The sequence below is a fragment of the Manacus candei genome, unplaced genomic scaffold, assembly GCF_025592945.1.
Source record: "Manacus candei isolate 608988 ecotype Guabito, Panama unplaced genomic scaffold, ASM2559294v1 h1tg000014l, whole genome shotgun sequence".
In the NCBI taxonomy this organism is placed as follows: Eukaryota; Metazoa; Chordata; class Aves; order Passeriformes; family Pipridae; genus Manacus; species Manacus candei.
Window position 1 is genome coordinate 37,305,599 of NW_026138062.1, and position 121,896 is coordinate 37,427,494.

Sequence of the window (121,896 nt, forward strand, 5' to 3'; positions counted from 1 at the left end):
CACAAGAGATAGCAAGAAGATCCAAGATGCATTTTGTATTACAAAAGATTAAGATCTTACATTTCATCTTTTGTCCTGGGAGATGCTGATCCTGAAGTAGTAAAGGCTTAGCTGATGCTTTCAGGATCACTTAGGTCCTCTTTTAAACCCCAGGAGGGGGTTGCTGTTCTCACGCCTCTGCATCCTCTAATGAATTCCTTTGTTTTTATGAACATTTTTCACAAGTGCCATTGTGTTGGGTCTTAGCATGTGTCTGGGTATGCAGTGTAACAGCCACAGCAAAGCTGAACAAGCAGCTTGGCAGTGAAGCAAGAGCCTTAGGACTGTGTGCAACAGCCATCCCTGAGAGAATGGGAATGAACCTCACACTGGGTGAGTGGGAAAGTATTCAATTGCTGGGAAACAAGCTGAATTTAACAAGTGAAAATTACTCCTTCATTTGGATAACACAGACTGTCAGCTTTTCTCAGTATATGCCTGACAATCAAGTGCTGCACCCAGCATCTGGCAGGCCAACTGTTTTCCAGTTTCTTGACTTTCACCCCAGCTTTTCACTGTGCTTCTTGGAGCCACCACTGGTTTTTCTGGCTTCTGCCTGGTGTTCCTCTTTGTGGCAGTAGGTTTGGAAATCATATCCACCTCAAGTCAGACAGTTGATGAAAGCTGAGCCTCTCTCAGACAAGCATTGCTAATAACTTCCATTTCCTATAGGTGCTATAGTAAGAGGTCCTTACCTCTTGCATCAACTGCAGCATCTTCTCTCAAGTCATCTCAAACGTCTCAGCACTCCTGAACTGTGTTTGAGCTAAACCTTGCACTTAAGGGGTTCATGCAGACTGATGGTCTTCAAAAAACACATCAAAAGCATAAACCCATGACTTTTCCTACATATTTTCCATGCATTTCCCTTCAGTGTAGTGCATCTATCTCCTCATGCAATCTGCTATAGATTAACATTGGACTGGAAACTTGTGTAATATATTTCCTAACATAGAAAGTGTTTGTTTTTGAAAGTGTTGCTTTTACAAATTGCTTACACTGGTACTTGACATATCGATGTGTGTATCATCCATAGAAAATGTCAATAGTTGATACGAGCAATTTCATCACAGGGAATGAAATTAAAGTTAGTAAATGTAATTGTAGTTAATTTCCATTCTCTGGAAGAACATGTTATTGAAAGTTCTCATAGTGGAAAAAATAGCTTAAACTATGAACACTAACAGGCAGCAGATCATTGGGTATGTATGTGTGAGCATGTGACTGTCCAAAATTGAACTTTTGAATACTGAAGCAGAAACTTATTACTTTCTAGCTGTGATCAAGATGATCTGCTTGCAAACCTTGGTAATATAAGAACTAAAGAAAAGCAGCACAACCTGAATATTCCAATTAATAAGGAGTCATAAGACAGAGCCACCAGGTAGGAGGCTGATCATATGCTGGGCTTCTGCACATGGACATTTAGTTGGGAAAACTGTGGGCTTGGGGTTCTGGATAGAAGAGCCAACCCCGAAATAGAAGGGTCCCTTTTAAGATGTGATCTCAGAAAGAAGGACATTGAAGGGAAGATCCTGTAAGGGGGGGTGAAGATCCTGGAGACCAGGAAGATGTGTAGAGATGAGTGCCGGGGGTGTCCAGGGTCCTTGGCCACTGATACCCAAGGCCAGTAGAAGTCGCACAGCATGACATGATCTGAATTTCTGCTGAGCAACTCAGGGCAGCTGTGACCTGCCTGTGGGAGGGACATAGAGGCCTGGGAGGAAGAAGAGGAGTGCAGGAGATAATGACAGAGGGCAAGGGCTTGAAATATGTAGGCTCTAAAAAAACCTCAGTACCCAGATCCACTGTGTATTGTTATTTACTATGTCTCACTTCTGACAAAGTTGTAATTAAACCTTGGGCAGAGCAGAGAGGGCTCCACAGATAAGTAATGCAAGGAGGTTTTATTCAAACAGGCATCTGTGGAACAGAAAGGGAAGAATGTCTGACTGGACATTTTCTTTTATAAATAAATTTTGGTTTTTTTTCTTTGAAATGGGAAACAGTTGGCTCAACAGCTGTCAGTTATTTGACTGCACAAGATTTGCAAAGTGGGATGAGCATATTTGGAATAAGTTTTTGCTACACTATCAAAAATATGTTGGCAGGGGAAGAGACACTTAAAACTACTTTTTTAAAGTATACAGATTTTGTTTTCTGCATCTAAAAGCCTTCTTATCCTGAAAGAGTTCTGTCAGGATCTGAAGCAAGTTGTATAGCAAGAAAATAAAGGCAAGGCAAAACCTGATAGTTCTGTGTCAAACAAATATGTGTACGTGTGTGAAATGCAGTTTCTTTCTGGCAGGTGAGAGAAAGCGAGCTGCTCCCACAAAATGAGGCACTCCTCTTTTTTTCTGACCACACTTTTTCTGAAGTGTGTCTCTAGAGTTTGAAAAAGATAATTACTCATTGTTTTTGCATGGACAAGACTGGGGAAGACAACATAAGAAGATACGTAAGTCATGTAAGAAGATATCCTGTGCCTCAGAAAACTCAGAAATGTGGAAAAGTAGATGACTGGGCTAGCTAGTAACAGCAAGCAGGAAGGGTGCTGGCAATGACACAGTCGTGGCTGGCATGATAAATGGCACTTGCATTTCCCGGGTAAGCATATTTCTTAACTAAATATTCCAGAATATCATTCCCAAAGTGGATTAAAAGATCTGTAAATACACTAAAACAAAGGGCCCGGGGGAAAGGCCTGAGCACCCACACATATTTAGGGCACACCCTGAAATGGTACTAACCTGTGACCCTAAAGCTGTCCCCAGCAATGTTTGGTGGCTTCTGATGAGCACCTGGGATATGCTCATCCTGTGCTCCTTGAGGAGGATCTCAGCTAGAATCTGTGACTGAGGAGGTGGAGGGTTGTACACTCAAGTATGAGGCCACCAACCCACGCAGTGCATACTGGCTTTGCCGCCCGCAGCTGCCAGGAGCCTTTGGGAAAGGTTTCACTGCAGTTTGTGATAAATAAACATAAAGAAGTTCTCCGAGCTTCTGCCAATATTTGCGTTGTGCTGGATTACAGCATCTGTTTGCATGAACTCCTGCTGCCTCAGCAACAGTGAGCACAGCATCACTGAATTTTGGAAGGTGTCTGTAGAGGGATGTTGTCATGCACTGCTGTGCCATGCCACAGATGCTTTTGGTCTCTGAAGCTTACTGAGGGGTCTCAGAGGGACTTGCTGGGGCAGGTGTGCAAGGAGGTTTGTACAGCCTGGATCAAATCTGAGTAATACACAACTCCTATTTACAGCATCTGGTCCAAACCCTCCTTTTGCTGCAGTTGAGAAGGCAGTGAAATAGTTCCTTTAAAGTTATTAGCACCCTGGTAAACTATCTACTTTGATTTTTTTTTTTTATATTCTCCTTTTTAAGCCAAAGGTTTTGTGCTTGGAAGCGAGGAAAACAACATCTGAGCACCAGAAAACTCACTTAAGTTTTCCTAGATTTTGAGGTGGTTCAAACTGATGTTTTATTAATCACCCCAGAAATCTGAACTTTTCTGTTTTTGTTGTTGATCAGAGGGTTTAGAAAGAAGGATCACCCAAAATAAAGATCTTTTTACTGGCTTTATGTGTGACTTATTCTTGTCATTCCTGATTTTCAGCTGGTGAGGTTCATCCATTCTCTATATGCTGGAAGCCCTGAGATATCCCCAGGAAGCTCCAGTGTTCTGAGCTTAGGAATTTTTTACATTTTGGTCAACAATTTCTCCTCTCTCCTCCTCCATCATTTCCCATGGAGAGACTTATGCCAAATACGAACAGCTGCTTCTCAAGTAACTCACCCTCATAGAAGGAGGTGAGTTGTCATTTATTTTTTAATGTTGCTCAAATAACTCACAGAATCCAAATGACTAATTTACCCTGTGCTTGGGGAAGGACAGGAAATATCAGGGGAGTGCAAATAAGCAGACTTTGAAAAGTCAATTTTCATGTAGGCTAGCTTTTTCCATTTAAATTAATGTCCTAGCTCCCCTTTTCTCACTCCCTACATCCAGTGCACCCAGAGTTTCTCTCCAGCCTCAAATTGTTTTTGCACAGCTGTGTGCCAGAGCAAGCCCTATGTGTTGTGCTTCACGTTAAAACACCGTTTATATGCTACCAGGCTCTGTACCAGCCCTCTGGTTTCTGCAGTGCAGAGGAGCACTGGTGTGGCTGCCAAGCTCTTGGAGGCTTGGGAAATGCATATTGCTCACATTTCGTGGGGGGGAGGGAGATCCAGCAAATCTGCTGCTACTCAGTCACTTTAATAAGCTGGATAAATGGCTGATTAAAGCCTTGCCCAGCCCTGCTGGAGACTGGGTTTGTTACTCTGCTTCAATGGTGCTTTGGCTGAAACAAAGCACCTCCTGCAACTTCATGGGAAACCCCATTGTGATCCACCCTGTGAAGGTGTCATGTCCCAAAATGTCAGCAGGGAAACTAACAATGATTTTTCTGGCACTACAAAGATGGTTCTGCACGTACTGTCTCATATCACAGCAGGACTGGGCAGATGATAGACAGGGCTGGTGGGAAAAGCTATTTTCTCCTGAAGCTCACAGGACCAAAGAAAGCTCATGTCACTCCAGTCATCGAGGTTGTGCCAGCTACTCAGATAAAAATCAGCTCCTTGACTGTGGGCTTTGAATAGCCCTTAAAAGGCATCACAAGATGTAAGAAGATTAAGGTGCTTTATAGCTTTTACTTGCTTGGAAAGCTCTTGGAGTAGGAAATTTTCTCTCTCCCATAAGTTGTCCAGCTTATCCACTATGTTATAAATCTTCCCAGCAAGCAAATATATGGCGTATCCTTCTTGGCAGGGCTTCTCTCAGTCCCTTTGTTCCCCAGTCTGTATTGATACCAGGGGTTGCCCTGACCCAGGTGCAGCACCTTGAACTTGGCTTTATTAAATCTCATGAGGTTCTCATGGACCCACTTCTCGAGCTTGTTCAGGTCCTTTTGAATGGCATCCCACCCCTCAGGTGTGTCAACCACATCATTAAGCTTGGTGCTGTCTGTAAACTTGCTGAGGGTGCACTTGGTCCCACTGTCTATGCCACTGATGAAGACATTAAAATGTCTGGTCCAATATAGACACCTGAGGGACACCACTTGTCACTGATTCCCATCTGGAAATTGAGCGGTTGACCACTACCCTCTGGATGTGACCACAAAACCAATTTGTTATGTGGTAACAAAGAGAGGATTTTGCTGTGAATGAAGACTAGTTTTCTTGAGGCTGTTCCCATGTCCCACGGCTAGTGACTCGAGGCCATCCCAGAAGGTTCTCCACTGCCTCTGAGGATGCTGTGGGTGAAAGGTGATGGGACAGGATACCTGTTACAGGCACAGAGGTTCATCCTTTACATGCAGACTCTGGCTGTGGGAAATGCTTGCACACGTATGTTTGAATTACAGATGTTAATGTTTCCCACTGACAGGTGGCCAGCACAATGGGGACAGTCCCAGTGTAACACCTTCAGAGCAGTTTCTACCAGATCTACTTTAATAATCAAAAGGGTAAATTTGGGTTTTTTAATATTGAAACAAAATATGCCTCACATTTTCACATGTAGGTGCAGTTCTCTCAAGATTTAAAACCATACTAAAATAGGAGAGAAAGGTGGTGTCTGAAGTGACAGCTATGTCAGTGTGAAAACTGTGACTACAAAGACTGATGGAGGTGGACTGAGAGTTTGAGCATAGTCTACCTGCTCCTTAAGAATAGCAGTGGATGCTCCGTCCCAGAAAGACAGCAAGTTAATTCATGACAGCTGATTTCCCCCCATGACAGTTCTTCCCTTGGCAAAGCAAAATGAATTAGAAACAAAATCCCACCACAACATTCACCCTGCCCCTGTGCTGTGTAGCTGAATATATTGTAGCAGAGGTCTCTGATGCCCTCTAAGAGCACAAGGACACCATTATTTTCAGCAGAGCTGGGTCCTTAGTCAGAAAAACAGAGTGCAATGCTGTGGCTCTGGGCTTCACGAAATGGACAAAGCCAGAAACTGACTGGAAAAAGGCAAACATCACTCTTGTCGACAGGAAGGGCAGGGAGGAGGCTGCAGGTGGTCAGCCTCATCGCAGCTCCTGGGAAGATTATAGAGCGAATCCTCCTGGAAGCTTTATCCAGCATCTGAAGGAAAAAAAGGTGATGGGAATCCAGCCTCACTGCACTTACCAAGAGAAAATTGTGTCTGGCCAAACTGGTTACTTTCTACAGTAAAAACTCTGTGGTCAAGAGAGAGTTGTTGGAGATTTCAGAGATCTCAACAGCCCTGAGACATGGAGTGGAAGAGCCCTCGTAAAATTCAGTAAAGACAAATAGAAAGTCTGTGGCTGGAAGGGAATAACCCTCTATCACAGTGTGGACTGGGGGTCCACTGGCTGTAAAGCAGCTTTGCAGAGAAGGACATGGGGATCCTGGGGACAAAATATTGAACATAGGCCAGCAGTGTGCCCTCGCAGCAAAGAAATCCAATGGCATCTCGGGCTTCATTAGGCAAAGCCTTGACAGAAGGTTGGGGGAGGTGATCCTTCCCCTCTATTCATCCCTGGTGTGACACATCCGGTGTGCTGGATCCATTTTGGGGCTTCCCAGTGTAAGAGAGACATGGACACATATGAGTGAGTCCAGAAGGGGGCTTCCAAGCTGGTTGGAGACTGGAGCACATGACTGTGAAGAAAGGCTGAGGGAGTTGGGCTTGTTTGGCCATCAAAAGAGAAGCTTGAAGGGGACATAACTGCATTGTTAGTTACCTAATGGGAGTTGCAGAGAAAATGTAGCTGGTCTTGTCTTGAACATGAACAAAGAAAGGCAAGAACCAATGTAGACAAATAGCTAAACAGGTAATTTCACCTGCATAAGGAGAAAATCTTCTGAATGAAGATAAAAATGAGAACAGAGGCCCAGAAAGGTAGTGACATCTCAATCCTTGAGAGAGTTCAAACTCATCTGGGTAACCTGCTGCAACTTTGAAGTGGATCTTGCTTTGAGTGGGTTCCAGTGAACAAAGGCAAGAGTTCTTCCAGCAAAGAGGAAAACAAGTTTCAAGATTTTGCCAGGAAGATAGTATAGAAAACGGTCCCTATAGTTCATTAGCTGGAGTGCTAATGGTTTCACTGGTAACATTGTCTGTCTCCATCTTCTCAGCAATGCAGAAATTGTTAGGGATTTGTTGTGCTTCACTCAGCAAATGCTGCAAACAGAAAGCAGAATATAATACTGTGACTATGGTACAGAAGCTATCAGTCCTGCTTTATTTTTAAAGCAAATCCCATTTCTTGAAAAACATCCTTTATTTACTTTTCTTTCCCCACCTGATTGGGGTGACACAGGCTCCTATGGAGTTTTACATACTGTCTGTTGTCACTAATGGACAAAAACCAAGTAACACAATAGGAAGGGCCATTTCTGCTTTGTATTTGGCTCAACCTCTAGTTTCTTCAGCAGCTAGGATAACTAACTTGTGCAGGAAAGATACATGCACCCAGTCCAGTGACTTCGCACACATCTGACACAACTAGGTTGTCAGATTTGTCCTTGCATTCAGGGAGAGACTTTGAAAATACAGATCTAGCTCTGGTACAGCTTGAAAAATCCCATCTCTCAAGGACATTTTGTACTGATGTCAAGTTTGCTTAACATCAGCATGGGGGTGGTGTAAAACACAACCACAAAGCCTTTCGCTGCACACTGTGGGTGCCTCCCCAGAGCATGACAAAGAGCCAGGGAGCGACCCTCTTTCCCTGCCGCTGCACCAGGACTTCTGCACTGCTGGGGCTCGTGCCAGCATGCTCTCAGCTGTCACCACCCTGCCTCCCGCCCTCAGCTCCAAAATTAAATTGACAAATCACCAAAGCTACACATGTGCAGCCTGACTTGGAAAATGGAAATAATTAAGTGTCTGGATGAAGGAGTGCATTTAACTCTATGATGTTCAGGGATGTCTGTAAGTTGGTGTGCTGCAGATGAGGATTTCATGGGGACCTTTGTGCTGAGTGCAGGGGTGCTAGGTTCTAATCCATGAGGCTGAACAGCAGCTTGCATAGGGCTGGACTTTGGGCCATCAGTTAACCCAATAGATTCTTTTATTCAAGCAGATGTTACTCTTTAATAAATCTTGGCTCTAAGGCAGGTTCCAGCACACAACCAGAAGGATGAGGCCGTAGCTGTTTTTACAAGGGGGAGATAAACAACCAAAGTAAGACAGCTTTGCTAACACCTCATACCCCTTGCACAAAATGATGGAATACCCACCTCCTCCTTGTGGTCTCCAAGCACACAGTAAGGAATACAGAAATACCTGGGAAAATCACACAGGCAAAATAATTTCTGTCCAATATCATCAGCCTGTTAATCACCCAGGAGCTCTCCCCTTACTTAGCAAAACAAGGGTATAAGAAATGACTACAGTTTTGGGATTTGTAATGGATCCAAGGGGATTCATAACTATTTCAATCCTCTTCTTATGAGATGACACTTTAAGCATGGCCATCACACAATAACCTTAAAATAATCTTGATTTCACTTGTGTTTGTTAACATGCACTAGCCTGTGCTGGTTGTTCCATATTAGTTAAAGTGGCCAAGGTTCAGCATTTTGGGAAATGTTCTTTCCTGGATGACCCTAGTACTAACTTCTTTCCAAACACTTGTTGTATCAGTTGTTTTTCAACTGCTTTTTTGTGTACATGTGCATTTTCCATGCGTTTGTATATTTGGACCCCATGTAGTGCTTTTCATCCATTTTTAGAAAGTAATTATAACATTTAATCCAAACATTTCCACATTCTCAACAAAGACATTTTAATAGTGAATTGAACAATTTCCTCAAGAGAAAGAGCAGACTTGAGGCTGTTTTATGTTAAAGCTTTCAAACATAGTTGTTTAGTTTCTTTTAAGTGTCAGAAATTTATTCTTTAAATAAAGGAGAGCTACAAAACCCTAATGGGGACTAGAAAAATACTTAAGCGTACTGTTTGAATTTCACCTATTTCCATTACACATATTGTAAGGAATCTGTGCAGGCTCTGCAGTAGATGTGGTTTATGTCCTGCAGTGCCACGCACTGGTATGACACGGGCCTCAGATTGCAGAGGAGTTACCGTGATGTTCTCTAGAGAGAAGGACAACATATCTTGTAAACGGCATGTACCTAAAGACCACAACTGTGCATTTTGTATATCCTCAGCAGGAGGGCTGAGAGCAGGCTGCTAACAGAAGAAAAAGTAGAAGGTGCCTTTAAAGAACATGCATTTGGGTCTGGCAGACTTCTGTGCAGAAGTGGCTGTCACTCCCTGCCCTGTGCTCTCTCTCCCAGGGCTGCAGAGAGATGCTGCAGCCTTCTCATAGGTTAGGGTAACTCCTAGCTCTTGTTCAATGTCCTCCAGTTTGGAATGGGCCCTCAGATGTTGCTTCATGAACTGGGGTGGGTAAGAAACAGCTTTCGATGGTCTGGACCTTGCCAATATGCTGCTTGACATTACTTAGCCTCATGGTTGGGACCAGTTCACAAAATCACTCTCTGCACCATTCAGTCCTAGAAATTGTGAGACATAGGAGTGCTCCAGGGAGAGAGTTATACAGGATAGACCTTTCTAAACAACTGAAAAAGGTGTTCAGGCACCTGCTAGGACACCTTCAGAAATGGTTCTTGCACTAGCTGCTTCACCAATATCAAAGATGTGTGGGGAGGACTTCTATAGAGGAAGTCTACAGTGATTAACCACCTAATTTCAGGTGTCCAAATTAAGTGCTTAGATGTAGGTGAGATGACTCTGGGCAAGGGCAACCTCATTGCAAAATGCAGGAAGTTATCTATCTTTTTCTAGCAGATGTAAAGAATATTTCAATAATAAACCCCATAAGCGACAGGAAACAATACTTTCCTGTACTGCAGCTGAGGGCCACAGTACTGCTCTGGGCTGTCTGTAGGTTTTTGCTGGTCAGGGCTCCCATCTCTAGACTGAAAGGCTCTTTCATTGTCTTAATGACTTCCAGCTCATTTTTCATGACATGTTAACTTAGAAGTAGATTCTCATGCTTTTATTTTTGAGGAGAAATATCATTCTTCACATGCAGCCCCATGGAGTTACCTGAAATCGTTTTTGTTGACATCAGCCTCAGTAGGTATACTATTTCCCCATGAAATAAAAGGATGTTTTCATCTTCTGACTCTGAGACAGGTATCTGCCTTGGAAGCTTCACATACTGTTTGATTTTGCATCTCCATGTACCAGTGACTCTTCTTTGGCTTAGGAAAAAAGGTACCAATCCTGATTCCTGCGTCCTCTTTACTTCTGCTGGGGCCTGTGGGCTGGAGGCATGCAGGTCCTGGAGAAAGGACTGCTGATTGAGTGTTCACCAAACTATCATCTGCCTGACACAGACCAAAACCTCTTGACTTCTGTAGCATTTTACAAACTCATTCTCCCCGAGTCCTTCTGTTTGGGATGTCAAGAGTGGCAGAGCAATGACAGACCCTGATTTTTTTTTCTTTTTTTTTTTTTCTGTTTTTTTTTTTTTTCTTTAAATCTGTCAGCATTGTGATGATAGGTTATTTTAAAAACACAGTTCTGGGAAACAGTAAGTTTGACAGAAAGCTCCCCCATGTCATCCTGTAATTAAGCATAAAGTTAATTCACTAGAGGATTCCAGTTGGAAAAATATTTTTCTGGTTAAGACTTCTGTAATCAGAAAGCAAGATGCCACCATGCCTCCTGCATCCCAAGACTTATTTAATTCCTCCAAAATATGCAAAGTCTAAATTTAGTGACCCCCTGCAACCTGAGAGATTTGAACCCTGCCTATAGGCAGCTGACTGAGAAGTGTAAGGTAGGGAGCACTCAGGGGCGACACAGGTTGATGTCTTCTCTCTTGGTGTGGACAATACTTGACCAGTGCAAGCACAAGCAGAGAGAAGGAGGAGGAGGAACAGCAGAAGGAGGAACACAAGCAGGAGGAACAGCACTGGTGGCCTTCAAATCAGACAAGTGGTGGGCAGTGAGAACCTCATTGCTGGTCTTGGCCTTAAAGAGCTTTTCTCCTACTTATGCATGGGTCAGGGCTGCTTTATTTAATTCTTGATGGCAGCTTGGGCTCAGACAGCAGCTCTGGCTCAGGGTGGTCTCCTGTTTGGTACCTCCTGTACCTTGTTCCTCTGCTTCCTCAGCACTGCCCCATGCAGCTGAGCTGCCTGCAGAAAGCTGCACCAGGGACACACAGCAGCCTCTGAGCAGTCGCTGCAGGATGCTCTGCTCACCTGGGGAGCGTGGGGAAAGCTGGCAGAGCTGTGCTTCATTAGCACCCTTCTCAGAGAAAAACTTCGCTCCATTCATCCGGCAAGGTTTAATGGGCAAAGCAATGAGACCCGCATGAAAAATAGCTGCTGGGGTTACAGCAAGTTAAGCATGGCTTGCTGCAGTGAGTCACTTCTCATACCTGTATGACACTGCTGACTTTAATGGAGAGCCTTCAGATTTATAGCCGTGTTGGTGGAACAGGAATCAGAGCTAGTATGTCTTTATTTCTTCCCTGTGTATAATCAGTGCTAGCTGCTGATGTCTGTGCAGCGAAACCTCCGGCTGACATGAACCACAGCTTGGTGCTGGTGATGACCAGCAGTGTCAGCTGATGTAACTTTTTCTATGGAAACTAATTGTACCTCAAGTCCCTAATCTGTTCAAAAAATACTCAAGAAAATAAAAATCCTAAACTGTTTGAATGGCAGAAAAAGAAAAAAAATCCAACAAAACACCCCCGCCCCCGCAAACCAACCAACCAAAACCAACCCAAAATCCCCCCCAGTTCTTCCAAGATCTTTGGCATACCCATAGCTGCCACCACTGAAAAAGTAGGCTTTGAACCAAACACCTTAGGCAAGACCCTCACACAGAACTGATCTAAGCAAGTGGCACAAAGCCCTAAGGAATCTGCCCAAAAGAAACAAGTCTCCAGCTCTAATAACCACATAAACTTTACATAAGCTATTTTAAAGATCTTCCCTTTCCTTGTTTCAGGAACACGGTTAGTTAAAAAAACTCACTGATACAGTAGTTACTGAAAGATGGCCTTATCATATTTTTGTCTGGTATAAACTGACACACAGAAACAGGCTGGTGGTGATGAAGTCACCCACAGCTGGACAGAAACACATCCCCCATGTGGAACAAAGGACAACTTGGGCATCCAGCAAAATCCTTCACCCAGAGTCCACAGGTTGCCAAAATGCCAAACAGTAAAAAGAGGTAGTTTCTCCCATTCTACAACATGAACAGGAGCATACAGTGCTCTAGGAGCAGAGAAATCGTCCCAGACCACATAGTTTTTGTGTGCTGCATAAGCATAAGCTCCTTTGAGCGAAAACAAATATCATAGTAGGTGTGTTCTCACCAGAAAACAACCAAGGAAGAAGCTAAGGAATGGCCCCATTTTGGTTATGATTTTTAGGTTTACGAAATCAAACAGGGTCCTACTACAGCCTTGCTTGTTACCAGAGTGACCTCATCATGTGTATATAATTAAAACTTACTAAGCAAAGATAAAGCCTAATGGAGAGGAACCTTTATAGAATGTGTTTCATGTAACTATATCCCTGGGAATGCCTTTTGGTTTAGATCAAAGTCCTGCCTTGGCCTGGTGAGGTGAATAATAAGGGGCAGGGAAGTATTTTTAACTCAGCAGCTGGCGCTGTGGGTGTATCCCAGAAGAGAGATGTGGGGTAGCAGTGGCACCAGTCTACAAAAGGGGTGGGAGAAACAGCCTGGCCTTCACTCATGGGGCTGGGGGCAGTGACCTGGCTCTGCAGGATCTCCGCAGTGCACTCCCCAGACAGGGACACTGCTGCAGGGAACGGGAGTGGGAAGGGGATTTTCATTTTTAGATGGGAGCTGAATAAAGGAACAAAGTCAGAGGGCACTGAGGAGGTGACTGTGTACCCTGGCAGAAGTGGTGACGTGGCATCCCAGCTCCATTGCTGGTCAGGAACCAACTACCCGTGCAGCTGGTAGCTTGCCAGAGACCCACTCCTGACATGGCAGAAACAGGTACCTAAAACTAAACTTCCAATTTAAGATTTAAACATCTGAATATGTGACCCAGAAAAGCTCCTTTGGAGCATCCCAGAAAACCAATTTAAGTACTGTTAGTATGAATTACAAAATTAGGGTGAATTTAAAGGTCTACTTGTTGGCACTCAAGTTATGAAAATCTAAGTTTTCTGGTCTGATTCATCATGGAGAATTCTATTTTTCCGTCTTTGCCAGATTTCTTTCCTGATGTGGCTACATCTGAGCAGTGTTACGTATTTCATTTTAATTTGTGAGACAATTTGGGGCAGGAGGCTAAATGTTACTTCCTAATAATATGAAACTGAAATGCTAGGAGCATATTAGGAATAGGAAAAGGTAAAACGGAATAGGGGAGAGAGTGGAGACATGGCATCTTTAGGAAAGTAAAATTGAAAACATATATATTGTACTGTACTTATTATTAATTGGACAAATCAAATGAAATGCAGACTCCCTTTCCAAGGAGCCCACTATGTGAGTAGGAGTGCTCACAAGTACATGCGTTTCTCATCCCCTGACATCCCAGAGATTTGGGGATTGATTGATTTACGGCCACTGACTCAAGCTGCAATTCTCTTTCATGGGTTTTATTTCAGTTATATGGGTAGCACTAAATTCAGCCTAGTCATAAATCGTGTGCTGGTGACTCAGTTACAAGTAGCGATGCTTTGTCAGCAGTCTGCATCCCCTCCCCATCAGGGTCAGTACAGTGCATACACACCCCTGCACCTCCAGCCCTTCCTGCACTCTCCACTCTTGCTTGTAGAGAAAAGCAAGGGTCCTGGGGAGGGACCCCGGGGCCCTCTGGAGCAGGAAGGACACAGCTGTGCTCACAACAGAGCTATTTTTTCATGAAGAAATATTTAATTACAATATCATTCTCACTTACCAGGAGAAATGAAGATCCCTAGATATGAGAGATATCCTGAGCATGATTCTCCAGCTGCCCCAGATAGAGCAGGAGACAGCAATTTTGTTCCCAAGGATCTGTCTATGACATACACTTTAAAAGGAGATTATATGAATTAAAAGCTATTCTGCCTTTAGCGAAAAGCTGGAACACTTTCCTTACTGTACAAACATCACTCATCTACCTCCACACCCAATTCTCCCAGTGTTCTGTCAGAACAATCCCTTTCTAAAATAATGACAGAACAGATGACTATGGCCAAAAAAGGGATCCCAGTCAGTGAGCATATCCTGGAGATATGTCAAGGGCTCCACGAGGTCTGCCCACCTTTCATGTTTTATTTCACATGAAAGACACTCAGCTGTGACAGCAGTTGTAGGCAGGGGGAGGTGGTGATATGTTCAAGCAGCTTTGCATGAAATAGTGATGTAAAATGGGCCTAAGCATCAGGGACTTCTTCAGATGCCCAGTCTCCAATAAAGGAGATTTTAGGAATCCAAAATACACATCACATGCTTCTTGCCCCGCTGTGATGGGTGAGGTGCTGCAGGTCCCCATACCTCCCACCTGCCTGAGGCAGAGAGGACTTTGCTTTCGGGAGATGCCTTGATCCCTATGGCACTAGATGGTTAGCTTGGAAATTTACATTCAAATTATTATCTTAATATTAATTGATTAATTGTCTCAAAGTTGCCTTTACTAAAGAGACAGCTAACTTTTTGTCAGTTCACAAATCTCCCTTGCCGTGTTTAGCTCAGATATGGATACTGCAAGCCCTGGAGAGTTAATATTTACAGTAAGCAGAGGATGAGGGGTTCCAAGGCAGCAATCACTGCAAGTTTTCAGCATGGTCACACAAAGGTACTGAGCCAAAGTCAGACTTTTCCACTTAAGGCTAGTTTGGGCTAGGAAGATTTAAAGGGATAATCTTTCTTTTTGTCTTTAAAAAAAAAAAAAAGGGAAAAACTAAAGGAAAAACCAACACACAACAAATTTCTTCTATTTGATGAGTTGTGAGATTACATTCCTTTTAACTTCACATTTTATGATATGCTGTCGTGATGATGAATCTTCTGAGTATAAACTATTTCCAGCTGCTGATAAAACCATGTTGACCAGCAACCTGCCCTGGCCGAATGCTGTAGCCAGATTTAGAGGAAAGGAGCTGCTGCTTTTGTCCAGCTCAGGAGGCCTGTTTTACTGATGGGCTTTGCCTGGGGCACATGGACAACTAACCGAATTTGACCTAAACTGCCAGTTTTCTGGACATGAGTTGAGGCTCGCCTAATTTTTAAGTCTTAATAGTTCACATATTTCTTTGAACATTCTTCCTTCACATTTTTCTTTGAAGTTCCATGAGCACATCCAAAATTACACCCTGCACCCCTCGCTCCTGATGGCTACTGTTTCACAGGGTCACAGTGGAGACTGTTTTTGCAGCCACACGTTTGATGCAAGTAATGGAGAAGAAGGAGCCCAGTGACCTTTTCACTGCACTCCCCTATTGCACTGGGCTTTGTGAAGGAGATGTGATGAGCAAGACAGTGCAGTGATACCACTGTGGAAAATGGACTGTGCTGACTGGCTGGTTTTCCATGCACTGGAATGGAGAGAAACAGTGTATTGCTGTTATATACCAAAACCTGCACCTCTGTTTACTCTCAGAAAGGGCAGTGCTGGGAAATACCATGATCGTTTTGCTTGGAAGAAGCTTCTCAGGCAGAAAGTGTATTCATGTCCACAGGAGACGGGACAAGAAGTCCTGATGCCTTGAAAGTCATTGGGGGCAGTTTGGGCTAGATGTGCAGAGCCAGTTTCTAATGGCACAGGCAGTGAGCAGTGGAGTAGTTACCTGGGGTGGCACTGGCTTGTACATTGCTGGAAATATTTAACTAAACAGGTTAGAAGAATATATTGGGAGCAATGGTGTTTCTTCTAAGGCAAGTGGGATGAACTAGCAGGAGACTGAGCCCACAGATACCTAGAAAATATATCTCTAAAAAAATACTTTATGTGGTCCAGAAAGCAATGTTTCTAGGATCAATAAAGCATCTTTCTTCTTCACTGGGGCCATTGTAGTTGTGGGTAATAATTATGTATACCTAAGTAAATAAGTATGTTTGATTTTATTAAAAATTACAGAACTGGAAAGATGATATGGGATGTAAGGTGCTGTAGTGTCTTCAGTATAAATATTTTCCTAAATTGCACCAGAACACATGTATGCTCTTAACAGAAAAAAAAAAGCCAAATTATTTATTGTTCTTTGAGTCTCCCTGCCAACAGTGACACCGTGTTTCTTTCCAACCCTTTTGGAATGATAACTCTGTTTACTTCTTGTTCTGAAGTTCTACTGGTCACAGCTGTTTTTCCAGGCTGTGTAGGATTCACAGATATCTACAAGCAGATCACATGCATTTCAATGACTCAAGGCTCATGTCCAAAGGAATAACTGAATTCACAAAGGAGACATTTAATTTAAAGTAATAGGAGGCTGAAATTCTGCAAAATATATCAGGAGCTTGAGCAAGATTGACACATAGTAGAGTTATAAGACAATTCCTCCCATTGCTTGGAAATTAAGCAGGCTGTACGCTGAAATCTCTACACTAATTCTTTAAGTGTTTTTGAACAGCAATCATATTTGCAAAACACCTTTTTCTTGCAGTTCATTAATGTGTGTGCATATGTGTTGCTTGTGTCCTGGCCTCTTTGTGGTGGACTTGGCATGTCTAGTGTTGGATGATGGAGATCTTTCACTTCTCTGCTTTGATAAATGCTTTCTGACAGGGGAAATCTGAAGTCAGTGTATTGCAAATGCATTCCCTTGGGACTCTTCTAAGGAGCAGTGGCGGAGTGAGGAGTCCAAAGTGCACCTAAGTGATTGCTGCCTACTGAAATTTATTTAGAGTTCTCTGGTCTAGAGAAGAGGTTCAATATATCATGAGAACAAGATGTTCAGCTCTTACTGAGCTTTTGGCCAGGTCAGTAATAATGTTAAATAATGTTAAAACTCTGTCTTATCTAGTCAACCTGCCAAGGCATGTGTGCTGTGCTTGTTACACTGTATTATCAGAGTCCTTCGGCTGAGAAAATAATTACCAGAAGAGCCTCAGAGTGCAGGGCAGAATATGTTGGAAGAGAATATTTTTTTTTTTTTAGATTTACAGACAGAAAGGATGAAAAGAAATGTGGACATACCATCTCAAAGCTGAAAAGGGGCTGGGGTCTTGCCATCTCATCTCTGCTCTCCCAGATACCTTTTTTTAATGGTCTGGCAGATCAATATTGTCATACTGCATCTAGAACAGTTACTCTGGACCTGTGTTGTTTTCTTTTGCTGTGCCACTCCTAAAAGAAATCTCTGGTTTCCTCAAGGCTTTTTTTTCTTTAATTATGTCCATCCATTTAAAGATGGTAGGAGCTTTCCCTTCATTTGTCTCAGCAGGGAAAGCCACTTCAGGCCAGAGAGCAAACAAGGGCACAGAGAGGAATGGGAAATTGAAGTCAGAACATGCAGCAATATGCAGCAATAAGTACTGGCTTGACTTGATATACTGTGATTTTGCTCCATGCCTCTACTTGCAGAGCTCTTGAGCCTGCAGTTAGCAGCAGGCAGCTCTTTGCAGCCTGGCAGAGGCCAACCTCATCGGCAAGTAAATTTGGGGTTTATGGAAGCACTTGATGCAGCCCATGCAGGGTCTCACTGGGTTCATCCGCCCATGATACAGAATTGGTTCCAAAGTGTACATAAGTCTGGGGTCCAACCCTGCCATGCAACCACATGCTCCCAGGTGGGGAGTGGCCCAATGTGGGCTTTGGGATGGCTGTCCTATTCTGCCTGTCCCTGGGGAAGCTGGGTCCTGTCTGCAGGCAGCAGTGACAGCTGTGTGTCTCCAAGAGACATCCCATGAAGCACCCAGATCCATGGGAGCTTGCACTGGGAGCAATAGATGGTTTTATTTCAGAAATCGAGTTGTGGAAATAATTCCCCTAAGAATTCCTCTTCTCTTGTCAGTTTTCAGGGTGATTAATTTTTGTCTCTAAGGTTTTCCTTAGAATTTAACTGAGTCAGACTTGGATGCTAGGACAAGTTTTAGGACATCAGTAGGAACTTTAATTTTGATACAGCTGCATTCATGTAAATGTAATAAAAAAACACAGCAGTATAGTGCAGTGTAGTGTAGTGCACTTACAATACTATGCTGAGTAGATGCCACTAAATAGCAGATGCCACCTTCAGCCACAGCTAGTCTCTGCCAGAATAGTTATGTAGGAAAGTCTTACCAGAGACTTTCTGGAGCTGAGCTAGTAATGACAATTCATACACAGCCTGTGCAGGCAGGATGGGTTTTCATGAGGGTAGATTATTTTATCTGAGCAGAACAGATAGCAAAGACAGGAGAGAGTCTAGACTAGGTCCAGTATGTATACTGCTAACAGTGCACTAGTAGGGTGCTCTTTACACTGTTATGGCCACAAAGTGATGCCCCTTTGAATGAATTTTCTTACAGCACTCTGAAGGTACAGTTCTTTCAGAAATACCTCACATGCCTCTGGTGCAATGATGTGGGACTGTGCTACCATCCATCTCCTGGCAGGCAGCATTCATCCCAGTGTTTGAGAAGATCCAGCAGGGCACAGATGCCTCTGTGAGCAGCAGAAATTACTGGAAGGACTTTGTTTCCTATGTAAATGCACATGAAATTTCATACATATGTGTATCTGATGGCAATACCTTTATTTACTACCATGGGTATTGTGTGCCTTGCTGGTTCCTGTTATTATTCCCTTAGAGGTGTAAGTTCTGCTGATCAGTGTTTTAGGCCAGAAAAAATTGTTTATTTTCTATTTCTTTATCCAGCTTGTCTCTTTTTTCAAACGTCTGTTTCCCAAATGTACCCCTCTCATTCTGTACTGGAAACTAGCTCAAAACCAGATAGGAAGTTTGATAGATTCCACTGAGGACTCTAATATCAGAAAAAAAAATTGAATAGAGGCTTGAAGGTGTGGGTTGCCTCTACCCAGAAGAGTGTTTAGAGGAGATATGGCCAAAATCTGATGATGTCTGTATCTGGGAGAGGAAGGATGGTTCTACTGGAGCTATGGGAGTTGTGCAAGTTCACTCTTGCATGTGGGTTTTGTAACCTTAGTAGGATGCTTTGCCTCACTTTCCCATCTTTACATCAACCTTGCTGGGTGGGTCTTAACATCAAACATGCTTTGCCCAGATACTGCCAGATTTGTTCATCATTGCTGGCAAAGTACTTGGAGCAGCAAATGTTCCAGGCATGCATAGATGTATCTTGATGTCAGATGATGTTTTTGGCAGGGAACATAAACTGCACCACTCTTGGTACAACCCCTAGTGCACATTAACTCCTCCTACTTCCCCTTCCTCGTTGTTGCAGCCAGGCATGCCAAGACTCAGTGCAATTCTTTATGGACTGCCAAAGAAACAAATTATTATGCACTACAAAATGAAACTGGCATTTAAAATCTAAAACACATGACATCAGCATTACATGTGGAACCAGTACCATCAAATCACATGCCACCTCATAAATAGTCAGGCTGGTGGGGCAAGAGAAATGAATGGTGGATTGCTGGCCAACAGTGCTCCCCAGGGTCTGCTGCTTCATAAAAGCTTTTAAGCAATACAGGGAGTGTACATACAGTCCATTTTGGATAACCCATGAGGACCTGACTCTACAGTGCTTGCAGATTTGCTTGGGAGGCTGCAAGAGGGGGCCTTTTTGCATCAGAGCACTGGGATATAGGTGTGTGCATCCAGCACAAGGGCCATCGGAGGGGACAAAGGCCAAGTAGCCAGTAGCAGGAACAAGAGTAATATAAAGAGCAAAGTCATTTGGCTCAAAATCCCATAGGTGAGCATTGTTCCTCAGCATCACACTGCTGACCTGATGGTGCATGTGAAAGTGTGTGAAAGTGCTTGTCTGCTACCATTCCCCTATGGAATCCTTCAGAGCATGAAGGACTTGTCCCAAAAAGAAACTCTTGTGGCACTTGCTGGAAGACAACAGGGCTTCATGTTTGCCTTGCCAAGAGCCCTGAAAACTGATGCACAAATTGAAAGCTGTGCTTTGGTTTCCTGGAATCAGCCCCCAGTGGAACCTCCCTCCAAAGCAACTTATAGATATTTGAAAACTAACCTGAGTAAACCTAGCATTTGATTAAAATAAGGTTCACTTTTTTTTTTCTTTTGGTAGCACTGGGGGAAAAAAATTAATTTTCAGAGAAAGAACACTTCCAGATTCCAAAATAGCTTGGTACATTAGACATGTAATCCTACCATTATCTCTCTGCACAACCTCTGTGAGAAACTCTATTTAAATCTCATTTACATAATTCTAAGAATAGACTATTCTGCTCTTAGTATCCATCCATCCTGAATTTATTATGGGTTCACCAAATATTTGTCTTTTTTTTTTCTGAATGTAATGTTAATTTGAATTCAGACAAGTCTTATAGCATAACTGGAAGCTAAGCTTACAGAAGATTTGGAAAGCATACTTATTGTAAGGCACTTTAGAATTGCTCCTAAGGGCCATGAAAGGGGCTCTTCCAGCATTTCTGTTGTAACCTGGATGCTGGAAGCAATATGCTGCAGTAATGACTGTTTCCTGATTTTTATACTTCGCTTCTGAAGGACTGTTCCCCAAACTCAAGAGAAGTCAAATAGAAATAGCAGAGTGCTCAGGGGAGAGAGGATAAATTAGGGTTTTCTTTGCTCCTGCAAGATCTCTATTGATATGCTGCTGCAGGCTGTGGAAGGGAAGGACTCCCCTCTGGCACTCCTAGTAACGAAGGAGAGGTATGGAAATGTGTGTGCCCACTGTAAGATGGCAAAAGAGGCAAGGTACTCCAGCTGGGGACCTCACTCCAGAGAGGGGCAAAGGGTCAAACACCAGAAGGCAGGGAACAAGAACCTGTTGTTCATAACTTTTATGACACTTAGAGGCAGCCCGTGGCTGGGCAGTAGATCCATGTGTTTGGACAGCTGGGTCTGGGAGCAGGGCACAGGGCAGCCTGCACCACCGGGCCACACAGCCACCCCTGGCCATGGGGGCACTGCTGCCTCACCACCACAACCACTTCTTCTCCCTCTCCCTTTCTGTAAGTGCATGGCCATTAGTAATTAACAAAAATAAGGTGATTAAGGTGCACAGCAACCAATGGCAAGCAATGAACTCACTAGAAATCATAGCAAAAAAATTAAGCTCTTTTCATTGTTTCACCTTTCAATTTACATTCAGTTGGCTTAAAGGTGTGGGAGGGGTATCTGTCTTTTTCCTACCTCCTGATACCTCTTTTTTAAAAAAAAAAAGAAAATGTTTTCCTCTCTGCTGCAACTGTACAACAAACCTCTGAAGACGGAGAGTAATTGTAAATACAAAGAGGCAAGAGATGGCTGCCAAGAGATAGAGAAGACTGTATGAATGTACAAACTGGGATGGGGGAAACAAAGGTAAAAATAACAGAGAATTCTACTTCTGCTTTGCTTTCATTTATACCGAGCTACAGCTCTATTTGGAGTAAGGGACAGTAAGTACTTTCAGGGCAGAGATGCAGTAATTTTTAAATTGACAGTGCCCTTGTGAGTACTCACTTGTATTTCTAATAAATCTATTTAGTACTGATCAAGAGAAAGGAGGTGACTTTTTTATAAATATGGCTTTCTGTTATTCCCACAGACCTCTGGCTTCTATTCTTTTCCTTACAAAGTGAAGGACAGAACTGCTGTCTTATTTTCCCCTCTCTGCTAGTAGAACAGACAGAAACTGAAATCGAAATGACATGTAAAAAAATATTAAATAGAACAGAATAATACATATTAATTTGCCATCACTTTTAACAGGTACAGAGAGGATTACAGAGGTTAATAAGGACATATTTTAGAGTGTCTGCTTATCCTGAGCTCTACTCACAGTAAGTGCAAATGCTGATTAATTCAAGTGGGAAAAGCATGCCCTATTATGATTGCACATGATGAGAAAAAGCAACAGGAGAAACATATGAAATGCTGTGCCACAGTGGTTCTGTTTACCAACTTTTTCATTACTTCCTCTCCCCAGCACTTTCCAGTATTTATTTCTTAGGCCACATCTTGCTTAAGAATATAAGGCCATACAAACAAACGTGCTTAACTGCAGTTTAGATGATGACTTTCTCCTCTTCCCTGCTCATGGGCACCTGGAGGTACTCAGATTAGGTGGGCTGTGAGTGTGTGGTTTATGAGGGCTTCCCAAGTTGTCGCCTCCTTGCTAAGGTACTGAAGCTGATGAGCCACAGCGAGTCAGCCCTGGCTGCACCAGTGTTAAATTGCTGTAACCAAGCATTAAGCACTTCTCAGCCTGTGTCTGCCCAGGGGAAGGAGGACATTTGATGAGAGGACCAGTGCCCCAGAAGTGCTGTTCCAATGTGGTAGCTTTGGGTGAATTTCCTGCAAGATCTTACGGAGGCATATAGCTCACTGGGGAGGGGAAACATATACCTGAGTGTGGGTGATATCCATGGGTGTCACTTTGCTGATGAGGCTGCTGGCAGCTCACGCCAGGACCTGACTAACTCTGTCCTCAGCTGGCCCAAGGGTGGAGTGAGGGATAGGGATGGTAACCTGGACAAAATTCACATTTGCAACAAGGGCAGCAAAGCTTGCACAGTGCTGGAGAAACATCTCTACGTTACTGCTGGTGCTAAGTGAACACATGACTGAAGGATGGTGCCTGCACACTGTCACTGAGGAAGCTGGCAATTCCTTATCCTGAGTATAAACATCACTAGTATGCAAAGGGATACCATCAGTCTACCCCTCTGTACAGAGGCACAGACGCACATGGTCTCTGTTCGGCGAGGCTGTTTATTTTCAGTGACTTCTGAAACAGAGAATGTTGCTGTGAAAATCAAGGTACAGGGTGAGTCTGTGGCTTCATGCTATGGCTGAGCCAGTGCAATCTGTGACAAGAGGGGCACACTGGCCCCCTGGCCCCATCCCAGTCTCTCCCTTGCTGTGAGAGTGGGGAGCGAGGAGGAGCAGAGAAAGAAGGACTGTTGGGCTATTAACAGCTGCCAGGTTTCTGTTTAAGCTTATACACAGCTTAGTAACACAGCACAATGGGTGTTAGTAGAAATAAAGTCCACTTCTGTCTGTGGTAAAATTTACTACAATACTTGTAATATTTCCATGTTGCAGTGGTGACATCACACATACTTAGTGTGAGAAATGTGGGGTTTTTTCCCTAATTATTCCATTACACACTGGTCCACAGACTGCCTGACCAATTAACACCAGTGGGAAAAGGCTGCAAGTTTCACTTAGAAACTTCTTATTTTTTTCAGCTGCTACTAGGTTCTTTAAAAAAATACATAAGTCTCTATCAGTATGTGTGATGTTGAACTGTCACTGCTTGAAGGGACGCACTTACCACTATCAAAGATTTAATTCATACCTCCTTCAGGACTTGTTTTTAATCATAGAATAATTTGGGTTGGAAGGAACCTTTAAAAGGTCAGCTAGTCCAACCCACCTGCTATGATCAGGCACATCTTCAAGTGGATCACGTTGCTCAGGGCCCCATTCAACCTCACCTTCAATGTTTCCAGGGATGGGGCATCTACAACCACTCTGGTCTGGTTTTCACACAAGATTTTCTCGCAGAGGATGACACAAGCACAGGGTGAGCCCTTCTTTGGACAACCCTGCCTGAAGTACAGGGAACTTGCCTTTTTGTTTTCAGATAAAACAATTTAAACACCCATTAGTTGGAGGTAAGTGTTCCTAATAAAATGTTGATCTTGGGGATGGGTCACATCTGTTGCTTCTCCTGTTCCTGAAGATTAATATACCAATAGGCACAATTCTTCCAAATGTTTATTATCTGGCTTTGCCTGTTTCCTTTAATAAAAAGGGGTTTAAAAGTATAAGATATCGGTTTAGTGGTGCATTGCCACTGATTCCAGTGGGGAAACTGCAGTACCCGGGGTTTAGTAGCTTCAACGGGTGTTTTCCAGGTGTAAAGTCTTCTTAAAAGTGATGATGCCAACTACCAGACTTCCAAGATTTCCACTCTTTCTTCATCAAGTGATATAGCTTCTTGTCACCTCCATGTCTCAGTCTACCAGACTCATTTTTCATGGTAGAACTGGATGTTTCACACTGGGATGCATACAAGACAAACCTCAAAATGAACTCTAGCAATGCATGATTTGTCCCAAAAGATCTCATCAGTGAAATGAATGATGAGGAACTCATGGTACAAAAGAGTTCTTAGTGATGACACATTGCCTAGAAAGAACACAATTTCCAAAACAGTTGTGAACCTTAAAACTCCAGAGTATTGATGTTCCTCACAGATATTAAATTAATTACAAATATGACAGTCCTTGCTTCTTCTCTTGATTGGTTTCAACATTGACCTTCACTTAAGAATAGGGGACAAGCTGTACTAAGAGGTGAATGTTTTAATTCAGAATGAACTACTCAGGGAAGAACCACGATTTTGAAATCCTGCTATTTAGTTAATGTTGCAGAAAATTATGAATAATATCTTCTATTAAAGATGAACTAATCACCAAGAAAAATTAATCAAAAATAATTTAAACTTTTATGCTAATTTTTAAATCTCCCTTGGGTTGTGCTATTCCAAAATCAGTATGTTGCTTAGCTCCAGAGCTGGATGAAGACTCTTGGGGAATGGCATGAGCTTCTTGGAGCCAGCTGTTGTGAGTGTTTTAAAACTTTCAGATTCAATTCTCTTTTGGTAGCCAAGAAGCAGTCACTCTTCAAACTGTGATTACTTGTCTGAATCTGAAAGCACAACAAGCATCCTAGATAAACCAATTCCCCAAAATCATCATATTTTTTGTCACAAAAGCCTTAGCAATGAGCATATCTGTTACTAAGTCACAATTCTCAGCTCCAGAAATTAGTTCAAAGCATCATTATTTAGCCCTGTTTTTATAAGAATGATTCAGATTTTTGTAGTGGAACATTGTACCTTGTCAGTCCAATTATCCAGAGACTGATGGTGGCTGAACAAGTGGCAGTCCATGACAGATGGGTTTCTCTCCTTGCAGCTTCCTAACTTGTGTCTAATAGCTGTTTCTGCAAATTACATCCCCTCATATTTCCATTCATCTCATGTCTCATTCCAGTCCACCAAAGGGTTCCTCAGTTTCTGTGGCTTCTATTTTCTTCAGTATCTTCTCAATGCCCGTGTCGAGTAACCGCAGTGGTAGTGAATCAAGGGCTGGACTTGATGATCTCAGACGTCTTTTCCAACCTGGCTGATTCTATGATTCTATGATTCTATGATGAAGGTTTGTGAAGTAACTCGTCAAGGCTCCAGAAGACACCTCCAAACATGCTCTGTGGTTGCTAATAATCTGCTTTCATAATCTATGAAAGACAGGCCTTGAGCCTGAGATTCTATGGGGACAAACTGGACTGTTGTTTTCTAGGATAATTTTAACAAATCAAGCCACAATCTTTAAATTAGGACTGCCAAAGTGTCAACTATATACTTTATACATTTGCTGACATTCAAAGGCATAATTTCCCTAGCAAACAAGACCACCTCCAGAACACTGAATGGGCATGAACCTGTCAAACCAACTTCGGACATAAAATATCTTGAAGGAGACTGGTATACCTGGTCAATGGGCAGGGATGTGGAAGAACAAAAAGATCCTAATGACTCGGCCAAATCAGCTGTGTCCTCAGTAAACACATAGCCTCTTCCCCCAGGTTGTGTCCAATGGCTGCTTTCAGATAAGTGGCATTATTCCATGCCTGGTTGGACAGCATATTGGGTGGAGCAGGAAAGAGAGGAGCTCACGAGGCCAGGATGGAGCCATCAGAAGAGAGACTAGTGTCTCTTTCTTGCCCAATTTTGGCTTTCTGGGGAAGAAGTCCAGAGGCTTCTTTTGCCTTGGGCCACTAGGGTGTTGTAGGGGCTGCTTAGGGATGCACAGTCATACCAGTGTAGGTGTGGTTGGGTTATCTTGTTCTGATTACACTGGTTTTGGCCACTGGGTATTTGGGACTGCTGCAAAAAGTGAGTGTTATGATCCATTTTTATTTGAAGGGGCTTGCAGTCTCTTTGCTTATCTTGTCAGCTGGCACACTGTCATGGGCTGAATATTCAGAGCTGAGTGGTCTTTGCTCAGGCCAATGGTTGCTCTACCCATCCAAGGTCAGAAGTCAATTACAAAGGATCATTTTTAATATGTTCTATGACATTTTCTTACATTCTGTGACTCTCATTCCTTTTGCTTCTGCATGGGGCTGCTTAGCAGACCTCTTGGCCTGCACTTTGCTCTAAATTTGCCTAAGAAAGGTGTGCAGGCAAGTAACCTGGCTATCAGAAAAGACAGATCACTGCTAAGTTGATGGATAGACAATGTGAGTCAGACCAATTGATTTGATTTATCCTGCTTATCACAGTGGCTGCTGCTTCGAGGCTGATTTCAGATGTGACTCATGTTGTGCTTGCAAAAAAGCTGCCTTGACCATATTTTGATATGGTATCTCAAGTAATTGGCAGAATTTCTGTTAATGCTATATCCTGTGAGTGCCAGCTAACCTTTGCAAAGACAGTTCAGAGGAGGTAAAGAGGAAAAAGAGAATTTGGACTAATTTTTTCAAAGTTGAAATACCTGACAGCAGCTGACACAAAACTACTGCTCTGACCAGCTCCATGTTGTGTTTCTCCTTGTGAGGACATCTCACACTAGAGAAACAGAGTCTTTTAGGAGGTGGGGACATTTTGACAGTTAACAAATTGCTGATTAACATACATAATTAATCATGAGCCTCAAATTAAATGACTGGGGAACTGATTCAGGTCAGGGGCTGTGAAGCTAAATTAAGGTTATTGGGGTTACAGGCACTGATCTGCAGTGGAAACTGTTCAGCACAGGGGGCTGGAAATCAGCCTGGTGTGTGAGATCCAAGCATAGCACTTCGCCAGTTAGAACAGTTTCAGGCAAACATTAATAAAATCTCAAAATGTGACAATGAGGATGATCTGCAAGTAGCTATCACTGGTGTCCAGTGAACTGAGCTGCTGTGTTGGTGTCCCTGGAGCAATGCTGACTGGTGTTGCATCAAGATCTGATGTTCTGACCTTCAGTAATTTTCATCATTCTATTTTACAATCTCAGCTGGCGCTTTGCAGTTCCTTGAGCTAATGAGACAATTGTAAGCTGTGAAGGGCTGACTGCAGGCAGCACACCCAAGGGACACTGTGCCATGTCAGAGTGCAGGACACAGCCACCCCTTGTACTCTTCCTGGGCAGGCTCTTCTTTTGCTGGTGTCTGAATTTAATAAGGGCAAGCAGGAAAATAAAATATCTGGTCTGATATTTGGTAATCTGTTGGCCATCCAGAAAATGATGAGGAGTTGAAAACATGTCAATAAGCAGATCTAACCACCGTGTGTCTGTATGGCTGGAAAACTATTTCTATTTTCCATAATAATTTCCCTCCAGTGTCCTCAGCCTTCCAACATCTCAGTTGTTTAGGAATCATAACATGTGAGTTGCTTGGGTAACCAAAATCTGCCTGAACCCCTATATCCAGCTGCCTGGGAGATTCCATGTTTCAGAACATGGATCAGTCCTGGAAAGAAACCTTGGCCAAATGTAACATGGCTTCACTGTCACAGGCTCCTGTCACTGTCAAGGTGCTCACAGTGAGCTGAGAGTCATGTACACAGATCGTCTCTGCAGGAGGAGGGGACTCACATTGTTCTTTCTGGCCAGGATGAATCTACAGGACAGCAGTATTTAATATTTGCACACCTGCACACCACAAAAGGCATGGTAGCTATTTCCACATGCTCACAAATCAGCAGCATGAAGGTCTCACTCTCCTGTCATGTTGTTCTTTGCTTAGGTTGATGGCTGGGGAGCTCCTTCACAGACCTACCTGACTTTCTGAAAAACTTCCTGGGGAACAGCTGATGTGAGCATCTATCAGCTCAATCCACTGTGACTTCCACAGGGTGCTGGTTTTGATCAGTTTCTTATTACTCATGTTTTTTATTTTGTTCATGTTTTTCTTTGTTTCTGAAGCCATACAGGTGATTTTCAGTCTGGACTCTGGATGCTGTGCTAAGGTTATGCATGCTCAGGATTGAATTGAACTTTGCAGCACGTGTTGGTTGGAGGGTTTGATACTCTTGACAATATTTGGTATCATTCCACTGTTTAAAATGACATAGGTCTCTGCTACAGGCATTAGGAAATGTGTCCTTGGAGACTGAAGACTAAACCAGGTATACCAGCAAGCTGTGTACTACAGAAGTAATCGTGTTCTGGAAGGGGACAGGAGACAACCTAGCAAAGTTCCTCCCATGATGTCACTGCATCTTTCCTCTGGGAGTTTCATTACAGCTCAGATGATTCTGCAAGAAAGGACCCTCTCTGCTGCCCAGTCCCTCTGCTTGTGGTGGTTTCATTGCATGTGGGATTTTGCCCATTCTCTTTGAGCTACTCCGGACTTAGCCTGGACCTAAAATTCTTTCCCTTGCCTCCATTGTGATTCTGACCTCTTTGCTGTCCTCCACAGACTTGCCTGTTTCAGTGAGGAAGCATTAGCCTCATTTGAGAGATGGGGACACAGATCCTGAATCATTTTCACATGACACTGAAAAATCTCTCACAGGGGAGGGAACTGAGTGCAGGGAACTACTCAAGACTCAAGTACAACCTAATTCACTGGACCTTTCTTCTCTCAGCTTGTGGTCTGCACTCAGAAATGAGACTTCTGTGAACTCAGTAGGAAAAATTAGCTTCACTGAAGCCTCTTGGAGCTTTATTCAAGATTTCATTGGAACCATGGACTTATACAGTAAAATCAGTAATAAATGGTACCTCTGCATAAAATGGATCCTAAAGCATAGTTAGATGTACCATATACAGTAATTGCATAACTTTCTTAATTTATGTTGGATTTTTAAAGCACAGCTGGATTTTTGAAAAGAAAATCCTACAGTGTCTACATAGAATGGTAAAATGCCAGGTGGCACTGCTGACCCAGCACCACATTCATGTAAACCAGTTAACCTTATAATATATATCTCCAGTTGCATCACACACGCTGTCAAACACTTGTCTTATTATTCTGTCTCAAAATCACTGTTATTTCATTTCTGGTAGGTTGAATGATCAAATAAATTTGGCAGACAGCGGATGGCATTTTTTCCTGACAGATGCAAAACTAGTTGCACATATCCTCTCCTCATAAAGTGTGGGCTGTCTTACAAATAAAAAAGCAAGTAGATGAACTTTTTCCCAGGAACATGTTTGTTTTAAATTTTTGCAATCTTTCCTACCATGAGCTGTTAGACTATAAGGGACAATGAATAGAATGTCTAGTCTTGGGAGGAGGGCATGAGCATCTCCCCTGGTGCTGTACTGGACCCCGGCGGTTCTCAGGACCCCTTTCCCTGGTGTTTCATGGTTTTGAGCTGTAAATTCTGATTCAGTGATTTTATGCTGGAAAGTTTCAACTTGTCCCCTGAAGATATTGCACCAAAACTCTTCTCCCCTCTCTGATTTTCAGAATTGATGTCATTCTGCTCCTTCTTAATTAGTCTGATCGCTTGTGCTGTGCTACTGCTTTTGCAATTAGGGCTATAACCCTATTAGAAGTGTGATGAATCATTTATCTTTTCCTGTAAATGTACTTGAATCTTCCACAGAATTGTCCTCAGCCCATCTCCTCCCTTCCTGTCCAAAAACCTGCATATGTTTCTGCTATGCTCTTCGTCTGGAGAGTGTTACTGAGTTCAAGACTGACCTGCTCTGAGCAGTTATAACTGCTTATAATGCTGAGCTGTTATAACACAATGTTCTTTTGAAAAATAATCGTTTTCCCTGCTTTCTCCAAAAAGACATGCAGTGATAGCAGGAAAAGTGTGAGCTCCTTGTTCCGGGTGTTTGTCCTGTAGGACCGTTTCAGCCAGGCAGGCTGAGGGGCCCATTGCAGCAGGTACTGTACGAGCATGGCACAGATGGTCCTAATCCAAAGCGCTTACAAGCTAATTGCCATGTCTCTGTACTCATTAGTGTGTGGGCACTTTTCCCAGCCCGTGGTGCAGGGCTGTATGTATGCCTGGACAGCTGATCCAGCTAATCACATCAGTACTTCCCTGCTTTCCCATCGCAGCCGCCCGCAACGGTGGCCTCAAGCCACCAACCTCCTGAGCTGTGTTCACAGCTCCTCCATCGTTCCAGGGTCACCTCCGGAACAGGAACCTGTGAACTTCTCCATCCCTGACTTCTGCCCGCTGCTCCTCCTGGGACCAGGGAGGCAGGCAGCCACAAAAATGAACTCTGCTGCATTTGTTTGACCCTGTTATCAACAACAAGAGACACTTGAGGACCTACCTAATGGCATGCAGATTAGCCAGGGAAATGTTCTCTCCGGTTACTGCCCAAAAAAGCACACACGTTACTGTAAGTGGTGCTAGCATTAGATAAAAAGTGAACATGTACTTACCTAAAAGGCCAGTTCTTTGCCTATTTGAGGAGAATTGTTTCCCAAGGCTCACTTGCCCTCCTTTTGTGGCTTTCTCCCACTGAGATGACTGCCCTGCTTATCTCTCGTTCTTTCATACTTTTAATTTGCTTTCTCTGAAAAATATCTGCAAGTAGTTAAATGGTGCTAATATATATCTACCAAGGGATGCTGTAAAATTTTTATATGGTGATTAAGTGTTTGGCAGGCAGAAGGTGAATTGCTCTGTCTTTCCATGATCTCACACATCACATAAGGGTGAACAAGGAATTTTCTAAGCTGCAAAGTCCCAGTGCTGCTGTCATTCAGCAAATGTTTGAGCCACACATTGAACAGCTCCTATTATTACTGGAAATATTTCACTACAGCAAAAGGGAGTTGAAAACCAGAATACCATCCAGTTTCTCAGCCCCAGAGGGGTATTGTCCAGGTCAGGGTTGAGCAGTTCTGGAGGATGCTGTGGTTGGGGAAGTTTGCACTGCTGTGCTGGGTGGATGAAATTCATCCCTAAATACAGGATTATGTTTTCCCTTTTTACTGATCTGTGTTCCACTCTGCAGGAACAGAAGTTGTCATTCTGCGGTGCCCTCATTCTGAAAAATCAGATTAATAACATATAGAAATATATAGAAATAAATATGCTCCGTGCGTGTGTAGGACCAGAAGATATCACCAGACAGACTGTTGTGCCCTTGCTGTCACCTGTGCTACTGCATATCATAAGCACTCTAGCCCCCTCGGGACAATAAACAGGAAAATGTGATACATAGCAAACTTTCACACTCTCTCCAGTTTTAGCTGCTTCCATGCAGAGTGATTTAGCTTCTTTTTTAACCTAGCAAGGAATTAGGACAGAGCGGCTGTATTTCAGTGGTTGTGGCTGGAACAGCTTTATGTTGATGCTGAGCATATGTTTATGTTAATAATAATAATGAAGACACATAAGACTCATTCCTACAGACAATCGCATCCAAATTAGTCCCATGCATACAAAGCCAAGGGAATTACTCACCATGCATAGGCCACCAAGATGATTAGAGGGATGGAGCACCTCTCCTATGAGGAAAGGCTGAGAGAATTGAGGTTGTTCAGCCTTTAGAAGAGAAGGCTTTGGGGTGACCTCAGTGCAGCCTTCCAGGGAGGCTACAATCTGACAGGAGCCTACAAGAAAGATGCAGACAGACTTTTTACAAGAGTATGTAGTGATAGGACAAGGGGGAATTGCTTCAAACTGAGAGACAGTAGGTTTAGATTAGATGTTAGGAAGAAGTTCTTTCCTGTGAGTTTGGTGAGGCACTGGAACAGGTTTCCCAGAGAAGCTGTGGATGCCCCATCCTTGGAAGTGTTCAAGGCCAGGTTGGATAGGGCTCTGAGCAACCTGGTTTAGTGAAAGGTGTCCCTGCCCATGGCAAGGGGGGTGGGACTAGAAGATCTTTGAGATTCCTTCCAACCCAAAGCATTCTATGATTCTATTACAGGATTAAAGACATACGTATCTGTGCAAAAGCAGGACCTTGGATGGTAGACTGCAGGACATGTTGCAATTGCAAGCTGCATGGTGATGCTGAACCACTGTATCCCACCCTTACTCTGTGCAGGCCCTGCTGGAGCTCCTCAGGTGTGCTTTTGCTGCACAGAAAGTAACATACTCCAAGAGCCTCAGTGCAGAGTTTGCATCCAGCATCGCATGAATGACAGCCCAGCCCAGCTTATCTCCCACTGGGGAGGGCTACATCTCAGGGAGTGGGGCTTTCCCCCACCAAAGGAGAGCTTTCTACTGCTTCCAAAAAGCCCAGTCTTGGGATCACACCCAGGAGCCAATTTGCTACACCTCTACTATCCATGTGGATCTACACCTGCTTGACCAGTTTCTGAGCTGAAGCTATACAGAGCAGCAGACTGGACTGGGGAAGCTTTCTGAGAAATCTTTGCTTGTTGCAGTGGGGAGAGGATCATAAGAGGGAACATGAGATCACAGGTTAATTCCCAAGGCTTGCCTGAAAGTGATTTCTCAGAAGGAAGGGAAAAAAAGAACTTGTTTTGCCTCTTTTTTTTTTTTTAATGTAATCTGGTACGTAACGTTCCAAGTCACCAGCATCTCATATTGAGTGTTCCTTCATACACTCTAAATATCACCTCTTTTTGCAGTCTGGCTTGACATATTCATCTTAGATTATCTCATTTTGCTGTGTACAAATGCATTTGTGGCTTTGTCCAACCTTAAAAAGGAAATATGATAAAAATGGGTTATTCATGCCAAAGCAACCAGAAAGTAAAGATTTTCTTTAGTGTCTAAACACAAATTTCCCCGTAAGTATCTTTGGTATTGGAAAGCCAGTTTATTCAAGTTAAATATTAAATGTGGGTCATGATTTATCAAAAGACATCCTTAGCTTCCAGTGCATGACTGTCCCTATTGATGTCTAGTGAAATATATCGGGATGTGCAGAAACCCTTTGAAAACATCCATAATTTGAGACTAAGTGCATTTTGTGTCTTGGCTGCTTGAGTCTAAAAATAACAGAAACATAGATCACAGTTTTTAGCTTTACAACTCTGTCACTGCATAGATAACCTCCAACAGGCAGGGTACCGAAAGCCCTGAAAGACTTTCAGTGCACAGTTGCAGTGACCAGCAGCTATAGTAGTCCCACACTATACAATCTGTAGTATCACCAACACATACTGTCAATCCCCCACACTGCAGTGTTTCCAAGGAGATATTACATCATTTTAGTGTCTCGTAGGAGTTTGAAACCTGCTCCATCTGACATATTATTTAATATTTCCATTAACAGAGCTTTGTGAAACTACCAATTTCTGGTCAAACTTCTCCTGGATCAGAGGCCAATAATTACTCTTGCATATGGATGGGAGTTTTGGTGTTCACATCTCAAAAAAACTGACAGAAAATGGAGAAGAGAACTCCAGGATGCTTCGAGGTTAGAGAGGGAACTTATTCAAAGTCCTGAGCCAGCTCCTAGGCTTGCCAGGGGCATGAATGAGAGCAGGGACTGTCAGAAAGATCAAGGAAATAAATTTTTCTCCAAGAATTTGTGTAATCAATAATGGAAACGTTTTGTGAAAGCAACACTTTGCTCATCATGTGTTTTGGAGGAAAAATGGATAAACCCCTGAATGTTGCTGTTTGAAATTCACATTTTTTCTTTCTCAGCAATGACATCATATTGAATAGTGATGAACACAGAATATACAAGGGACATGCCCAGGGCAGGCTAGAAAAGCAAACTCCTCTCCTGGGCTAATGGGGAGAGATCAGTGGAACAGCAGTTCTCACGTTCATGCTCTGACATGCTCATTTGTTTTCCCATCTCTTTTCATCCTCCAAAAAAATGTGACTGTATCAACAACAGTTCCACTAGTAAGGCAGCAAGGAAATCCTTACTTCGGCCTGGATTTTGACCCTGAACCCCTATAAAATACCAATGAGCACGCAGAGCTCCTCTTATCCATTGTTACATTACCTCCCTGGGGACCAGACTGGCACACAAGAGGTAATCAGCTAAATTTGCAGCCTGAGACATTTAATTTTACAACTTTCTAATTATAAGGATAATTAAAATTTTTTTAAGACAAGGTCAGTGAAACATCTGTCAGGGACAGTCTGGATGTCTTGCAGCCTGTCTTAGTGTGAGGTTTGGACTGTGTGATCTCCAAGGCACTTTCCAGCCCTCTGCTTTCACACCTTCTGGTTCGAACGGTTGGACGGCTGCAGCCGACTCAGCTCCAGATGTAGCACCCTGCCTCACCAACTGTGCTGTGTGAGGCTTTTTCTGACGAGGAAGGTGGGAGGCTATCCAGGTGTGAGAATGTTAAAAGCAAATATAATCTTGCATTTTAAATGGCAGAGCCAAATCTCTTCCCATCTATGCCAGAACCACTCATGTATCACCTCAATGACACCAATTTTACTCTTGCTTCATGCTGGAGAGCAGGACTGGGTCACAGATGATGACTGAAGAATTTGACTGTCTTTAGTAAAGCATGTGGGTTGCAGGCTTCTGTTTTTCAGCCTTGTGAGAGGCTCTCATGGGAGTTACTGTCGGTCCCCAACGAGTGATGCGGTCATACCTGATGAATTCGCTTACTGGATTAGTGGACAAGGGGGAAACAGTAGGCACAGTTCATCCAGCTCTAAGGAGTGCATTTCATACTGCACTGCATGACAGACTGATTTGCAAGGTCAGAAAGCATGGCATAGAATAGGCAGGAAAACGCTGAAAGGGATTAATTGGCTTAAGGCCAGAGAAAAGGCAAAGTCATTAATGAGGAAAATATTAAGCAAGTTATTTTTATTATTAGACTCCTTTTTTTTGCTACCAGTCCTCTTGAGGAAGATACTTGGAAAACAGTGAAAAGGAAAGATGGTCTAGCCTGGGAGGATGGCAAAGGATGCAAATCCAGAGCTGAAGTGCCTTCCAGCCTGCTCCTCTCTGTCCTAAGGAGCTGGGTACCAGATGCAGATTGAACTCAGAAAGCAGAAGCTGATGAGCAGAGGAGTCACTTTGCTGCTGTGGGAACCCTGCTTGCACACACAGAAGAACTAAGTTTTCTCCCTTTGCTCTCACATCTTCTCCCTGGACTTCTCCTTTGGGAAGACCCTGCAGAATGACCCTACACAGCTCCAACTCCTCTACTATCTAAGAGTCCTTGAAAAATTGGTTATAATGCATCACTTTGAACATCCCTGAGCTCTAGCCCTCTTTGAGGAGTTCTGGAGATCTTCTTGGCTTGAGGCAAAAAGGTGAAAGTGTAGGTTCTTGACACTACTTTCATATAAATTTGTGCATGAAATGATTAGGAGGCCTAATGTGGCTGTGATGGCATTACATTCAGAAACTTAGGTCTTTTTTTTTTCTGCTTCCTCCTGATTTTAGATTTAACACATTTTCTTTTTTCAGCTATATGCTAATTAACATCAAACTGTAATGAGAGGGAATAATTTAAAATAACTTTAACCAGCCAAGAGTTATAAAATTAACAAATCGTGTGGGTAGCATCCAAAAGACTTTCTATCATGCTGACTGATTAAAAGACTCATTTCATTGTCTGTATGGAAATTTTGTGTCACCAATTCCTGGCATTCAGAAATCCTGAGATTTTAAAATTAAGAGGTTCATATGACTTTTATTTGCTTTTTGACTGATTTTGGAACCTCAACACTACAGGTTCCTTTGTTTCAAAATAGGGATTTTTTTTTTCCTGAAAAGTCAAGGAAAAGGAGCTTTTTTTAATTCTTAAAAGCAAGCTGAGATTCCCTGATATTCACTGGGTTTCAAGAACTGTGGTCTTAAAATCTTGCAGACGTTGGGCATGCCACAAAACTATAAGGAACTGTAGGAGTCATTTGTTTTCCAAATAAGAAAATGTACGTATTTCAGTTTCAAAAACTCCTCTTTTCAGTGTTACATATTTCCACCAGGAATTGGACTGACTGGGTGCTGTTGGGCTTTCACTTGGCCAGTGATACAAAGCAGAGAGTGCCTGGTATGAGAAACAGCTTATACAACATGATTTTTTGAGGGCTGCATCCTGGAGGATTTAAAATCTGTTTTAGCAGACTTCTGAAATGACTGGAAAAGGTCTCATTGCCCTTCTCTGATTCAAGTACACCTGTCACTGCTAGGCACACATACCGGGAAGGTGCCCTGTTTCTTTACAATGAACTTCTAGGTACTCAAGGGACGTTGCCACCTCCATTCCTATCCACGTCTCCTTTGAACACTTCCTGCAAACCCAGGTTGAACTCCCTCATTGGCTATCCAGATAGGGCCAGGAAACGGACTCCAGGGATTGCTGGGGTCCCTAGGGAAGATGATGCCCTATGGTGCTGGCAGAGCTACATGGTGAGAGCTGGACCCCCATTGCAGCACTGATTCTCAGGGCAGAGGACTGAAGCTCTGCATGGTAGATGCCTTTGGGGAAAGGGATTTCAGGAGCACTGATGCTGCAGCACACATTTCTGGAGACTAGGTCTGCCCAAGGTCCTGCTAACTGTAACCAATACTTTGGGTATTAAGCGGAACTGGGAGATGACCAGTCTGCCTTCCAGCTTTCTCCCTGTGACTGAAGACACATGTTATAGCCCTTGGTGAAAAGTGCTTTACAGAAGCAGTCCTGGTAGCAGTTAAATTTGCCACAGGTAAGCTTTCTTTAAAAGTTCATCATCCCCATTTCGGAGAGTTTACTAAAGGCAAGGTCCCACTTTACCAGACAGGCAGTGTCTGAAAGCTCAATAGACATGTAAAAGTGATGCAGGAGGGACAGAGCTGGGTCACCAGCCCTGGTACCAAACATGGTTGTGGCCATAGCTGAGTATTTTGTATATCAGTGTTGTTTAAAAACTGTGCTCGGGCCAGGCTCTCCTTGATTAAGCGGAGCCAGATGGACACCATAAATCAGCTGGAAAACTCTGGGCCAAACTCCATGCTCTCACTGATTCAAACAGTTCCATTTAATGTCACAAATGGGATTTGTGCAAATGGAGGCCAGAGCAGAATTTGGCCTTTCATGTTTGTTTAGATTAAGAAATTTGGAAAGTAAAAGTCCACTTATATTCTGGCTAGCTAGCAGACTGGGTATTAGAGCACTCGAATAGTGGGAAGCCCAAACAGATGGTTACATGAATCACAGCAAGGCAGGTCTGATTATCTTGATATTTGCCATGAGATAAAGCAGAGGGATGTGGTACCATATGGTATAATATGGTTGAGGGACCCTCAGCATCTGGGCAGAATGTGAGCACTTTCCAAGGCAAGTGGAAGAGTGATGAGAGGGTTGGACAAGGAAGGGGCAGCTTTCTGAAACAGCCAGAGATGCTGAGCCACTGGAGCAGCAGTGTCCTGAGGGAAGGATGAGTGAATAAAAACAGACATGTTGGTCAGTGCAAAAGCACCACAGCCAGGAGGGAAACAGAGTGGGGAAAGGTAAATACGTGAGAGTGAAGAAAGAAGGAGGAAAGAAGTTTTGCATGGAAGAGGAGGAAAGAAGCCAGTGGTTTCTGTGGGGCTGAGTGCCCACAGAAAGGGCAAAGGGAACAGGAGAGCAGTACTGTTGATGTTCTCTGTCTCCAAAGGCTGCTGTTGTTTTGCTGAACCTAACAGTTATTTCTTACAGGCTACCCTAGAATAGAAACAGCCTATGGTTTGCCACTCCATCTTATCCTGAGGGCTGTAGCAAAAAGGAAATTGCATAAAAGGAGTGGATTGCCACAGAAATCTAAGACTTGTTTTAAAAACGAACTCGTGCACAATCCTTTAGAGTCGCTTCACTTTTTAAGTGGTTTGTTGGAGTTTCTTGTCAGAGTCTTTCCATTTTGTGAGTAGCAAAACTATTTGCAGAAAATCACATTTAAAAAAAATATGCTACCTAAAAGCAAGTGAATTTACTCTTCTAAGGTAATCAAAGGATGCACTGGGTTTACTCTTTTGAACCCAAATGACAAGAACTCTCTGGCAGAAGGTGCCTGGGGCCTGTGCAAGTGCACTGGAGCAGTGGGTGCTGATCACACGGAGAGCATCAAGAAGATGCCACAGTGCCATAGGACCAACCAGAAAGAGCTCTGCGCTCACATCAGTAGTTAATCCAGAGCACAGTGCTAAAAACATATTCAACAGGTCAAAAAGATTGTAGCAGCAACTCCTTGGATAACCAAGGTAGCAAGGGGTTGATCTCCAGCGTCTGGGTGCCCAAGATGGATGACGGAGGCACAAGATGCAGATGTGCAGTGCTGCATCTCAGCTTGACTACCATGTCCCAGAGAGGATGATTTGGGTAGGTTTTTTTGCAGTGTCTGGCAAGAAAATCTCACATGTTTAAATTGAGGAAGTGTTGTAGATGTTGTTTGGGTCTGGCCAGGGAAATGAGGAATGAGTTTTCTTTTGTTTGGGTTCTGTGGTTTGCTTGCTGAAGCCTATGGCTGGCTTTATATTTAGCAAACCTCAGAAATAAGGATAGATACGTCAGTGAGCAAGTGGAAAAGTACCGTGGAGAAAGTGTGTGAGGGCTGTCTGAGAGATACCACATGGGCTGGCTGACCACGGGTTGGGAACACTGAATCTCATGCTCTGTGGTGCTGGATCTGGCTGTGGACATGAAACCCATGGGACAGAGAGTGCGAGCCCTGGTGATCCTGCATCAGAGGCTCTCCATCTCTAAGCCCTCCATCCCAGCCTGGCAGGACAAACTTGAAAGGCAGCACTGGAAGCTACTTTAAGGAGCAAAGTATCAATAACTTGAGCTATAAGGAAACAGTAGAGTAGATGACTCTTGCTGGAAGTTAACTGGAACAAACAGTTTCAAACCAGGTGCCTAACTTTACACATTACTCATGTAATCCAGCATGCAGGTAGTTGCTCTGTTTTATTATCATTAACTGACGTCCAGCAGTACAATTCCAGAGTGAAGCTATAATTCTCACCTTTTTTTTATAACTGTAGGCCTCTTGAAAGGCTACAGGGAGTACATGTGCAGACAATGCAGTGACAATTTTTAATATTTTCAGAGTGGAGTTACATGCTACTGCTTTATTCTAAGAATAAGGAAGGACTGTACCTTATTTCTGTCAAGTCATTACCCCATATAAGAGCTGGTTGCCTCTTGCATGCTGAGGAAATAGCAAGTGTCTCCTTTTTGCTGTCAGAAGGTCAAATGGACAGATTGCACAACAGAGGAACTGGACCCTTTGCATGGAGAAGTAACTGCATGCAGTAAGTGATAGCCTTTTGAGTCAGCAGATGGCTTTATCAAGAAATATGTGGTAATTTGCAGGAATGTAAAAGTGCCAGTACTTGGGTAGCGTCTTACCAGAGGTAGGTAATAAGAGAGGCTCAAGGGTATTGAAATGGTGACAGGCAAGCTCATTATCCTCCCATGGTAGGACTCGTGCCACGACACATGGTGTGAAGGGTAGGAATGATTAACTGTGGATATAAAAAAAGCAGGATGTAGGGTGAGAAAAGAGAATTGATATCAGATTTACAATCTGAGGCACTTACAGAATGGCTCTGGCAATTTGTTAGCCAGATCAACATATGATTTCTTACTTAGGAAATGTTCATCTCTGCTTGACACACCGACGCAGGGATGGATTTTAGTGGAGACAAGAAAAAGGACTGGTTTGCCTTATCTGGCCTCTTTTGTGTCTTCACTTTCAGTAGTTTATAGCTTCAATCTTCTCCAGAGGCCAAGCCACAAAATCCCATGCCAGTAGTGAACTTGTATGCAGCAGTCGGGAAACAGTGGCAGGTCCTCTGCTGTTGCCGTAGCCAGCAAAGGCACAGTGAGAGAAGGAGGTCTCCTCCCAGTTATCCTCCAAGCTCAAGGACAGGCATCCGAGGGATTTCAAAACACCACCAGTTGATGGGGTCTTCATGCAAACCAGCTGCCTGGACAGGCTGTGCAAAGCCAAACTCTGGGCAATAGGACTGAAATGATTTCTTGGAAAGCAATGTGGACTTGCTGCTTCCCTGGAGCTGCTATGACTGCAGTACAGTGCCATGGATGCTGTAAGCAAATGGCAATTACCCTCAGTTTCAAAGCAGAGGTCATGGTCATTACTGCTAGGGATCATTTCTGGCCATGAACAATGCAGTAAATAATGTCCACCCAGCCCTCAAGTCCAGCACGAAAAGCACAGTGTCCGAGGCTTGATTTTCAAGATGCTCAGCCTTACCTGGGGACTGTAGTAGCTGTTTCCCGGTGGGGTTGCTCTCCTGCTTGTGCCAGAGAGCACTCATCTGTCCTGTGGAGACAGAGTTGCGTGGGTTTATGAAGATCACACAGTTTGGATTTTATGGCTGCAAACATCTCCCGTCTCTGCAGCTGCAGGAGAGTGGGATGTATGCTCTCTTTCCATCTGGAAGGAGAGACTACCTGCTTGGCTCCTGTTGCAGCTGCCTGTGGAGAGGTTGGGCAGGGGGAACGTGTGAGGGCTTGCTGAGAGACTGGGTTAGCGGCTTGTACACTGGGGCCAAGCTGCCCCATGAGTGGCCAGAGCCTTTGGCTGAAAACTGAGGAGGAAACTGGAGCAGATGGTGGGCAGGAAAATAATGAATCCATCCAGGCAGGTGTCTGTGCACATGATTGTGTGTACATGTGAGGGGCTGAGGAACGTGTAAAGCCAGAAATGCATAGAAGCAAGCCCTCCAGGACATGCAGAACAGATTACAGTGCCTTTGATTTACTCTAAAGGAGATTTCCCAGTTATGTCATGGGGGAAAAGAAACGTTGCTACTGTTATATGGTGACCAAGGTAAAAATGTGTTGATTCGCCACTGTTTTGGTCCAGAAAGCCTGAGTTGGTATAGTGTGATACTGAGTTTTGACCAATGGAGAGAAGATGATAAATGCATGAACACATCATGCCACGGAGCAGTAACAGCTAGAAAGGACAAGGGAAGCGTTCCTGTCTTTTCTGATGGTGGGAAGTGGGAAGCTCACTACAGACACACACAGTCAGAGATGTCATTTGTAATCGTCTTGCCCGTGGATGACAGTAATCATAAACAACCAGAGAATATGTATTTCTTTAGTCTTACACACAAATATTGTCTATTTTCTTTTCCGCATTTACATATCCATTCCTTATCCTTTCATTCACAATTTCAACAGATAGGAGGGAAATTCTCACTCAAAATTCTTTGGTTTAACATAAAAAGCTAGACAGTCAATAATAATCACCTTCTTCAAAGCCAGTTTTATCAGCAGAAAGCTTGTGGAAGGAGGCAAAATTTACTTCTTTTTTTTTGTTTGAGTCTTATCTAATAAAAGCAAATTTCCTGACTATCAGATTTGTAGAAATATGTTTTGATTGTTTCTTTGTGAGATTATTTCTCCCAATAGCCATCCTTAAGGTGGGAAGGAGCTGACCCACAGCATTCCTCATTCAGACTGTTCCTACAGGTCTCCGGGAGTGGTGACCACTGTGTTGCTGGGAAGGTGCAAAGGACAGCTGAGGCTCTGGTCCATTGCAGTGCTTGTGAGATACTTTATCAGAATATTTGGTGTTTTGGTTCTTTCTGAATACCAGCCAAGACAAGGCATCAGAAAGCACATGGATTTTTACAGCTTCTACCTATGCAGCTGAATTTTATTAATTAAACAATATTTTAGTAAGTTTTTAAACTAAAATATGTTCAAAATCCAAAATACTTTAAACCTTGACTTTCTTGAGCTGGTTTTTTTTATATTTTCAATAATTTTATTAAGATAGATTTCTGTCAGACTTGAGCCTGTTTCTGCCCAATTACTTACCTCCCCTAATCATTGTCCCTTCATTTTCATCTGGGTACCACTGGTTCCCATTCTGCTGCTTCTGATGTACCACTGTGAGCTGAACTACTTTATATGAGTGCTATGATTTCAGAACAGAAAACAGTTTTGAGTTAATTCAGAGGCTGACTCAGCAGCTTCCCAGAGGATTACTTAATTTAGAGACAGGGTCTGAATTCCCCATTCCCGAGATATTGAAAAGTCACAACCCTCTCACAGGTGATTCACTGCACCTCTCAGCCAAACCCAAAGGCTGCCTTTCCAAGCACTTGGGATGTTGATCAGTGTGACATTTGGCTTCTTTAAAAGTGCAGCAGACTCAGTTGAAAATATTTCTGGGCCAAGCCTACAAAAATGCTGAATTGCAGATAGCTACTGACCTTGCCCTCAGGACAACTGATGTAAAATACTAGTTTGGGACTTGTCTGTAGTGAAAATCCCACAATGAGGAAAAGAAAGAAACTGCTTCTGTCCCAACATTTGGTGGGATTATTGATGCAGTGCTCTACAATGTGGCTCTCACCTCTCCTTGTCAAGTGGATGCCACAGACTCTAAATCAAGTAACATTACCCCTGACATCTTGGTTATTGTAGTACCAGACCAAAAGATTTATATTTTGCTCAGCATAAAGTAGTTACAGCTTATCTGTGCTGAGGAGAAAGTCACAAGTGGAACTTGATGTCATTAAAAAAATTTCTTTCTCCTTAAATCAAACTCTGTTCATTATGGTGATTTAATTCAACCTATCTCTTGTCCTTACCACCTGCTGCTCAGAGATGCCTACTCAGCTTTCAGCTAGCAAAATAAATCTCTCTAGCAAGTCCCAACAGCATTTTCATGCTATCAAGGCAAAAATAGAGACTCTATTTGAAGAAATTCAACTTCACATATATCAGAAATATGAGGCCACCTCCTTCCAAACAACCAGCTAATTTTTACATTATATACTGAATATATATATTTAATCTCCTAATGGAAACACATTTGTAAGATTTGCAATGGCAAAACATATATACATATATACATCTCCCAGCTCATAGATGTATGAAACTGTAACGTATTTACTTGTCCCTTGTCAGTTCTATATAATGTATATATGAGTTTATCTTGAAGCCTGATCTACCTGCAGTCAGTAGTAACCTATGCAGAAGTATCTGAGTACACCCACAGTAATTAAAAATTCTGCAGAAAGAAAATTTTTGAGTAGAGATAACATATTTAAACCCCAGGAACATCCATGCTTATGCACTCTGCATAAGTACATCTTCCTAAGAAAGGATCAGAGAGGTATAAAGATTAAGGTTGAAAATTGACAAATTTGGACTAATTTTTTACAATTTGTCAACATCCAAATGTTTCCTGATTATCACCCTTTTTCTCCTTGTTGGGAATATGTGATAATAATTTAAAAAATGGAAGTAAATTGAAAAACTGAAAGAAGCCAGTGCATCAAATCTCTCCCAAATCCACACACACACACACACACACACACACACACACACACATTCCTGCTTCTCGCCACCCATGCATTGTGTTTTCAAATTGGCCAAGACTTGGTTTACTAATCAAAAGATATGGTTCTCTGCTAAACTGTGATAAGACATGGTGTGGTGGTAAACCATATCTCTGTGTGTAGAAAGTTCTTGAAACCATTACTGTGTTGGCATGGCTCATGCATTTTACAAGTATTAGGTCTGCAATGCAAGTTATGAGAGAAATCTCTTTTGGTTTGGAAAGTAATAAACATCTGGAGGAAAGGATGACCTTCTCTCTGAGAATTAATGACAAAATAAACAAACAGCCTAAACCACATGGAAAAATAACATATCTCTCTTGCATATGTGCTCTCCACTATAGGATATGTGTAAATGCGTAAAAAATGATTGACCAGGTATGAAACAAATGTGGGTGTGTATCCCCCTTCCCTCCACTTTAATACAACATTAAGATTGAAAATATAATGATGAAACATCAAGAGGGTAATGGAATTATGTGCAATAAGCCACATGTGTTTCTAAATAAAAGATCTTGCCAGACAGTCTTGATTACATTTTATGATGGAGTTTTACCATTACTGGACAAAAGCAATGACGCAAAGGAAATATTCTGGGATTTTAGCAAAGTAAATGATAGGGTATCTCACACCAAAGAAAAATAATCAAAACTGGCCTGGAAATGAACATTGTCACATGGATTGAAAACTGGCTGGAGAGCTACAAACACAGAGCTATGAAGCATAACAAAACATCTAGTGGAGCAATCTCATGGGTGACTGGCCTTCAATTCATTCTTACAGAAAAGGGGGGTCTAACAGCCAGGAGCAGTGGTAGCCAACCTGCAGATTGGGGCAATATACTGCCCAGAATGAAGTATCTGGCCTACAGCCTGGTTTCTGCTGCCAGCTATCCTCAAAGTCCTCACAGCACAGGCAGGACATGAGCACCATGGAGAACAAATGACTAATGCTAGCAGTTATTCAGAAAGATGAACAAACAACAAACAGGGTTGAAATAAGGGAAAACAATTTTTTTTTATGCCTGGGAAAATATTCCTTGCTGTAGGTAAGAGTAGAAAGCAAAGAGGGAGAAGTGATTACAAGGTAAGAAAATTTTAACTTTGAGATCAAGCAAAAGCAAAATCCTTGGAGGTTTTCGAACCCCACCATCCTTTTCATCCCTCTTTCAGGGCAGCTAAGACACCAGTGACTTCGTATCAACCACAAATAATTCTACTGAGATGCACTTCATTTGTCGTTTTACATTTATCACCATCCTATGAAATTTTCTACAGTGTTGTGGGAGTATTTTACTCCAGTAGCTCTCTGGTCCCACTCATAAATGAACATTACTGATCAATATGAAAATGCTCACTGCAGTTGATAAAATGCTCTGGGATGTGTAAAATTACAGTGCTTTATGCAGAGAGCTGAGTGGCATGAGAGCCACGAAAGCTCCTGATTGGGATCATTTCCACTTGATAACAGCAACAACTAGTAGACAAAATGATACCCAATCCACATTGATCAATATATAGGCTAGAAAGAAAATAATTTTTATAATGGAAATCTTTCCACAATGCCATTTAGATATTAATTTAGCAGCAGGGTACTATCAATCCCTAACGTGGTATTTATTTTACTGTCGGACTTTATACTATTCAAAGCCCTGAGTAAAAGAAGGAGCTTTCAGTAATGACTGTTAGCTTTCTGGTGTGACTCTCTGGAAGAGCAAATCATTTGTTATCCCAAAATATTGGGGTGAAACATCATCAGCAACTCTCTGTTTTCAGAGGGTTTGAAAGGGGAAGAGACAGGTGGGGCCTGCAATATTGTGGCATATCTTGGTTATTTAGCAAGTTAGCAAGTTTGCAAATTACCTCAATCTACTGGACAACATGAGGAGCTGGGGTTTAAGAGATGGGCTTTTACGATACGATTTAAAGACCTGACATTAATCCTTCAGGTCCAGACCTAGGAGGCACAGGAGCAGCTCCTACGCTCTGCAAGCCACCACATTGCTTAGCAAAGCACCCACTGCATTTCCCCATGAAGTCCTGCAAGGCTGTAGCACAGCTTTGCATCTGCGCCCTGGTCTCCTCCCACTCACACAACTCTGGAAAGGGGTCTTACAGGAAAGGTGTCTTTCATGTGGGGTATGGAGCCTTTCACACTGCTGGAGTGGTCTGAAGGGGCTACGAGCAGATGAGAAGCAGCATGGCTGTGGTGCTTTGGGACCCATGCGGTAGAGCAGCCAGGGCTCTGGAATTTGCAGTGTAAACTATTCATGAGATGCAGTGGGGGATTTTTATTAGTCTGCCAATAGAAACTTTTGAACTAAAGAGAATGTGAGAGCTCTTGTACCGATGTAATTCCAAGGGCTTCCACTGATAATACTGGATGTTTGTAATGATTCATCAACCTCCTTTCTGGCACCAGCTCCTTCTCAGACACAGTGCTACCCCAGAGGTTTCATTAACATCAGATTATAAACCTCTGCTAAAGAAATATGATTTATGAGCATCTTGCATGTGAATGCAAAGGTGGAGGTTTCCTGGACCATTTTTAATGGATTTGCATTCAGGTGGAGAAGAAGGAAAGGTAAGCTAGGAAAGGCCTGGGCTGCTGAAACTCTGTGTGTGAAATAACCTTCCTCTAGCAGCTTTTTACTTTTCCTCATGGATCCAGTGAGGTAACTGTAAAATTATAACATCCAAAGAAAATTGCAAAGCATTAAGTAAAGTGCAAAGCCAGAATATATTGTAGAATAAATGGATCATATGACATCAGTGTCAGCTCAACCTTTTGAAACCAGCAGAATTGTCCTGAGGACATAAAAACATGTGTCATTATGTCATACTGCAGAACACTGAAAATCCTGTAAAACCTAGACTGTACGTTTTTACACATTTTAATTTCACTTCATTGAAATGGATTTTTTGCTGCCTTGGTTACTGAAATTGGCCTGGTAAGCACATGACTTGGCCATACCCCATAATTCACTCATTTTTCTTGACAGGCCTCTCAGGATCAACAGTTTCCACTGACCTGTAAGAGCAAATCTCTTTAGTGCAGAATTAATCTGTGAACCTTGAATGGCAGCAGAATCAACATCATAGTCCTGTGATAACAATTTCAGGTTTCTTTTTAATAAATACCAGTGCTCTTCTTGACATTAATTTTAGGTTGTTTTGTGGTGGGGGGTGTTTCTGTTGTTGTTGTTTTGTGTTTTTCATGACCAAGTACATATCCTCACAGCCAACTATGTTTTGATAACTGCAAATACATAAAATGTGAAGCTGCTAGGCTTGCATACCGTCTCATGTCCCAAGAAGATAGTCCAGTAGCATCTAACAGTGATTATCTATGCCATATGTTTTATCTTCTCCTCAGGCTTGCCATTAGCTTATATCACAATTACTTTAAAATAATTATAAGGTGTTCTTATATTCAGGTTGTGTGCAAAATATGTAACGTATGGCACTTCTACATTCTGACCCCATGCCTGAGAGTTCGCTTGAGAGGAAACCCCCCATGAGAAGTAGATCATCTAAGCACAACATTTAAAAGCACCTTGGGGAAAAAGTCATGCTCCTTTAAGAAAAATAATGGTTTTCAGTGAAGGAATTTGAACATGCTTCACACTAATCAGTTCTTCCCCCCCCCCCCCCCCAGTCTATCCTATTAGCAGTTATAATTAATGCATACACAATATTTATGTTGCTATTTTTAGGCTGAGGGAAGATCCAGTTACTCCTTTGCCAATGTGATGCTGCTCCCTGCCCTGCTCACCAGGGGTTGGTGGCCCGGTAAAGTGGCCCTTAGGTGTCCTGTCCTCTCTGTGCAGGTGTCTGATGAGCTGTGAACATGTGATGATGTCCCTGACACCAACCCAGCAAAGCTGGTGCTGCTGCTGATCAGACACAAAGGCTATGCCCACAAAGGGATGTGCCTCTGTTGTCTCCTTGTCCCCTTTTGCTCCATGTGGCATTTCTTGACTCAGCAGCTCTGCAGTTGCCAGGTCTACACCTCTTCCAACCCTTCCAGTCCTCTCTGCTAGTCCTCTGCCCCAAATCCTCTGCATTCATGCTAATGAACTTTTTCAATCTTCCAGTAACTTGATGGAATTTTTTTTCCCAAATCCTTTAACCTTTTTTTCTCCCCGATTATTTTGTTTCCTTCTTTGTGATCTAAGAATTTAATTTTTAACAAAGTTTATGAAACAGTTTTTTGTTTTGAAGGATCTGGGATTTATGCAGAGATGTTGAAACTAGATGACCTTTAAAGTCCCTTCCAACCCAAACCACTCTATCATTCTATGATTACAGTAACAACCCCTTTTTTTTCTCCTCAGGTTCAAATCCTAAAAAAATTCAACCCAGGATTGTCCTACAGCTTAGCTTCTCACCCAAATGTATGCACCCCAGTAGCAATAACCTTTCTGTAAATATAAACTATTTTTGTAAAACATTAAGGTTGTGCTGCCAACCTCTTCATACCTCTCCCCACAGTTACATCTTTCTTTAGTTAATAAAAAAGTGGAGAAACATTTGGGTTGGAAGTGGGATGTGAACGGAAGAGAAACTTGTGCACATCATCCTTACAAACAAAACATATCCTGCTTTAGAAATTATGATAGAAAAGAAATGTACCAAATAGAAAGAATTCAGAAAACAAGACGAGGCAGTGGACTAGGAATCACTGAGTGCAAGGAAGGCTGAAGAATTTGGCATTGTTTAGTCTGGAAACAAAGTGGGGACATAGTGTCCAAATATGTAGAAGGTAGCTCTAAGGAGGAAAGAATAAACTCTGTTTATATCCCCTGGACTTAGGACAAGTTGCCATAAGCTTAACTGAGGAGGAGACGGTTTCAGCCAGCTCTCAGGGAAAATAGTTTCCAGTTGGGGGGACAATGCAAAGGCAGGCTCAAAAGGGAGTCCACATATCCCCATCACCCCTCATTTCTAAGAACAAGTTATCCAAAAGGCCTTGAGGAAAGACCCAGATAAAGCTGCTTGATGATGAGGTCAGATAGTCTTCTAAGGTCCTTCCTAAATCTGCTTCTTACAGTTACCATGCTGGAGTCAGGAACACTCCAAAACCGTTGCTTTTTTCCCTAAGATGTTAGGATGTTGGAAGTAGCACTTGAGAGGCAGAGTGCTTGTAATAGGAGCCTGGCAGAGACCTCGAGCACTGCTCTGCCTTGCTCCTGCTGGCTGCTCCTTTCCAGAAATTACACCCCCTTACATTGCAGTGAAAGTTAAACTACATTTGGAGGTCGACAGTCCTCATTGTCCATATCAGACAGAAGATCCAGGAATTTCAGCCCTCATTGTGCTGGGTTTCTATGTCAAGGGGGTTTTTTTGGAGGGGATGGGAAGGTGCTACAGGGGTGTCTTCTGTGAGAAGCTGCCAGAAGCTTCCCCCATGTCTGACAGAGCCAATGCCAGCTGGCTCCAAGACAGACCTGCCACTGGCCAGGGATGAGCCCATCAGCGATAGAGGAGAGTAATGGAGTGGCTTTGGTGGGCACTTGGCATCCCACCAGGGTCAATCCATCACACTCATATAACAGACCATTTAATCCGTAAATTGCTAGTGGTGCTGTTATGGCTGAGACAAGCAGGAGGACCAAGTCTACAACTACCTGAAAGGAGGTTGTAGCCAGGTGAGGGTCTCTTCTCCCAGGCAGCTATCAGTAAGACAAGAGGGTATGGTCTTAAGCTCTGCCAGGGGAGGTTTAGTTGGACATTAGGAGGAAATTTTTTACAGAGAGGGTAATCAGGCATTGGAATGGGCTGCCCAGGGAAGTGGTGGATTCTCTGTCCCTGGAGGTTTTTAAGATGAGATTGGATGTGGTACTGTCCTAGTTAGGACAGCTGAGACCAGTTCATCACTGGATGGGTGTAACCCAAAACCGTGTATTCTATAGCCTTCCATGCCATTTCCCAGAAACTGTTATCAATGAACCATTTACAGCATCTGCACATAGAGCCTGACTCCTCAGGCTATAAACTAGGTGCTAAGAGACCTGCGAGATAGGAGTTGCTCTTTTGTCCTCACACCCATTAAGGAACCCCCCGCCCTGAGGGAGGGACTGAGCATTCCTGCCTGAACTGGAGGATATATAATCTTGGAGTCTTGGGACCTTTGGAACCACTTGTGGGATCCAGAGGAAGACTGCAGATCACCGCTCTCAGACTGCATATCACCACTCTTGACTGGACTGCAACCACCACTTTTCAACCAGACTGCAGCCATCACTCTCGACCAGACTGCAACAGCACTCTCACCAACAGGTTTTCCCCTCTCCTTTCCTTTGGACTCAGGGGGCCCAATGAACATCACTCTGTTCATGCCCCAGGGTGCTGGGTTATATATTTGGGTTTTGTGGGTTAAAACCAATTGTTTCTCTGTATAATCGTACTTATTGTATTATTTTATTAAATTGTTATTCTGATTTATAATCTCTCTTTTGAGTTGAGTTCATTTCCCCTGCTGGTTTACCTTTAAACCAGCACAGGCACTTAGTGCCATGGTCTAGTAACCATGGTGGTAGTGGATCAAGGTTTGGACTTGATGATCTCAGAGGTCTTTTCCAACCTGTCTGATTCTATGATTCTATGATTCCTTGCTCCATGGAATGCAGTGAAATTTGGGCTCCTACCTTGGATTACAGAAGCTGAATATATGTATATCAGTTTATATGGAGTAATTCAATGCTGTACAAGAAAAATAGAGCTGTTTCCTCTTGGATCCCCAGTCAGTGGGAGGATGTCTAGCTCATTTTTTATTCATCTGAGTCACTTTTGAAAACATCCTAGTCTTTTGGTGAAAAATTTTGCAGTGTTATGAAAGGACAACTAAAAATCTTGCCCATCTTTTTTCTAATGTCTGTCATTCACAGCTTGACAGACCCACAAGCTATTAGGAAAAGGGAGTTCTCTATGGTGAATGGAAAATAGCAAATCTAGGGTGGGATCAGAAGTACAATCCAATCCATCATTATGTTAAAAACACAAACTGACAAAAAATACAGCACTCAGGGTTCTTAAACACACTAACAGTAAAAACTGTCTAGGTTATGAATTAGAGAGACAGATAAAGTGATGCCTGAACTGAATCCAGAGCAAAGATGATAATGTGATAACTTTTATGGATGAGTGTATGTTACACTCAAAAGGGTCCCCTGTTCATGGGAGTTTCCTTCGCGTTTCCTAAAGAGCCAATATCAACAGTCCACTTTCTGCTTCCCATAAATTTAAGTCCCATCAGCCATAAAACAAAGATGCTCTATTCTTAGTACAACCTCCGTAACTTCCCATTCTAGTTACTATAAACGTTCCTGTTATGAATGTATAATTCTCACTGGTCACTTATATGCCAACCTGACTCATGTTACCTAATTTATCACTGTGCCTCAAACCACTGAAGTGAAAACTTGGCTGTGAATACGGCCAATGCTTTGTGGAGCTCCAGGGAGTCTGTTGGCAACACCTGGCTCTAACAAAAAAACCAGTGCAGGTTATTTATGATCTATGCTGATAACCACGTTTCTCAACCCTAATTTTGGGACAAACATCTGAAAACACCCCCTCATCAAATTTTAGGTGATAGAATGTCTTTTCTCAAGAATATGTCAAATATGAATAGAAACCAACCCTGATGCTGAAACCAACCCTGTGAGTGCTGTGGACCGTGGGTTTTCCAGGGGTCAAGAAGTGTGATGGGTACAGTGAGATCCTATAAGGCTCAAGCTTATACTGAAGAGATGTGTGTTCTGCACATATTTGAACACTTAGTAGAGGTTTCCTAAAGTCCACCTCCCTTCTCTTAAAGGTACCTGCCTTTTGTACTCAGGATTATGATGCAGTTTCAGTACTGTGTATTCCCACCACGACCCACCTAACTGAGAGCAAAGTTAAACCACTCCAGGCAGAAGTGCTCAGATTAAGTTCAGAAATGTTGCTCACAAAGGGAAGAGATTAGGCCTTATCTTAAATGAAATGCTATGCTTTCATGTCTAATACTTAGCTCCTATGTGAGGTCCCTTATGGAAGAATATCCAGTTACTGACTTTCAACTTTGCCTTGCAATTTGCAATTGAAAGACTGAATGCTGGACAAGGACCGTAAGAAAATCTTCAGTGCAGAGAAACCAAAAATAAACAATCTTATGAGAGGATTAATGTAAACAAAAGAAATAATGCATAAAAATAAGAAGCAAGATATAGGAAAAACAGGGAAAATATGAATGGTAGGAAAATTCAATGTCACTTGCTTATGGGAGGTGTTGATATTGGGCCATATAGACATTGAGATGCTTACACCAGCCATATTTGCTTGCAAGCATCGTAATGGTTTAACTACACCGATTATAAAATCAAAACTAATTAAATCAGAGCAATGTTTGCATGCAGGAAGCATGCTGCCCTTCAAAGGCAAACTTCCCTTTGATGCACTGGACTGAATTTCACAGAGCATATGTTATAAGGCTGAAGGGGATGTTAAGAATTGGTAGGATCATTGGTAGGCTGGGACATGAAAGTCTTCCCTCGTATTTTGGCAGCAGGTGTAGTCATGGGAGGATGGCTCTAAGTGGCCACAGTGGTGATTCCATGTGGAGCACCCAGCATTGTGGAGCACCCAGTGCTGACTCTTCCAGTACTTGCACTCTATTTCTACAGCAGAGTTGTCAGCTGGGGTCCTTGTTCAATGTGCACACTTGTCCCTGCCATTGGAAACACGTCACCTGCTGCAAACTTGGACTCCACATTCACAAGGGACCACCTGTATTTCTGGGATAGAGTGGGTAGATCTTTGTTCATTTGATGAACTTTGACAGAACTGCCCAAGTGAGGTGTTGCTCAGCGCTTATGAAGCCTCTGAGGCAGAGCATCTGGCTCCAAAGGCCTTGCAAACTTTATAGCCTGGGAAGGGACTGAAGGGGGCAATTCCTATTAATGTGAACCTATCTGCACAAGCATTAATAACTGCTGTAGCCTGAATCCCAGGACATTCATGAATTCCACTTAGCAGCTACTCACACAGCATTAAACAGTTTTATTAGCAGGTTGCTATCAAAACAGAGGGGTAGGACTTGGTAGCTGGGCCACCTTCTGCCCAGACTCTCTGGAATCAGAGAGCACGGAGGATGCTCTCAGCTTAATACAACTTTTTTTGGAAAGGAGCAGCAGTAAACACTGTGAAGATGAGCAATGAAGGATTCACACTGTAGGGTAAAACCTGCCATTAAGAGCTCCTGTGCTGAGTTCCAGTTCCATTCCATCCGTCTTGTTCTCCTTCTCCAAGCTTTCCTTTCAGCTCAGCTTTTTTCCATCTGAGTAGCTCCAATCTGTCCAGGATATGGTCCTATTTTTAGCTGTCATGCATGAGAAGCATGAGATTCTAGGTACTGGGATATTAGAGATTTGTTGTATCAGATCTCATTGAAATACAACTGCCTCTGGAGTTTCTAATTCAGATCAACTTCATGTCTTTAATTGCATGGGGCACCTGTGAAGTTCATAAAATCAGTGTTCAGGTAAATGTACCCTTATGGGGCAGATTTGGTAGAATCACGTTTTTTAGTTCAAGTTAAGTACTGTTCACTCATTTATAGCCTCACATATTTCCTTGGATATCATAATTTTCTTGGAAGGGAATGTCTGCTAGTGCTAACGTGCTTGGAAAGCTCATAAAAACTGGAGGTAGAGGCAGCCTGTGTATCTTGCATTTGCTAACAGTTCACTCTGGGTTTCCCTAATGTGGCCAATTTACAGGGGTCACATTTCCACCTGGATGGGTTTGTCCATGAGTAATTCTCCTCTGTCTTGTGTACAAGCATGGTTTTCCTACAACACTTATATATTTCTCTGCCTCAATTTCCCCCCTGTCTCTCTGGTATTTTTCTTCACACAACACTGTGGCCAAGGCAACAGAAAGAAAACCTTTTAATGAACATGTATGTTATTTCCTGAGCTTTGTATGTCTTTTCTTGGGGGCAGGGCTCAAGCAGGATTTTAGCTAGTGGTGATGATGGTGCAGTTCAAGATTGCTTTGGTGCAATTATACACCTCATCTTTTCATTGTTCAGACCAAAGGTGGGTTGGAACTGCCCAAGCAGATGTCAAAACCCTGACAGCATTGGTGTTATGAGAGGCAGCACCCAGTAGGTGCCCTATAGCCTGGTCAATGTCACAGTGTACCTGCTGTGTGCTGTGGGGTGGCAGGACCTGGGGTGGCTCGGGCAGCAGCAGCAGCTGCAGTCACATGGCTGGCCTGGCCCCACACCAGCCCATGGGGGAAATTCTGCATCCCTGGACAAGCAGTGAGGGAGACCTGGTGGTTATCCCATTGGGATTCTCTGCACAGAGGCAGGTTAAGCGTCAGGCAGAGGCAGTCCTGGGGATTCTGCACAGGCTGCAATGACATCCTGTCCCCAGCCTTGATCACTTCCCCAGTTTTCAAGGATCTCTCAAAATCCAGACAGAAATCAATTAACAAAGTCCTGGTCTGCCAGAAAGAAACTGTCGGTTAAGCTCTAAACAGTCTTTTGGGAAAACCTATTTTTCCTGTTTCCCATTTGGGTCTACTTGTTTTTACCCTTTGAGATTAATCACCCTAAGACACTCACTGCCTGTGTCACACCAGAGGTCTCTTTACAGGCAAGGTGCCTCAGGCTGCCTGTACATTGCTACTGTACTCTGCATGCTCCCTCCTTGTCATTTGTGCTACAGCAAGAGGACGCAAGGCTTGTAAAACCCTGCTCTCTCCCAGTCACTCCTGCCAGTTCACATCTCCAGTGCTAAAATTCCCATCCATTTTTCTGGCAGAGCAGGTTAAGGAAAGGTATGGAAACATTGGCACCAGGGAAGAACTGAAGCTAACAAAAACATGCTGGCTGTATGTTTGCATATATGAACATATTTTTGCTTCAAAGAGAAGCAGCTTCTCCAGTCTTGGTCACCAAATAGCCAGACTTTAATCTATTTGCCCCTTCGAGTAGGTAAAAGAGTCAGTATTTAATGAAGAATGTAGCAAATGTGCTCAAGGTAGTAGATAAAAGAACACCCCTAAGCACGTGCGAGTATTTCGGAAAGCTTATGTAACATTTCCTTTGCAAAATAAACATATACATACAGCCCTGTTTCCAAAACGTCACTGAGAATATCATCACTTGCAAATGTTTTTGGAAAAGAGGCTGCCAAATCGCTAAATATATTCTGGGCTTTGAATAGACATTTCATACTGTTTCTTTTCTACCCTAATGAATCTTTTCTTAGCCCTCTCACAGAAGTTTGAAGACCTGTCTGGGGATAGCATCCCACTGGTTTGGGTGCTTGCAGCAGAAATTGGACTTGCCTCCCCATTTTATAGAGCTGGGTGCTGTACCAGGGGGTACCTATGATGCTGCTTGCTCTCCACTTGCTGCAAACCCCTCGAGGGACTTGGACTGTGGTGGAAGGAGGGGAAGGAAGAGAAACAGGGACGAAACTAAGGGGATGGGAGGAGCTGTGAGAGCACCGGGACAAGGTCTGCACCACATCTAGGGGTGGATGCCTGGACCTGGCCTGACGCCCGGCCTGTGCCAAGGCCCAGAGGTGCAAAAATCAGCTGACATAGTGGTTTTTCAGTCATGCTTTAAAAATTCAGAAGGCTTTTTTATACGCTGTTTTGCCTCAGTGATGAATGCCCATCTGTCTATAAATAAGGGCAGATACTAAGAATGTATCATTTCAAGGTTTTATACTTCAGCTGAAAGACTTTACAAATGCAACAAAGAAGAAATAGTGAAATTCATGACATGTTAACATACACAGTGCATGTAAACCTCTACCCTAACCATCCACTGCTTGCTCTTTCCCAAGGATATCAGGGGTAGACTACTGGGTTTTCTGAAATCAGACACACAGGAGATATCTCCTGGTGGTCAGAGATATCTATGACTTTTTAATTGGTCAGCCAGAGTAAGAAGGAAAAGCCGAATCAGATCCACAAAACCCCTCTGAGGAAGCAGAATTACTCACACTGCATCCCCGCCTTTAATATTTCATCTTTCCTTTACTTACATGATTTCATTGATTTGCAGAAATGAGGGTGCAAGCAGAGGGCAGATGCCCACATCAATCTCAACAAAGAGATCACTGAAGCACTATCACACGGACATGCTGAGCCTAAATAACCTGTCCAGGGTGGCTACATAAAGTGGAACCAAGTTAATTGTTTACTGCTGTTTCAGTACTATGTAGCAAGAGCCAACGCCACCAAGTTATGGAAGCAGCACATCAGTTTCTGCCTCCAGGAGGAGAACCAGCCTGGATTCTCCAGATGAAAAGTAACCTTGTTAAAGCTGAAACAATTCCCACTCCAATTCACCACAGAGATGTAAAAACTCTTCTCGCAGAAGAAAAATGGTAGTTATGAAAAGCTGCACATGAGATGGCAGGATCTCTTTTTTCTGCTTTTTTTTTGTGATCAACGTGGGAGAAAATGCATGTAGAGTCTGTAACAGCTGGAAAGGCTGGAGATAAAACTTTCCCTCACAAAGTGTAGAAAGACAGGGTGAGAAAGAACCTCCTGGGTGACCAGGAGTAGCCCTTGCTGTTGAAGACACCATACTTAATGGGGATATACGAACACGACAGCTGCATCAAACCACCACCATTCACACACTTACACCTTCTGCTCCTGCCTGGCAGTGATACTCCACAACCTCCTCCTCTTAGGATCAGTACCATCAGGATGCTTTCTCCCCTTCTCCAGCTCAGATTTATTTATAGCCTACTTGCACCCATTTGTTCTTGAGCCGTCCATTAGTGTAATTAGTGGTTCCTCCTTGTTGTTCATGGCTTTCTGGAGCACGGCGGCATCCCCTGTGCTGCCACGGGACACCCACACGCACACCCGCACCAACCCGCTGCCTGCCCTCAGGTGGGGACCCTCCCGCGGGAGGGCTCTGGGGAGAGTGATGTCTCGTGGTGAACTGCGGGGAGGGACGATAGCTTCGGGACAGTGCAACACCCTCCTTAGCCCGGGACCCTTCAAGAGCTCCCCAGTGCCCTGACCCCGCACCACCCCATTCCCGGGATGCCCTCGCGCCTGCCGCCTCAGTAGCGAGCACGCGCAGGCGCGGCATAAGCGCGCGCCCACCACCCCAGCGCCGCCTGCTCGCGCCCCCCAGCCCACCGGTCGCGCATGCGTATTACCCCCCCACCCGCCGCCTCCAGGCCCCGCCTTGTGCAGAGCGGGGCCCGAGACGGAGGCGTGGCCTGTGAGGGCGTGTCGCAGGGGGCGTGTCCCACTAGCGGGGGCGTGTCCCACCGCGGCGCGCCCTGTCCATGGTGCGGGTGTCCCCGCGGCGGGAGCGCGGCGGCGCGGGGCTGCATGGACGTGATGTCCCCGCAACAGGAGCACCTCGGCCCGGGCCGCTCGTCCTCGGTGAGCGGCGAGGGCAGGGGCTTCGCTGCCGCCGCCGACAGCAAGAAGGTGAGGCCGTCCCTGGAGACCACACGGGAAAGCGCTGCCCGGCCCTCGCCACGGCCCGCGAGCCCCCCGCGGGGGGCACCGCGGGGCAGCGCGGCCCCATCGGGCGCTCCATCGCCGCACCATCGCCCCCGGGTCCTGCACGCCGCCGGCGGGACCGGGACTGCCGGGGGAGCAGCCGGGGAAGCGGGGGCTGCCGGCGGGAAGGGCTTGTGCATGGGTGCCCCGGGGAACTGGAGGTGCGGCGCTGCCCAGTGGGGCTCGCGGGCTCTCCCGGGTCGATAACCTCCAGGACATCAGCGGGGTTGCTGCATGCATATCCCGGCGGCAAGGGGAGGCTGGTGCCTGGATGTCCGCGGTAGGTGAGGAACGCCGCTTCACAGCTGTCCCGGGGAGCTCGGGAAGGGTTTGCTGGATGGTGTTCGGTGGAGCCAGGGAGCTTTGCTGCATGAATTTCCCGGTGATCGGGCGCGGGGGATGTTGCTGCATGGATGTGCTGGGGCGACAAGAGTGTTTGCTGCATGGATGTCCTGGGGAGACCTAAAGGGAGCTTTGCTGTGTGGATGTCTGGAGGTTTTGCTGGGGAAAGGTTTGCAGAATGGTTATCCAGGGGATCTAAGAGGTATCTGCTGCGTGTGTGCCTGGGGAGAGCGAGGGGAGGGTTTGCTAGAGATAAGGATGTTTGCTGGCTGCTCTCACACGTGCTTTGTGCAAGAGACATATAGGAGGCTTCCTGAAGAAGCGCCTTGCGCTAAATATATCACAATTGATGGCAGAAGAGCTTCATCCCATCTTCAAAACTGCTTGTAAAATCTGTTTGATGTCTCAAATCGCTTTTCAGCATCTGACACGATCGAGTGCAGAATGCTCCCTTCTGCGTACAGCCAAGCACTTGTTTCTGCCTTATACTTAAATGAAATGAGCAAGCTGTAATAACCACATTCTTCTCAATGTATAAAACATGAATTCTTTTTTTCTCCTTGGTTTAGCAAGTGCTGTAGTGTTTTTCTATCCAAAGAAGAGCTGGTGCTTTCCTGCCTTACCAATTTTGCCTCACAATGGTATTTAAATCTATGCACTGCCTTGTCTTTAGAGGTGCACTTCAGAGGACTGCCAAATAGGCTGGCAGGATTAGAATGACTGGCCAGGCTACGGTGTCCTTTACTAAATCTGTCCACCTGGTGAATTTAGGATGCATGGTATTAGAGGCTGAGATTGTGTTCAATCCTGTGGCTAAGCAGTCATTGGGACTTTGCTGGCTATGGCACAGTGGTGCAGAAAGGAATCCTGATCCCTCTCCTGCTGATGTGTCTCTTAGGGCTGGGAAGTGATGCTCTATTTCCATGGGTTGTGTCCATGTGTGCTGTGTCCCACCAAGCCACATAGCTCTACAACCTGACTGCAGCCCTGGGGACCTCTTCTTATGACTGCTGCTGCCAGTGGTGAGATGGTTGCCTGGAGAGAGTTTGGCCAAGACTTCTACTACACCGCAGTTAATACCTGATTGCTTTCTGAAGTGGGTGTGTGATACACCTACACAGAGTGGTGGAGTACCTTGTGCTGCCCAGCTGGGCAAAATGATGCAGTAGATACTCACCCTCTCTGAGTACTGTGGTCTAATTTGAGATGGCTAAATGTGTGGCTTTGATTTTTATCAACCATTTCTTTCATTTTTACTGAAGACAGAGTACCATGTACCTTCCAACCTGGCAGAGCCCTGGTGCCAGGCACCCACCTGAAATGAGAAGTTATGTTCAAGTACTGTGAAGATGAACACTTTTTTCTTACAAGTTCTACTTCATAATTCAGCATTCTGAGGACAAATATTAATGGTAGCACTTGTGTATCCCATTCCTGCTCCAAAGAGCCCACAGTCAAAGGAATGCAGACCTTGTTTTTGCCAGCGCTGACAAGAGAGCGGGGATATTACTTTTTACGGATCTTGGCAGCCCTTTTGGAATTCCTCAGCTTGGAGGCACATGCAACAGGGGGACAGATGGAGATCCTCCTATGGAGAAGCAGCTTGAGACCCTGGCTGGGCCATGCAGCATATGGCAGCTTTGCACATCATGCACAACCGACACAGGCAGCCACCAACATCCAGCCAACTGCTCAGCTGCTTGTCCACGGCTGTGGTGCTCCCTTGAGACTACTAGCACACCACCTCTTTGTGCCTCTCTGTGGAAGAAGACTCCTACCTTTATGCATGTACAGCAGTGGGCTATTCCTAATTTTGCCTGAAGCTGGATCTCAGTGACAGTTCAAATATTTCTTTTACTACTTGGGTCCCATGGACTCTATGTATCCCTCTGTTTTGTCTTCCACTCAGTGCCAAAGCATCAAGTTTTTTTTACAATACAGAAAGTCTTTCTTGCTACCAGGGAGCTTACATTGTTTGTATTGGTTGCATACAGTTAAATGGAAGAATGTGATGGCAAGAAATCAGTTTTGATACTTGTGGCACAGCAATTTGTTTGCAAATATGTATTTAATATCAATTATTTTACTTTCTGGCAAAAAATATCTCCAAATATGTGACACTAAGTGACCACTGAACCTTTCTGCCTTTTTATTCTCCTGACTATACCTTTCTCAAATTAGCTGAGATTTGCTACATTGTTCTGTGGTTTTTGAACTCCTACTTCATCTGCTGCTTGGCTGTCAAAACGAAGCTGAAAGATCACATGCTTGATCACACCATAGAACCAGAAGAGAGACAGAAAATATCTAGGGTTTTTCTCATGTATTTTGTATGACTATTTAAACTAATTTCCTGGAACCATTTCTTTTCCTTTTCTTGGCATGCAAAATGGTTTGCACTGCTAACCTACCTCACAGGCAGTGGGAGGTTCTCTCTATTAAATGCTTACAATGCACTCAAGGCACCCTGCTAAAAGGTGACATTGAAGTGCAGCGTTTTAGTTAATGCTTTTGGAAAATTCTGGACTAGATTCCCTCCTTTACTGGACTTACTGGAGTCACTGGACTATGTGTGGTTGACCTGCAGAGAAGTTTTGTATTGACTGTTTACCTTACTAACCATCATCATCATCATCATGGGTGGGCTTCGCGAACGAAGATTTGGGAAGGCTCTATCCACATTTGTTACAAGCACGCTGGTGGCTAATAAGGCCAGTACGAGATAGACATGTCCTATTACAAAGGGCACAGCAGAAAGACTCCTTAGGTGGTATATTCTGCAAGACACGATTCTTTCTGCGTTGTCTTTTCTCCTCAAGAGTGATCCTGCGTGTGTTCCCTAAGGAAGCAGCAGCGTTATAGATGGTGTGTCTCCAGGCCTACCAATTTGAGACCAGAGTAGACCAGTTATGATGATCAATATGGCCAAGGCTGAGATGCTGCTTCAGAGAGCCCTTGTATCTTTTCTTCGGGGCTCCTCTCTTGCAGCAGCCAGTGGCAAGTTCACCACAGAGCAAGATCTTAGGGAGGCAGTGGTCCTTCATTCCTTCATTCTTTCATTCCTTCATTCTTGAGACGTGTCCTGCCCAACGCAGCTGTGTTCTCAGCACCTTAGTAACCAATACCAATAAATTGATGCAACTCTGAAGTGGACTTAAGTAACATGAGTAAGAGTGATTATACAGATAGAGCTTATTTCTACAAATTTATCAAAACAAACTATGCAGCAGAGATGTCTTTTATATTGAGGTAACCATGTCAGCAGTAGCAGCTGTGGTCATTTAACCATATTTATAAGTTCCTGGTGTTTCACTTCTCTCTTTTTAGAGGGGCTAGATTCCAACCAACCCTGAATATTTTACACAAAACAGTATCTGGCAACAGAAGGAGTCATTCTTAGGATTTTTACTGCCTCCTTGAAGTTTTCAAGTAACCGCTTAAGATGTTTTGGGGGTCAGCAATTTTTAATATTTACTCCTACAATGTGTGCAAAAAAATAACCATTTTGCACACTTAGCAAATTAGTATTTATGGTTTGAGACTTGAAATAAGGTATTCCATCACCATAAAAATATGTTTTTTTGTGATTCTGATCACAAATACAGCAACAGTTTACTGGCAGGGAAAGGAGAGTTATAGTGTCCCCCAACAGTGTACTAAATGGATAAAATTCAGGCAAATTATTGGCATTGGAAGGGTAATGCTAGTCATACATAATCTTCATCCCTTTACTTGTCTCACTGTGCAAAAAAAGTATGTATTTCCCATTGTATTTGATGATACCTTGATCTCATGTTAGCTGCTCTCATGCCCCTATGTGTACATTTTTTAACATAAAGCTTCGTAAGCAGAGATTTCTTCTTCCTGCAATACTCTATCCTGCTTACTATGATCCTGGCTAAGGATCTGGTGGGTTGCTTCCAAAATCACACCTGGTAGTGCTGGAAATCTCAGATGTCCAGGACCACTTCTGACACTCTTTAGTGAAGTGATGGACAATTCCTGTCATCCTGCAGATATATCCTGCAGCAATTTTATCTCTGATAAGGACCAAAAGAGACCTAATTTAATGAAATCATCCACCTAATTGGTCTTTAGGTTAAAATCACCTTGGTGACCTGTGCTGGATTATGGTAACTTACTGTTGTGATGTGCCTCCTGATACTACTTTAATTATGAGCACTCCTTCTCCTGTCTGTCCATGAGAGAAATGAAAATTATGCATAAAACAATGTGTTCTAATTCTTGATTTTTTCAGCCTTGGGGTTTTTTTGTCCCTCATGGTGGCAGTAGGAAAGAGAGGCGCTTGACAGGTCATGTAGGATCTAATACTCAAGAACTGCAGATGTCAAATTATTGCCTGTTTACTTAATTTTGCTTGAATCTCCTCTCTCTGTTGTCTGTAAACTGCTCCTGAGAAAGCCTTACTGTACAGAAACCGGGGCAGAATTGTGTCCATGTGTTAACCTTCCTGCTTTTTGTCAGGCTTGAAAGGAAACTTTGGGCTTCATCAAAAAATACCATGGAGTCAGTGGTCTGAGCACTATGAATCCGGTGAGCTGACTGTAGGACCCACAAGCAAAATATTCAGTGCTTCCCTCGTCTACATTTTTACTGGTCTTCGACATCTCCATCTTGTGATGTAGGTGGATGAGATCTTTTGAAGACATCCATATCAGTGCTTCCAAAGATGTGCATCTGTTGGGAAGTAGTTGCAGAACATATCTTGCTCTTAGTTTCTTTTATCCATTTTTCTTTCTGCTCTGAGATGACCTTCCATCTTCATCTTTGCTTTGCTCTCTAGCAGCTGCTGTTCCACAACGATGTGCTTTTGCTTCCACTGTGTTGATAGCTCTTTCCTCTTGTGAACCTGCAAATTTTTCCTCAATCATCCATCCAAAAATGGCTTTCTTTTTAGGAAAGTCCTTGTATAGTAAAACTATTCTGCCAGCATAAACAAAGGCACATAGTTTTGTCACCTGCTCTGCCTTTATGGTAAATGGTCTCTCTGTGGGACCTACGTCTCAGCTGCCTGAGCCAGCAGTTCAAATGCAGTCATCTTCTCACCCTGCTTATGAGGGCCTGAGAATGTTATAGGTCAGTATAGGTCTATTTCTTGCTTTACGAAACTATAAGACATTCTTATTATTTTTGGTAATTTTAGACGACCCTACTCGGTGAGTCTAACAAATACTTGAATTATAGTATGTAGGAAAAAATTATATATTGCCTCTCATAAGTGACCCCGTGATACAGGGGAAAGAGTGATGCCCAGTTGTCCTGGAATGCATGCTGAAGGTTGTTTTGATTTTTTGATTGAGGCTGTTAGCTGAACTTTGCCTCACAGTTTTTAGTAAGGATTTGTGTTCTGTGCTTTGGTTCATGTCTAGCTAAACCAGGAATGCATGCCACAGATATGGTTGGTTGTCAGACAACAGGACCAGAGTTTGCATGGATGAAATTGTTCAGTTATTAACTCAGATACTTTTTTTAAAGAGTAGGCTTTGTTAAAATCAGACTTCCTTTCATTAGAAAAATAAATCAGTGAAAGGGAGAGCTTAGCCATTTGAGCCTCAGCTCAAGGCATTGGCACATCTGAGGGTTGTCCCTGTCAACCAGTTAAATGACCCAGGAGATGTCCCAGCCTTGACCCACTTCTGGAGTGAGCCTGTAAATCAGGGGCCTGAAATCCTTTAGTGTCTGACGAGGCTTTAACAAGGTTATCTGCACGTTGCTGAGGAGGCATTTCTGCAATGTTTACCTGTCAGTCAGGAACTAAATAATTTTTTCAACTATTTTGTATGAGTCTCTTAAATAGATATCAGGTAACATCATTTTCTCATCGTAAGCTCAAAACAATACAAGAAGACAATTGTTCCTGGTGTTACTGAGCTCACAGATTTGCTCGTTCCCTGTCCTTTGCTCAGGCAGCTAGAATAGGATTGAGATGATTAACTCAATTTTCTTGGTCACCTTAGTTTTCTTTTAAAGTCAGTGAAGGAAAAGTTCTCAGATAAGATGAACTGTGCCCTAAATGTGTCCTTTTCTCTCTCTTGTCTCAAAAAGGAGCACAGGGCAAATAGCTCAGGTGTGTGAGTCAGAGGCTGAGTGAGAGGAATCCTCCTGCACATGTCTGACCATTGCGTGGGTCAGGCATCTAAACCTGCCAGCGTGGGCAGTGTGCTCCTGGGGAACCAGAGCACACAATCCCTGCCTTAGCCTGCCTGCTCCTGTCTCCTGTATGGTTGCGGTAGCTGCTGCAGGGTGTCTGCTTATTGCATAGATTTTAACTCCTCTAAATACTTGAAAATATTACGTACACTATATATGTGTTACTTCAGTTATTTGCCCTCACAAAAAAAATAGCAAGTACCAATATTTTTTTTTAATGCGTTCTTTAATTCACGCTCTGCAATTCTCTTTATAAGCGTGATATAGTTAAGTGATACATGTAATGTGCAAGACAGTTCCAGTTCTTTTGATCTCCTCATGAAGATGCTGCTCTATGATACCATTTTCACAGAATGGAAATCAATATCATAACTTGACAATATATTATTTTATGTAAATTCCATATAGTACCATTATTCACTGCAAGGCAGAATACTGGCAGTCAGGAATAGATTTTTCCTCCATCTGATGACTTGTGAGATACTTATGCAAGTTTTGCTGTAATCCCTAGAGTGTTCTGATTCTTGAGGAGGGATAGCATATTTTCAGCGATGGTTTGCAAGCTTATTGTCCTCAGCATGGTGGGCTGATCTGCTCATCACAGTTTATGAAACAGTGTTTCAGAGTGTAGGTGTGATCAATATCTGGTGTAAATTCATTCTTTTGAAATCTATAGGCCTGTGTCTGTTTATACCAGAAAGTGGCCAAATACTACTACCAGTCCAACAACTAATAATGCAAAACTTTTTTGTTTCTGTTAAAAAGCAGTCAAGACAACCACCACCAGAAATGCAGAAAATATGAAGTTAAACCTGAATCAGAAGGGAGAGGGCAGGAACTCAAGCTTTTGAATGTGAGGAAGACAAAAATAACTCTAGTTTGTCCTGTCTGATACAAGATTATCATCTTTGTGTTTAGCACACTGTAAACATTCATTATGGATACTGATTTTATGATACATTTCACATGGATGTGACTCAGCCAGCAAGTATGAGGATTTCTCTTGGTGTTGACCTTTCTAATATTTACATGAAAAAATGGGAGGTAATGGTGTGGGACGTATGTTGAGAAATGCTTCTGGGTCCTATACTTAGATAATTGGTCATTGCATCTCCTTTTGTTTCTAAACATCTGCTCTTACTACAGATGTTCAGGATGTATCTCCTCTTCTCCACATTGCCATCCTTGCATGTAAAGGCAGTGAAATTGAGGAGAGCAGGCATCTTGGTTCAACTTAACCAAAAACGAATTTATCCTCTTCCTTCTCAAAGTAAATGAATTTAAGTTGTCATGATGGTCACTTATTTTCTCTTCCCAAACTCTGTACATAGCAAAATAAAAACAAATCACCCCTTTCTGTCTGTAGTCAATGTCTCTGTGTAATGTTTTTATATGCATACAGCTGACCTGACTCACTTCAGTTTTGCAGTGATCCTTTTATGTTTTGAGGTGCTTTTTTTTTTCTCCTAAGATTTGCTTAATAGCTGTACTAAGATTTTGTCCAGAGAGGCTGTGGAATCTCATCCTTGGAGGTAATACAGACCTGGACTAGCGGTGGCTCAGAGCAGCCTGCTCAAATGGGTCTTGCTCTCAGCAAGTTCAGAGAGGCTGGATCACAGACTGCCTGGAATGTCTTCCAACAGATTTATCTGTGCCAGTTATTTGAGCTCTTATTAAATGTGCTGTAGTTCTAGACTTCACCTTTGTCTTCAGACATTTAAGTCAAGACTAGAATCTCACTGCCACAGGCACTATTCAGCACTGCTAACCCAAGCATGAAAAGAATTGCCATAATTGCCATAGATTTTAAAATGCTGCTTTCTTTTCAGACCTGAGAAGTCAAAGGAATTAAGATCTCTTTGAAAGTATACAAACTTTCACTGCATTTGCAGGACCTGAGATGTTCCAGTTTTTATCCCCCCAAAAACCACCTGCCCAATAATGAGTAAATTACAATACATTTCCCACTGGGAGTCGATGCTTTATATAAACTCCTAAAATCTGCTGGTTGTGTGAAATATGTGGCTGATCTTCTGTAGGATGTTCGACTGCATTGTTAAACAGGTTTCTTTTTGCCTTCATATTTGCAGCTATGCTTCTTTTAAAACTGCTAACAGCTTTTCAGATTTACTAGCAGTAAGACAAACTGATTTCATTCACTAGAAAAAATTAGCATATTTATTTGTTTGTTTATTTCAAATCTATCAAAAATGGGCATCCCTTTTGTTAGTAATCTGCTGTTACCCAGTTATAGTCTGATCTGAGACAGCTAAATATTCCCAGACTTAATTTATCAGTCTTGAGAAGGTTAATTTTTGATCAAATAGGGAGAAGGGGATAATTTTTAAAGGTGAATTGAAATTACATGGTTGAATTTATAACAATTGCTGCACAATAGCTATAACTGAGTATCTGACAAAACAAAGAAGCGTGCTTTACATAAATAAAGGGAGAACCAAAAAAAAATGACACAATAACAGATGCATTGCAGTGAATAAAAGAAATGTCCTTGTCAAAAGCAAGTAAAATAGTACTGTAGAGTTCAATTTCTCCAAGGGGAGCACGCTGTGCACCTGCCCAAACAAAATGTGTGCCACATCCAGCACATACATTGGCAGAAGAATCAGTTGTTCTGACTGTTCTGACATATTTTTCCTGATAGTCAGTGGTTATTTTTAGGATGAAGGAAGAAAGTCATGCTTTGCGATTAGCTGAGAACAGAGACTTCGTGACTGTTAAAGGTTCACCTGGTTTGCGGGTGGTGGCCAGGGTAGTGTAAGGGACCACTGCAGCATCGAATACTACCCTCTTGGCATCTCAGGAGGAGTTTGACCCCAGTTCTTTTGTTCACCAGTTTATTCTGAAAAGTATTTAAGCTAAATAAGGTAACAATGACCCTTCTGGTGGAGGGTCAGTGAGAGGAGAGGTCAGGCACCTCGGCAGCAGGCTGCACAACCCGTTGAAGAGAGCAGCTCCAGGGTCAGGGCCAGGACTACTCAGTCCTGCTTCTGGCTGCAGGAGGGAGAGTGAATATGATGTGGTGAATACATTTGTGTTCAGGGAAATGTGTGGTTTTGTCTCCTGTGGGTGCTTTTGAAATTTTTTACCTCTGGGGAAAGCAGTATTGTTTGTTTGCTCAGTATTTTTATTGCAGTGTTCAACTTCACTGAACAGAAATCCATGCTCCCTTGTTAGCTACTGATATTTGCATCTCTTCCTTGTGCTTTGTCTTTTTTTTTCATGCTGCGTTCTCTGCCTTTGAGTGTCTCCTTTTTCTCAGTCTCTTCCTAGTTCTGTGCTAACAACTGTCCTGCCTCCCACTATCTTATTTTTCCCATACATAATCAGGAATGAAAAAACTGTCAGGATTGGCTACTGATAGGCAAGATATAATGTTCCAGCTAGATTAGCAGAGAAGGAAAATGCACTCATCTCTGAAGATTTGGAAAAGAAAAAGGTAACCCAATATAGCACGTAAAGTTAGGTGCATAGATTCCAAACCTTAATTTATGGTAGATGTCAGATCTGACATAGAAATGTATGAAGCACTTGAAATTTAAGCCACTCTCTGAAAAACTGATAAATTTAAAGTACAATAAATTATTAAGGGACAAAAAGTGGTTGAGGACCATCTTTAGGTGTTTATTTCATGTGTGCAGTGTACCACAGATATCTGTGTATAGACACTAATAATCAGCCTTTCTTTATCACCGGCTTTCTGGTCATGCTCCTGTTTTTCTCAAAGGTGATATTTTACAACCATTTTCCCCCTCGAGGGTTTCTGATGGCAGTAACTCAGCCTTTTTCCCATAGTCTGAAATGGAAGTCTGGCTGCAACCATTCTGTATGCATGCAATTACTGTTCCAAATCTCACCTGTGGTTTCATTTTGTTTCTCTTTCCAATCAGAAAATGAAGAGTTTGGCCCAGAGACGCCAGTCTGCACCATCTTTGATCTTTGTCAAAGCACTTAGCAGATCTAGATCGGCCTCAAGGTGAGTCAGTGAGTTTTGCTTGCTGTACTGTTTTGTACTTTCTCAGCCTCATTCTCGAAACTTGAAATGTTTTTGAGTTATTGTCCACGCCGGGCTGTTGAACACAATTCATGCTGCTTGGTAGCTGTACAACTATAAAGCCTTCTGAAAGATGTGACAGAACTCTCATGGGTTTCCCCAGTGCTGCCACACTAAGCTGTTTGTACCCAAGTGGGTGGGCAAAGCTGCTCTGCAATTTGCAACTGGGCATGTGACATTTGGGCTGTTCAGTTGTAAATAGTTTGTGACTGGCTGTGAGTGCCTCCTGGGGAGGTGGCATGGGCAGAAGAAGATGTTCCCTGCTTTTTGCCTTGTATGCTTATGCAGTGCCAGGCATAACTCAGGATTGTTTATTGTGGAACTGTGCAATTTAATTTGAGCTAAGTTTCTTCTGTCATTGCCTGCTGAATGGTACAGGCTCTCCAGGGATCTGGAAGCACCTGCTGACTCAGGACAATGCTGTGGACCAGGATCTGGTGATCAAGCCTTCTCCTGTCCAGTATTAGCACTTGTGGGGCTGAGTATGTGGGTGTTAAGCATTCAGCATTTTTTGTCCTTGTCCTCTGCCAGAATCAGCCATTCCTCCTCCCTCCGCCAATGTAAAGCTACCATAGAAATGGGAATTTCTATGGAGCTAGTCCCCTGTCCAGCCCCAGCCCTGACCTGCCATTTGAACCACTCTGCATGCGTAACTTTTGTCTCCCTGCACTACAGTTCATTAGACTTTAAACTTACAAAATGTGTTTATCGAGAAGTGAACCATCTGGCAGGCTGTTAATGCTTCCAGCTGTGTATTGCTCTTTATGAAGAAATGTTATTGAGGGAAATTAGAGTATGGCTTTGTAAGGAATATTTTTCCTACTCTGTGGTGTGTTAAGTAGTCAGTATATAAGAAGTCAGAGCTCTGGAAAGTTGTTTGTGTTTGATCTAACTAGTACCTGCTTTGATATCATGTAGAACTCCACAGTATTTCATAAACCTGTGAAAGTACTCTGTGAAAAAAAATGAGAGTTGCAAAATAGGAGAGGCAAATTTCATTTGCCTGCTGGGGTTCAGACATTAACATTTTTCTTTAGTTCTGCTTTTTAATTTGTTTTATTGCCTGCTCCATAAGTATCAGAAATTGGAGATAGCTGGAGAGGTACCGAGTGTGATACACACTCAGTATGTGTGTTTTCACCTAAGAATTTTACGCTTTCTGAAGCGTAAATATGTCTTGCTTGTATAGCCCAGATCAGAATTATTTCTGGTTTGTGAAAGGACTTTTTTTTTAAGGCCAGTTGGCAGAAACTTTGTGGTGAAGAGGACTGTCGCCTTGTTCTGCAGTAAGAGCAATGCTTTGCCTACCTGACCGACCCTGCTGCTTTAATAACTGATGGATGCTGCCTCAATCATGTCTGTCCTCTGTCTGTGGCATGCAACAATTTAGCTGCTCCTGTTGAACTGAAGTCTGTGGCCTTTGTGAGAGGTATTGGGTGAAGTCTGAGGACCCTGAAGTCAGAGCAGGTGGTTTTGTAGCTTCAGAGTCTTTGAATTAGAGGGTGACACTTTGGATGGTGTTTATTATTGTTCACAGGAGCAGCAATTCTCACCTGTGCCTGACTTCCCTGTTTGGCTGTACAAAGCACATGCCTCTTCATCACTGAACTGATGGATGAGTTTGATCTTTCCACTCAGTTTGTTGTGTAAATGCTTAACTCTTGTGAAGTGCTTTCTCTGAAGGAGAACTGAGAGCAACAAAATGACTTCTCATGTTTTCTAATCTCCTCCAAATGTTTTACCTCAGACCTGTCTCAGCTCTTAGTTCTCCTTCTTGTAGACACAGCCAGTCTGCAAAATCCATTATTCTTCTCTGGCAGTGAACCTTAATACTGGGACTCCATAACACTTACTTGTTAATGGTTGATTAATGACTTGTAGATAATAAAGCTCCTATCTGAAGTTAACAAACATCTGTGAGGGATTTATTTAAATGCTCTCACCTCAGCAGCTGGCTCACCTCAATATTTGTTGAAATTAATGAACAAGTGCAAAGTTTAAAAGGGCAGGAAATACTTAGAAGCCAAGTCGGTTTGTATTTTTATACCACTTTATATGTCAGGTGTCCCTGGTTTATATACAGAGCATTTTCATAAAATGCATTGGCATCTGCTTTGGACAGACTTACTTTGGGGCATTTTAAAGTTTATTAATGCTATTTATTTAAAGAAACCATTGTGACATCTGGAGATGTCTATTTAGCATTCAGAAGATTAAGGATTTTGAGTAGTGATGTTGTTGTAGCTGTCATAAGGATGTGACCAAGGCAAGATGATCTAGCTGGAAATAGCAGAGGCTTGTTTTGTGCCATTGTCCTCTTATCAAGTCCTGAAAGAGAAGTAGATCTGAAAATCTTGTGTGCTTAAAAGCTTGTCTTTGTTTTCTCCAGCTATAGCGTTTGGTTTAATGAAAGTTCAGCCTTCCTTACAAATCTTACCTTAGCACATCAACCATATAAAGATAGATACAAGATATTTGGCCTGCGGAAGAATTATGGAATGGCTGTGTGGCACATTGATGCATGGATGTCCAGTTGTGCTGTAATCCCTGCCTCACTTGACTTGTACCTGCAGGCAGCAGAGGAACATAGTAAACAGTACAGCTATTATAGTGGAATTTGGGCCCTTACACCCAAGAGGTGAAAATATGGAGACTATTCCATTGCTTCCTGTTCTTGTTTCTCTTTCTTTTTTTCTGCACAGCTTCTTTTTCATCACAAAATTGTGATGAATAGGCATGTAAGGACTGTTCCACATCATCGGATGTCCTCTTTGGAAGCACTTTAAGCAAAGTTATAGTAGAAATACACTGGAAAAGTAAGCTTTTGGTATTTTTCTCAGATACAGGAAAAGTTAATTTTATTGTTTACTCCATTAGTGTGTATGAAATCAGCAAAAGATTTGGGTTAGTTATATTTGGCCCTGGACCTGTTCTGCAGTTGTAATTTTCCTCTTAGTTTTTCTTGGTGTCCTTTAATGAAACCTGCACAGCTTAATGATATAGTTCAGTGCAACACAAATGACAGGCTTGAAACAGAAATGTCTGAGGCCTGGATTTAAAGCATCAGGTATTGTCATCTCAAAGTTAATATAGAATAATAAAGATTTGTTTCAAGTCAGATTTTCAGCCTTTGTTCTGCTGTCCCTCAAAACAATTTTCACTTGTGACAAAACCCAGGTTTTTGGTCTGTGTAGTCAGACTTCTGCTTCCATCTCAGATATTTCACTGGGACAGCCAAACTATGTGCTGCAGTCACTGGCAGCTTCCCCTATTCTATTGCACACCTGACCAGATCACTGAAAGTGATATTTTTACATGCTGAAATTTATTAATATAATTTCACAATTTCTGAGTCTGCACGACCATTTAGAGATCTGTGTCTCTACACAGTAAAGGTGTTAAAATACTAAAAATGAAACAACTCTTCTTTTACACCATGAAGCATATTTATGATGTTATTTTGGTGTAAGCTGGAAGCAGAGGCTGTTCAGAAAAACCCTGAAGTATATTTTTAAAAGGTTTTCTGAACAAATTTCTAAAGAACCCCAAAAGGAAGGTCCTAAAATGTCATCCCTACCCAATTTTATTATGTGGCTTTTATGGTTGAAAAAGTGGAAGGTAAAAACTGAGGATTTCACAAGTTTCCAAGGTGTTTTCTCCCCTTTGCTACGTAGAAGTAGTGTTATGCCATTCACAGAGAGGCTGCTCTTCCTTCTCCCAGTGCACAGTAAGTGATTCTGGCATGTTATCTTCCAGGGGTCCTGTGCCAAAGGCTAAATATCCTAGATAACGAAGATCATATGTGTAATCTAGTAATACATTCCACTTGGCGCTAGTCAAATACAGAGTGTTCCCAGAGTCTTGGACATTGTGTTTTCAGGGTTTTAGTCAGAAGACATGTGGATGATCCAAGCTATGTGACTAGAAGAAGACAAAAATAGAGACTTTTAATAAATGTAAATTGCCAGAGGGCTTTTTTATAGGGAAGATGAGTATTTGGTGTTTCAGGCAAAACTGATTGCAGGGAGGGAGGGAATGAAAGCTCATTGCAAGCAACTAGCTTGTTAAGTAGACATTTCGGTTGCAATAATTTTGCTCATTCTTCAGTCACGTCCATGATAGTGAATAATTTTGCCTCACAGTGTGATTTCCTGAGGTGTGTTTGTTTGGTGAAGCTCAGCACTGGTGCACTATGGCACGGAGGGGTGGAGAAGGAGCACCTGCCCCTGCGCCTCACGCCGCAGCCGTTTTTACCGGCTGATACAGGACGAGGCCTTCATGAGGAAGAGGCTCCCCGCCCTGCTCCCTTGTCTGTCAATGCTGAGGTGGGTGTTGCTCTCACACAGCCCCACAGGCACCATGACAGAGTTTGTCAGAGTGAGATCAGAATCAGCGTGAATGGCACCCCCTGCCACGGTCACCACCTGTCAGGCAGAAGAGCGGCACCTTTGGCCAGGGCCGCCACAGCCGGGCTAGTCGATGGTGCCACTGCTGGTGGCTCATAGGGCATGGCTTAGGGTCACCCTGCTGCAGGGCACAGCCCTGGCATGGTGTGAGACAGGTGACACCTCGTGGCTGATTTTGAGGGGCTCTGAGGGGCGAAGGCTGTCATGCTGTGTGTGTGTGCCAGTTTCCATGTGTGTCGGTCTCTGTGTGTGCCGTACAGGTGTGGGGGTTTGCCTCCAGAGCAGCCAGCAGCAGGAAAGAGTGGACTCAGAACCAAGAGTGGGAGTTAGCATGGACAGGTACTATTCCAGCCTGCTCCCATTCCAAATGCTGATGCCACAGTTTGGGTGGGAGGGGGTTCCCTTGAAGCTGCGAAGAGCAGGGAGGGGAGAAGCCAGTGGGGCAAACATTCACTTTACACTGGTGCCTTCGGCAGCAGAGGCAGATTCCCACTGTTTGGGGCAGTCAAGGCCATGCCCTGCCTTGGGGCTATTCCCTGGTGTGGACCACATCTGCCACACCAGTGATGGTGAGAGGGTGACTGGGATAGCAAGGGATGGGCAGGTAATGCTGGGCACTCACCTACACGACTGAAACGGCATCTCTAAAGCCTCCTCCTGTGCCCCCAGCCACCCAAAAGGTGTGGTCACAAGGGATGAGGCCTCTACGGCACCTTCATTGACCCTTAGAAGAGGCATGCCATGGAAGGAAGTCCTTGCAAGACAAGTCTTCCTGAAGCCACAGGGCTTGAGGTTTTTTGGGAAGCACAAGGGCTGTCACTGTTGTCAGAGTGGTCCTCCAAGGTGAAAATCAAAGTGGCAGCACCTCCAGCCCTGTGTCCTCCACCCCTCATCTTACAGTATTTTGTCGGAGAGACTCAATACACTCAAAAATACAGAAGAGCTGTTTTATGAATCAAAGTAAGAAAAAGGACAAAATCCCACAAAATAGTTTCCCAGTGTGAGGGATTGAATACAGTCACCACTCATTTTATCTTGATTTATGATACTTTTTCCACAAAGCTCCAGCTAGTCATCAAAAGAGGGGAAATCCTATTCCTAAAGACTCAGTCAACAAAGCAAATGAAAAGCTCTTTGCTTCTGGGTCTAATTTTTAGATTTAATTCACCTTTGAAACAGTTGATCAGAATTTTTAATAAATTTTTTTCATTTCATGAAAGGTTTTGATGTTTTAACATTTTATGCTTAGTCAGAATAGGCAGAAATTTCTTCATGAGAAATTTCCTGGATTTCTCCCCTCAGTATGTCATAAGGTAAGGATATATGAATTTGTAGAAAAATAGTGTTGGGGGGTTTCTTAATTGTTATTTTGTATCAAATTTCTATTCCTTTTTAATGGAACTGCACATAATTAAAAAAACTTGTGATGATATTGTACAAGTTGTCATTTTTATAGTATTTCTAATTCATGCTTGATTTAATCTAATTATGACACTGGAGTATTATTTCCTTAAACCATGTGCTTGAACACAAAACTTATTTTTACCTAATAGTAGCTGGGATAAAATTTTATTAACTGTTAACAAGGAACAAAACGAACTTTCTGAGGCCTCAAATGGCCTTTTAACTTAGAGATTCCTGTCCCTCTGCTGCGTTTTTTCTGTTTTGTTTTGAGTGTGTGTATGTGTACATATGTTGGTTTTTGACAAAACCTCTCAGTTCTTCATTTATGATGTAGAAACTGGCTTATAGTGATCTGGAGATTGAAATGAGCTGCAAATCCTAGAGATATGTTGCTTTTTTTTATTAAATGGAAAGGACTAGAAGTAACCAGAAGGAAGCCTTGGAAGCAAGGTATTGAAGTTTAAATGAGGGACTAATTTTTCTGTGTGACTAATAGTTTAACACTAGTGCTTTAAACTGATTCCCTTTGAATAGAGTTTGTGACAGTTTTAAGATCAAGACAGTGAGAGGCACTGCTCATCATGATGAGTGCAGGGCTGTGCTTGTCCAGATGTCTCGGTGTCCACATGTGCTTTTGGCTGCAGACTGTTTTAAGGACTTTCTGGATTAGGCCTTGAGGTCTGGCAGAATGCAGCTGTTGTCCAACCATTGTGTATCCCTGATTTTAGACAACAAAATCTCCGCCAAATGACAGTCTGGCCAAGCAGTTTGGGCAGCAGCATACCTGAGGAAATCACAGACCAACTGCTTCAGACTGCTCTGTGATCATTTATCTTGTGTAAACAAGCAGAAAGGCTCTAATGATGTGAAGGCTGATATGCAGCCTCTGGTGCTCTCACCTCTGACAAGGGTCAGCATTAAATAGACATTGAACACTCTCCCCAGGCTGATACATATTGCTTCTCTTGGTCCAGCTGCTTCCTCGTGTACAAAGCTGCTGGTGAGGCATTGTAATCATATCATGGGAATAACAGTCTGTCTTTAGATCTCTTTTGTGCCAATGTCTTAAGTGCTTGAGTATCAGGGGCTAGATCCAATAAAGGATAATAAGCCTCAAGGGCAAGACATGGTAGTAATTTCAGAACCTGAATCTAAAACCATGATTGAAAAAACATCGTCTTGGAGGCTTCCTGACCTCTCAAGTGCCTCTGTTCTTTAGATGCTCTCCTGCTGACCAGAGAGCTCCCAAACACCTGGAATTGTGCTTTTACGCATCCCAGTACAGCATGATTGCATATACCCAAGGACAGTGCTGGTAGCACTGAACAGGTAACTACCATCATAAGGTGTAGGGATATTGGAAATCCTTTAATAGCTTTTTTCCACAGCTCAGATCACTGGCAGCACAGGAACCTCTGACTAACATACCTGACTAGCTATGTAAAAAACTTGTTGAATAGGTAGGCAGATAGTTCAGAGTGTGAAACAGGTGCGTGTGGCTGCACAGCTATTCATAAGGAATCTGGGTCATTATGCTTGCAATAGCTGGCAACAGCAGGTATATCAAGTAATCTCTTCTCTGTAATAGGATAATTCCTGTGTTGTAGTATTAGTATTAAAACATAGTTTAAAGCCCTTGAGGCAAACCAAAGCCAGATTTGTTCCTGTTACAGCTGGGACAGGTGAAGTGACAGTCCTGTCTTCCATATGGCACCCATATTGGTCATCCCTCTTAAAGAAGTGATCCTTAAAAACTTAAGCCACTACAAGGGCTGGGCAGATTCTCTCTTCCCGTCTGTGGTGGGGCTTTGTGAAGTTCATCCCACAGTGTCCCACAGTTCATAGAAACACAGAATCATAGGATGGCTTGTGTCGGAAGGGCCCTTGATGATCATCTAGTTCTAACCTTCCTGCTGTGGACAGGGACACCTTCCACTAGACCAGCCCCAATCCAACCCAGCCTTGAGTGCTTCTAGGGATGGGGCATCCACAAGTTCTCTGGGCAACCTGTTCCAGTGCCTAGGAAATAATTTCAACTAATTATTCAACTAATAATTTCAACTAATTGAAACCTACCCTCTTCCAGTTGGAAGCCATTCCCCTTTGTCCTGTCACTACATGACCTTGTAAATAGTCTCTCTTCATCTTTCTTGTAGGCTCCCTTCAGGTACTGGAAGGCTGCAATTAGGTCACCCCACAGCCTTCTCTTTTCTAGGATGAACGATTCCAATTCTCTTTTGTAGGATAGGTGCTCCATCCCTCTAATCATCTTGGTATCCCTCCTATGGACTTGCTCCAACTGGTCCATGTCCTTCCTGTGCAGAGGACCTCAGAGCTGGATGCAGTACTCCAAATGGGGTCTCATAAGAGCAGAGTAGAGGGGCAGAATCCCCTCCCTTGCCCTGCTGGCCATGCTGCTTTTGATGCAGCCCAGGATACAATTGGCTTTCTGAGCTGAGTGCACATTGCTGGCTCGTGTCAGTCTTTCATCCATGAGATCCCCCAAGTTCTTCTCCCCAGGGCTGCTCTCAGTGCTTCATCCCTCAGCCTGTATTGATATACTGTGGGTTGCCCTGACCCACATGCAGCACCTTGCACTTGGCCTTGTTAAATCCCATGAGATTCCCGTGGGCCCACTTCTCAACCTTGTCCAGGTCCCTCTGGATGGCATCCCCTCCTTCAGGTTTGTCAACTGAACCACTCAGCTTGGTGTCATCTGCAAATTTGCTGAGGGTGCACTTGATCCCTTTGTCTATGTCATTAATGAAGATATTAAATAACACTGGTTCCAATACAGACCCCTGAGGGACACCACTTGTCGCTGATGTCCGTTGTGACTGAGCCATTGACCACTACCTTCTGGATGCGACCATCCAATTTCTAATCCATCTGACAGTCCACCCATCAAATCCATCACTGCAATTTACAGAGAAGGATGTTGTGGAGGACCATGTCAAAGGCTTTACAGAAGTTCACTGACCCTGAGATTAGCTCAGTTGGTTAGAGCATGGTGCCAATAACAGCGAGGTTGTGGGTTTGATCCCCATATGGGCCATTCACTTAAGAGTTGGACTTGATGATCCTTGTGGGTTCCTTCCAACTCAGAATATTCTGTGATCTGTCCTTTCAGTTAGATTATATCCTTAGCTCTTCCCTTGTCTGCTGCTGTAATCACTCCATCGTAGAAGGCCACTACGTTGGTCAGGCAGGACTTGCTCTTGGTGAAGTCATGTTGCCTGTCTCAAATCACCACCATGTTCTCAATGTGCCTTAGAATAGCTTCTAGGAGGATCTGTTCCCTGATCTTCCCAGGCACAGAGGTCAGTTTGACAAGTTCTTAGTTCCAGAGTCCTCTTTTCTACCCTTTTTAAAGATGGGTGCAATATTTCCCTTCTTCCACTCACCTGGGACTTCACCTGACTGCCATGACTTTTTGAATGTCATGGTGAGTGGCTTGGAAACTACATCAGCCAATTCCCTTAGGACTCTCGAATGCATCTCATCGGGTTTCATAGATTTATGTACATCCAGATTCCTCAGGTGGTCATAAGCCTGATCTTCTCTTAGAGTGAGAATCTCTTCTCCCTCAGTTCCCATCTTGCTGTCCATCCACTTGAGAGGTGTGGGAAGAGAACCACTGAAGACTGCCATTGAAGACTGAGGCAAAAGGCAGATGAGCCTTCTCCTCATCTGCTGTTACCAGTTTATCAGCATTGTTTATCAGGGGTGTGCTGGTTTAAAGGTAAACCAGCAGGGGAAATGAACTCAACTCAAAAGAGAGATTATAAGTCAGAATAACAGTTTAATAAAATAATACAATAAGTACAATTATACAGACAAACAATTGGTTTTAACCCACAAAACCCAAATATATAACCCAGCACCCTGGGGCATGAACAGAGTGGTGTTCTTTGGGTCCCCCGAGTCCAAAGGAAAAAGTGAGGGGAAAACCTGTTGGTGAGAGTGCTGTTGCAGTCTGGTCAAGAGTGGTGACTGCAGTCTGGTCAAAAGTGGTGATTGCAGTCTGGTTGAGGATGGTGGTCTCAGTCTGGTTGAGAGCGGTGATCTGCAGTCTTCCTCTGGATCCCACAAGTGGTAAAAAGGTTCCAAAACTCCAAGTTTATATATTCTCCAGTTCAGGCAGGAATGCTCAGTCCTTCCCTCAGAGCGGGGAATTGCATAAAAGGGTATGAGGATGCTCAGTCCTTCCCTCAGAGTGGGGAATTCCATAAAAGGGTATGAGGACAGGAACATCTTCCTATCTCGCAGGCCTCTATTGCTAACGATTTCTGGGAAATGGCATGGAAGGCTATAGAATACACAGTTTTGGCTTACACCCATACCATGATGAACTGGTCTCAGCTGTTCTAACTAGGACAGGGGGGAACCCCTTCTTTGGTTCCTTTCCTGGCTGACATACCTGTACAAGCCCTTCTTGTTATTCTTTGTGTCCCTTGCCAGGTCCAGTTCCAGCTTCGCCTTGGCCTTCCTCACACCATTCCTACACAAGTGAACTTCCTCTCTATACTCTTCCCAAGTTGCTGTTATGTTTTGGGGATACAGGCAGTGCTGGTCAGCAGTGGCTCCAATGACAGCTGTACTTTGTGGAAGGATAAAGCATGGTGAAGACAGGTAGCTGCAGACAATAGGACAGGCAGATACATGCAGGCTCATTAACAGCCATACACGATGGTCCCAAGGGATTTCTAAAGATGCTCACACCAATCTTTTCAGTTCATGTGCACATCAGCTTGAAATAACTTGTTTCTGTAGAGATCTGCAGCATGTCCTAGCTATTTTTGGTAGCCCAGAATTCCTGGCTTATTATATGACCTATGCTGAACTCTTGTAATACAGTTTGCAAGAAGATATATGTAAACCCCTTTTGACTAAAAGGTTAGCTTCATCCTTGAGGTAAGTCAAAAACAATGGAGTTGAGCTCGGCTTTTAAATGTCCCGATTGTAATTAAGTGGGATTAAATGTCCCAGTTGTAATTACTGCTTCTCAAAAAAATTAAGGTAGAACAGAAACCTTATCCCTTCAGCCTACTAAAATAATACTTGATCCTTCTAATGGGACATGAGTGAACCTGAGATCCCAGAGTGCTTCCCTGTATCCCTCCTCAGAATGGGTAGGAAGAAGCTGTGTTGAAAGTAGCAAAAGTAGCCTGTGCCTCCAGACTTCTTGTAGGCCATGAGAAGCTCAAAAAAGTCCAGACAACAAGAGTGAGGAACTGCAGGGCTGGGGTGTTAAGTTTGGGGCTTTTCTTTGTCCTTTGTTTATCCTACCTTTTTCCTTTTTTTTTTTTTTTTTTTTTTAAATTATTTTGCTTTTTTTCCCCCCAAAGGTCACTTTTTTGGTTAATCATTTTTTTTGAGTTTTTCTGTTTGCCTGAACAATGAAATCTCTGTTTGGATAGACAGTGCCTGGATTGCATTTCCCTGGTGCAACTGGGAAACTGAGTAACTCAAGGTGTTGCTACTATGTCAGTCAGTAAAAATGAGGGGGGGCTGCAGTGGTGAACAGGGGAACAATTATTCCAAAGGCCAAAAAACTTTTATTGACTTCTGCATGTGCATATGTCATCTCCTAAACTTCCCCCCTGCTCAAGGGGACTTGAACCAAAACCCCTTGAACTTGTTGATTGCTGTAAGAGCTATATAGCAGAACTGGAGGACACCCACACTGCAAGAGCTTTTCAATAGGATTTAAATAACTTGCACTAATTTATTTTCTGGTGGGAACAGGCAAAATATGACCAAAATGTGTGGTGCTAATTTATACCAATAGAGAATTTTGCCCTCATGCTAAATTTTCAGAGTAAACACCTTGCAGCTCTTTGTTAAAATAAAACAAAAAGCCTTGGAAGCAAACCAAACCACAAGCGTGTTTCCTGTCTCCAGCCTCCACACTGTAGTGCATATTTGCTCTGCGGAGAATATTGTCCTTTTAAAATTATTTAAGTGGAGCTTGTTTTCAGTTAAGCTGCCAAGCTTCCATCCTGAAATGTGCAAGGATTTTGTTTTAACGATGCATTTTACCCTACAGCTATGTGGTATTTTACTGCCAGACTACAGAAAAGTAATACAGTTACATGCCTCAACACCTGGAACATTTAATCATGTTATTCATCATAATAATTTTTATTATGTTTAATAAGATTTTGATATCATGCAGAGATTATACAAAACAATTTTTAGAATCCTATTATAATCTGCGTTGGAATATTTTTTTCAATGTGTATTGTATTAAAATGAGTACATCGGGTTTTAGGAGCAGAGGAGTGGTATTCAATTTCTGAAATGTGATACATAAAATATAGATAAACTGATTTCTGCCCTAAAATGTAAATTTGTCTATTTATCTGAGTAAAACTTGCTCCTAATTAATATTCATCTTCCTTCCATTGTCCAGGCTTCTGCTTGCCTTGCTAGTGCTGTAGAGAGGGTTGCAGCACATTTTGGTCTGCAGTCTCTGTGACCCTACTGGGACTCACTGCTTGGTCTTGGGTGCAGTATTTTCCGCTGTATCTTTCTGAGGTCCAGCTACTTGCACAGAGAAAGTGAGGACAGCCCTGCACTAGAGGCTGTGAACTGAAGCCAACGCATGCTCCAGGGCAGAGGGGTCTCTGTGAGATACACTAACCACAAGTTAAAATGTAGGGGTAAGGGGTGACTGCCTTGGATTTGTTCAAATACATTGCTTGGAAAAAAGAAGTTGCAACCGGTAAAGAACACTTATAAAGTAGAAGCAGGCATTTTAAAAGTTAGTAACTAATGCTCTTTGAAAAACCAAGCATTATCTCACTTACCTCATGGTACAAAAGCTACTGTACCCACAACAGTGATGGCCTAGGGGACTTTAACAGAGTGCTGCAGAAAATAGACTTGCTATTTCTGGAATGCTGCACTGTTTTCACAAAGTGCTGCTTCAACTGCATAAGATTTACCATAGATAACAGCAAGCAAACATGCCCAGCATCCTCAGAACGAAGCTCCCTTGGCATAGCAGGGATCAATTGACAGCAGATTTTCAGAAACAGGTTGGCAGCCCATGTGATTAAGACAGTTTTATGCTTGTCTATTCAAGTCTCCTCTATAAATAGTCAGTATAAGTTTACAATTGCATACTAACTTTGTGTTGGCCCATATCTTACCTACCACCTTCCTGGAACATGCTCCTATACTCCAAGCTTATACTTTTTTTGCTTACTTCCACCCTCTAGGTATAATTATTATTTATTACAATAAAGTGCCATATAAACTTAGATTAAATGCATATTCTGGATGATGAGGACTTGAAATGGGCAGATCCTGAGCATGTGGGTGACTCACTGAGGGCACTCACTGGCCATGTTTGGGAGGCAGTGACAGAAAGGAGTAGTTAGCACCTTTAAAAATGCACAAGATCTTTATATATATGTATATATATAAATATCTGCCAGTCTAAGTAGGGCTCTGAGCTGCAGATTGCTCTGTGTGGGTGAGCCTTGTCTGCGTGTTGTCTAGTTTATGGTGAAAGGAGCTGTGAATGCCTGTCCATGAAGCCTATGGGGCTTTGCATGGTCATGCTGAACAGGTAGTGGGAATGGAGCAGGCTGGACTGAGCAAGTCATGGGAAATGGGCATGACTGTTGGCATCCCTGTTTTCAGCTCCTTACTCCGTCTATAGATGGTTTGTGAGTTTGTGCCAAGCCAGAAGCCATGTCACAAGAACATCTCGAGCTAGATAGCATTAATGTGCAGAAACATGTAGTATCTCTGTTTCTACCCTTTTCCATCTACAACTTGTTTGAGCAAATGATTAAGAACCTACACGGGGCTTTGCTTGTTCCTCAGCTGTTTTTCAAAGATGAAGTCCCTTGCTGATAAACTTTGGAGGTAGGTCTGCTGTGTGTAATGCAGTTGTAGCCTCCTTTCTCTTCACAGCCCTTCTAGCATGGGGACTGAATCTTCAAGCCATATGCTTTAGTAAGCTGGCAACATGATAGAGGCTAAATTAATTGGGAGCTTGAAGAGGACCATCTCCATTGTCTTGTGTTCAGTCCCAAGCACGGACAGTTCTTTTCAGTGTACAAGAAAAGCTCTTTCATTTTGTTTTTCACTCTTCTTTTTGCATACAGAACATGATGTTCTATGTGATGATTTTGTCAAAATCTGTGGTGATTTAGTCAAGTTGGCTAGAATATAGTGCAAGTCACATCCAAGTTATCATTTATAATGAAGTTTGATATATGTCAAAGTCCTGACAATCTTAACATTGCACTGTGGTGCACTATAAGTAGCTCTTCAAGGCAGATCAGTACTCACTGCTGTGTTAGAGGTTTGGGGTTTTTTTCCATCTTATCTCATCTTATTTGGTGAACTCTTGCACACCACATTGGAGCTCTTTGCTTTTGGTTAGTTGAAGAATTGTTCTCAGTACTTTATTTAGTTAAGTATCTTGAATGCAAAACACCCTCTAGCTGTGCAATATGGGTAATATGTGTTAAAGGATTTCCAACTGTAAACCATCTTGGCTTCCAAGCTCCAGTTAGCAGGACCTGCCCCATTAGCAAATATATGAAGCAAGCATCTATTAAGCTGTTATTGAAGTTCCTTCTCACAGGACTTTTAGGAGCTTAAGGATCTGAGTAGGAGGCACAGGAAAAAAGTGCAAATATTGTTACCCGATTTCCAATATAAGCTCTATTAAGAAAATGGAGGAACTTACCTTCTAGATCTGGCTTGCTTTTGGGGATGTCTCTAATGGTCACAAATCACACGTTGTCCCTGACTGATAATCCATTTTGGCAAAAATCCATAACGTGGGCTTAACTGTAGACGTTTCTTACTGTGCAGATAGCTGCTGTTTCACTAGCCTTGAAAGGATGTGAGTAGCTCCTGCTTCTCTCAGTGGGTTGCTCTAGCCCAAAGCTGCGACTCAGTGATGGTAAAGTAAATGCTTTACTGAGAGACACTGAGGTTGAATATTCATTGACTTTATTATTTCTAAAAGATACATTGCACATTTTTTAGAGCCATTCAAAACTGGCCTTTGAGATATAGAAAATAAGTTCTGTTGTCTCTGAACACGGTGAGGAGGGTTGGCAGAGGTTCTGCTTGGTGGCTTTTCTAGCCTTTAGCCAAGAAAAGGTTAGATTTATGCTGCAAGCTCTATGTGTGTAGGCACATTCGCTTCAACATCATCACAAATGAGTTGGATGCAGGACTTGAAGGTACACTGTTTGCCAATGACACTAAATTAGGAGAAGCTGTTGACTCCCTTGAAGGCAGGGAGGCCTGCAAGGACTGGGCAATCACCAACCACATAAAGTTCAATGAGGGAAAGTGCTGGATTCTGCACCTGGGATGGGGCAACCCCAGATGTATGTACAGACTGGGGAATGAGGGGCTGGAGAGCAACACTGTGGAAAGGGACTTGGGGGTCCTGGTTGATGGCAGGATATGTTGAATATGAGTCAGCAGTGCCCTGGGACCAACTGTGTCCTGTGGGACATCAAAAGTAGTGTGGCCAGCATGTCGAGGGAGGTGATTCTGCCCCTCTGCTCTCCTCTGGTGAGATTCCACATGAAGTTCTGTGTCCAGCTCTGGGGTCCTCTGTACGGAAAGGACATAAACCTGTTGGACTGGGTCCAGAGGAGAGCCATGAAGATGATTAGACTGAAACACCTCTCCTGTGAGGAAAGGCTGAGAGAATTGGAACTGTTCAGCATGGAGAAGAGAAAGCTCCAGGAAGACCTTAGAGCAGTACCTAAAGGTGGCCTGTAAGAAAGGTTGCCTTGAGAGGTGTTAAGAGCCCCATGCCTGGAAAGATTCAAGGTCAGGTTGGTCAGTGTTCTGAGCAATCTGATGTGCTTGAAGATGTCCCTGCTCATTGTAGGGGCATGGGACTAGATGGCCTTTAAAGGTCAATTCCAACCCAAACTATTCTATGACTCTATGATTTGATTATCCTCCTGAGTCCCTTTCAACTCAGGATATTCTATGATTCTATGATTGATTCTATGAAAATTGGAAAGAGCTTCTGCCCTTACTCAGGCTTCAGCACTGCTGGAGGCACGCAGTAGTTTTGCTTACAGAACACGTGTGAAATTAATAAAGGCTTTGTTGTTCACTGTAAGAGGAATTTGGAAAGGTATTACGTATGTGCGTTTGACAGACCAAGTGCAGCCTCTCACGTGGCTGGGCTGACTCAGGTTTCAGCCTTTTGAATAGCTGCCATTTTACTATTCTGCTACTGAAAAGGTGGATTTCTCACCTACCTCTTGTGAAGGACTTCAGAGGTTAAAAAGGAAAATGGCATTTTATTTCAATAGGTATCAGTCATGTGGAGAGTGTTGGTGCTGCATCATAAGAGGAAATCGACTTCTGCGACTGCAACGATATCATCAGCGGAGAGAAGTTCTGGTAGAGAACAATAAATAAACCAAGGGAGTGAGGTTTAGGATGGAGCATGAGCAGTCTCTGAGAGGGATGTCTTACAGCCGAGATACCTGCAATAGCTCATTCCAGCTGAGCCACCTCGGAACAGATTGTTCCCTTGAGGCATCTTATAGCTTAATCTAAATCATAGATAGGCTGAAGTAATCATCAACTGAAATCAGGGGAAAGCTTCCCATTGGCATAAATGACATTTGGATCATGGATTTAGTAACCGCTTAATGTGGGCTGTTAAACTCTCCTTAGGAAAGTATGATTTCTTTCATTGTCTTCACTACAAACAGAAAATAAAGCTGACATCTCCATTAACACCAAGAATAAACATTTTGTAGGTCATGCTGTTTAGGTATCAGTTTTATTGGAAACCTCAAGGAAGCTCTGCAGGGGAAAAAAGAAGCAATTTTTGTGCTTTATGGCTTTTGGTAAATACAGGATCAATGAAGTGAGCATTGATGTGTTTGCTTTCACACTGAATGCAGCTGGAATGTGTTTTTCAGTGTTTGGCTGACTAGTGTGGAATTCAATTTCATATATTTCACCTACAAAACTGAAGAGTTCTTTTAAATCATAGTGTCTTTTGAATAGGCACAAAATGCCTATTTTGATTAATTTGAAAAATAACAGGTGCAAAAATTTACCTTCTGGAAAAGCCAGGAGAGAAATCTTCAATTATCTTTACACTAATTTTAGCCAGTACAGTGATTTGAGTTTTTTTCTGAATAAGTCAAGAATATTTTGTGGATATCGTCAAACTACAAGAGTTTCTCCTTAGTTAAAATCCCACATAGCAATGTCAGTCTTCCGAAATAGTATTTTAGGAAAAACTGTCCACTTAAGACTAGCATTTTACAATGGCAATGCCATCAAAACATCAGTGTCAGCCTTGCTTCTACACAAAATGGAACATGACTGATTGCTGGCTGTGCAGGATCCCCGTCTATCCCCATTATTCAGGAATCAGTTCACAGTTCCTTCTTAACAAACCTGAGTGATGGCTTTTTTTCCTGCCAAACTGGAAAGATGTTGCTTTGTGGGATTTTTACATGTGTTAATCATAAAGTGACTTTTAGGGAAATATAGTGAAGGCAGAGAGAGCCCTATATTGCTGACTTATTTTTAAATTATATCAGAAATCACATTGAGTTAAGTACAGAGTTTTGCCTAACTCTGTTAAAAGGAATTTTCAGAGAATCAGTATTTGTGTACTTAGCACTTTTTCAAAACTAGACTCGTTTAGTGGCCAGAAAAATCATTGAGCCAGTAAAAACTGAACTGCAGAAATTCCTCTCTCACATGAATCCCTATGCCCAAGGATATTGCTGATCTGCATTTTGTTCAATGTAACAACACTTGGTTTCATTCATGTCTTGTAACAATGGAACATTAATTGAGAGGATCAAAAGCATGCTTTCCAAACAACATTTTTGGCACTGCTGACATGAATTTCCTCCATGTTTCTTGTTCCTGAGGCCTTAAAAGATTCTGGATGAATTAATGACTTTGATTTTTTTTTCCCCTTTGTTTCTAAGGAAGAAAATATTTTTCTTTTTTTTTTTTTTTTTAATAAGGCTTATCAGGTAAACCCTAATATTAGAGTATGTAAGAGTGCTTTAGAGTTCAGATGACAGATGTGCTTGAAAGGCACTGGGTCAAAACACAGTTCAATTTGCTTGACCCTACTGGCATTACTAAACCTACTACACCTTCATTTGCATACCTATATGAAAAAGATTTTGCTTAGTTTAATTTGAGGGGTTCCTGGGCTTACAAATCAGGATGTAGAAAATACACAAACAGGAATAATGAAACAGAGTAGCCTATATGGAGACAGCAAAGCCTGACCCTATGATTTTAAGAATGCTTCTGCTAACTTAGTTACAGCAGTGTAACATGGAGAGGGCTTTCCTGGCTGTTGTTGGTACTGGGTTCAAATACAAGTGACTATATCACTGACTTAATCTTTGAGGTAAGGACCATGGATGGCTTTCACGCAGGTCAATTCATCATCATTCCTGATTTCTGCTTAAGTTTCTGTGCCGAGCACTGCTAAGGAGTTAATGAAATGGAGTCCCGGTTGCCTAACACTCACCATTGAACTGGTGAATTGGTGAATTCCCATCCCATTGAAGTGGAAGGGTAGAAGAGGTGCTCGTTGTTCCCCTAATTCCTGTTACTGGCCACACAGCATGTATCACTGTTGTACAGTGATACATGATCCTTTCCAAAACTCCTTTCTCTGCTTTAACCTCCACACTCCTAAACACCCCTTCTGCTTCTTTCTCTCTCCCCTGAAGGGGTATGTAATGAAAGACATGATTAAGACATAGTTTAAGACAAAATAAGTTGAGGAATTCTTTCAAAAATTCAGATTCCCATCCAGAAAGGGGAATGCAAGGCCAAACAAGGCTCTCCCCAGCAGGCAGAGATCCTCACCGGCTCCTTACACATCAATGAAAATGTGTCCTGCTAATGTAGGCCAATCTCAGAGCTTATCCTTTCTCTCCCAGCTGTCAGGATTTCCTAAATAATTTCCTTCATAATCCAGCCACAAGTATCAAGGAGAGGAGGGTTGTGGGTCATCTAGGCTCTAAGAGAGGCACAAGAAGGTTTATGACCTTCTTTGAAGGTTTTCTCTGCTCACTCTTGTTTTCTTTCATTTCCTTCCTAATTCGTTTTGTGACTTTCACTGTATGAGTTCCATTTCTTCTCCCAACAAAGTCATTAGGTGTTTGTCATTCATTCCAGTGGGGCCAGGAATAAACTAGAATTGCAAAGCAGTTCACTTCAGCCTGTCCTTGCCAAGCTGATCCCGCCAAGTGTTAGCTTAATTTTTTTTTTTAAGAAGAAAAAATAATACATTTTAATAAAAATTGAACTGACCCATTTTACCAAAGGGAAATGGTTCACTTGGAGGCATCTCTAGGGAAAGCAAATAACTAGAAAGCTGTATTTTAAAATCATGAGTAAAGATACTGATGGGTCCTGGTTTTAATCCAGAAATTCATTATTTAAGGTCCACCAGAGTGTAAGAGACCCAGGTTCAGTTCTCACACTTTCCTGTAAGAATTGGAAGCCATGTCTCTGGCTTTCAAAGGGAGAGCCTGACCTGCAACAAGCATCTAGTGAGCCCTAGAGAAGGAGTGTCATCCTCTCAGACCCTCACAGTCATTCGGTTCGGCTCCATATAAATAGTCATTTGTTAGAGCAAGACTCAGAAATGAAGGATATCCTGTTTAAGTGAGTGAGCTGACCATCATGCTAGGGAAACTCTATTTCTGCTTCAGTAACTATTCCACTACTTTATGGAGAACAGGAGGGGTTGAGAGAATCATGTCACCACCTTGGGCTATAAACTCTGCAATACCTCCTTAGAAAAGATCAGTGTCTTCCAGGAGACAGTCTGATTTTTTTCCCTATAGACCTGGGTTTGGATTACCCAGCAGCCTTAGACAAGCATAGCTCTGGTCACACAACCAAAACGTGGAACAGGAGCTTACTTCAATGTTTGTGGATTGTATGCTGGGAGAGAGAAAGGCCGAGCAGCCTTGTCTCACGTTGCATCTAGTACATGGTCTGTCTCTAGCAAGGTTCGGTTACACCTTATGTTTGTCCTTGCTTGGAACACTTTCTATAAATCACTTTTAACCCTGAATATGAGTCCTATTCTGAGCAAGGTGTTTGTGCAGTTATCTGTTCATCATGCATATGTCTCCTCTCTTTTTGGAGAGCCTACAGAAGGTGAAGTATTTTGTCTAAGACTTAAATACAAAGGGAAGCGAATAAAAAAAGATAAAATGTCTAAATTATTGTCCTTTGCTAAATGCTAGATGTGGTTAGGCTGTAAAAGATTCAGTGAAGACAGTCCCTAATAGATTTTCTGTCAGAATCTGACTGCTGAATTATCCTCTTAGTCCCTTTCACCTTTCACTGAAATGTGGTCAAATAAATTGCTTTTTGACAGCAGATATGGGAATTCACTGCCTGGTTCTCAGTTTACAGGCAACTGGCTGATTTGATTTTCTTTATCCCATTTATTTTATTTCCTTTTTCAGGGAAGGCTGCTTGTCCCCCATCAGCCCAGAGGCATGGCCTCTTGTGCAGTCTTTCATATGCCACAACCGAACGTTCATCCTGGATGGCCATGTGCAGCTGAAGACGAGTCTGCAAACCCAGGAGCGACACCTTTTTCTCTTCACAGACATTCTGGTTGTTGCCAAGTCCAAGTGAGTATGGCCCGTAGCCATAGAGGAATTCCAGGATGCAACATTTTAAGGAAGTATCAGATGTTCTTTGATGTATTGCTTGCATTGTGTAGTCTTCTCTGCTCTGGGAGTGCAGTGTCACAGAAGAGACTCACTGGTGCTCGGCTATGTCTGTTGTGCTACCTTCAACTTGTCATGTTTTAGATAGGGCATCTTCAGTCCCATGGGATGTGCATAACACCACTTGTGGGGTTAGAGGTCTTAACCCTTACCTGGAAGCTGCTTTGGATACACATCAGTGATGAGCAGCTGTATGAAAATAGAGATTGCAGATGGCATTACGGTGTATGTCTCTGCAGTTTGTCCTGTGCATGGGGAAGGGGAAGCGATGCTGGGCAGTCTGGGTAGTGTTCATGTGTAATCAGGCTTGCTGCTGAGCTCTGATTATTCACTCTACCATTCACAATTAAATCACATTTACAAGCTGTGTCTAGCATGCCAGCTTCATGCAGCATTTGTGGTTTAAGGCAGTTTTAGAGGGTGCTTTCACTTGTTGTTATGGGTTATGGGGAAATAATAAAAAATCCTGATGTAGCTTCACTCTCTGTAAGGCACTGTGTTGTGGTTTCACAGGGTGGGCAATCTCAGTATGAATCCTGGGCTTTTGCAATGTGTCATTTCGCTTAAGCAATTGTTTCAGGGGCTTCTGGGAAAAGCCAGAAGAAATCTGTGTTTTCTGTAGAAATCTGAGCCGTGTCTGTTTGAATCACACATGGTAAACATAACCCTCCCAGCTGAACTCCCTCACTTGATGTGGTGTGACAACACAGAGGATGTTTTACACAAAACATGTTCCACTATGGGTGGGTGGTGAACGTAAGGATATTTAGGGGAAATCTTGCTATTCTACCAGCAGTAGCAATAACAACATTGTTACTGTATTGACTTATGTTTGTTGCTTGTTTAGAGTGGAATTCACCTCACCTGATTTCAGCTTTAAAACGTGAACTATTTGCAACTTACCCAGGTTTCTAGGCCCCTCTTACAGTCACTGAGGCAAAACCAGCACCTTAATGCAGCAAACTCACCTGGAGCTGAAAGAGTGTCGATAGTGGGTGAGGAGAGTCAGGTTCTTGGGGGTCTCTCACTCCATACACTGGCTATCCAGCATAGCGTAGCTCCTAAATTGTAGACGACTGAAGTCAGAAGGGGTAAATCCCTCCCACCCTGGTCAGCATGCTGAGCAGAAGCTATGTTACAGCCCCAAGCTGAGCTGCACATTACTGCAGGTTTGACTGGGTCCCAATGGGACTATTTGCATAGGAAAGCACTACTCAGTGTAACTGCACAAAACCCTGGTCCCCAGGGAGTAATAACAGCTCTTACAGCATGTGATTTAATGTGGAGCAGGGACTGCAATGTTTGAGAAAGGTGGAAGAGAACAAATTGTGCTTTTGCATGTGAAAAAGGAAGGGGGGCAAGTCTTTGCTAGAAATGGTAAAAATAGTATTTTAAGTGATATTACTTCATGTATTTTGAAGATCTAATTGGGATGTTCTCTTTACAGCTGCTCTGTCAGCAATTAATGCATCAGAGCTGTCACTAATGAATACTACTTACAGCATTTTTAAAGCTGTCTTACCAGTGTTGGTTCCTAGAAGGAAGACCTGAGCGTGTGTATTGCTATGTGGCCGTGACTGTTGATTGCTATTGACTTTTTAATAGCCTGGTGCAGAGTCAAAGCAGTCAGACCAGGACAGAGTTAATGATGCAGTTGAATCTGACTTAACTACAGAATTATTCCTTGTGAAAGTGCTAAAAATTTGTAATACTCTTTTTGTCTTAAGTAGTTTTTTGGCTTGAGGCATATGAACCCCTACATTATCTTCAGTACAGCTCAGTGCTATGCTCGTGTCAGCTCAGCTGCAGGTAGCCAGTAACTGTACAAAGGGAGCTCATGTATAATTAGTCTTCGTATGATCAGCAAACAAGTTTTTCCTAAAGAGAGCAACAAGTATCTTGTGTCCTCTGAGCTTGATGAGTAAAGTACTGTATAGCACTGAGCTCCTGCTTAAAGGCAGCCAATTGGCATTGCTCCCATGAAAATTCGTGAGGAATAAATCCTCTCCACAACTGGTCCATGTATGACTTTGGACAAGGGGCCTCTAGGTTCATTTTTTGCTACTTTCTAATAATTTCTGAAATGTAGACTGTTATGTTTTCTGATCGTGCATTATACCAGCTTATAAAAAATAAGAATAATACTCACATGTTGTGCTCCTCTGCTGCCCTGTCCTTTGCTGCCTTCATATGGGGATTAAGTCACAAATGAATTGATTGAAAGAGTTTTTCTCACTAAATCAAAGTTATGTATGTAAAATATTATATACTCTTTTCTATATATTGATTAGATTTCTTACAGAGAGCATGTGTTTTTATTTGGCAGAGTAAATACTTCAAGGATGTCAATTCAATTATGAAGGTTTTTTATGTAAATTTTTGTGTGGAAGGCACAGAGAAATGATTTCCTCTTTCTCCTTTGTAATATGCACCTGTGTATATACACATGCCTTTTAAGGTTATTTTCCCAACATGTCTGGACATAGAAATTAATGGTTGAGTGCATACATGGAATTATGGTAGCAGTCTCACAGTAGATCCATTAATGCTTTTGTCAGAGGGTCCTATTAAGGAGATTAGCAAATCCAGTGAGAAGTTAATCTTCCATCTGTTATTGGTTGCAAAGTGTCCAGTTGCAAGCAAAAGGAACTGCAAGTGCCCTGCATGGAGTGCATCAATACCAACACCATTGATGTTCATGATTTTTCTGTTGATTTCAGTGGACTTGAGATCTGCCTGATGTTTACAGTAATGTTTGCTAGGGGACTTCCTTAAAAATATATACAATATTAATTAGATTTTAGTCTGGCCATTTTTAAAACATTCAGTCATGCTACTTCCTTAGTCAGTAATGATATATTAATTTTTAGAGGTAATGCTCTGGCACTTAAGTAGAAAGCCCACTTTTCACAAATACTGAGAACCCATGGATTGCATAAAGGACATGGCAGATAGGGATAAAAATATACTTCAGGCTCTTTAGATGTTAATGAAGGCTATTGCTTCAGTGCCTCTGGAAACCAGGCCACTTGAATACTGATAATAGCTGAAAGCTGTGACTAGGCATGGCAAAAAGGGGAAGAACATACATCAAGCATGATTGGAGAACATCCTTGTGCTTCTGCCAACACCCTGCTGACACCTGCTACTGGCACTGTAGGGATCTGGCTTTACGAACTGTAAATGTTCAAAAAGTGAAACAGCATGTAGAGTGTTCACTGTACTGGGTAATGGGAAAAAAAAGTTAAGGAGAAAGGGAGGGTCAACAGATTGATTCGGTGGCGTAAGACCAGACATCCATTTATTAACATCTACATTAGAATTCACAGCTGTATTTTTTGTAAATCTACGTTTTCACAGTTCATTCTGTGGTCAGTCAGAATACAGTTAGTTTTGTATTCTTGACAGACCTTACTTGTTGCATCATAAACTAATTTTTAACAAGCATGCTGAAACATTCTCCTGTACTTTAAGTTTGTCTTTGATTGGGTAGCAGAACATAATATAGTGAAGAGAGGTGAAATGTTCAGCTGATCTGGAAACACTATGATCTTAGTTTAGCTGAACATGGTGTTTAGCTTTTAGTTTAAAAAATACAGGAACTTCAGATGGTATTTTACAGTATTTTATGACAATCAAATTGAAATGTATCTTTTTACCAGATTTGATATACACTGACAGTCCTTTCTTGCCCAACACTGCGAGCATTGCTGCACACCATCTCGCCGCACATGTTAGTGCAATGTCAGCTGGAAACCTCAGACAGTCAGGGTTCAGCTGACTGCAAGTTCACCTGTGTCCTCTTGAAAGCCACAAGGTTCAAGTACTTTTGTGTTTCCGAGTGTATTAGTTCAGTCTGTTCTAAGTCAAATACCTTGTAAATGAGACTAATCTCAGAGAAGGTAGCCCATGTGTATCAAAGCTCTAGGAAACTGCTTACGTGGCATATTTATTTATAGAGCCCTAATCACCACGGTGCCTGGCACTGTCCCCATCATGTTTGCAACACAGTGGTGAGCTGATATGCTCTTGCTTGCATGTCCCCTCAGTTTCAGGTAGGGAACACTTCCTCCAGCCTTTCCCTGCTGGCCCAGGAGAACCATAGCTCAGGTAATTCCGACTGCAAGGCTTGTAGTGAGCAGCTTTTGCAGTGCTACAGAGCTGCATTGACTTTGAGTTTTTACTTGTTTCTCAAATAGCACTAGTGCTCACCAATCCTACAAAGGAAGGAGACTTATAATGAGAAATTAGGTGGAAGAAAGAGTTGAAATTAAAATATGAAATTGTGTAAATTTGACCTTTATTGTTTAGTAGGATAAAACACAGGAAGGGGCAAATTTTTAAAAAATTGGGGAAATTTTGTATCTTCCTTATAGATGAGTGAATAGTTTGAGAATGCACAAAGTTCTGGCTCGTTCTCCAAGTGATGTGGACCTAAAGCTACTATGCAGCTAGTTCGTGGAGGCTGTATGGTGACCTGTGCTGTAGTTAACACAGATGACAGTTTTCTGCTTGTTCTTTCTTCAGGATTGCTTCATTTGCCCTGACCTAGTTGTCACTACTTAAACTCATCATAGTTTTTGACCCTAGGGCTAAGCAATAGAACTGTATTATAAACTCCTCAATAGCATTAGTCACTGAAAGGAGACTCAAGTGCAAGTGGCAATCTTTGCCTCATGGTGAGATTTGGAGAAGAACTCTAGATATGAATGGAAGTTTTCCCCCAAGAAGGGTGATTCCCAGGGATGCCACAAGCAATCTGTTTATTCCACAAATAAGAGGTCTGTTGATCCCATTCAAATAAGAAATTGATATGTTTTTACATGTAACCCAATAAAACATTGTTTTCTTTAACTGAAGCAGAAGAGTTTCTTCTATCAGCTCCAATGCAAGCTTTACATGTGCCCGAAGGAAGAAAAATCTCTAGTTGTTTAATCTGTCGTGCTATGTTTTCATGTGTGTGACTTACCTATGATTTTCTGCCTGCAGGTCACACTCTCATTTCAAACTAAAGTGCCAAGCACGTCTCTGTGAGATGTGGACAGCATTTTGTACAGAAGAAGTCTGTGAAGGCAGCACAGACCCAGAGAGATCCTTTGTTTTGGGCTGGCCCACCACAAACTGTGTGGCAAATTTCAGGTAAGAATTGAGATATGTTTTTATTTACCAAGTTACTTAAATGTTTTTAGGCTGGCAGGTAATGAGACTATCACAGATTCATTTCAACACCAGTGAATGTGGGGCGCAGCAACTTGCTGATTGTTAAACCAATTCCTTCTACTACTGTGAGCAAGTCACCCTCCACTTCCACCTCATCTTCTGTCTCCCTGCAAATGGGACAATGGTACTTTCTTATAATTTTAAAAATTGAGAAAATATGTAACTTGGCAAAGCACTGTCTGTGCTGCAAACTTGCTTAGTGGAAATTATCTTTTTTTTTTTGGTATAACTTGATGAACACCTTGGCTAATTAATAAGATGAACTACAAATATTAGACAAGCTAATGAAAGGATCAAAGAGACTCTCATAAGACAGTTTTAAACAGGAGAGCATGTATCAGAAATAGCAGGAAACATACAGTGAAATACTGACCTTGTCCTATTTATCTGTTCAATTTAATTGTGCCAGAGAAAATGTCAAAATTACTCTTAAGGCAGAATCTCTGAATTTTAATAGAAAGATTTTTCATCTGTCTTTGCAGCATTGACTGTAGTACACATAAGGGCTGTAGAGGTAATTTCAGTGATTAGGCTAATTTTAGTCTCAGCAGGAGGGCTCTGTCGTCACTTTGGAGGAGGGAGGGCACATCCCCCTGAAATCCCAGCTGCTTAGCCACGGTAATTTGCCTGAGTCTTGGAAAATGCATTTTCTTCTTTATTAACAGAGAGCAAAAGCTGAAGTATCCAGCTTAATTTCTATGTCACATTGTCCTTAGCCAAAGAGAATGCTGTGTACAAACTGCACTCTATTGAGATGGTTGTGCTGTTTATGTTTTTTACACTTAATAGCCCTGAAACAAAGATGAAATTTTCTATTGATTTTCAGTTGAACTCTTGCCAATAAACATGAGCTTTGATCTAGAGACAGTATGTGATCCTTTATAGATATCAGAAAGTAGTTGAATAGGAAAGCAATAGCCTCAATCAAGAAAGAGTCAGAGATTTTATAGCAGTAAAATTATTTCATGTCTGGAGGTACACCAAAAAATCTAAAATGCCATGGGTGAGTCCATAGATGCCTGTCCAACATAACTGAAACAGCCAAAGCAGAGTCATATTTGTAGCATTTACATTTGTAGCATTCCCCTCACAGCATCATTCAGAAGGTTTGTAGTTCCCTAAATGCCTTCTCTGAAAATTTGAAGAACTTGATTTACAAAAGCAGCAGTGGGAATAGCAGTTACTCCATCTGGGACAGGATTTAAATCAAGAAAGTTGAAGCAAAATTAGGTTAGATTCCTTGAACAGTCCTATTATTAGCTACATTTAACTGGACAGCTTTATATCCTTGAAAGGGTATAAATGAGATAAAGATAAATGAGATAAGCCTTAAAATGTCCAAAGTTAAACCCTACTAAGCACAATGGGCTTATGTGTACTTTGTGATGTGCTGACAAAACAACTAATAAATAAGAAGATAATTAGAATAGTGAAAGTGGAAAGAAGTTTGTGTACTTGAGGAAATACCTTTAAACTTTTGAATTAACCTCTTATTTTAAAGTGCCTTCCTCTTCTCTTTGGACACTAGTTTAAGAAGTCAATGCTTTTCCTGCTGAATTCATTGGTAAAGCTTTGAATTCTGTGACAAAAACTGGTAACTGGGGCTTTTGGTCTCCGTGGGCAGGCTTTTCAGTTGACTTTGCAGAGAAGCAGACTTTTCATTCAAATCTGGATAAATCTTTTAGGTTTTGTAGGTATTTATAAAATTCCAGCCAAGAAACAGTCCATTCCACTGTGGTTTGTATGAGGACTATTTTGGTATTAGAATGATGGTTGATTTGTCCCTGCTTTGTTTTAATTTTCAGGTCTGCAGAACAAAAGGAAACATGGCTCTCTTTTTTGCAAAGGTACTTTTTTTGTATGTTCTTTAAAGACATTGAAAAGAGTCCCAGTCTAGACCAGTGGTTCCCAAGCTGTGGTGCCTATGCCATCATGATAGATGAGCTCTTTCCAAGTGCTATTAAGGAAAAATCTTGTCTTCTCCCTGCAGAAGATGGTGCATGCCTTTTATGCATCCATCACTGTGCAAGGAGGGAATTGCTTTCCTTGCTCAGCAGAAAACCAGAGCAATTCCTAATACACATTGCTCCTTCCCAATGCCACTGTTGCTCTAGTTGAGCCTGGAGCTCTTTCCATGGTGATGGCAGCTAAGCAAGCCCAGCTCAGGACCTCTACTCTAACCTGTCTGCTGCTCATGGCCAGCTATATTTTGGTCTTACAGAACATACCCCAAGCTAGAGAGTGTGGTGGGAGGGTTTGTCTAAATAGAGCTGTCTTACGTCATTCGGTGTCTGGACAGAAAGCTATTAGTGATAGTTCTGTTTTCTGGTCACCACTTCTTCTGATTGAGGTTTCTGTCTTGATCTGATTCTTCAGAGTTCCTGGATTGTTTAAATCATTCTTACTGGGATGATTTCCAGTTCACTCTTCTCCTGTTCAGTCCTTTGAACTAGTCTATACTGAGGTAACTGATTCCAGTAGGAGCTTTTAGTGTGGACTGAGGCATCACAATGATGGGTAGTTTTAGCTTGATTTTTTTCTGTTCACTTTCTCTGCTGACTACTCTGATTTCTACAATGAACTTCGATACAGCAGGGCATTACTGGGGATGACAACTGGCATCCCTTCCAGATGCTGCTGCTGGATGCTTTCTTTTCTTTAGAGATCTTTCTACTGCAGTACATCTGCAAACAGCCTGCTTTTTATCCAGTTACTGCTTGATTGCTATTTAAATATGTCTTGCTATTTATATTTGCAATATTAAAAATTTACTTGTTTTGTACTTGTTTTGTCAGTCGAATAAGAGAAGAGAAGGAAAAAGACAATCCTAAAAGGATTCCTGTGACGATAATTGCAAAAGACGTGGGAACTTGTGTATATGTAAGTGCTCTTGAGTTAAATAGGGGTCTAAATCCAAATCACCTATGAGTGCTAGTGACCTGCAAATCCTTTGGATATTGAAAGGGTTCCTTTGGTTTGCAATCTCCTTTAAGGATTCAGTCCCTTGAAAAGACTTGGCATACGCAGCCCTGAAATGTTTGTGCCCTGTGTTTAATACATGACTTCCGTTTTAAAGACAGTGTGGTTGGTAAGAAATAATGGTCCTGGCATACAAACTAAAGACTGTACAGTGTGAAGTCCCAAGAAACACCTCTAGTGGAACTTACGAGTAAGCATCTTCAGAAATACCAGCACAATATACCCTTTTTTTGCTTGTAAATCTTATCTAAACCCACAACTGCCTTCATTCAATTCTGCGAAGCTGCAGCGTCTGTTATTGTTCATAGCGATCTTAAATCAGGAAAGCAGTGTGTAAGAACACCCTGAGATTGCCTTAAGCATGTTTTTCATCAACTAATTGATGCTGGTAAATTTATAGGCAAAGTATAAATAGTAAAAAAGGTCATTCACAGGGTGATTTGCACCTTTTTGGCTAAGTAATTATTAACCAAATTAAAATAAATTCTTGCATGTAGCCAGTTCGATAGGGATACCCTAGCATTCAGTGATAATCCATCCATTCCTTTGCTTCTTCTACATTTTTCTTTTCTTTCTTGTAACATCTGTATTTCAAGCTCAGAACTCCGAGGAGCATGTGCAAGGGAATGAGAAATTTTGACAGAAGTTAGATTTCATTGGAGGTCTTTGCCCAACGGTCAATCTCCACTTAGAATTCTGTATTTGCATAGATGAAAGCATAAAGGAGTCTGCCTTTTTATCAGAAAATAATAATTAAACAATAATATAATTGCGAGGTGGCTAAGATAAAAATTAATAAACAATACCAAAAATTGTGAAGTTCAAATGCAAGACTGCAGATCAAGGTCTGCTCAGGTGTAAAAGTCTATAAATCATACATGCTCTCGGATTGCAGTCTTGTACCAGAGTTTGTTGGGTTTTTTTTAAATGCCTTTTCTCCTTAGCTGTAATTAGCTCATATGCCAGATATGGTCCCCTGATCCTGACAGTCCTAGAAACGACACACTATAGTCTGGATATTATCAGTAATAAAACAGAGGAGGAACAGAGAGAAATTCTGTGATGCAAACAGTTCTTATTGCACTGTGGTTCCTGCTATAGCGGCTGGAGATGCCTAAGAATTATTTTGGTTTTGGACAGTAAGGAAGGCTGAACACAAGGCACAAACCATTTTATTATATTCTAGCCAAGAGCAAAACTTATGCAAATGTGCTGACCTACTCCTGAGAGCCAGATGTCATTGCTTCAGGCAAATGTTAAATTTTTTATGGTATGAGCATTCAGATATGTCCTGAAGCAAGATATACAGTATTCTCACTACTTTCCTTTCATTGCCATGGCAGCTTGTAACCGTCAGGAACCTACACAAATGTACAGCTCAGATCTTTTCTAAATGCAAAATGTCAGGGGGTTGTTTCACCTGAACACCTTATGGCCAGCATAAAATTGATATACTACAGAAGGTATCAGTGTATTGCAAACTATCTTGGGACTGGCAGTGAACATCTACATCGCAGCTCTGCCACCTTCCCTTGTTTGGGCCATCAGATATGCCTAGTAGTTTGTTGCAGTGGGCATACCTTTGTTCTGCCAAGACTTTAGTCTGGCCAGGAACCAGCTGCAATCCAAAAGCTGTGTAGTGCTGTTGGTGGAGCCAAGCCTCTGAAGAGGGCTTAGTAACTTGTGCTTGGTGTGTGGGAGTTGCCTGTTAGCTTGGAAGTGAGACCAGCATGGGTATGATGCTGCAAGCAAAAACCACTCTGGACACATGTTCACCATTTGTTTTTGCCTCTGCAATGTGAAGGCAGTGGTGCTGCCACATTCCAGCAGGGCTGAGGATAGAGTCATTAATCCTGGTGTGTTCGATGCATAAGCGCAATCCATGGAGCTGAGGTACAGAGCATTGCACAGCAGTACTGGAGGAATACTGGTTCCAGGCAGCAGATGCTGAAATCTCACTCTGGAAAGACTGCCCTGTGGAAAGCAGCACTTTCACCAACCAAAGTTTGGCACTCCATGCTGGTCACCATAACTATTTTGAAAATGGTATCTCTGCTGCTCCATGTGTTTCCATACTGCCCATCAGCAGATTCTGGAGGCTGCTGGAGAGGTACCATTTTAATTGGATGAAAGATTACCAAGAGGAAGTGCTTCTGGTACTGAGCCAGATCTAGCTCTGAGAAATCTATATAGAATGTAGCAAAGGTACTAGAGATGAATGGCCTGTTTACAATATTTTCTTGCCAGGGAGAACTTCAGTTGAAAAGGACAGAAATTATTGACAGTTGATATTTCACTGAAAAAACTCACTGAAATGCTTAATTTTTTTCAAAGGAAACTTGTGTGCTTTTAAATTAATCAAACCATTGTGTTCCCCTTATGCAGTGTCTAAAGTGCAGTTAGTAGTCTTGTCTTTTTGCATATTTTAATGTGGAAGTCATGTCCCCAGTAATCATGGCACTCTCTCTTCTGATGGAGCTGCTAGGGAAGCAGGGAGCAAATACAGAAAGTATGTGACAAAGCAGAGGAAATCAAACCTTGATCTCAAACAGCTGGACCTTTATCTATGTAGTATAATTTATTTAATAAGTAAAATTTTAACAGGATATTCTCAATTTTTCCAACAATGAATTATGCAGAGCTACTGCACCTCAGATACTCTTTGCAAATCCAAATTTTTAATGACACTTTCCCCTTCTCCTTTTTTCTGTTCACAGTCAAAAACCCTAAGTGTAACCAATGTTGATACAGCAAACGATGTAATTCTGATGGCCCTGCAGCAACTGGGAATTAATGTAAGTCCTTGCACCAGTTTTAATGAGTCTTTTTTTGCAGTCTCTTATAACAGTCAGATCTTGCCTTGCACTATTTCCAAGTTTTAGAATATGAACATTAATTAAAGCCTTTAAGATAGCAATTCAGAGTTATTGAAGTGCAGCAGAAGAGCCTTCTTAATATATAGACCTCCAGAGATTAACAAGTGCTTTAAAAGTTTTGAGTAGGTCTCTCATCCCTGTAAGGGATCAGTCATGTTTCAAGTTACTTTTAAATCTGTTTTGCTGAAGCCTAAGAGGAGACATCTAGACACAAGAACTGAGAGTTTGGTAGAGCTCCTTTTGCATGCTTCAGTGTGAACAGGAAACCTACTGACTTGTCTGTTAGTTGGTTTCAAAATGTGCAAACATGCATCATCAGCTGTGTCCCCAGATAGCAAGTACAAGCACTGCTCTCAAGTGTCTGAATCAGGTACTTTAAATACCCATGGACCTTTAGAGTTATGTAAGACAAGAATGTAACTAAGCGATTGCACGAAATCTGAATGCACCCAATTTAAGCAATGTCCTGAAACTGTTTTGGAAAAAGGCTTTTACAGGATTTACAGTGATGCAGGGAATCTGAATGCACAGAGTCTGAATGCACCCACTCTGAATCTGAATGCATAAGATCTGAATGCACCCAATTCAAGCAATGTCCTGAAACTGTTTTGGAAGAAGGCTTTTACAGGACTTATGGTAATGCAGGGTAGTACCAAATAAATGCAGCGATCCCTACGATATGAAGTACTGCCTCAGCTGGCTTCCTTTGCTCTAAATCAGACCAGGTAGTGCCTCAGGTGTAACAGTGAATCAATGCCAAGGGCAGAATTCTGGCTCCCTTATTCTGTTTCACAATGTGGCTCCAACCAACACCAGTGATCACATAGAAGATCCTGGATGACAGCTTTTTAACTGGCCTGCCAGTCTGCTGTTTGGGTAATAAGAGTTTTTTAAATGTCTTACTCCTGATGAACGTGTTGATCTCATTGCATAGAATCTGTCAAGTCTTTCCTTACCACAGCCTTGGGTGTGAAGAGTTAAATATGAGCAAAGTGCCACTCTTGTGCTTCCCTGCGGCTTCTGGACATTCACAGCAAAAGTTGGAGTAACCTCAGAATTAGTATTCACTAACATCCATTATCCCTAATTTATACAGGCTTTTAATACAGGGATCTATTCTGCTAGCTTGGCATTTCTCAGGCACAGCAATTTCTGTCTACCCACCTTGTTATTTCTCAGACATCCCATTTCCACCAGGGCTGGGGCTCTGGCCTGAGCTTAGAATCCAGTAGTCTATTCAATTAAGGAAGCTGGAGTTCATGGAGGGGGTTGCAAGGTGAAAAGGATAAGATGTGAGTTAAAATTAGGATTTTAATTGCAGATTGCAAGAAAAATCAGGAGACTATGCTATATTACAACTGCAAGTCTTTATTGTGATGTGCTTCATTTTTACCCATTTTATGGGTGTCATTTGCACTTCCTCATTTTGTGTACAGAAAAAACAGGAAAATGGTAGTATTCAAAGACAATACTTTGAGATGAGCAGGAGGAGGAGCTGGTTAGGTTTCAGCATTGTGTTCTTTTGTATGTATTACAATCAATCCTTTCCTTCTCTTTACATTTTTATTTCAAGTGGAAAAAGAAGGAAAACCATCTGAAAGATGTAAAATCTTGCCTGCAGAATTATTTGCCCAAGTAATGTACTACATTTTTTCACTGCTTCTTTAGAGCATTAGGCCTTTTTTCATTATAGGCATATCATAAGATTAGCAATAAAATCAAACAAGCTAAATAAATTAAGCTGTAGCCTGGATATCAATCAAACACCCAAACCCCTCGTAGGATTGTTCTGACTGGGAGGAAGCTTTGCCTTATGTGAGGTTTTTTATTTATGTCCAGAGAGGACCACTTGAAAGAAGCTTTATGACTTTTCAATGGCAATTATAAAAACTACATTTCACATATTATGTGATTAATGAGGCTATTACTTTGGCTGAGTTCACTCTGGTTTAACACATCAGGGTTTTTTCGTCTGTGGTTTCTCTGGTAAAATGACAACTAGCTCATGCAAAATGGCATTGATCATCTGTTCCAAATTATCAAGTGGGGCAGAAAGAAGGGCCTTGGGTTTCCCAGCTCTGTAATTACACTTTGACTTTTCTGGGACAGTCATATTTATACTGACAAATGGCCTCATAAAGCCCATAAAGGACAGGATTTGCAATCGGGATATGAACAGTTTGCCTCCTGAAAGCCATATTTATTAGCTCTTTCCCTTCCCCTGCTTCCCCTTGATGGCAACAATCCCTTTCACATATATGTGTAAAAGGAAAAGCAAATACCCTTTCCTGTCCTCCTCAGCTGTATTTATTTGCTCCTGGCTGCTTGCCCTGAGGCATCAGAGATGTCTCCAAAGCCTATTTATTTTCCTTCTGCCCCCTGCTAGCTGACTTAACAGCAGTGCTAATATGGGCCAAAAAGCTCTGTCAGTCAGAGAGCAAACTGCAAAGGCTTTATTGGATGTATCAGCATTACACCAGGTACGTGCAGCAAGTAGGAAGAGTCTCAAGAGACTTGGGGACACTGGGTGAAGGTCCAGACAATGCAGGATAGTAGGCAAATTGTTTAAAAGGAGGTAAATAGAGCTAAATAGATACTGTCATGAGGTATTTACCACCTTTGTAGCCAGAAAACTTTTAGATTTTAATTATTCTGATTTAGCAGTATCACTGAAAAGTAATTTAAGGTAAAATAGATCACTTTTAATGCAGTGCATTTATCCACTTGCTATTTCCTTTTGTCCTGAGTGTGGTTTATATTAAATGTCATTCTTTTACTTCTGTTGTCTCACCATCATATCTGAAATAGGTATTATTCTCTTTCTTCAATTAAACTGCAACACTGACTTCTATATTTATGCTAAAGGCAATATTTTGAATTTGCTTTCAAATCAGAGGTTTTACACAGCTTTTCACAAAGATGATCACATTCTTCAGTCTTTTGAAAATTGTCTCCTTTGATGTAAATTTATTCTCTCCACTGTACATTTTAAAGAGGGCTTGGCAGTCTGAAAACACCTTCCAGTGCTCCCAAGCCCTTCCACAGAAAAGGGCTGCTCAAAAGGGCTGACAGCAGCCCTACAGGGAGATTTTGGGGCAACGTTGAATGCCAGGGGCCCCATGGGTGCCATCCTTGCCTTGGCATCATCAGAGTGGGCTCAGGACTTGGGTGAAGGTTCTCCTACCCTGCCTTTAAGCATGGGTCACAGGCTCACAAACCTGAGCTCCTCCTGCTTGAGGGGGATGTAGAAAAGCTGGGGAGATGGTGGAGCAGAATTCTCAGATGTGAGGCTTGGGGGTCCCTGTGTGGCAGAGCACATCCCAGAGAGTGTGATTTCCCTGGTACTCAGGACGGAGCTGAAGGGTGACCTCAGCTCACAGGAACTGCCTGCTGTCTGCCCCATGCCCTGCAGCAGGGCCTCCTCCTCCTCCTCCTTGTGCTGCTTAGCTGTAATCCTTCTGGGGAATCAGACCTGTCTCTCCTCAGCACTGGATGCTGCTAAGTGCTGCAGGGCAGAGTGGGCTGAGACATCCATCCCTCTGCTTCCAGGAGCACTGAAAGAATTGGGGAAAACCTCCCCCTTTACCCTCAGAAATGATGGGCTCCAGCACCTCTCAATGCTCAGAGCTGAGTCCTGGTCACATAACCAGATTGCTCAGGACAGACACAATTCAGAAACTTTGCTGGTTGGTGGCCAACTTAGGCACTGCAAAGTAAATGCTGCTGACAAGGTGCAGATTATCCTTATATTGTGAGAAACCTTACATGAACCTGTCCTTAATGGCTGGCAAACTTATTCTTAATTTTGGTTTTAAAGGGCTCTGAAAAAGATTACAAGCTGTGGGTGATTTCAGGAAGAGAACATGCTCCTTACCCTCTTATTGGTAAGTTCTTGACGTTGTTTTGTTTTTCAATATTCACTCAGCTTTTAGTGCTGAAGGAAGCAAGAAATACAGAGAAGACTGAAATGCAGTTTCCTCTTTTGTTTTTCCTGTTTTTTCTCTTACTTCCCTGTCACACAAGTTTGCCTATTTGGGGAGCTAGTCAGATGCTGATCCTTTGTTTTGAAGAGCTTGTGTCGCTAAGAGGTTGGAAAAGGTCATTTATTTCTGCCCCAGTTTTGCTGCATGAGCCCCAGTCTTTCTGCAGAGTTGGCCTCTCCACTCACCCCCTCCTGGGGGCATCATCCTCCAGGCTGTCCAGCTTTACCATACTTCTTCCTACACCTCCATAGCATTGTTTACTTCCCTCCTCAGTAAAACTCAGCAGAGTTTTGAGAAATGTTCTGTTGTTAACTCAAATTAACTGATTCAAGAAGTCCTTTTCAATCCTCTGTTTTTTGTACTGGCTGACAGCTCCCCTCTGATTAGGAGTGAATCAGTGCTTATTCTCTTTCTAAAATGGTTTTCAAAACATTTTGTCTTCAGGAACCAACCCAAAGCTCAAAAGTGTTTGGATGGAGTGATTTGATTTTGGCCATTGATTCACTAAGAAAAAATCCCTTCCCATTATTAAGAACTTTCCCTGTAGAAGCCCAGCTTTACTTGTGCTATATGAGTTTGCAGATGATTCTAACAAGAAAAACTTATGAATTTTCTGGTTTTACCTCTTGCAGATCTAACCCCAGTAAATCTTAGCATTCCTTCTCAAAGCAGCCTTAGTTACAAATGCTTCGCTGGAGTCAGACAACATGAATATTTATAAAAGGTCTACCTGATGTACCTTATAGGTAGTGCAAACTGTTTAGCCTTTGAAACATACCAGACTTTGGCTTTCTGACCATTATTGTGAATCTTCTTCAGAACAAATCACAGCCACAGCTCTAAACATAGAGCCAGAGAATTCAGAAATGGTAAAGCCTTTCTAATCGACTGACTTTCACTGCAAATTCAAATTACAATTACAAAAGAAGAATCCTTGGAGTATGAAAGTGATGCTGTTCTTGATATTTGTGCAAAGGTTTACTAGATAAGGCCAGCTTTTATCATAGGTAGGCATCAGAAGCAGAGTTTTGACTGTGCCAAAGCTTCATCCTACCTGTAATCTCAAATAACGTCTCTTCCAATCTCAGTGCTCAAGTCTAACTGCTAACTAAAACATCTTAGCACTGCGTCCATATTTAATATATTTCATCTGCCTGGTCTTTAGAGAAGTCCGAAAAACATCTTTCCAGTGGCATTTTTGAAAGCTCCTCCAGAAATGAATTGTGTCTGTGTAGTCCCCAAAGATGCTGGTTAAAGCCAAGCGTAGCTCATTTGCATTAGCCTTGTGATTAACGTTTCCTTCCTGTTTCAGCCTCAGATGAGAACCATAATTGTATCTCGTTTGACTGACTTGGTGGCTGTTTCACTTAACACGGAGAAGGAAGGAAGATCACTTTCACACTGGATTTTTTTTTTGCGTTTTGCATGCTTAGCAAAAATGACTGCTCCCAAAGTCTCATTTCTCTCCAGAATGATACAAGCAATCAATACCTAAACTTTCAGTACTACAAGGAAAGCAGTAGAAATAGTAAACATCTGTATTTTCTGATGGGCTTTTATGTGATACAGCTGCAATAGGTCTGATTTTACTTTTACACCTGCTTAACTACACCAAACACGGTAACTCCCTATCTACCAGTGTATGACTTGTATCTGTGTAAATATAGAGAAAAGTGTCAATTCTTAGATTATGGAGAGAGAAAGTGCTGCAGGCCAGCAAGCAAAATCTGCTCCATCCAGGGCAGATGGAGTTTTGCAAGTCTCCAGTCAATCCAACACAGATTATTATGATTTCTCTTTGAACAGGACATGAATATCCCTTTGGAATTAAAATGAGCCACATTCGCGACGCTATGCCCCATGGATCAAAGCACTGTGCCTGCCCCAGGCAGCTTCAGGAGTCTTTCCTGATGGAGCAGCTGCCCCAGGAGCTGCAGTGCCAGTTTGTGCTGAAGCCAAGCCAAGTGGCCGTGTGCCAGCAGCTGAACGGTAGGTTGCCCCGCTCACCCCAACAACATTCACTCATAGCCTGGCTTCCTCCCTGGCTCTGCTACAGAAAGCAAATGTACCAGCACTGGGGGTAGTGAAAAGTGAAGAGGAGTGTGCAGTTGTACCTTCCAGCTGCACAAAGGATTCTGCAATGTAGCTCTCCCTGATTTCAGTGTGCTGTTGTATATGTGTCATCCTTGTAAGTTACATTTTGACAAGCTGCCTGTCAAATGATTCTTCTAAAACAAGCAAAAGAAAGACAAAATCTCTTACCTGCAATTTTTTGTAAGTCTCTTCTCTCTGCAGCCCTTGCTGTGCTCTGTAGCAAGGCTGAGTGGTTTTACGATTCCAGTGTCAGGGCTTGACTTCGACACAGAATTCCCGTGCAACATTTGGCAGCATCCTTTATCTCAATACGGTACTTAGGGCTGTACACCTACTTCACTGGGACCCTCAAGTGGCAAAGTCTAGACATGTCCTTGAGTACTTAGATGAGGTGAGCAAATAGAACTTCTTTATTTCAGTACTCTGAACAAATTGAAGAAAGTAGTATTTCCTTCTGCCTTTGGCCTTGATGCTGCAAAAATATGAGCACCTGCTCTCTGTTTTGCACTCTGTTGTCAACGACACAATGACTGAGCACTGCTCATGATAAAAGAAATAAGGAGATCTTTACAGGATTGAGACATTACGTCTCGGGCAGGGATACATCCCATGGTGTGTTTTAATTGTGCTTAACACACTGGCATACACAGCTCAATTAGGAACTCTGCCCTACTTCACCACTGATGACTGTATCATAAAAAAATAACATGTACACTGTTACCCTGTGCACTCCCCAGTAGCTAAGATCTCCCACAATATATGAATAGAATCCATTTGTAATGTTTTTAGAAATTAAATATAGTAAACTATACTAGTGTCTATTATAAATTATTCTGAAAATTGATTACATTTTATATATATTAATTTCCTTTCTGCATGCCTTCATCCCCCCCTTCACAGTAATTTGTATCACATATTACTTCATGGCATGTTTCAAGAATGAGGCAATCTAGCAAAGGGGTGTAATTAGGTTTACAGACCCTGCTTTGGCAGCTGATGTTGACTGGCAAGAGAAAATAGAAATGCAAATCAGGCCTGTAGTGTTCTAATGCAGATGTGTTGTCATCGGTGCTGTGCAAGGTGCAGAGGGGCGGTGAGGCTAGCTTGGGGCAGCAGAAGCCGGGGGCAGCCTGCATGTCATGCACAGGGATTGGTCTAAATGGGAGGAAGGCTTTTAGTCCCTTCACCTTTCCTTCTTTCATCAGACAGAACCTCTTAAAGCGGTGTGTAGTCTGACTGCTTGCAAAGCAGGCTGTCTCACATACAGCGCTGTTTGTTGTGCTCCTCCTAACTCCTTCTCACCTATTTCGGTTTTGGAAAATGGCAAAAGGTACCTGTATGCAAGCCAAGGCTATGATCTGACTTTGGGCTCGTCTTCAGATCAGCAAGCCAAAATCTGTGTGTTTGTTTTTGATTAACCACTAGACACACTGCCACATACAGGGCAAGTTTACAGAGAACGGCATCTGTAATCCCACATTTCTCTGCCACATGCTGTGCTATCCTCCCTCCCATCACTTCCCTGCATCGATACCACTATGCTGGACATGCTATGCCTTCTGGAGGCAGCAAGGAGCAGCTGACCAGCTGCACCAGTATGCACCAGGGTTAGGCAGCAGTGTTGGTGTTGACAGGCAGACATGACTGACACTAGGCCGTCATGTCAAATAAGTAGCTGTGTGGTGGTGTAGTTACATCAGCTGTCCTGGCAGGATGGTTAAAAAAAGTACAGAGAATTTAATGTGTGGAAGAACTGGAGTGTTTCTGTCACCTCTCCTGTGTGGCCTTTCAGCATGTAACAGGAATGGTCACCTACCAGTTAAACATAGCAATTAAGTAATGCTCATGAGCACATGTCTAAAGTATTGAAAGAACTGACTGCTGCCAGTGGCTACTCTGTAATCCAAATTATTATTTAATTGTTTGTTAGAGAGCAAAGATTCAACCAATTAGTCTCAGTACAGAAAGGAGGTCTTTGAAAACTGTTGACAGTTAGGGGTTTGATCAGAAAGGATGCTACGCTGTTAGACAGATCTTAAGTTTTGTTTAGAAGTTTCTGAAGAAGTTTTGTTTAGAAGTTTCTTAGTTTCAAGAAGAGGAAATGCCACTTCCATGACTGGGACACTACCTATGAATGGAAATTCCCTTCATGTAAAATATGAGCAGAAGAGATGGCTGCTGTGAGCTCTGAGCAAAGTTTTCCATCAAAGTAGTGTTGATTTTTTTCTGATTCTGGCCTGGAATAATCCACCAGAGCAGTGTTCTGAGGTTTTTGTATGGAAGTACTTCTGCAGAGCAATAATTGGTGACTGTCTCGGCTGAGAGGAGCCTGGGCTTCTCCTTGTATTGCAGCTTTGCACAGGTTCAAGGAAAGGAAGTGTACATCCACGCCTTCTCATCTGCTCTGTAGCTTAAGACTTCTCAAGCCTTTTAAAAAGGGAATATTAAAAGGATGAGTTTTCCTGTTGTTCAGTGAATGTTAGTTTTTTAAGTGACATGGCATTTCATTGCTGTACATCAGTTTTTGGTTTCTGCCCTGGTATGTTGAAGAGCACTGGTTAAGATTTCCTTCCTGTCCCTGGAGAGAGCTGCAGTTAGTTACAATTACCCCTTGCTCACACTGTCAGTTTGAGACTTGGCTTTTAAGAGGGGAGCAAACAGTAAGAGACTAAAAAGAGTTCCTAATTTTAAGACTCCTTTTTTATTCACTTCTACTTTTCCTTGTTATCCAAAATAGCATCTTTTCTTAATTTTTACTTCCACTGAGACCTACAGGACTGACAGAAAAAAACACCAGTATGTATTTGCTGTGTGACTAGAACTCCAAGTGAAGAAAACCTTATTTGTGTGCTAATATCCAGCTCATCTGAAAGAAAAAAAAGTAATTTTGAAAGTTACAGGTTAGTTATGTTCTCCAGAACATGATGTGTCAAGTAAAGCCTTAGATACTGCCAGACTTACATTTCTTGAAGCTTTGGGCTGCTTAAAATGTATATCCTTGTTATTTTTTATGAAAAGAATTTTTCATCAGGCTTTCACATTCATATGTTCACATTTTGAATTAAACTGTAACTTTTCATCCTATAGTGTCTAATGAAAAGATTTCCACCCATTCCCAAAAGGAGCATGATCTGGAATGGAATGATGTATAATGAAAATTACTCTTTGAGCTCAAAAAACAGTTGAAGTAAAGTGTAGGAGAGAATAAAGTATTGGAGAGAAAAACCTGGTATTATGCCACAATCCTTAATTCTGCAAGCCTTGTTTCTGCCCTCCACAACAGCAGAAAGTAAAATGTTTGACCAGGTGGAAGAACCAGCTAATAGAAAAGTGTGTAGGGTAGGCAAGCAACTAAATCAATGCTGATTGGCTTTGAAAACATCTTGAAAAGGAAAAATAATATCAGAATAAGTCTTTCCCAGTTAGCATTTCTATCATAAACAGTCCCCACCTCCTCCCCACTTAGCAGTAGCCCATGCTGTTAAGAAGAGTTTACACTGTCTGTTGTTGAGAAAGGTCATATGAAAAAACCCTTTTTGTATCCCAATACCAGTTTTTCCTTCTCTATATGCAGCAAATAAGAGAATAAGAGCTTCAATTAGTGGTGGTCTTTCGATATCTCATGAAATATGCTAAAATTAGGACAAACAGAGCCCATCAGTGTGTGGGCAGCATGCTGAAATGCCATCTGGAAGGCGTTGATTAAAGGGCAGGCACTGTCCTTGGGCCATGGTCAGCAAATGCTTGGAGTGAGAAGACTAATGATACTCTTGCATTGCAGATAAGAGAGCAAAGGCAGTGGCTTTTCATGGTCTGAAAACATCTCACCACATCAGCTGATTCTCTTGTGTTACTTGTGGGGGGAGTGGGTGCTCTCCTGCATTGCCAGGGACACTAGGATGCCTCTGGTCAGCAAGCCAGGATGGAAACCTTCTTTTCTGAAGAAGGTCTTTGGTTTTGCTCGTGTGGGTGGAAAATGAGTTATTTAGCAGAGTCCAGCTCTATGTGATGTCAGCAAACTGAGGTTTGCCCTCCTGCACTTAGTGGTAAGTGCTGATGTTGTGGTCCAGCAGTGCAGTGCAGATCTTGTATCCTCTTCAGGACATGAGTAAGGCAACACATTCTCCACACACACACACGCATGCACAGATATATTCATGGTGGATTAGGCTTAGCTGGATGCCAAGGAATTGGTTGAGTTCATGACATTTTTTCCTTTGAAACCATAGCAACCACCAAAAACCAAATACTGGAACTAGAACTGAAATGCATTTCTTCTAATAAACACCTTTCTCTTTCCCCAGACTTAAGCCAAAAGTCATTTAAAAGGAAAAGATCTATCATAAATTGGGCTTTTTGGCGTGGCCCAGGCACTCATTTGGACAATGCACCCCTCTCCACAACATCTGCTGCTCCTGGGAAGCTCTTTGGCCTTTTGCTAACAACCATCTGTGAGGATGACAACCTGCCCAAACCCCTGTTGGTGAGTCCCAGGCTCAGAATTGGGTATTAGAGTGGTGGAATTTCTTTGTGTAGTAAATGAGAACATGATTGTTTATGGGACAGTACCCAAGCAAAGAAACCAGAAAGGTTTCCAGAAGGAAACCTCATTTGTGGTTCTCAGCAAGAGCTTCAGTTTTTAACATGTGCTGTGGTCAGGCTTAGTTAATAACAGCTTGAGAAACGTATGTGATCAGCCTGCTGCTCTGGGCTATTTCTTCTTTATAACCCATGCTGTAAGGCTGGTTCCCTAATCCTCACTTACGCAGTGTAAATAAATGCCACGTTCACATACTTTTTAAACCACTCCCAAGAGCTCTATAAAATTCCCAAATCCATAAATATGTCATCTACTGTCCCATATAGACAGCCCACGCATGCATAAAAATGCCACCTGCCCGTAACTAGACAGTTTCAGAGCCTTTCTTGAAGGCATTCCAGGACAGGCAAGCACTCTGAATCCTCGTTTTTGATCCAATAACACCACTGCAAAAACAGGTGGGAATTTGGAGGCTGCAGAAGCATCTTTTCCTTCTGTCTTGAGAGAGCTCTAGTGCTGTGGGTGCTCTCAAAACCATCCTAACAACATGAAAAAGGGTTTCCTAGAGCCCATTCCTAGGCATAATTAAGGCAGATATGTGGCATTTTTGGCCAGGACTGAGGGCTGCCCTGTTGTCGATGCAGCAGTTTAAGTATTTACAGAGTAGGAGTGAGCCCCCTTCATCCTAATAGCCTGACTTTTGGCTGGAAGAATTTGCCAGAACCCCACTGAAATCAGTGGGGTTACACCAGTTTACAGGAAGAGATGTTTTGTCTCCTAAGCTTGTGCTTGATGGGCTGCTTTATCATTGCCTGAATAGTGAATCATACTAGGACTTTTCAGGTCTTTTAATAGTGTGGGTTTGTTATTTTCTTTAGAAGGAGAAGTGTGTATTTTCATAATTTAGATTATTTAAATAAGCCCTCCAGAGACAGACTCTGTAAGAATATGATCACCTGACCCCTCATGCTCTCTGTTTAAGAGATGAGCCAATGCTGCATATCAGAAATTTCTCCAAAACATAAATATTAGTAAACTTTTATCTGAAAAAATCCCCAGAGTTACTAAGAATAGAATCATAGCTTGGTAAACTTCATGCTTTGAATCTTAAACATTGTGTTTATGCCACAAAATATAACTTACTTCTGAATTCATACAGCATCTCTGGAGAATGGAATACTGGGGAACTGTGTGGGATTTACCTACAAGAGAAGGAAAATACCAGGGATGAATTCAGCAGGCGTGTTTAATATCTTCTTCAGAGCTTGCTTTCACAGCTGAAGGGCTCTCTTTTAGCCATGGCCACGCTGAATTGTCTTACACCATTAGCTTCATTCATGTAATTTTGTCTGGGTTTGCTAGTTTAACAGGGGCTTCCGATTTTTATCTTGTGGATATTTTGTTCAAAATATATTTTCAAAGCATTTGTTCATGTGCTAATATCCTGTGGTGTGGAACTCAGCCTGTTTTGTTGGCAGAGTTCTAAATTCCTGCAAAGAAAATGAAAATGCTGACATGAGTCCTGCTGACATGAAGGTGCTTCTCCAAAGCATCTGCACTTAAATGAATTCTCGGCCTTCGATATCTGCAAGAGTGAGAAAGAAACATTAAAGAGGAAAAGTAAAAATAATAGTTTCCATGAGACTTATTTGCACTGCTGTGTGTCAGGAAGACCTACCTTACAGCCCAGACTAGGAAAGTCCCCAAACCCCACTTCTTAGCCATTACTGTTCTATAATTCAGTTTTATGATGATGGGCTCTCCCCAGTGTCCCTTTGCTTGCTGTCTCTTTTGATAACTTGATCCTCAGACCACTGTGTGTATACACATAATCCCAGAGGCTGTCTGCATGTGTTTCTCCTTTGGAAGAAAGAAACATGACAAATTCTGTATCACTTGGAGCAGGCCTGCAAGAGGTGAGCAGCATGTCAGGGAGATGACCTACAGGAGACCGCAGAGAACTAAGCATCTGGCAAATATCATGAACATATTACCTCAGAAGAAGTTTCAGCATTTCCTTTTCTTCTTGTTTTCCTCTCTTATTTAGCAGAAGAAATCAGTCCCTCCTGTTATTTTAAAAGCTAGGCAGGAATCTGCTTGTTTTCCCTTTCCTTTTAAGTATCTCATGTAGTAAGCTGCCCACTTGTTTAATCCTTTGCAGCCTCATTGGCTTTAGGACAGCTGTGAGGCTGAGCTTTAGCCCTCTCTGGGTGACCTCCCAGGAGGGAACACCTTGCCCCAGAGGTGATCTCTCTGACAGCCCTGAGCTGCTTGCAAAGTATGATACCACTCACAAGCAGCAAAGAGAGTAAAAACCTGACTCTGATCTGCTGAAGAAGTGCAGATAGATATTAACAAAGTACTTTTCAGCTTAGATAAAAATCTAATTCCTTTCAGACATCAGTAATGGAACAGAAGTCTATCTCTGGTCAGTGATAATATTGACTACAATGATGAGCAGTGAGGGTCTGATATCTTCATGCAAAGTGGTGTCTGTCTGAGGCCACCATCAGATGCAGAGCTTTGAATTAGGTAGACCCCTCTCCTTTTCCCATACCACAATGTTTATATATTTAAATGACTTGGCTGAAACTTGCACGGGTCCTGGAAGATCATGCAGGAAGCTAGAGCTCAGCAGTGGCAGCACAGTATTTATAAGATTTTCTAAAATGAGAACCCCAGATCACAGCTTTGCTGTGCAGTTTGGCATGGTTTGGAGGGTTAGCCTTGACTTGTGTTTTATTTCTGAGCTTTTTTAGGACTCAGAGGTTTTCAGCTGGGGCAGAAGTGGCAAAACTACATTTTCATGGCACTGGACAATATTTATAAGAAATCCTGTCTGCCTTTTAATTTTTTTTAGGACATGCTTTCTCTCCTTTACCAAGAAGGCCCTTCCACCAAGGGTATTTTCAGACGCTCTGGAAGTGCAAAAACCTTCAAAGAGCTCAAGGAGAAGCTTGATTCAGGCTCTGAAGTGGACCTAGCCTGTGAATCCATATTTGTGACAGCATCTTTGTTTAAGGTATGTGAAGAATGTTCCTTTCTCCCTTTTTGGGTGAGAGCAGCACAGATCCCATGCACAAGCAAGTAGGACTTTTCTCCAGGGATAGGCGTAGAGAGGAATTGGTGGACGGAATTAAGAAGAATGGGCTGGCACAATAATGTTGTGAGAATCTCCAAATGCATTTACCACTGAATTAGGGTGAGGAAAAGGACTAGCCAGCTTGTTTTCCTGCCAGTTTTTCTGAGGTCTCTGTTACAACTTGGTTCTGCTACTCTCTTTATCTCTGCATATGAAATACTAAAAAGGCATGTTTGCAGACCTGTTTCCTTACATGTCAGTAATACCCTACACTACAAACCCTGGTGAGTTTATAGCGTTGCCATAAATATTTGGATTTTTTTTTATGCACTATCTTTTCTCACAATCTTTTATGTAAAAACCAATATTCCGTGTGCAAAAAAGCATCATAGCTTCCCTTACCCTAGCTTGTTTGGAAAGCTATGATTTGGACTTCTTCCTAAGCTGCAACAGTTTCGCTGCCAGTGGTTGAGGTATTAGGAAAGAGGAGTAGTATGACTATTCATGACTAGTTTAAGTACTCCATTATCAAAAGGAATTGATTAGGGGAGAGAAAGCAGAGATGTCTTGCAGTGCTTATAATCTGGACGTATTTGAGCTTGTCAGCTAAGGAGAAGAAACAGGGTCTATGAATGAAGTTAAGGGATAAGTGAAGACAGACATTATACAACATCAAAATAACTGGTCTCACTGCAGATTTTTTAGTTCAGCAATATCAGATGAAGCTTCCAAATACCTCTATTTTGACAGGAAAGGGTAAGGAAAGGGCAAGAAAATATTCACTTTAAGCATAATCTAAAGTACTTCCATATCTCAGATGATTTTCTTCTGGTTTAGTTACTGTGTGTAACAATATGCTTGTCAGCGAGCACTGTTGCACAGATACATCCTCTTCTATCTGCATGTCTTACTCCTACTCCCTCACATGCTCCAGAACAGCTGTTCACGTGTTTTGTTATTCTTTTCTCTTGATAAGGATTTTCTTCGCAACATCCCAGGCAGCATTTTGTCATCCCAGCTGTGTGATAAGTGGGTCTCTGTGCTGGATCAAGGAAATACTGAAGAGAAGATAAAAAGCATACAAAGGTATGCTTATATTATATACTATATAATACTCTTATAATATATACTTACATTCTCTGCATTCTTTTCCTATAAATTTATATCCCAGAATGCGGAATCGCAAATATTCAACTTACAATTAATTTTTTAAAAATAGATGCTAAAAGTCTCCGTGTATATGACAGAACATTCAAACTTATATACTTATATATACTTAAATGATTGTCTGTATGAGACACTTTTATGACTCTTTTGTCCCACTTTTTTGCCTTTTGTGGATACCAGTAAATAAATTAATCGTTTCATGAAGAAAACAAACTTATATGATTTGGAAATATGCTGTCCAGGACCTGAATTTCTTCCTGATATCAAATCCAAAACCACCTGCAGGGAACTTTGGAGTCCTGGATGAAAGGGAAGCTGAAATCAGTTCCTCATATATTTCCCCTGATTCATCTCAAATTTTAGTGACCATTCTGAAGCCAAGATGGAACTGTGTGTAAATGCTGGAGTAGAGTGACAAGGGAAGCCTCTACTCTTGCAGGTGGTATAAAACAGAAAGTAGGCAAAGTTTATGTCACGGGAAGCAGAGCTTGGTACGCTAGCTGACCTCACACATACTTACACACATATATACTCAAGGCAACTAGATGGCATGGAGAGACAGCTGAACTTTTTGGTTAAGTGAATAGTGAATTATCAGGGAGCTCAGGTGAAGTACAGTTTCATGACATACGTTGTACTGGTTCATTAGTTTGACAGAGCATTATTTTAATTATGTGTTATGATGTTTTCTGTTGTTCCAGAAAACTGTTCAGAGACACAGTGAGGGAAAGCAGCTGAGCAACAACATCTCTTTGACACGCTCCTGGCTTTAATTAGTGGACCATGTTACCCTGTTTCTGTAATTCCATTACCTTGACTTGTGTGTATCTATGGAAAATGGTCATTAACTTGAAGAATTACATTTGTGTATTTTTTCAGGTTATTAGAGCAGCTCCCCAGAGCTAATGTTGTTCTCCTACGTTACATCTTTGGAGTGCTGCATGGTATAGAAATGAGATCTGAAGAGAACCAGATGAATGCATTTAATCTGGCTATCTGCATTGCACCTAGCTTGCTCTGGCCTCCTGTTTCCTCCACTCCTGATATAGAAAGTGAATTTATAAAAAAGGTAAGAGACACTTAAGTGTAGTTAAAAAACAAACCAACCTTCTTCCTGTTCAACCACGCTGTTGGTTACAAACATGAAAACAGTCAATACCTCTTCAGATCAGGACTTGTCCTCTTGTCAGGGCTCTAGAAACATTCATCTATCCATTCTCATAATCTGGAAGAGGGGGAGGGAGATCATAAAGCAATACGCAGTGTATTAGTGAAGTGCTTCTCTCATCAAGAAGCTCTGTGTTGTGGTGACCTCTGAACAGGACAGAGTAGAAATGGAGAAGATGCATACAAGGATGTATACCAGGATATTTTATCTGGGCCCAGCAGATTGAGAGAGTAGTTCCTGGCTGCCATCATGGAATACAGTTTGCTCCTGTTCCTCATATGTATGGTGAGCTTGCCCTGAGTGCAATAATAGAAGATCTGACAAGACATCTCTCTCCCGTTGCTTTGTTGCAGATTTCCAGTCTGGTACAGTTCCTCATTGAGAATTGCTGCCGGATTTTTGGAGATGAAATTACCTCCCTCTTTGGAGAAATACTGATGACATGCAGTAGAGAGAACAGCTCAGGTAATACAGATTGATGTTTTGATCTCCTTAAGACAGCTAAACTTATCCACACAAAAGATCAGTCTATTCCAAGAAAAAATGCTGTTCCCTTTTCATGCAGTGTTTCCAGATACTGCTGTTCTCTTTCCTCTGCCCAAAGTATTGGTCGTAAAAACTGATTCAACTTACCAAAGACCTGAGCCATATCACAGAATGCTCTTGCAAAGAATCTCTTGCTCCTACACCAGTCATTTGAGCCACTGTGGTAAAAAAGAGGAAGGGGAAACAAAGAAAAAAAAAAAAAAAAGAGGAAAAAATCTGGAGAAAGCTTCATCTTAAGTCTAGAATTTTTGCCTCAGCCTCCAGAATGTCATGAAGTCAGTGATCAACGATGGTTATAATGCAGCTGTCATTATATTAGGATTGAAAGTGTCTATTCTTCACTATCAAAAGAGAGAGATCTCCATAATTTCAATGGGACATCCAGATTTTGCTTCTAGCACAGAAAAATGATGGAACTGGTGACTGAAATTGTCTGACAGACTAGTTGACAGAACTCTCCAGATTATTCTTAGTGCTCTTTTTCTCTCCAACTTTGTGATAGCATTAAATTTGACTGGAGTTTTGTGTCTCTCCTTAAAGTGTTTCTAAAGCAGCATTTTTTGTAAAATAGATTTTGTCCCAGCTGGCCTATACTCAAAGTGGTAATGGCACTTGCATTGCTATGCCAGACTGACTCAGTGTGCCTGTTCTGAACTCCTCATGCTCCAGGTGAGATTTGATGAAATCCAGTGAAATTTGGCCTACCCCCTCCGCAGGAGTGAAGCACATGGGAACTGCGTCTGCTGCAAATGTGAGATAAGTCAGCTTAGAGTGGCCCGGAGCAAAAGAGATTTAATGTAATTCCAATTATCGCAAATACAGATTAGGACCCAGGTGTGCACTGCTGAGTGGAAATGAGGTGCCTGTTTAAACTGAGACTAAAACTCACTATGTTGCTCTTAAAAATATATTTTCTGGAAGGAAAATTATTTTCTGGAAGACCATGGAAATATGAAGTATGCCCTGTTTTCTTCATTTGTCTAAAAGAAGGAAAGAAAGGTTAAATGTTATTTTCAATATTCAATAATGAAAAGAAAAATTCAATAATTACCCGTTAAATACATGTATGTATGTAAATAATTGTTTACACCTAGATTATCTACTACTAAAGTTCACCACTTAAAAAAACCAAACCAAAACAAACCAAGGAAACCACAACAAAAAAAAAACCCTAACCTTTAATTGTGCCATTATCCTGTATTTCTTGACTGAACTGCAGCTTAGCACTCACTTGATCTTTTCCATTTCAAAGTCAGATAGTAATTTTTTCTGAAATTATTGGTATTTCTGCTTGAAGAATCTTTAAAGGGCAAATACTCCTGAAAGTAAAGGATACTTGCCAAAAAAAATAAAAAAAAGGAAGCTGCTTGTCAATAGGGTGGTTCAGTCACTGATGTGTTAACTCTAGATTTTGTCCTTGCAGATGTTGCTTCTCTCCATCAGAATGATTCTTCCTATGACAGCCTGGAAAATGAGGCGAATGATGAAGCTGACTCTTCTTCTAGTGACTGGATTAAAACCCGCGATCAAGATAACCGGAGCAGGGAGTCTGTCTTCACTCTGAGTGATGGTGATTCGGAGCAGACAGAGGTGGATGAAATCCAAAGCGAGACCCGATCAAAGCAGTTGGCAATTTCTGTTGGCATGCACCTGAAGTTTTCATCACAAGAAAACTCACAGAATGAATCTCTGTGCTCCGGCGCACTGGGTTTCTCCTCAGCCGCTACCTCAGGTGCTCTCAAAACTTCCAGGAGACACAGACGCTCCTCCGAGCCTGCAGTTGCCCTCCTCGCCTCCAGTTTTGTCCACACTGATGATGGTCATGAGAAGGCAACACGCAAAGCCAGCTGTGATGTTGTCCTATCTCATGAAGATGAAGACTATCTCTGTCAGCTTCGGTCGTTGCAGATGGAAAGGCAAAAGCTTAGCAATCGGAGCTTGATTATGGGGATTAATGTTGGTAAAAGTGACAACACAAATCAAAATGTTGAAAGGAAAGACCTGTCCCATTGTCTCCTGCCTCCAACACCAGAGGGATTAAATATTTGCTCAGGATTTAGCTGTTCTAGCCAGTCTTCTTCTGGGACATCTCCATCTGTGTCATCAATTTGCTCTCTGGACAGTGCTTTCTCACAGTTTTCAGACCAGACTCTGTTTACCCTAAGTGAAACCTCCTGCCCTTTCGACAGCACTTTTCAATTGCTAAAGAAACACGAAGACGCTACTGCTGCTGCTGCTGTGGCTGGTGACTATTTGGTTACACCCACCAAGGTGCCACCATCTCCACAACCTACTGACGCTGTGGCTGAAAGGGGCTTGGTAGAGCCCAACAGCAGGCCAGCCCCCCTGAAACCTACTGATGGAGTTGATGGCTATTTGATTAAGCCTAAAATTCAGGCGTTGCCTCTGAAAGTCACAGGAAGAGACAGTCTTCACGATCAAAGAGGAAGTCTAGAAAAACATTACAGCAATCCAAAGTTTAAAGAGACTGACCAAAGCTTTTTTGCAGAGGAATATTGATGCTTAAAATAAACACCATAAAGAAAATGCCTTTGGTGTTAATGTGTGTTCATTTTAAGTTTAACATCCAGGTTGTTCAAATTTAATTGAGCAGTCCCCAGACTCACAAGTTTTCTTTTTTTTAGGAAACTGTTTGAGTAATGTTCCGACATAAAGCTTTGCAAGAACATTGTAAGAATAATAAAAATTGCTAAAAAGCAAGCAAACAGAAGTCTCCTGAAAATCCGGAAGGGACCCAGGAGGTAACCAAGGCCAGTGCCCTGTTCTCTGACCCTGCCAGGGCAGCAGGGTGCCTGCTGGGCCTCTCCCCTTGACCACTCGAGTGTTGAGCCTTGAAGATGTGAGTCCCAGTCCTTTGTGCTTTTGATGTAGTGTGCAAAGTCAGCATAGATTCCATAACTGTGGTATTATACTACTGTTCTGAAACTGATAAATATTCCCTTCATTGTCCTCCCAGGAGTAAGTGTATTGTTTTCTGTATGTTTATGTGGTATGTTTGATAGGTGTAGTTATTCCTTTCACACTGCAAAAGAAAGACAAAAGTAAGCTCAAAAATATGTAAAGGGAAATGCAGAAGCTTGTAACTAACACGCTGCAACTCTGTGTGTTTCATTTATTGTGCTTTGTTGGCTGTTCTGTTCATGTTTAAGTTGTGGATATTTTCTTAACATTGCTGTAAATGGCATTATGTATTATTGCAAGCAGAACACACGTAATTTTATTATGCAGCATCTAAAACATAGAATCATAGAATGGTTTGGGTTGGAAGAGACCCTAAAGATCATCTAGTTCCAACCCTGCTGCCATGGGCAGGAACACCTTCCACTGGATCAGGTTTCTCAAAGCCCCATCCAACCTGGCCTTTAATACTTCCAGGGATGGGGCATCCACAGCTTCTTGGGACAACCTGTTCCAGTGCTTCCCCACCCTCATAGGAAAGAATTTTTTCCTAAGATCTAATCTAAACCTGCCCTCTTTCAATTTAAAACCATTGCCCCGTGTCCTGTCACTGTCTTCCCATATAAAAAAAATAATCTCCCTCTTTTTTATAAGCCCCCTTAAGGTGCTGGAAGGCTGAAGTGAGGTCTTCTGAAGCCGCCTGTTCTTCAGGCTTAACAACCCCAACTCTCTCAGCATTTCCTCATAGAAGAGGTGTTCCTTTCCTCTGAGGTTCTTTGTGGCCCTCTTGTGGACACCTCTAACTGGTCCATGTCTTTCCCGTGCTGGGGACCCCAGAGTTGGATGCAGCACTCCAGCTGGAGTCTCACCAGAGCAAAGTAGAGGCAGAATCCCCTCCCTTGCCCTGCTGGCCACACTGCTTTTGATGCAGCCCAGGATATAACTGGCTTTCTGGGCTGAGAGTGCACATCGTCACCTCATGTCCAGCCTTTCATCCACCAGCACCCCCAGGGTCTTCTCCACAGGACTGCTCTCAGGAGTTCTTCTCCCAGTCTGTGCCCATATCTGGGATTGTCCCAACCCAGGGCAAGGTGCAGCACCTTGCACTTAGACTTGTTGAACCTGATGAGATTCCAATGGATCCACTTCTTGAGCTTGTGTGTAGGTCCCTCTGGGTGGCATCCCCGTCCTTCTGTTGTGTCAACTGCACCTCTCAGCATCATGTCATCTGCAATATTGCTGAGGTTGCACTTGATGATCTCACTGTCTGTGTCATACATCATATAATATATTAAAGTGATGCATTATCTAAATGCTTTGAGTTTGTATAATATATCCTGTTAAATTTTGCTATTATATATGTTCTGAATAAAATGTGTATTTTTGTACTTGCAAAAAACTGCTGCTAATTTTACAAGTTCTGTTTTGTTGTTACAGCACTGGTATTGATATGTATATGCATTCAATGCTATCTATTAAATATTATTTGTTATGTCATAAATTCAATTTATATTCTGTGTAATTTTTTTTTTCTGCCAGTTCTACAAGCTATTGCTGAAGCAAAAGTCCCAGTGATGCCACTGCAAATCTTGCGTGAGGAGAGACTGAAGCATTTTTCTTCTGCTTTGGGTGGCATAATGGATACTGCATGCCATCAGCCTGTGGACTTTTGTAAATTATAGTAACAGTCAAGCAAGAATTCCTATCCTTTTTTCTTCATCTAGAGGTAGGAGGGTGCTTTCAGCTTTAACTAAGGGATGCAGTTAACAGTATGGAGGTGAAGAGAGATTTTTTTGGATAATAGATATTACAGTCGGGAGCAAGGAAAGGAGGGGAGCAAGTCACTGGATGAAATCAAGATTTATTCTTTAAATTTAGCAGCGTTATAGAGAAAGCAAGAATGGCAGGGATAAACTAAACACATCTGAATGTGTGTGCATGCATACAGCGCTTCTAAAATTGCATTGATTGTTTCCTTAGCTTTCTGTTTTCAAAAGCCCTCCTCAGCTAAAATTAATACTGGCCGGTACTGGAGTTTCAGATCCTGTTCTGCTTAACTGTGCTGTCCTAAAGGTGCTGATGTTCCTAAGTCACTCACATGTCTGAAAAATGTAAACACTGTCCAGTGCACTAAGCTGCTTCCAAGTATTATCAACATAACAGGCTTTTAGCTCTATATGAAACAGAATGGATACTCTCCAGCTGATGCAGAAGAGGGAGGAAAGTCTGTTAACAAGGTTAGAAATACCTTTGCTTGAAAATACAGAATCAGAAGGCTATTATTTTGGGCTCTAGTCCTGCAAATGTTGTAAGCAGAGCTGCATTAGTGGAGACCCCTGTAATGCAATAAGCCATCATGCGCTTAGAACAATACCAGCACGTATAATTGTGTGCAGGCTCAAAGACTTGACTGCAATTTGTTCTTCTTTTTCACATTCAGCTATTTTAATGAAAACACTACTATGCAGAATCTGATCTGTAATAGTCACCTTCTGAAGGTAAAATACTTCGTATGCATTTTGAGACCTGTCATCTAGTAGCCCTACATATGCACCTCCTTCAAAACAAACAAAAAAGATGCTATTTTGAAATAAAACAACTACTCTGCATTTCTTTTTGAAACCGTAAAAAGCATATTGCTGAGCTGCCAAGATTACATCAAGTAGCAAATACTGATTCATTGCAACAATAATAAAGCTTTAGAAAATCTCCAGTCTCTGCAAAATAAATGTTCTGTCCTACAAATTGTATCTTCCAGCAAGTCATTTATCTCTGCTAGTCTGAGGTAAGAGTATATCCAAGTGTGCTTCGATGTGAAACGAATTATGTGTCTGCTTTTGAGCTGTAGCTAATGCTAGAGTGCTTTCAGCTTTAAATATATGGCAAACAAGTTGGATGTAGACCCAGTACAATTTAAAATGCACTTCTTCTTACAAGACATACACCCTGCTGCTGCATGAGGCATGTTCTGTGATGAGCACAAAAAAGAGCACTAATGGAGAAGATCACTGTCTGCAATGCCTCAGTGAAGGAATTAAATGCTGTTAAGATCCAAAATGAATTGTAGTGAATGTTTTCAGAGTGTCAGATGCGACTCTCAACACTGCAGTAAGCAGCAGCTTTAGGTATGTTATCGTTGGGAAGCCAACAATTTAGTGTACAGGGGTCCCAGCTGCTCTCCTCCCCTGGGCAGCCTGGTGGGCTGGAATGGAATCTTGGGTCCAAGTAATATTAAAAATAAAGTTTTGTAA

At 42.3% G+C, this 121,896-nt stretch overlaps 1 protein-coding gene across 6 annotated transcripts; it reads left to right on the forward strand.

The window, feature by feature from the left end:
* Positions 1-56,691: 56,691 nt before the first annotated feature.
* On the forward strand, positions 56,692-120,072 carry ARHGAP20 (Rho GTPase activating protein 20). Of its 6 annotated transcripts, none has more exons than XM_051779170.1 (15): positions 56,692-56,836; positions 67,333-67,418; positions 87,802-87,972; positions 93,061-93,210; positions 95,097-95,138; positions 96,087-96,171; positions 98,988-99,065; positions 102,964-103,030; positions 104,936-105,118; positions 109,528-109,706; positions 112,624-112,785; positions 113,822-113,931; positions 114,892-115,081; positions 115,534-115,645; positions 117,150-120,071. In XM_051779170.1, exons 1-15 carry the CDS (start codon positions 56,735-56,737, stop codon positions 118,244-118,246), a joined length of 2,814 nt encoding a protein of 937 aa, XP_051635130.1. In that variant the 5' UTR covers positions 56,692-56,734; the 3' UTR covers positions 118,247-120,071. The 6 variants fall into 6 exon arrangements, with proteins under 6 accessions (XP_051635130.1, XP_051635131.1, XP_051635132.1 ...); XM_051779171.1 differs by lacking the exon at positions 56,692-56,836 and adding an exon at positions 56,956-57,191 and having other exon boundaries at positions 117,150-120,072; XM_051779172.1 differs by lacking the exon at positions 56,692-56,836 and adding an exon at positions 60,099-60,118.
* The last annotated feature ends 1,824 nt before the right edge of the window (positions 120,073-121,896 follow it).

Excerpts from the sequence above, each read along its gene's own strand:
- ARHGAP20 (XM_051779170.1), top strand. The coding sequence starts at position 56,735 with ATGGACGTGATGTCCCCGCAACAGGAGCACCTCGGCCCGGGCCGCTCG. Across the intron at positions 96,172-98,987 it reads ACGTGGGAACTTGTGTATAT|TCAAAAACCCTAAGTGTAAC; the intron begins GTAAGTGCTCTT and ends TTCTGTTCACAG. Across the intron at positions 99,066-102,963 it reads TGCAGCAACTGGGAATTAAT|GGCTCTGAAAAAGATTACAA; the intron begins GTAAGTCCTTGC and ends TTGGTTTTAAAG.